General features: G+C 54.9%; 5 protein-coding genes, 1 long non-coding RNA gene and 2 other non-coding genes across 13 annotated transcripts; 5 read left to right on the forward strand and 3 right to left on the reverse strand.

Moving 5' to 3' along the window:
* Positions 1-9,399: 9,399 nt before the first annotated feature.
* LRRN2 (leucine rich repeat neuronal 2) lies at positions 9,400-32,297 on the forward strand. Its single transcript, XM_062605449.1, has 2 exons — positions 9,400-9,698; positions 29,902-32,297. Exon 2 carries the CDS (start codon positions 30,191-30,193, stop codon positions 32,258-32,260), a length of 2,070 nt encoding a protein of 689 aa, XP_062461433.1. The 5' UTR covers positions 9,400-9,698; positions 29,902-30,190; the 3' UTR covers positions 32,261-32,297.
* A 4,087-nt stretch (positions 32,298-36,384) lies between these two features.
* MDM4 (MDM4 regulator of p53) lies at positions 36,385-56,206 on the reverse strand. Of its 4 annotated transcripts, none has more exons than XM_062605385.1 (11): positions 55,982-56,206; positions 52,523-52,629; positions 49,994-50,068; positions 48,847-48,980; positions 48,336-48,385; positions 45,637-45,698; positions 44,790-44,886; positions 43,268-43,428; positions 42,653-42,787; positions 42,128-42,208; positions 36,385-40,999 (listed from the first exon to the last, which is right to left on the reverse strand). In XM_062605385.1, exons 2-11 carry the CDS (start codon positions 52,595-52,597, stop codon positions 40,445-40,447), a joined length of 1,425 nt encoding a protein of 474 aa, XP_062461369.1. In that variant the 5' UTR covers positions 52,598-52,629; positions 55,982-56,206; the 3' UTR covers positions 36,385-40,444. The 4 variants fall into 4 exon arrangements, with proteins under 4 accessions (XP_062461369.1, XP_062461371.1, XP_062461370.1 ...); XM_062605387.1 differs by lacking the exon at positions 55,982-56,206 and adding an exon at positions 54,369-54,699; XM_062605386.1 differs by lacking the exon at positions 55,982-56,206 and adding an exon at positions 54,365-54,699.
* LOC134156943 (uncharacterized) lies at positions 51,030-54,016 on the forward strand. 2 transcript variants are annotated; one of them, XR_009962140.1, is made up of 3 exons: positions 51,030-51,141; positions 51,223-51,295; positions 52,819-54,016. It is a non-coding gene; the product is annotated as an uncharacterized LOC134156943 (long non-coding RNA). The 2 variants fall into 2 exon arrangements; XR_009962139.1 differs by having other exon boundaries at positions 52,923-54,016.
* A 276-nt stretch (positions 56,207-56,482) lies between the features above and the next one.
* TRNAK-UUU (transfer RNA lysine (anticodon UUU)) lies at positions 56,483-56,555 on the forward strand. Its single transcript has one exon. It is a non-coding gene; the product is annotated as a tRNA-Lys (tRNA).
* A 174-nt stretch (positions 56,556-56,729) lies between these two features.
* Positions 56,730-56,802, reverse strand: TRNAK-UUU (transfer RNA lysine (anticodon UUU)). The gene has a single exon. It is a non-coding gene; the product is annotated as a tRNA-Lys (tRNA).
* Positions 56,803-62,889: 6,087 nt separating this feature from the next.
* On the forward strand, positions 62,890-77,122 carry PIK3C2B (phosphatidylinositol-4-phosphate 3-kinase catalytic subunit type 2 beta). The gene is made up of 32 exons (XM_062605364.1): positions 62,890-63,789; positions 65,016-65,116; positions 65,237-65,391; positions 65,486-65,606; positions 67,219-67,330; positions 67,440-67,519; positions 67,594-67,657; positions 67,848-67,994; positions 68,226-68,259; positions 68,545-68,740; positions 69,839-69,961; positions 70,678-70,845; positions 70,944-71,055; positions 71,134-71,276; positions 71,832-72,020; positions 72,122-72,215; positions 72,320-72,414; positions 72,494-72,674; positions 72,794-72,901; positions 72,984-73,076; positions 73,169-73,298; positions 73,696-73,832; positions 73,939-74,108; positions 74,212-74,368; positions 74,460-74,569; positions 74,669-74,870; positions 74,997-75,121; positions 75,197-75,314; positions 75,464-75,545; positions 75,629-75,735; positions 75,820-75,948; positions 76,317-77,122. Exons 1-32 carry the CDS (start codon positions 62,890-62,892, stop codon positions 76,503-76,505), a joined length of 4,872 nt encoding a protein of 1,623 aa, XP_062461348.1. The 3' UTR covers positions 76,506-77,122.
* Positions 77,123-77,780: 658 nt separating this feature from the next.
* PPP1R15B (protein phosphatase 1 regulatory subunit 15B) lies at positions 77,781-84,868 on the forward strand. The gene is made up of 2 exons (XM_062605682.1): positions 77,781-79,535; positions 82,263-84,868. Exons 1-2 carry the CDS (start codon positions 77,796-77,798, stop codon positions 82,473-82,475), a joined length of 1,953 nt encoding a protein of 650 aa, XP_062461666.1. The 5' UTR covers positions 77,781-77,795; the 3' UTR covers positions 82,476-84,868.
* Positions 84,869-90,017: 5,149 nt separating this feature from the next.
* SYT6 (synaptotagmin 6) lies at positions 90,018-121,692 on the reverse strand. 2 transcript variants are annotated; one of them, XM_062605672.1, is made up of 7 exons: positions 121,000-121,692; positions 103,805-104,141; positions 101,093-101,651; positions 96,887-97,007; positions 95,257-95,428; positions 94,750-94,900; positions 90,018-90,102 (listed from the first exon to the last, which is right to left on the reverse strand). In XM_062605672.1, the coding sequence occupies exons 1-7, from the start codon at positions 121,151-121,153 to the stop codon at positions 90,031-90,033; spliced, it is 1,566 nt and encodes a 521-aa protein (XP_062461656.1). In that variant the 5' UTR covers positions 121,154-121,692; the 3' UTR covers positions 90,018-90,030. The 2 variants fall into 2 exon arrangements, with proteins under 2 accessions (XP_062461656.1, XP_062461655.1); XM_062605671.1 differs by having other exon boundaries at positions 103,805-104,139; positions 120,995-121,692.
* Positions 121,693-126,770: the final 5,078 nt, after the last annotated feature.

Raw genomic sequence — 126,770 nt, forward strand, 5'->3', positions numbered from 1 at the left:
TACCCACAGGCTCCTGATTTCCTTGAGGTTTCGGGGTTTTTGCTAGCATTGTCCTTAATGTTTCTCATGATTCTTTGATCTGACAATCAAAGGGATCCCTTCAGCTGCTCACACACACACCAGGATGTCGGCAAACACACGATCCATAAAATATACAGCATCCTTACACAGGGATTTACATAACACTGACAATGAAGGCATCAAAAAGAATCATTTATCAGATTTAGGAGCAATTACAGCAATGGCTCTTATGGAGGGGGAGGCGGCTGGAAGCTGACAGCGGGTGACATGAGCTGGTAAATGCTCTCTAACAGCTCCAGAAGTGACACTTATTCTGTTTTACACCTTGCCAAGAAGTTCCCAGCTACCAGCAACTCCAGACCTCCCCACGGCCCCTTGTTTTCCATAGCTTGAGTGACAGCAGGTTTGCAGAGAGACAAGAGCTGGGGCTCTGCATTAAGCATCCTTAATCCCTGCAAGCGCCGGCGAGCCCCAGAGAGGGAGGACGTGGGCTGGTTCCTTGCAAAGGATCTTGCAGCAGCTGGATATGGCTCCAAGCATGTGTGATGCTCCAGTGCTCCAGCAAGGGAGCGAGGGAGGTGGTGTGAAACACCATGGATCAGGGTAGCATTCAATCACCTCTCCTGAAGCTGGGAAACAGCATTCCCAGCAGACAGCCCCCAGCAGTGATTCAGGTCCCACAGGCAAATCTAGGGCCCAATCCACATCCGACCCCAAAACTAACTGCATAAAGAAGTGCAAACCTATATTGCATGTGCCAAATTTAACAGCATGGCCTCGTAGTGCCAGGTAATTATAGCTCTGTGGGAGAACTGGGGCTACCGCGTGTCTGGGAAGGCAAACAGCAAATGAACCAGCCCAAAGTCAGCAGGTTTGGGTAGAGGTCAGACCTGTGAGCTCTTCTCTTTGAAGGTCTCCTTTGGGGAGCTGAGCAGGGGGCTCGCAGGCATGGCTTTGGGTGTACATCCCATCTCCTATGCCCCCTGTGGCACCAGCGCCGAGCACCCTCAGCCCAGCAGCAGGATCCACTCCGGCTCAGCCCAAACAAAACTGAGGATAAATAATCCCGGAATTTGTAGATGCTTGATTGCCATGGCAACCGCGCAGCCGCCTCCTCCTGTGCTCCCTGCCAGCCTTGGAGCTGGCTCCAGCTCCCCCAGCTCCCATCTGCTTTCCAGGGCTGCAATCCCACCCCTTCCCCTGGCTCAGCTCTGGCTCCGTGTCCAGCTCATGCTGTCGCTGGGGTTGGTCCTTGGCACTGGGCACTGACACATCCAAGGATGCAGCCCATGCACTCTAAGGCAGCTGTGATTGTCACCATCACCCCATGTTCTGCCCCGTGCTCAGCCCTTCTGTTACCAGGAGCTGGGAGCAGAGTGGGGGCAAGGGGCTCATTCTGCCCAGCCTGGGTAGGAATCAGCCCCTGAGACATGTGAAAGCAGCACAAGTATGTTCTAGCGCACCAAAACCCCTCAGTCCCAGGTTTCCTCTCCCCTCTTTGCACATGCGGAATGTGCATCATCCTCTTAATTCTGATGGGTTTTCCCTTCCAGCCATGCTTAAGCCAGCTCCCAACAGGCAGGGAGAGAATTGCTCCCAGCCCACTTCACTGGCACGAATGGAAATTGAGATCAAAGATGTCGGGGGGGGGGAGCCCTGGTCCCGGGAGAACCTGGGAGCAGCTCGGAGGCGATGCCCAGGTCCAATCCTGTCCCCAGCGAGGGCATGCAGGGCTGTGCCTGGCTCAGGAGGCAGCTGAAGCAGGGTCATGCCCTGCTGCTCCTCCGGGAGGGCCTGGGCCAGCTCTGGCCTTGCTGTGGCATCACTGCCTCTGGGAAGAGCTGCCGTGGATCCCTCCTCAGAGGCAGCGCCGGCGCTCGGGGGTTTCGCTGCGCTCTTGGGCTCTGCTCAGGGCAAGCCAGGTGTTATTTATAAAACCAGAGAACGGCAGAAATGGAGAGGGGGAACCCGGAGCGGCTCCTGAGTGCTCATGGTGCGCGTGAGCGAGCAGCCGCTGGGATCCCGTCACAGCCTCCTGCCCCTCGGAGGACACCGGGCATGGGTGCAGGGAGCTGAGCCTGAGAGATCCACAGCCCAGTCCCACCATCACACCCTGCTGCCCCATCCCTGGCAGTGCTCAAGGCCAGGTTGGACACAGGGCTTGGAGCAAGCTGCTCCAGTGGAAGGGGTCCCTGCCCGTGGCAGGGAGTGGAGCTGGAGGAGCTTTAAGGTCAATTCCACCCAAACCAGGCTGGGATTCTCTGCTACTCCCTCTCACACTGGGGCCATGGTGAGGCAGAGGACGAGGACGGACAAGGGCTGCTCATAGATGAGTCATTTGCAGTGATTAAAAAGGGCTCTTCTTTTATTATAAAGGAGCGGTGGAAGGATGCCAGTGAACATAACCTCTGTGAGTGCTGGAGGAATCATTCCGGGGAGGAATTAGCAGCACAATATTAGTTGCAGGCAAAGAACTTAATTAGCAGATTCAGCAGAGATTCCAATTTAAAAACAACCCAAGATAGGAGGAAGCCTTGTGCTCCCCTCCTGGCTATTCTGGGGATGGGGCAACCCAAGGGGAGCAGCATCTCTGTATGGGGCTCATGGTAAGCCTTATACAGGCCAGGGAGGAGCTGGGAGGCTGAGACTGGTGGGAATAGGGAAGCTGAGGACCATGACCAGAGCCCTGGGGCATGGCTGATGAGGGATCTGTTTCAGTGAAGGAGGCAGCGCTGTGGGATCACAATGCAGAGAACACAGCATTGGGCCCATGGGGTCCTGCCTGCGAGGGGCCAGGCAATGGCCGCAGCATCACCCAGCTTTAACACCCTCTGGGCTGTTCAGAGGCACCCGCAGCTCCATCCCTCCTCCTCTTCTCTCTCCTCTTCTTCCAGCAGCAAACTCAGTGGCCAACATCCATCTCCTGCCCCATGCTGGGACACTGGGCCAGTGCTCAGCCCCCTGCGCTGATGCCAGCAGCCTGTGAGGAGTAAGCATGGCCTGGGGATACGGATGGGAATGGGGCAGGTTGTTTCCCCTGGAATCCCCACTTTAGGTCCCTGCAGGATCTTGGGAAAACACAACAGCAGGACACAGCTCGTTTTCCAGTCTGGAAGATGGGAAGGAAGCAGCAGCCTGTGAGGAGCAAGCAAAGGCTTATGGAACCCACCCTCGAATGGAAAGGGGAGACAAAGGGAGAGGGGGGAAAGCTCCATGTGTGTGCACTTGTGTGCATGCATGTGAGTGTGCACGCATGTGAGTGCAGGAGGACACGTGCCTGTGGGTGAACACGCATGTGAGCTGAGCATGTGTGCGTGTGAGCTCATACATGACCCACGCATGTGTCAGCAGCGCCCATGTGCGCACAAGGGGAAAGAAGGTGGCTCCCATCGCCATGGAAACGGTGACAAATAACACAATACACGGGGACCCGGCACTGCCTCTGCCTCGTGCTGGGATCCTCCCCCTGAGCAGCATCAAAATGCACCCGGGGGCAGCGGGGTCCCTGTGACGGTGACACTGCGGACACTCAGGACCACAGAAACCATCACTTGTGTTCTTCCCTCTTGCTCATCCCCTTGCATTTCTGCTGAGTTTCATAGATCATAGAACCGTGGAATGGGTTGGGTTGAAGGGACCTTAAAGCTCCTCCAGCTCCACCCCCTGCCACGGGCAGGGACCCCTTCCACTGGAGCAGCTTGCTCCAAGCCTGTCCTACAGGCCCTTGTCCAAAGGAGTTTCTCTCCTCTCGGTGGGTTTTGTTGCTAGCTGGGGCTGATGTCCCTAGGTAGAGGGTTCCAGCATGAGCCTGCATGGGGTGGGAGCTGGGCATGGGGAAGGGTCCCCACTCCTATATCCCTGCAGAATGTTGGGAAAGCAAACTGGAAGCACACAGTTAATTTTGCAGTCCAGAAGGAAGCAGCTCCCAAAGCACCATCTTCCCAGCACATCCCTTCTACCTTCCAAGACTGATTCTGCGCCTGGGAGGAGGCAGTGGAAGAGGTAGCTGGACCTGGGAGACAAGAACATGCAGACGCCAAAGGTGTTAATGATGCGCTAACGAACGCAACAAGTTCAGCTGCAATGGGCTGATGCTGCAACCTTTTAATTACATTCTTGTCTGGCAATTAAAGAAACAAATCTGACTCTTAACGCAGCACATCGCACACGAGTTCCCTTCTGCAGCACTGGGTCCTCCTTTCCTTACCAGCGAACCCTGTTCTCTGTAGGAAGTTTATTTCCCCTTGGACCAATCTCCTGCCTGTAAATTGGAGGGTGGGAGGGGGTGAAGCCAGCAAGGAGCGGGAGGGAGCCACATCAAATCCCTGCCGTGCAAAGCACATTCCGCATAAAGGCCACCTCATTCAGCCGCTGTTCGTACAATGGGGACTCCATCAGGTTCACTTCCCCCTCTAACTCGCTTCCCAGGGTGGCTGTAAAGATGAAGAAGATAAAGGGAGCTGCTCCTCCTGTGCTCCTGGGGCTGGCAGAGGGAGTTAGTCTTTCCTGGGCTCTGACTATGGCTGTTTCTGCTTCTTTATAGCATGGCCCCTGATTTACAATCGGCTTTTATAGCGGCTGTAAACCAGCCCCAAAGCAGAGAAAGAAAGGAACCAGAAGAACATTTCCCCTTCCCACCCGACGTGGGGTGTGAGCAGCCGAGAGAGCAACTGGGAGAGGGTAGGCTGGGGCTGCTGCTTGGCTCTGAATGGGGAGCAGGGTTACCCAGGGCTCTGTGCTCCTGCCTGTGGAAAGGATGGGGCTTGGCACTGGTCTCTCGAAGGAGGCTCGAGGCTGGGTGTGAATGTTCTTTAATCAGCCTGCAATGAGCTCCGGTGGGTAGGGACAAGGACAGCCCCATAACTCAGGACACTCGCCTCTGCCTTGGAAAGGAGTCCTGAAGAGTCCCATTTCCTTTGCTGCTGCAGACTCCTGGTGTGACCTTGGCTTGGCTGTATAGACCCAGCGCTCCAAATGTATTTAGATACCAAAATCAATGGGGGCTTGGATGTGGATGCTTAAATGTCTTTATCGATCTGGCCCTCCCCGTGCCTTCCTTTCCCTGGCTCTGAAGCAAGCTTGGCCTCCTGTCCATGGCTGAGCAGTGCAGGGGTTTGCTGCACCCCAGAGCCAGCACCCCAGCACTGACTGATCCATGGCTTTGGGCTTGTCCCCCCACCCTGTGGGATCTCTGCTCCCCCTTACTGGGGGGAGATGGGGGTGTTTGTGGGCGGTGTTTAACAGGCATGGATTGATCTCAAAGGATTTGGATATTATCCCAAAACAAGTACTAAAAGACACTGTAAAAAAACATATTAAAAGATTATTAGGGACATAATAGTAATAATAGTGTGTTAATGGTGCTTGATACCACAGGGCAACTGCTCCATGGAGGAGTCAGGGGTCCGGATCAGGTGAGGTCAGTGTTCACACACCTTCACTAGAGCAGCTTGCTCCAAGCCCCTGTGTCCAACCTGGCCTTGAACACTGCCAGGGATGGGGCAGCCACAGCTTCTCTGGGCACCCTGTGCCAGCGCCTCAGCACCCTCACAGGGAGGTTCCAGGGCTCAGGTTGTGCGGGTTGGGTTTTACTTGGCGTTGTTGCCGAAGGAGAAAGCTCACGGATCCGGCAGCACAGACCACCAGAGCCCTGGGCATCGGGGGTAATGTGCAGCTGCCCTGCCTGGAGCAGCAGGGATGCTGTAACTCAGGAGCAGCCAGAGCCAGCCTGAGTTATGGCTCTGTCCTGCACCAGCCATAACTCACTGCCTGCCGCTAGGATGTGATTGGGTTTATCCTGCACAGGGGAGATGAGGGGGGGAAGCGGTGTCTCCTCTTTGGCTCCAGAGAAGGGGCTGCAGCAGCTTTTCCCAACACCTCCGGGTTCATGACTCCATCACACTGCCTGAGGGAGCTGCTGTTATGTCCTTAAATCATTAAAGAATAATAAGAACCGTGACACCAAAACCAATTCCCATCTATGAATGATGCCGACGGGAGCTGCTCCTGCTCCCACTGGGAGGTACCAGAGTCAGGCTTGGCTCAGCTGATGCCTGGGAGGAAACTGCTGCTGGGAATGGATCCTGCCTAAAACAGCCCTGCCACAGAGCACAAGGGACTGGGGGAACCCTCCAAGAGTCCCCAGGCAGGTCAGAGCAGGGTCCTGCCTGCCCTGGCACAGGGGTCTGTGGAGATGCTGGGATCCCTCCTTAGCCCAGCTCGTTGCTCCAGGTACAGGACATGAGAGCTGGAGGGGTGGGATGGGAGCAGCCCAATGAGGTGAAACAGGCCCTGGGTTAAAGGTGCTGGAGAGGACAAAGGGGAGATGCTTTGATGCCCGGGTGCGTGTGAGCAGGCTGGGCTCGAAGGAAGGAGAAACCCCATGAGCTGTGATGGTGCCCTCCAAATCTACTGCTTCTCCATAGCACTGCCTCAGTACTGCTTCCCAGGGAGTTCATGTTGTGTCTTGAAGGGTGAGAAGGGGGATGTGAAGCTCCTCCCAAGGCTCTGTGTGTAAGTGCTGCAGGTAAAACATCACCTGAGCCTGCAAGGAGCCGCTCCTGCAGGGGAAGTGTTTAACCCCTCACACCATGGGGATAATGTTCCAGGTGACCTCAAGCGCGGAAGAGGCCCAAGAACTGCTGACACAGCAGGGACAATGAAAGAGTGCTCCCTCGGCTAAAATCCCTGCAGTCAGAACCTGGATCAGGCTGCACTCCTCTGCCCGAAGACAGCATCTCGAGGGTGTGTGCATTACTCATCATCTGCAGGAGCTGCCCTAGTGCACAGGAGGAGCCTGTTTATGAGCAAGGTGTTAGACACGGGGGCTTGGGGCCAGCCTCTCCCTCCCCATCGCATGGTACCCATGTGTGGAGCAGGGGGATGTCTGTCTCCATCTCCTTGTCTCTTCCCTTGCTCACAGTGGATGTGTTTACAGCAATGCCTCTCATCCTGCACCTAAAACAAAGAGGGAAAGCAGCTTAAACCATGACACTGTCCCGTGTCACCAGGAGTGAGGTGGCTTTAGTGTCCCCCTCCTGCACATGGTCATAGAATCCCAGGGAAGAGCTTCTGCCTGAGATCCCATCTCAGTCTCCCTTCTGGCAGGTTAAAGCCATCCCCTTTGTCCTGTCCCTACAGGCCCTTGTCCAAAGCCCTTCTCCAGGATTCCTGTAGCCCCCTTATGCATTCACTGAGTAAGGGACCTGCCTGAGGCCACAGGGAGTCTGTGGCAGAGGAAAAACTCAATTAGTCTTAAGAACAAACAAGCACCTTTGAACCCCCTGTAGTTGGAATGAGAAGTGATTAAATGACCTGGGCTTAACAGCGTTGTTCAAGCTTCCACCAAGCCTTGGATGAAAGCCCTGAGCAGTTCATCTGGGTTCAGCTGTTTCTATGGAGTTCTCTTGTTATTTCAGCCCGGAGCGAGGTCTCTGCAGCACCGTCTGCTCCCCGATCGATGGTGCTCTGGCAGCTGGGGAGGGAGCTGCTGCTGCTGCTGCCCCATCTCCTCCGGGCCCATGCTTGGGGGTGATGGGTGCCCTGGAACAGTGCCCAGGAGCCGCAGGGCTCTGCAGAGGGACCCAGCCAAGGGCAGGAGCATCCTGCAGCCACGTGGCTGGCGCTGGCAAAGCTTTCCCTGCTCCTCCCTGAGCTGAATCCTTCCTCTTGTGGCTGAGCCAGGAGACTGAGCCCTGGGGCAGACAGGTTGAGAGCCGCCATCAAGTACCAGTGATTACCTGTGCCCTCGGAGCAGCCGTGCTGGATGCAGCAGCCTGGGGGGGCTCGAGGTGCCCTCCACTGCGGGAGGTGCAGCTCTGCCCTCCTGCTCACGCAGGCTGTGCAGGTGATGCTGCTTGCACACAGGGATGCAGCACTGGGATGGCCATCAAGTGGTCTGCAGCGGTTTGGGGTGGCTGGGGGCCTGCTCAGCCCCTGGGCCTTCAGTTTGGGTGGGGGAGAATGTGATGTGTACAAGGCAGTTGAGCAGAAGGTACCCAAGCCCCTGCTCCCTCTAAGTACCCATGGTCCTGGAGCAGCAGGATGCGGGCATCAGTTTCTCCAGCTGCCCGGGAGCTCCATCGCATGACAAGTGCCTTTCATTGGGTTCTTATGGGGTTCCTGCAGAAGGAAGGGGCATGGCCCTGCACTCCCCAGTACTTGGATAAAGCCTCGCATTTCGCCCTGTGCTGTTTGAAAAGCCAGGAGGGGATCTTCCAGCTGAGCCCCCTCTCTGACTCAGTTTATGCTGCAAAGTGAGGCTAGCATTAGGCATGTGTCCCCAGTCAGTATCTGCATAAACGCTTTGCTGAATGGGGGCCAATACGCCAGAACATCACCCATTTGGTTTGGGCTCATGGGCAGGGATTTTATGCAATTGAAGTCCTGCCAATTAAATCAGGTCACTCCAATCTCTCCTTTCTGCCTCTCTGGCTCTCTCACATGTTTGTGTCTGTTCTCCATCCCTGCGCTCCAGCCCACCGCCACAGGCAACTGCTCTGGGAATGAGCCAGAGCCCAGCTCTGCTCCTGAGCATGAAATGGGGATTCAATGGCCACTGTGGTGGGGGCATCCACAGAGCTCTAGCACTGCTGGATGGGGCTGGGAGAAAGTGCTGGAAAGGAAAGGGAAGCTGGGCTGCACCCACCCTAAATCCTGCCTTGGTCAGAGCCCCACAGCCGTGCCTAACTGAGCCACCTCTCCCTGCATCAACACTGGGTGCCAAGGTGGATGGGGTCTCCATCCCTCACCTCTCAAGGTGAGTCACAGGCAACCAGGCCTTCAGATGTCTCCCTCTGAGACACAGCAAAGCAGGAGGCAGCTTTTCCCCAGTGTTTTTCAAGGTTAAGAGCCTCTGAGCACCCCTTTGCAGGGAAGGTGAACCAGGGGCAGCAGGTCTGACCTAGGAACCCAGCCACCCCAAGGTGCTGCAATACCCATGGGGCATCTGTTCTGTCAGCTTGGGTGCACTCGGGACGGGGTAGGTGCGAGAGACCCTCGGGACCATGCACAGACAGATCTTTCCAAGGCAAAGCGAGGCCTGTGGGTGCTGGTGGGCACCCACAAGCCCACCCTGCTGAGCCTCCCACTTCCCTCCAGACCATGCAGCATCGTGGAAGGCAGCTTGTGGAGAGAGAACCCGAGGATGTGCTGCAGGTGCCGAGGGCTGCGAGCTCAGCCCTTGCCGGAGCTTTTCCTCTCTGGAGCTCGGCAGCATCACCCCGAGGTGCCGGGGGCGCCCCTCGGGTGCTGGCAGAGCCGCAGGGGTTAAGGGCGCAGCCGGCAAGAGCGGATTCAGGTGGGAGGCTCGTTGTGGCGACAGGAGCCGAGCGAGGAGGAGGAGGAGGAGGGCTGGGAAAGGGAGGGGAGAGGAGGAGGAGGAGGAGGAAGAGGAGGGGGCAGCGTTTGCAGGCAGCGGCTGCAAAGGAGCCGGGCGAAGGGAGGGAGAGGTCTCTCCCCGCTGCCTCCGGAGCTGAGGACAGCCGCAGGGGCGGCCTCCAGTCCCTTGCTCCCCACCACAAAGGGACAAGGACGGACCCCCCCACCAGCACCCCGGCCTCGGGCAGGTCCAGCGCACCCCGGCCCTTTGTCTGCTGGGGGGGGCTCTGCGCGACCCAGATGTGCGGGCAGCTGAGGCCGATGCCAGCGGCGCCGGGGGACGGGAGGAGAGCCCAAGGGTAAGTGGGGCTCCAGCCCCAGTGAGCGCTGTTTGGGGGGCGGTGGTGACTTTGGGGGGGGGGGGGGCTCTGCGACACGGAGCCGCTGCTCGGCAGTTTGCGGGGTCGGGGTTTTGTTTGGGTTCATTTTCTCCTTCTCCTCCCAGAGGAAGGGGGTGAGAAATGGTGCGTGTGAGATGTAAGAGACGGGAACGCTGGTACAAAGGGGAAATGAGCCCCGCAGCCCTGCGCGCTCCGGGAGGGAGGCAGCCGGGGAGAGCAGGTTTCCCTTGGCACGGACGGGTGCGCGGTCCTGGAAACTCTTCTGGGATCGAGTCGATCCCCACCGAGGCACCGGTGGGAACGTGGGGTGACCGTGACGATGCCGAAGGGGGGGGATTGAGACGGAAGCGGCTGGGAGCAGCGCCGGGTGCTTTAACCCCTCCGGGGAAGTGTGGAAGGAGCGAAGTTGAGCGCAGAGAAGAGACTGCGTTAAATAAACCAGCCTGGTCCTTTGGTCTTCCCCCGCCTCCGAAGGGTGATGGCAAAGCGAACCCCGGGGGCAGCCGTGTCGTTGCAATGTGCTGGTCCTGACCCCCTAGCCTTCCTGACTCCCTCCTCTATGTGTGCACCCACCTGCACCCCTGGAATCCCTCATCCCTCTGCTGTGGGTGCGTGGCTGTGCCCTTGAGAGCGATGGGGATCAGGGCAGGGCCCCTGTGCACCCTTGTGCTGATCCAGTCTGGGAAGGGTGCTCAGGGCTGGGAGACTCTACGGCTCTGTGTGTGGCTGTCCTCGCCTCTCCCCGATGTTGGGGCAGGCACCGGCTCTCCTCACATCCTCTTGCTTCACTCCAGAGCCTGGAAAAAGGGATCTGAGGGCTCTCAGCAATGCCCTTTGCCACCCAGGGCTTGTCCCGGCCTCGCAGTGAGACCCCAGAGGGAAAAGGACCCTTGGAGCAGTGTTTCCCAGGAGGCTTTTGCTGGGAGTTGCAGGCAGATGCTGCTGTCAGCTTTGGGCATGAGGATCTTCTTCCTCAAGCCATGATCTAGCAAAGGCTGGGAGGTCAGAACCATGCACAGTCGCTGCCTGTCTCACCCACCTCGTGTTGCTGTGCCGGTGCTGAGCCAGGACCCAGCCCTGCCCTTGCTTTGGGAATGAGCATTCCTGCTCCCGCAGCACGGATGCGGGCAGAGCTCACAGCAAGGCTGAGAAACAAACATCTTGCTTCTGTCTCTCAAAACCTGAGCGCGGTGCAGCCCTCGGGTGATGGGATGGCTTGCATGGTGGCTTCATGCAAGTTTCCCAGCGCGCTGACTGCTCCCTGCCATGGGGCTTTACCTCTTGTGGGTGCCCATCAGTCCCTGGTTTGTGTCTGGGATGTGGGGTGCTGTCACCCAGCTCCCACCCTGGCTCCCTGTGCCCCTGGTCCTGCTGGCCCAGCCTCTCTGCTGGGTGCTGGCTCTCCTTCCCCCCTCTATAGGCATTAGGGGCTGGTCTGGCAGGTTGTGGCTGTGCAGGGCAGGGCTGAAGCCCACATCTGGGGGTGAATCTCTGCTCCTCAGCCATTTAAAACCCCTTCCTTTGGGTGGGACCTTTCTCGTCTTCTGCAGTGTAAAACCGGGAGCTCAGCATCAGCTGCCAGGGCTGAGCTGTGCCAACACCCATCGCAGAGCCTGCCAGCTCCCGCTGGTGCAGTGGAAGGGGGTGGTGGGTTAGGCAGGACAGGGAGCTAAACCCATCCCGCCGCACGGGGGGTGCTGGAACACCAGGAATCCTCTTTCCCCACAGCGCTGCACATTAAGCTCTGTAATTGCCTCCGCAGGGAGCCGGGGCAGCCCCTCTGCTCAGTGCTTCAAAGGCGGTGCTGGGGAGGCTCCGGTTCCCAATGGAGCTCCAGCAGCTCGCACCAGATGTGGCTGCTCCTGCTTTGAAGAGCAGCAGAGGGATCGGCCCTGCTCCTCGCTGGAGCTCATTGCTGCCATTTAGGGTTGTGATCCTGAATTTCCTGGCTAGAACACAGGGATGGAGGAAGGTCCAGAGCTCATTCCAGGGGGGCACCTGAAAGGTGGGGACTCCATCACCCCACCAGCACCAAACACAGGGAATGTGAGCACAGGGCTCTCTCGCTCGCTTTATTCCCATCAGATGAATCACCAAAACCACCTTCAGGGCTGGTGCTGGTCACTAAATGCCTCCTCCCTTCTGTCCTAAAAGCTGCCCATGGGATAACATTCCTGCTGGCACGTGGCTTATTTGCTAAAGAGTAGAGGTGCCAGCCCAGGACCCGTGTGACCCCCTCTATGCCACAGCAATTCACCACCACCCTCCCTTCTTGCTCTCACGTCCTTTTGGCCAAGAAACACCTTCAGGGGCTGTTTCACTGCCCTCCACCCAAGACAAAGTGACCCCTGGCTGCTCCCCCTCTGTTCTGCATGGGGTGGAGGGCACCCCAGGGCTCTGGTTTTCCTCCTGGAAATGGAATTGTTTCCCTCCCATGCTCTCTGCATCCAAAGCTGCGGCTCTTCCCATCCCTGGCTGGGGAAAGCCACCAGACAGGGAATCAGAGCTGCTGCCGAGCTCAGTGCTGTCTGCTGCTTGCTGGGAGAAGAGCATCAGGAGAAACATCACGGTTGGATGAGCTGAAAACTTCTCCTTGAGATGGGAGCCGGGCTCTGTCCGTACGGCCCTGCACTGGGCTCTGCCTTTGAGCTCAGGTTTTGGTTGCTGATGCTCTTGAGTTATGAACCCAGGACAAACCCTCTTTGCCCTTTTGCCCATGGCCCCCTCCATCCATCCCCACACATGTCCCTTCCAGCATCCCTCTGCGCTGGACCGGCTGAAATGCCCGACTGCTCCAGGACATCAGCCAGCTCATAGGTGGTGAGGGATGTGTGCAGGTTTAGTGGCTGTTGATGGCAGAGAGTATTTTGTGATAAATATATTTATAGTGGGTTTTGTAAGAGGCTGTTCCAGTGAGTGGGTTTTAGGAAGGCGATAAACGGCTGGGAAACCAGCTCTGCTTGCACCTCGGGCAGAAGGGAGAGCCCCAGCACCCGCTGCCTTCCCCCTGCCATTATCCATTATGGTGGGGAGCACCTGGGGCTCTTGGATGTGGGAAATGAGGTCCCACAAACGGCACCATCCCCATCAGGGAGGGATGAGGGCACAAGTAACCCCCCTGCCCCTCGAAGCGAGGAGCCCTTGCGGTGGGTGCTCCCCAGGAACTGTTTGCAAACACGCTGCTGAGCAGGAATTCTGTGTCGGCTCCGCTTGGCGCGTTAACGCCGAATAACAAATAAAAACGGGAAAATTGGGATCCGTTCCCAGACAATTCACAAAGGGCTTTAATTGGGACTTAAGTGGTGCCTAAGTCTGGTGCTGGCTCTGTGCACGGAGGGGGGGTGGTGTGTGCTTTTCACCCAGACAGGGAAAAGGGACAAACTTAGTCAATAAATTACTTGTGATAAATTATTCACTGGCTCTACTTGGAATTAATGCCAGCTCCCCCCTGCAGCAGCAAAGAACGGCTCCAGTGGCTCCTGACCCCATCCAGGCTCCCATCAGCTTTCAGAGCCTATCCCAGGCGCTATCAGAAAACCTTATTTTGTGGCATTTATAACCAGCCATAAAACAAATCACTCCAAGATTAAACCCGTGTGTGAGGTCGGAGTTTTGTCCTTCCTGCTGGCCAAAGTGAGCCGGGGTTTGGGTTCTGGTTTTGTCCTGTGACACTTCCTGCTTGCTTGGACTGTAAAAGCCTTCATCAGCGAGGAATCTGGAACCAGCTACAGGGGGCTCCAATTTGAACCAGCCTTTCCCAAAGGCAGAGATGAACCAACTCCAGCTCCCTCCTTTGGGGGCAGAAAGAAAGAAAGCATCTTTGCCTCAGAGCCCAGGGAAGCTCATCCCTGCTCTCTCCTGTGTCCCAGCAGGACCTTGTGGCTACAGATCAACAGCCTGGGAATACAGAGGGGGAAATGTAAAGGAGAAAAACTACCTGAAATGGAAAAACTGGGGGTTTTCCCTGTGTGTGCAACATTAAAATGAACCCATTTGGTGTGTGCTGGACCCAGCATTTCCACTGGGGGTTGGTTGGTTGTCACAGTAAGATTATCACATTTAATCAGACGGTTTGGTTGTTCAAACCACTGTTTGGCAGCACATAATCCCATCCTCTCCCTTGACTGGAAAAGCCCATTTGGACTTTGGACTCGTTGTCCCAAAGAGGATCTGCAGCGTTTGATCCGGCTGCGCAAATCCCCGCGGTTGATCAGAAGCTGCATTTCCCAGTGGAGCTTTTTATTCCCATGGAAAATCCTGCCGAGTCCTATTTCTGAGTCACTTTCCCAACCTCCCACGTGCTGCCACAGTGCTGGGGCCGGGCACGTTGTCCCGGTGCTGCGCTGGCGCAGGGCTCCGTGCAGCTCCAGCTCGCCCGCACCAAACCGCAGCCCGTGGCTGCTCTGCTTCCCACCCTGCGGCAGGGCTCATCCCCAGAGCCAGCCCTTGGAAGCACCAAGGAGCAGGTCCAGGGTGGGCTCCGTGGGGATGCTGCTGGGTTGGAGCACCGTGTCCAAGTCCTGCTCCGTGCTGGAAGCGCCGTTGTTCTTCTCTTCCCATGAAGCTGTTGCTGGATAAGGCAGAAGGGTTTTGGTGAGGCTCCAGCTTCATGGCTCTTGAGTGCTGTTGGCTCCCTCTGTGCTGGTTAAACCCTCTTGGGAAGCCGCAGACCCCCTTGTCCCCCCTTCCCTGGCCGTTGTTGTCCTCCCTGGCTCAGCAGCCCCAGCTTGTGCTTTGCTTTAGTTCCTGTTTCTAAGGGTGAGGAGCAGGGACTGGGCAGGGAAAGCAGCAAGGCCAAAAGCAATGGTGGGTGTGCAGGGAAGGGGAGATGGGCTCTGGCCTCATGGAGCAGCCTCTCCCGGCGCATGGCGTGGGCTGATGCAGATGCTTGATGCCAGCTGATTTTTCCTGGTGTCCTTGGTGCGGATGCTGTCCTCGGGCAGCGCCCGGGAATAACTGTGGAGCTGAGTGGTTTCTAAAGCAGGGAGGGGTGAGTTTGCAGCCAGGGTTGGTCGGGCTGAGTCCTCCCTGTGCTGAGTTTCACTGAGGAGCAGCTCAGCATCCCACCAGCATGGTTGGAAGCATGACATGGAAGTGGCACCTCAGACCCCAGCTATCGGGGGGTTCACACAACCCCTCTTGCTCCTCACAGGGCTGTTGTTCTGTGTTTCACTGGCTCCTGCTCCCTAAAAGCCGTTCCTTCCCAGACCCCCGGCCCTCCCTGGCCTTCCATCCTCCTTCCAGGGAAAAGCCAAGCCGTGATTTAGCAAAGGAAAGCACCAGGGATGCTGTTCCCAAAGCTGGATGCATCACAGGGGCACACCCCACTCGCTGCTGAAGGCCCCCCACCACCCCATTGTGCTGGGGCACTGGCAGCCCCTCATCCCTCGGGGGATGCATGCCCTCGGGGCTGCAGGCAGCCAGGAATTGCCTCTCCCAGGCCCGTGCTGCTGCAGGATTGCCCCAGGGTGCTGCTCGCTGCTCTCCGCAGCAGCCCGGGATGACTAAGAGGCAATGAGGCACTCATCCCCATCGGAAGAGAGCTAATTCTGGGAGTAAGCGGGAAGAAAGCTCCCGGGGGGAGAGGCTGTGTGTGAATCCAAGACAAGTGGGTGACATTTCCGCCAGGCACGTGCAGCTGCGGGAGGGGGGACACGCGTGGGACCGTCGAGGGCTGTGATTCCCGGCTGGTGGAGAGCAGCATCTCCTGCTGTGCCCGTGCTCGGCTCCGTCCTGTGACAGGCCGCCAGGACAGGGACCACGTTTTTCTGTTGCATGGCAGCCCTGGGGGCTTTGAAATTAGCATGGGAAAGGGGAGGAAAGAGACTCGAGGGTCACTGCTCGGCTCAAAGCTCTGGCTCCAACGCAGCAGTGCCAGGGTCTGGGTTGCCCCAGCTCATCACAGTCTTGGTCCTGCAGGATAATTTCCTCTCCAGCAGTAATTCCCTTCTCCCTTCCTCTGCCCCAGGCTCCCAGCAGCCACTGAGATGATTTTAATTAAGATAAATCCAAGTGGGGTTTGCCATGAATAAGCCCAATTCCTCACCCATGAAGGGTTCTTCCGTCCCTTGGAGCAAGCTGCTCTAGTGGAAGGTGGCTGTGGCAGGAGTTGGAACTGGATGAGCTTCCAGGTCCCTTCCAACCCAAACCATTCCATGTTTCATTCTGGGGAGGGACCTTTAACAGCCACCAAGGGCCCTGAGCTTCACCTATGGGCAGTGGGACCCCGGTGCAGGAAACTTGGTGATTTGAGGGCTGGGTGTTGGGTCCTTCCCAGGGGTGGGTGCAGTGAGGGATGTGCAGCCCCTCTGGCTCACGGTGCTGGAAGGACCATCATGGTTTGGGAGGAATAAACCATCCCCATCCCATTGTAAACCACCTCTGTGGTCTCTGCTGGTGCCAAAGCCCCACTGCTCCCCAGGGAGGGGCTCAGCACCCCCAGACCCCATACGGGCAGTGGCATGGAGCCATCCCAACTTCCCAAGCGCTTCCCAGCCAGGGGTTCTCTGGGCACACCCAGGGCTTTGCCTCCATCCCCATTGAGCAGCTCCACGCCTGAGGAGGGGGTGCAGCATCCCCAAAGCCGTGCCGGCAGTTGCTATGGCAACTGTACATTTTTCTTATGATTCCTAATGACTTATTGCCATTTGCACCAATCTCCAGCTGCTTTTGTGACTGCTGGAGGTTGACTCCTCCCCCCTCAGCCCTAAGAGCAGGCACATCCCAAGTGGGGCCAGAGCCTGGGCTGGGCTGGGGGTGCCACTGTGGTGCCCCCAGCTTCAGGAGCAGCATCCCTGCTGCTTCCCAGGGAAGATGTCCCCTGGTGAAGATCTGAGCTCTTCCTGGGTGAACCCCAGAACAGGGTCTTTTTGCCTTCACCCGAGGGCCAGGTCCTGGTTGCTGGACCTGGGCTTTGGCCCTGGGCTTTCCTCTGTGTGTTGAGCAGGAGAAAAAGCATGGAGGGTAAACAGAGACCCAGGGGACAGAGCTACTGTCATGGCCAGGACCAGCTTCGTGTCCACCCCTTTATTGTCACCCGTGTCCTCCGTCTGGTTGAAACACTGGGTTTGCAATTCCTGCTGAATTGTTTAACCCTGAGCAGGAATCTGCATGCGCTGGAGCTCACATAAAAGCATGGGAAGTCTTGGGAGCTCCTGGGGTCAGTGACAAGCTGCTGCAGCACAGGGGCTGGGGCCTGTCCCCCTTGCCTGATGGGTTGTCACCAGCCTGGATCTGCTCTTGTCCTTGCTTTGTTATTGCTGGAGCTTCCCTCCTCTTCACTCTGTCCTGCAGGCACCGAGCTTGGCTGCTGGATGAAGCACAGGGAAGGGAGAACTGAGCTGTCCCTGGGCATCTGCCAGCCCAGAGGGGTTTGGTGGAGTCTTAGGGCAGCTCTGGGGCAACAGAGCAGAGCTCCTCGGGATGTGATCTGTGGTGGGAAGCAGGATGGGATCCCGGCCTCTGTAGGGCAGGCTCAGCCCCTCTGGAGCATCCCGCATCCACAAACACCATTGGGATGCTCTGTTGTGTCACTCCATGGGGTCCTCAAGCCCTCAGGAGGTGCTTTATAACTCCAGCCTGTTATCACAGCCATCTGGCCTAAGGAGGCTCGAATATGTCAGCAGGGTAACAGGGTGAGACCCCCTGCAATTAGGAATTACCCTGACTTCACAGTGCTCAGAAGCTGCCGCACCCATCCTGACCTTTCTTCTGCCGGAGACCAAAGGGAGCAGGGCTGGGCTTTCCCCCTGTTGTTTGTGTGATGTGGCCTCGTTCTGTGCCCAGCCACGGCTGCTGCAGTCACCTGCCCATCGCTTTGGTGGCACCAAACCCTGCCTGTGCCCCTGCCACCAGCGAGTGTCCCTGCAGGATGTCCCAGGCTCTCTTCGCCCCTGGAAGAGCGTTTTAAACCACGAATGGACAGGAAAGATGGAGCTGAGCCCCGCAGTGCCGGTCCCTGGCTCCCCAGCACTGTCTGTGCAGCGTTCCCTGCCTGCAGCAGGATTGCTGAGCTGGAGGAATACTGTTTCCAACAACAGGCACCTCTAGAGAAATAACGGGAGAGATCCCACCATGGATTAGAGTTTAATTACACCCAGGAATTCATTCCCATTCTAAAGCCTTGTTTAATAACCTGTTCCTCCCCACACCCCCTCCCCTGCTGAAGGAAGTGTGAATGAAGAGCTGTGATTTATCCCTCTGAAGGGACCAACATCTAAACACTGGGATGGCAAAATGTTTCTCCCTAGGAGGACATTCTGGAGCAGCTCCTGCCCTCCCTGTGCTCCAGACCCAGCACCCTGGGCTGCCGTGTGCCACCTTCTCCAGCGCTCCCATTGTCACACTGGGAGTGAGTGCCTTATTCCAGGGATTTTGCTCAGCAGGAGGACACAGATGTGCCCTCCCTGGTCTCTGTCCCCTCTGCCTGTAGCCCTGGTTGACTTTACAGCTGGCCTGTGCAGCACCACGTGGGTATCAGAGCTCAAAATCCTTTGACATTGCTCAGAGCATCCCCACTCAGAGGATGCTGCCCTTGGCCTTGGTGTGGGTAAATGAAGGGGGGAGGTTTTGGAGGCTGCTCTGCAAAAGAGCCAGCCTTAATGGCTGTGCCAAGGGGTATCCATCCTCCCTGTTTGTGAGTGGTTCTGCCAGGGAATGTCACCAGGGATGATGCAGCACAGGCAGCATCTGGCCATTGGTCTGCCTGATTTAGGGCCAGAGATGCCCACAGGCTGGGATGGGGTCCAAGCCTTTGTGCTGGACAGGATGAGGACCCCGGAGTGTCCAAGCAGCCAGGAGCAACGCAAAGATGGACACGTTCCTCTGGGGCTTTAACATCTTGAGACAGGAAGGCTCCAAGAGCCTGCTGCAGCTCTAGGCATGCTCCTTGTTTGTCTGATTGAAGAGATGAAGAAATGAATGGGAGAGATCTGAGCATCCCTCTTCACCTGCAGCTCCTCTGCAGGACTGGCTTTTCAGGAGGACTCGGTGTCCAGAGCTTCGGAGCTGTCTGCATCCTGCAGATGAGCACATGGGAGATGATTCCTTTGCAACCCCTATCCCAAATGGTTAACAAGGAGCCGTTTCCCTGCGGCGGCGGCGTTCCCTCCCACCGCAACAATCTGCGGGGTCTTTCCCTGTCTCTGCAACGTACAACAGAGGGAAATGGTTTGTCATGGCAATATAGATCATCATTTCCTGGCGTGCACCTGTGTCTCCAGCACACACAGTGCTGCAAGGCACAAACACACAATTGCGGGGATTATGAGCTGCTATTGCTGTCATGTCGCAGCTCAACAGGCGTGTACAGCCACAGGAGCTACCACATCCCAGCCCCTGGCAGCCGCCTCGCTCCGTCCTCTGTGCCAACGGGAGCTGCTTGTGGCTCAAATCAGGCCGGGAATAAGGACACACACACACACACACACACACCCCGGCTCCTGGGGACCCATCTGCAGGGGCAGGAGCTGCAGCCGGTGGGAGATGCTGTAGAGCTGCATCGCTGGTTGTGTGGGATGCAGAGGGGCCAGGCGGGGAGCAGGGGCAGCAGCAGGGTTGTGGTGGTGGTACCGTGGAGGGGAACCAGGCTAAGATGTCCCCTGCTCCCACAGAGATGCTCATGAACCTCGCAGCTAATCAGCAGCGTGGGGAAGCCCCTCTGCTGGGCAGTGATGGAGAGGGGATCGCTGGGGGCACACCACAGCAGGTGAGATCCCGCGGGAGAGCCTCGCTCCAGCCTGCACCCCAGGACACGGGGCTGGTGCGAGCCTGGGCTCTGCAGCCCCCCGCAGAGCTGGTGCCCACACACGGAGCACCGTGGCACACAGGAGCCTGCCAGGAACCCAGCGGGTGGGAAGCTGGAGCGAAGGCAGGAGCGGGAGGTCTCCGTTTCCGCTGAAACCTGGCACCTTCCGCCTCTCTGGCAGCCCCATTAGCAGCTATAAATACACCCGAGCGCTCACAACACCCTTTCCCCAGCACCCTGGGGCTGAGAACCAAGAAGGGTGCTCTGAAGGGGGAGGTTGATTGATGGGAGCTGGGCTTGACGCAGCGCGCTCGGGGCCGGATGGATGCTGGAGCCGCGGCGGCTGCAGCACTCACCCGCCCCGCTGTGAAGGGAGCTCCCCCCGGCTGGGGGGTGCAGGCAAGGCGCCTGTGCCACCGTGCAGGGTGAGGACCATGGGTGCTGTGGAGGCAGCAGGTCCAGCACTGCTGTGCCATAGAGCGGGGAGTAACACAGGGTGAGCCCAATGAGGGGCTCTGGGGGTCTGGCAGCCCCTGGGCTGGTGATGCCCAGCAGTGCAGCCTGCATTCCTGACTGGAACTCCCTTTCCTCAGCAGGGTCCAAAGCCAACCCACCTAGGACTTGGAACAATGAATTCCCCCGCTGTGCGCGCAATCAGGTTCTGAAGAGAACAATTAACTGGTCACAAATTGTAATTGTCATCTCGCTTCTGATTTTAATTTGCCCTAATGAAGGCTAAGTGATTCCGTCTCGCTCTTCCTCCCACGGCCCCACGGCCCTCGGGCATCCCCGCCTGCAGCAGGGCCCTCCCTGGACTGGAGGATGTTGGAGGAGGCCAAGGAAAGCTATTAATCCCTATTGAGGGCTGCTTGGTTTCAGATCTCATGGCCAATAAAAGTTGTATTTAAGGGAATTGGCTGCCTGTGTCCATGCATTCTGGTTTGTCACAGCCTGCTCGCCTCTCGCGCTTGCCCTTTGAATCAGGGGCTGTCATTTAATCCTCATCTAAACCAACGTGCTTTTGTTTCCCCTTTACGGCTTTAACTCGCCGCTGCTCGTAGGTGTCTGCCTGGCCCCTGCTCCCCCCACCACATCCCCACCTCCCCGGCACATCGTCACCCGCAGCACCTCTTACATCTCGCTGTGGTCTCTAATGGATTCACGGCCTCACCGAATTGCCTTTCACTTTAATACTTCATTGAGATTGAAGGATGTGGTTGCTGGGGCTCGAATACCAAGCGGGGCTCTGGTGGAGCTCAGGTCGGAAGCTGCCTGATGCCAGACGAGCAAAACCGTCCAAGTCTGGTGAACTTTGCGTAACTCCCGAGCCTCGCAGCCTCCCTTCCCCTCTGCCTCAACAGGAAGCGGATGCAGGAGCTGTCACCGGGGTACAGCAGCCCCAGGCGCTGGATCTGTTCACACATCGCATCCTCCGCCCCCGAGAAGCCCGGCCCCGGCTCTCTCCTGCTCTGCAGCTTCTGTGCATCACTGAGCGCAGGGCAAAGCGGCAGGCAGGGAGCAGGCTCTGCTCCACGGTGCGCACAGCTTCCCCCCAACCGGCACCAAGGGCAGGGTAATTCTAACACAAGCACTAAGGAGAGGGCTCCTTAGCCCTGATGGAGAGCCTGAGCCTCCTCTGGGGTGAAGCGCTGCAGCTCCGTAATAGCAGCAATTAAAACTGCAGAGGGAATGAGGCGCTGGCAGTCGGTGATCACCCGGACTGGAGTAGGAGCTCTGATAGCTTTATTTTAAAGGGGAATGGACTTTCTGAGCCCCTTGGATGGATGGAAACCTGGTTCCAGAACTTCTCCAAACCCCATGAGGTTGAGTGGTCTCCAGCCCCACGCTGGAACACGGCTGCTCTGCTGCCTCACCCCATCTAAAGCAGCAGGCAGGGAGCGGAGAGCAGGAGCAGGGTACGTCCCTCCTGTGGTGCTGTCCCCAGAGCTGGATGTAGGATGGGGGGGTCTCCCCTCCCTCACGCTCTGGGGATGCAGCCCCGCATTCCCCCTCAGCTACCCCAAGCAGCGGTGCCCACCCGGCGCAGGCAGCTTGGGGTGACCAGTGCTGGTCCTGCTGTCAGCGGGTGGGGACCGGCCGCTCCTGGAGCTGTCACTCAGCGCTGGGCTGGCAGCAATCACATAATGATGGGGCCTCATCAGGACCAGGAGGAGCCCGTTAGAGCCTGTTTAATTGGTCGGGTCCTGTGCGGTGCTGAGTGATGGTGCTTGGCTGGGGAGGGGGAGCTCTGTGCTCGCTAAGCCCCAGGTTAATCGTTGCAGGTGTTTTGCAGGCAGAGGGAGGGATCGGCAGCTCTGGGTGAGCTGGGACTTCCCTCTGCTGTTCTTAGAGCTCTTCTCTGCAGTGGGTTCATTCTGGGGAGCCTTGGGGCTGTAAATCTGCACCCTCAGAGGAGCCTGGCCCTGTCTTTGAACCCTCAGCAGCGTCTGTTTGAGCTCTTCCCTCCCGTTCCTACCCTGCTTGGTGCAAACACCCTGGAGGTGGCTGCAGAGGAGGCACAGGAAAGGTAAAAAGTCCTTTATTGTGCTCTGTGCTGTGCAGGGGAACACTTGTGCTGCTGCTGCTGCTGCTGCGGGCTCCTGCTTGAAAATGGTTCTTGCCTTTCCCTTCTCTCTCAGTGCACAGGCACACACGCGCCTGCAGCCTGTGTCAGCCTTATCTGGCTTTTTACAGCCCTTCTATATACCCGTAATGACACATCTGAAAGCTGCTCTGAAAACAGCCCCACTCCCTCCTCCTGCGCCGGAAAGGGATAAAGATCCACTCGGAGCTCAGTCATGCGGAGAGCAGCTTCTGTGCCTGTTTGGAAAGCAGTGTTCTGTCAGTTCCTTCCGAGACAAGGCGATGGCAGCTTGTCTGTGTCCTGTTCCCCTGCCTGCCCATGCAGCTCAGGTACCCTGAGTGCAGCAGCACCCCCTCAGGGATGCACCCCCCCAGGGATGCACCCACCGGCTGCATGTGTGCTCCTGCACACATCTGCCATGGGGAATGCTGCATCTCCAGGCTCTGGGTTGGGTCTGGAAGGGGAATCTGGGCTGTGCCTTAGCAAAGCTTTGCTTCTAGAGAGAGGCCACAGCCACTTTCCCTCCCATCCTATGGACTCAGCCCTCGCTGTGCCAAATTGTCCTGCTGCCAAGCTGGGAACCCTTGAGTAGGTGGGACAGGGGCAGCAAATGTTCCCAGTGCTCTTCCTGTTCCTATCTGGGGTTTATCGTTATTATTTCAGTTTAGCTCCCCTTTGAATGACAGCTCTCTCAAAACAGCTCATTTGGAAATGTCAGGTCCGTTCTTGCTAAGTCATCAGTCACTGTGATCGGTGCTGACAGATGCCCTGCAACAGTGCTGCGGTATCTAATATACTGAGCTGCAGTCCTTTGTAATATCACATTAGTTTATTTATACAGCATGGCATGAAATCTCCCCTTTAGCAAAGGGGGAGGGAGGGGGGATTAACCCTTCCAGCAAGGTTTCCCTCTCTGCATGTTCCATGTGGAAGCCAGGTACTTCCATCACTTAAAGCTCCTCAGGTCACTGGACTTGAAGCAACTGCAAGGTCCTGGACCATGGTTCGCTGTAGTAGCATTGGCCTGGTGAGAACGGCCGCTGGACTTTGCTCCTCACTCATGTACTTGTACACAAGTGGGATGTGCTGCATCCTGGCAGCCAGCATCCTGGGCAACTCCATTGCCTTCCCTCCGCACTTGGGCTATATGGCAGGGGCAGGGGTGGTGCTTTAGGCTCCCCATTCACCTTCCCTTGTATTTATGCAGTGCTTGGCCCCATGCAGACCACAGCTCCTTGGCACCCTGCCTCCTCTTGCTCTTGGGGACAGCCATGGTCCCCAGGAGCAGGATGGCAAAGCCCACCCTGAGAGCTGCTTCCCTCCAGCCCCTCATCTGCCTCAGGGAGCCTTTCTTTGCTCTCATTAACGCGTCTGCGAAGTGCCTGATGTGTGAAATATCCTTGTTATTGGCTGGAATTGGCAGGGCCATCTGGGAATCACATCTGCTCTGCTCCCCGGGCCAGGGCTCTCGGCACGAGCCTCTGTTGGTCTTGCTCAGTTTACGGCTTGCAGTGACCAAAGAGCTCGGGCTCAGCTCATGGACGTGCTCCTGCAGCCAGAAACCATGAGTGGGACGAACCGTGGTGTCACCCATGGGCGCCTCCATCCCTGCGGTGTCACCCATGGGCACCTCCATCCCTGCGGTGTCACCCATGGGCACCTCCATCCCTGCGGTGTCACCCATGGGCGCCTCCATTCCTGCGGTGTCACCCATGGGCGCCTCCATTCCTGCGGTGTCACCCATGGGCACCTCCATCCCTGCAGTGTCACCCATGGGTGCTTCCATCCCTGCAGTCCCACCAGCCAAAGCAGGCAGAGATTTCTGCTGGAGCAGGACTGGGGCTCCTGCCTCCAGGGTGGGGATTCCCTGGATTCTCCTCCCTGCAGGGCAGTTCTGAACTATGGGAGCTGTTCCCCGAGTGTGGAGGAGCTCAGCAGGGCTGGGATGTTCCCCCTGCCACCAAGAGCAATGCCCTCGCCCCCAGCATGGGCCACACTGAAAGGGTTTGGCTTGGAAAGCACCAGCAAAACCCCTCTCCCGCAGGGGACTTTGCACCAGGTTGTGCTCTCCGTGGCATTGACCTCGTTTGAATCTGCCTGGCTTTGGCACTGCTGCTTTGTGTCCCTGCCGCTTTGCACCTGCCAGGATGTGGCTCTGGCCACCTCCATCCTGCTGGGAGATGCTCACGGTGCTGCATGTGGGTCGGGAATGTGGGGACCCCTCAGTGCAACATGCCCTGTGCTTGCTCAGTGCCTGTGCTGGTGGGGGGACCAGCCCCGGTCCTGGGTGGCAGGTCCGTGGTGAGCTCATTAGGAAAGACCTGGAGGTGTTTTCCAGACGCTTCAAGAGCTCACCTGAATTATTGAACACTGCTCTGCAGCCAGTGGGGAGGAGGAACCGGGAGAGCTCATTACTGGGCTGGGAGCGGCTCTCAGCCACGGCGTGGTGGTGCCAGCACGGATCCTGCTGCTGGGCACGCTGCTCTGCGCAAGGGAGATGTGTTCTGTGCCTCTGACCCGGGCTGCGTGGAGCTGAGCCTGGCCAGGAAGGTCCTAGGCGGTGGTGCCTGTGAGCTGGTGGTGGCTGCAGTGCTGGGCGGTGGGAATGAAGCACAGCAGATGAGGGTGTTGAATGGGTTCGGGATGCTCAGGGTGTCCTGCCTTGCTGGGACCCCTCTGGGGGATGCTGGGGCTGGCACATGGAGCTCCCCACCCACCTGACTGGGACCTCACTGATCACAGACTTTTCTAAAGCCTCCGGGTGCTTAAGGAGGCAAATGCCATTTGAAACCCTGCACTAGGCTCTCGAAGGCTCAGCAATGGCTTTTACAGCTGAAGAGCTCTAAATTAGCTGCTCCCACTCAGGAAGAAGATCCTGGAGATAGCTCTGGAAGCAGTGGCTGGGTCGGGAAGGGCACTTGGCAGGCGGGGGATTGTCAGGGAATAGATAAAGCAGCGGAGCAAAGGCAGTGATGGGAGCAGAGCCTGCAGGCTCTCCTGCCATGGTTTGGAGGTCACAGGGGGAGCTGGCTCCCACCCCAGCAGTCCCTGCCACTGTGCACGGCCGCAGTCCCAGCGCTGCTCCCCAGTGAGAGCCTGTGGCACCAACTGCTGCTGCCAGGGAGGAAGGGAAGGGGCAGGGAAGAAGATGAGGGGCAGGGCAGAGCCCTGGGGATGAGCCCCATGAGGAATAAACCTCCAGAAAGCCTCGGCTCCACTGTGGGAGCTGGGTTCTGGAGAAACTGCTTTGCAGGGACCCCAACTCCTTCCTGAGCATCCCTGACCACAAGACACCCGGTGTCCCAGCAGGATGGGACTGTGCTTATTCCTAGGCAATGACTAGGGGACAAAAAGCAGCTGCATGGGCAGTTTGTGACTAAGCAAAGCCAAATCCTATGTATTCCAGGCTGGAGGCTGTGCTGGAAGATGGCAGCAGCATCTCTGGGAAGCCATAGGAACCTGTGGGAGCATTTTGGAGGCAGGCAGAGCCACTGCAACCCTTCCAAAGCCTGGAAGCAGCAGAAGAGCAACAACAGGCTTATTTCCCAGCCTTCCTCATTAAAAGCCATCCAAAGGGAGGGAGAGCAGCATCCAGATAAGAAGCTCCTGCGTGAGGCTCTGGCAGATGGGCTCGATAGTGAGGTGCAGGCAGCGGGTTGCTTTGCATGCTCCCGGCAGCTCTTTATCTCCTGGCTGCCTCCTCGACAAGCAGAACTGATGCTCTCGCTCTCCCTGCCAGCAGAGCTGCAGGAGGAGGCCACAGGCAGCATCCCTGGGTCTCTGTGCAGGGGTTCCCCATGCTCCACGCTGGTTTGCTTTAACCAGGGGGGAAGCTGCAGGAAGGGCACAGCCTCCCTCGCTGGAAGCAGGCAGCAGAGCCGTGCAGTGCATCCGGATCTAATGAACGGCCTCCAACAGACAAAGTTTCTCCCCTTGCAGCCGCCGAATGAAGCTGCCTGACGCTGTGTGTGGCCGCAGCACGCCCGGGGCGCGGAGCAGGGTGTTGCCATGGTGCGGGGCTGCGCTGGAGCATACAGATGAGGGATGCTGCTGGGTGCCGGGGGAGCCGTTGCCACGCTACGGGCGGGATTCGGTGTCTCTCCTTTATCTTGGGCTGGTTCCTGGCGTGTGACGTGGGGGCAGAGCTCCCGGTGTCGGGATCTTTGCTCCGAGCAGAGGAAACGCTTTTCCACCCCGGTGCTTTGAAGGTGTTTGCATAGAGATAGGAGCAACTGGGAAACATCCCAGGGCCCTTTCATCAGCGGGAAGCAGGGGATGTGTTTGGCTTCCAAATCCAACAAGCACTTGCTTTGCCAGTGCCTTGCATTGCAGGTTTGTGAGGGCTTCGGAAGAGCAACCCTGAACTGTTTTGCCACAGTCCCAGCATGGATCTGAGAGGGAGATGAGCCCAGAACCCTGACCCACAGGTTACCCTGCTCATGCCTTTGCATGGAGCAGTTTCCCATCAGCAGCAGGAGCAAATTAAAGCCCAGGGCACAGGAGAGCAGGGCTCAGCCGAGCCTCCACTAAGGCCTTCAGCTGCACTGAACCCTCCAGTGTTCCAGGATTGAATGATCCCTCGTGGGGATGAGAATGGCTTTGCCCTACTGTAACTGTACTTGGAGATCTAGATCAGGCAGGCTGGATCCCGCCCTGTGGTGAGGAGGCAGTGACGGAGATCCAGGGACAGGCATTGATGGGGACCAGGATTTAATGCAGCATCTCCCTCCAGATAGATGATGTAGGAGTGTTTCTGGTAACAGCAGTGCACCCTATTTTTAACTTTTACAAGTAATTGACAGAGAACTCTATTTAATTCCTGCTTTTATCATCTATAAAAGTGAAGCTTTTACACGAATGTTTAAATGGGGGAGACGTGACCTCAGCCTGGGGACAAACCTTGCTGTGTGCCATCACAGAAGGTCCTGATCTAAGAGCAGCCAGGGCTGAGAGGTGAGAGGGGGGCACGGTGGCCTCGTGTTGTCTCGTTGTGCAGAGGGCCTGGACCGGCAGCTCGCGCATGTCCCTGGCTGCGAAGGACGCGATGCCCAGCTCATCCTCATCCTCCCACCGCGGGATCCTGCCCTTCCTCCTCCTCCCGCGGGCTGGAGCAGACCCGAGCTGCGCCATCGAGCAGCAGGCAGAAGGGGAGGGTTTTCCCTCAGCATCCTCCCAACCGCCGCGCCCCGTCCGCCTCCGGCAGGGCCCGGGACAGGGACGCGGAGGCTCAACGGGCGCACGGGGAGCGGCGGGCCCGGCTCCGGCTGCTCAAAGCCGTCACGGGAGGGGCCGCAGTCGCTGCCGCCCGTGGGGACACGAGAGCTGCTGGTGCAGAGGAGCCACGGGCACAGCGGGGTCCCCCTGCGGGTGCCGGGCGCCCATCGCCTCCCGCCCGGCAGCGCTCGATGGGAGCACCCGGCTCTGCTGGCGCAGGAGGGGAGAGGGAAGGGCAGCAGAGCCCCGGGCCGAGCTGCAGCCGCTTATCTCCAGAGCCAGGCTATGGGGCAGGTGACGGAGGGAGAGAGGCAGCGGGTGAGAGCTCCCAGACCAAGGCTCCTTCCACCGGGTGATTTATCTCCGGGCTCCCTCCAGTAAACCTGCTGATAAAAGAATCTTCCCTTCCCTGGCGCCATCAATTCTCATTCTCGGTGCTTTTCGAGTTGCTTTTTTCCTTATATACCCTTTCCTTGGGTTTCTGCTGACTGCTCCTGCAGCTGCACACCCCCTCTCTCCCATGCTCCCCATTTCATCTCCATCTCCTGGTGCTCTCTATTCCATTCCTTCTCCTTCTCACCTCTGGTCCTCTTTCTTTACCTCATTGTAGCACTTTCATTCCCCCTTATTCCTTCACCTTCCATATTTCTCCACTGTCCCCCCCTCTCCATCCCTGAGCACACCTGCCTGGGATGGAAGGAGATTCACCATCAGCGAGTGACACCACAGACGGTATCATGGCAAATTCAGGCTGGTGCCACACGGAGACTGGCCCTGGGCACTTTGTGCTTCATTTCCCCAGGTAAAACCCTCACCAAAGGCACACTGGGGCTCCAGGGCTCCAGCACCTTTGCAATCCCACTTGGCAGCAAGCTGCATGGAAAGGAGATGTGGGAAATCCAGCCTTGAGGGTAGAAGTCACAGAAATGCCTTGGGGAAGTGAAGGGAGTGGGTACATGCTAGGAGAACAGGGAAGAGCCAAGTCACATCCCTGGGGTGGGGATCGGGGGAAGAAAAGGCATCAGGGGGTATTTTCCACTTCCCCATGTGCTGGGGCACCACAGGGAATGTTCCAACGCCCCCCGGAGCTGTATTTTCGGCACAAAGCAGCAGAAGCAGAAGAGCAGAAGCTTCACCCATCTCCTGCTGTCACTGTCACCGAGCCCACGCCAAGGAAGAGCCCGGAATAGCAGCCGGGGGCTGGCGGGGAGCTGGGACGTGGAAGCTCTCCAGAGCCCAGACAGGGTGTCCTGGTCCCACCTCACCCCAGCAGCCCCCCTGCTCTGCCCCTGCCTCCTCCTGGCTTATCCAAGGCTCCCGTTATCCCGGGCAGCGTCTCCCACTGCCTGCAAGGCAGCGGCTCTGCCCTGGGGAGGAGCTGCAGGCTGCCCCCTGCTCACCCGCACAGCCCCAGCCTCATGCCTCTATTCATTAGCCTCAAATCTCAGTCCCGCTCTTCCCTGCCTTGCTCTGAGTCTGGGGAGAAACCAAGGGTTTGTGGGGGTCAGCTCCATCCCTCCTGAGGTCTGTCCTGTACCACAGGGTTGGGAACAAGGTGCTTTTGCTGGGCTCTTCCTCACAGCCCTAAGGAAACAATCCCCCACGTTCCTCTGTGTTACTGTTCTGGGGAGAAAAGATCCTGTAATATTGTATGGCCGGGGGGATTTACAGTCACAGCAGTGCCCACGCACTTACAGAGAAAGCTGCGGGTCCATCAGGAGGATGTGGGAATCAATAGAGCCTTCCCTGCTTTAATGCTGTTTCTCCAGGAGATGCTTTAAAAGCCGATGCCCTCGCAGCAGGGGATGCGCGGGATCGATCCCGGTGTGAGGCACGGATGGGGCGGTGCTCAATAACCTTTGGTTGGAAGCCCTTTCCAGGGAGAGCAAGAGGGGATGAAACAGAGCCGTCCGGGGCGGGGGGGGAGCGTTCCTTCCCCATCCCGGCTGGGTTTGATGCTTTCCTTCCTGCTGTGGGGGAGTCTTTTAAGCTGGGAGAGGCTTTGGGGCTTGGTTTGATTTGTGTCAGCCTGGGTCAGGAGAGCCACAACGCATCAAGGAACCAAAGGTGGGGCGGTGGCAGGCTCCTGTGAGCCCCATGGCTGCGGGATGGGAGGCGCTGGGGGGCTCCTTCCCACCCCGGCCCCTCACCAAACACCCCACAGAGGAGGCCTGACCCCTTTTCCCTGGAAAGGGTGCAAGGAAATGGGGCAAGGCCGGAGCTGCACCCAGCAAGGGGGGGCTTAAAGGGCTTCTCCATTCCCCAGCTTTGAGTGAGCCCAATCAGTTTCCTGCTCCCAGGAAACTGCCCCCACCTTGGGCCGGTGCTTTAGAAGGATCTGGGGGGCTTTATCCTGGGGGGCTTTGGGTGGTTGCCTTGGGTGCTGCGGCTCCACCATGTAGGCTGTGCTTGCTCACATGCTGGTGGCCTTGGACAGGGCATCTGTGGGCTGGCTGCACTCAAAGCCTCCGGGACAGGAGGGCATGGTTAATGCCGTGGGTACGAAACAGATCGGATGGAGGTGCTGCTCTGTGTTGAGGCTGGGCTGGCTGCTGGGGGGGGCTTTGCCACACACACGAGGTCTCCTCTAACACAATTTGTTGTGGGGCCTCTTTCAGGAATGACCTCGAGGAGGAGCCCAAAGGATGCAGCCGGCTGCAGAAATGAACCATTTGGGGAGGAAGAGGAGGCGAAGCTCTGAGTGAAGGCTCCAGCCCTGGTTGTGATGTGCTCTGGGTGGGGGGGGCCAGGCCGGGCACCCGGCAGCAGGGGCTGATCCTGCCAGGGGCTCGCATGGAGCATCCCCTCCCGCGGATGCTGCTCCCACCCTGCCGTCGTCCCACGCCCCGCTCCGGCGCTGCCCTGTGAGCGCTCCTGCCCGGAGGGCGCTGGTCCCGCCAGCCAAACATGAGACGCTTCCCAAGCAGCTCGCTCCTGCTCTGCGTGGTGGCCGCCGCCGCCATCCCCATCGTGCCCTGGAAGGTGAAATGCCCCCCGCAGTGCGTGTGCCAGATCAGGCCCTGGTACACCCCCCGTTCCGTGTACCGCGAGGCGGCCACCGTGGACTGCAATGACCTCTTCATCCCCGCCGTGCCCCAGGACCTGCCCAAGGGCACCCAGACCCTGCTCCTGCAGAGCAACAACATCGCCAGGCTGGAGCAGGGCGAGCTGGGCTACCTCCGGAACCTCTCGGAGCTGGACCTGTCGCAGAACAGCTTCTCTGACGTGCGGGACTTCGGGCTCCGGAGCATGCCCCAGCTGCTCAGCCTGCACCTGGAGGAGAACCGGCTCTCCCAGCTGCCCGACGGCAGCTTCCCAGGGCTGGGCAACCTGCAGGAGCTTTACCTGAACCACAACCAGCTCCGCAGCATCGCGCCCCGCGCCTTCGCCGGGCTCGGCAGCCTCCTGCGCCTCCACCTCAATTCCAACCTGCTGCGGGCGGTCGACAGCCGCTGGTTCCAGACGCTGCCCAGCCTGGAGATCCTCATGATCGGAGGGAACAGGGTGGATGCGATCCTGGATATGAACTTCAGGCCCTTGGCCAACCTGCGGAGCCTGGTTTTGGCCGGGATGAACCTGAGGGAGATCTCGGACTATGCACTGGAGGGGCTGCGGAGCCTCGAGAGCCTCTCTTTCTATGACAACAAGCTGGTGGACGTCCCCAAGCGGGCACTGCAGCGGGTTCCTGGCCTCAAGTTCCTGGATCTGAACAAAAACCCATTGCAAAGGGTCAAGCAAAGCGACTTCACGAACATGCTGCACCTCAAGGAGCTGGGGCTCAACAACATGGAGGAGCTGGTGTCCATAGACCAGTTTGCCTTGATCAACCTCCCCGAGCTGACCAAGCTGGATGTGACCAACAACCCCAAGCTGTCCTTCATCCACCCCAACGCTTTCCACCACCTTCCCCAGCTGGAAACCCTCATGCTCAACAACAACGCCCTAAGTGCCTTGCATAAGCAGACGGTGGAGTCCCTGCCCAACCTGCAGGAGATCAGCATCCACAGCAACCCCATCCGCTGCGACTGCGTCATCCGCTGGGTCAACAGCACGGAAAACCACATCCGCTTCATCGAGCCCCAGTCCACGCTGTGCGCGGAGCCCCTGGACCTCAAGCGGAGGCACATCCGGGACGTGCCCTTCCGGGAGATGACGGACCAGTGCCTGCCGCTCATCTCCACCCGGAGCTTCCCCTCCCGCCTGGAGGCGGCCGACGGTGACAACGTCTCCTTGCATTGCCGAGCTCTGGCAGAGCCCGACCCAGAGATCTACTGGGTCACCCCTTCAGGGGTGAAGCTGATGCCCTACACGGAAGAGGGGCGGTACCGGCTGCATCCGGAGGGGACCCTGGAGATCCGCGGGATCTCGGCTCGCGAGGCCGGGCTCTACACGTGCGTGGCTCACAACCTCGTCGGGGCAGACATCAAGAGCATCAGCATCACGGTCAACCACTCCTTCCCGCTCAGCGAGGACAGCCTGGAGCTGGTGGTGGCCGACGTCCAGGCCTACCACGTCCTGGTGGCCTGGAAGCCGCATCTCAACACCGTCTCCTCCAACCTCACCTGGTCCAGCTTCTTGCTTAGCTCTAACCTGGACATGACCAACGTGGCGCGGATCCCCATGGGCACCCACACGTACAACATCACCCGCCTCCACCAGGACACCGAGTACTGGGCTTGCCTCCACGTGGCCTTTGTAGACTTGCAGACCAAGGTGGCTTGTGTGAGCGCCAGGACTAAGGAGGCTGCCCCACGCTACCTGCTCCTGGAGGGCAGGCGGAGCATCCTGATGGTGCTGGTCCTCTGCCTCCTGCTCCTCGCCGCCGGCCTCGTGGCTCGCTACGGCACCGGGGCAGCGCCGCGGGGGACCATGGCCATGCGCGTGGTCTACCCCCCCTTCAGCCAGCCCTGGGCTCGGGGGCAGCGTGGGGGGCAGATCCTGGCTGTGGAGGTGCAGGCAGCCCCCCCGGACTGCTGAGGGCTGCTGTGGGGCTGCTGTGGGGCTGGGGGGTCCTGGGGGGGTTGGGAGGGGTTGTGGGGGGGGGGTAGGGCGGGGAGGGAGAAACTATTTTTTACCAAAAACCCCTGAACTGAACAAACCCCCGGGAATTCCATGGATGTGAGTTCGGGTCGATGGGAGAGCAGCGGGGCTGGCACTGCCGCCTCGGGGTCCTGGCAGGGTCCGGATCCATGTGCAGGGTCTGGGCCTGGGCACGGCTCTGGAGCAGCCGGGAGGGCTCAGCGGGGCCCCAGGGGACGATGCCCTGAGCGGTCGAAGAGCCATACAGGTGATCAGAGGATCACCCCTTCCGTCCCATGTCCCGTGGCACCACAGACACTGCAGCGGCGTCGGCTCCTCCGCTGGGCACTCCCTGCTCTGGAAATACAAAAAGGTCTTTTCCTTTGGGATACATCTCCTCTTTGCTCCTTTTTTGGGTTGTTTTTTGAGCATTGAGATAATCAGCCACAACTCTCCCCCCAGCACCTCCCTGCCCTGCTGCTGGCTGAAGGGAAGCAGAAGGGAGAGGAGGGTAAAACAACAGAGATGCTGATGGTGACACATCTCTCAGTTGGCATCCCCATGGGGCTGGCTGGAGCGGGTGGGCTCCTGCCTCCTGGTGTGAGCTCAAAGCTGCTTTGTGAACCTGTGGGTGATGTTGAAGAAGGAAAAAAGAGGAAAACTGGGAAGAAAAGGGGAGGATTTTGCTTTTCTGGTCTTGTTTAAGGAAAAAAAGGAAGTAAATCCTTTGTGTTCTGGTGAGTGACTGCAGGGCATCATGGCAGGAGCCCCTTGCAGAGGCTGCGGCTCTGTGGAACAGCCCCTGCACCCTCTGCATCCCTGGGCTTGTGAAGGGGAGGATGCACCGCTGTCCCCTGGGATGTGCCAAACCGAGGGATGCAGCAAAGCCGAATCTGATGCTGCAGCGATGCTCCTCTCCCTGGTTCATGTGAACGAGCCATTCCTTTGCTTGGGCCTGCACCTCGCCCCTGCCTGTTAGCGGGAAGGATTCTGGGCTGGGTCGCTGCAGCCCCAAACACAACGTGCCTTTATCAACACACACCAGAGCCTGGCGCAGCCCCGTGGTGTCGGCACAGTGCACATGGAGCTCGGCCAGCACCTTGCGCAGGGTCCTCCCATGGGAAAGACCAGGAAGACCCATCCCAGCCAGCCCTGGGGGTGATGGGGTGAAGGTACCCCAGGAGTTGGTGTCTCCATGTGGATGTGGACTCCCTGGGGTGGAGCTGGTTGTGCCCAGTTGCTGGGGCTTTGAAGGGTCCAGAGGACCCTGACACAGTAAAAAGGCAACTCCAGGTAGAACAAGGTGATGGGGTTTAAGCAGCAGAAGGGATTCAGCACTGAAAACAGCTTCACTGGGCACAGGGAGCAGCAGGCTCCATCCCAGGGCACTGCGCAGGGATGCAGCTCTCAGAGATGCTCAGGTGAAGAGCAGGGGTGGGTCCATCACCTCCTGTCCTCTCCCTCCCTCCCTTTCTCCCATCCATCCAGGATGTCAAAGGCTTGTTTGGGAAACGCTTCTCCTCCAGCCTGTCCCACCAGGTCCCACCTCGTGGCACCGGTTCCCCCCCCATGAACCACTCTCCTGAGTTGCTCCTCAGGTTTAACTTTTTCTTTCTTTCATAATGTATTTATTGCCTTCATTTGAGGAGAGACAGAAAATCCCTCATTCCCCTGCTTCTGCCCCTCTCCCTCCTCCTCAGTGCAAGCAGCATCGTGGATTCCATGCAACTCAGCTTCTCCCAGCAAAGCCAAGCGAGAACATTGTGTGCCAGCCTCTATTTTAAGCACCCAATAAAAGTGATTTTTGGAGTGGTTCTATCCCTGTGTCCTTCTTTCACAGAGCCCTTGGACCTGCCGTGGGTCCCATGGTGGAGATGCCCAGTCCTCAGTGCCCCCCTTGCCTGCTCCAGAGGCTTGATGGGCACCTATTGATTAATGCATTAAGGAATCAAAGCACGCCTCTCCTCACCAGCGCTTCCTCAGGGATGATTGAAATCAAAGCACCCCTCGGGCAGTGCCAGTGGGGTGATCCATGTGGATGATGACATTCGGATGAAGCAGCTTTCAGAACCTTTAGGACAATCTACCTGTCAATGTCCAGGGCAGGCAGCCTCCTTCCCAGTGCTGCACTCCCTCCCTTAGCGCTGATCTACAGGTGGGGAAACTGAGGCACGGAGCTGCTCAGTGATTTATGGTCTTTGTAAGGCCCTTTTCCCCTTCCAAGCACACCCTGAGGTCAGGAGCAAGCGCTTCTTCAGCCTTTCCATCCGGAAGTCACCAAGGGAAGGAAGAGGGGATGGCACAGGGGTGATTGGAGCTCATCACTCACCAAGGAAATGGATTCAGCTGTGTTCAAGTGGGTAACTGGGGCTAAATTCAGGCTGATGGGAAGCAGCAGGGTGGTGGCATGGGGTTGTTTGGAGCATGAGGCTAGAAAAGCTCTGACCTTGCAGGAGTGATCACCATTTGCAGGGGATGCTGTTGTGGGCTGGGTCTGCCCCATAGCACTGGGGCCTCTGGAGGACCAAGGAGCCATCAGTGATGCCAGTGGAGCATGGGTGCTGCTGAGGTGGGTACTCGCTGCTGGGGCTGCTCCTCCTGCCTGGGCAGGCTTAAATCATTGATTCAGAACCCAGTGTGCACGGGGGGCATGTTGGGGCCTGACCCCACAGTGAGTGAGGGTGTGGGAGCCTTCTGCTCCCATTCTGGCTCTGCTCCCACAGCAAATCAGGTGGCTCCAGCCTGGCCTTGAGCACTGCCAGGGATGGGGCAGCCACAGCTTCTCTGGGCACCCTGTGCCAGCGCCTCAGCACCCTCACAGGGAAGAGCTTCTGCCTAAGAGCTCATCCCAGTCTCCCCTCTGGCAGGTTAAAGCCATTCCCCTTGCCCTGTCCCTACAGGCCCTTGTCCAAAGCCCCTCTCCAGGTTTCCTGGAGCCCCTTTAGGCACTGGAGCTGCTCTAAGGCTTTCCCAGAGCCTTCTCTTCTGTGTTAACAGGGAATTACAAGGAGCCCAGCTCAGTGGCAGCAGCAGCAGGCAGTGAGCGTGGGGCTGCTGTGGGGTGAGGAGGGCCCCATCTGGGGGCTTTCCCCAGGGCTGGATGAGGGCTCAGGGAATACAAGGTTTTGGCAGGGACTCGATATGGGGAGATGTGGAGGGGGCAACAGCCAGAGGAGATGGTTAAAGATGGGGTGGGCACCATCGCCCGGGTCTGGGTCCTGTGGAAAACCCCCAGGGCGAGCAGCAGCTTTGGGCATTGCTGGGGCAGAGCCAGGAGCTGCCCTGCTGCAGGTTTAAGCCTGGCAGAGTCCAGCTGCTGCACTTGGAGCTGCTGCAGGGCTGGATGCGGCCCAGCCAACAGGCACCAGCCCTGCCTGAAGCTGCTCCTCAGAACAGGCAGGGAACAAGCAAGGGCAGGACAATGAATACAACCAGATCTGCCAGAGGTGTCCGCACGTCAGGGAGCAGGGAACCAGCTCTGGCTCTCCTGGCACCGCAGCTGGAGCTCTGTGGTCTTCCTACAAAGCCATCAAGGTGCTCTGCATTGTGAAGCAGCCTCTCCTCCTTGGCAAGGGATCAATCACTGCTGGGCCTGTGTGGGGCTGGGTTACAACAGACGGGCAGAGCCCATTTGGTTTCCTGGGCTCCACCGGCATCGTGAGCCAGGAGGAACCCAAGGAAAGCCAAACACAGCCCATGGGACTGGTGTCCCTCACTTGTGCCAGCTGAAAGGTGGGGTCTGTGCACCCCGGAGCTGCCAGCGCCTCGCTCTGTGCCCTGCACGGCTGGTGGGGGCCCTCCTGTGGTGGTGATGGACCCTGGCAACCAACTGGGAACCAACCCAGCAAGTACTTAGCCTGGCTCAGGAGATGAAGCCGAAGCCGTTCCCCTTCTGTGGCTCCCGATGGCTTCCACCATCTCCTACCTTGGTGTAGGGAGACGTGTGCTGGGAGGGATGGGAGGTCAGTCCTCCCTCCCTGGAACTGGGCATGCAGGAAGATCACAGGTTCCTTAACTGGGAACAGGCCTTGACTCAATGGTTTTCTCTGAAACAGCACAAATGAAAGACAGAAGAACCCAAATTATCACAGAACATGCTCAATTTAATTCAATTCATTACGCACAGGACACAAACCCAGCTCATTCTGCGATTCATGCCCACTTTCAATAGTGCAAACACAGAGATGGTTGTTAGACGGAGCAAGCACTCCTGCTCGTGACTGCGGCACTGCCTGCGGGTGCAGGGTGGTATGCTGCTCTACACCAGGATCTGGGAGCACGGGGGGAGCTCCGGCAGGAAATCCCCCTTTCCAGCCAGCAAGTCTTTCAGCCAGAGGTACGACGTGTTCCTGCCTTTGGGCTGCTCCTCAGATTGGTTGTGTCTTCTAAGAGTTGGAGATGCAGAAGGTAACTGCAGAGGTCAGTGGGCTGCATCTTCCCGAAGCAGCCACTCCGTGCAGCAGGCATGGGGTGTCCCACACATGGGTGGGCAGCAAGTGCATGTACCCAGGGTAAAAGAGCACAGGAAAGCAGGACTGCGATCACAAAGCTGCCTGTTAATAAGGTGCAGAGAGCAAGTGGATGGGATGTGTAACCAGCCTGTGGCAGATGGCCAGACACTACCGTGGACTTGGAATTCCACCTCTTCAGAGGAGCAAGGAAAAGTCCAGTCACTGCAGACAGGTAACTGAAGCAGGGCTTCCAGAGCAGAAAAGCCCAAAGGTCATCTGTGCTTCTGGAGCTGTTCCAAACACAGTTTATCACCCCTGTATAATGTGTGGGTCTCGTTCTTGCTCTTGAGAAGACTGCTCAGTGCCAGATACAATCATCCTGCTAGATGCAGGAGGATGGAACAGCCCCTGGGTGGCTGCACTATGGTCTCCATCACAGTCATGCACCATAATAGGTATGTAACACAGTCAGAAAGTTCATAGCTGTCCTCGTGGTAACTGCTTAGAGTAAGCATTCCAGGGGGCTGCTCCAAAGGATCTTTGTACCTCATGTAGCGGCTTTCTTTAGGCTAAGCTGGCTCCACAATCCATCTCAGCAGAGGGATGCTGAGGTTTGTGAAGAGCTGAAGCAAAGGCTGCTGTGCGTCAGCAAACAGTCACTGAGAAGAGCAAATGCGACGTGTGTACCTCTGGCTGCCAATACTGAGCATTTACCTACACATGTGGTTTCATGCTGCAGAGCACTTTAATGTGCTCAATGGCACTCTACAGTTCCCACACCGAACTTAAGTACCCACCAAAGGAAGGATTTTGCTGGTTCTGGGGATAACTGGAGGCAAAAGTGGCTGAAAAGCAGAGGGATCAGTACGTGAAACCTGACCTACAGTACACTTGTGCCAAGAGACCTCAGCAGGCTCCTGAGGAACAGCAACCCATGTCTCTGAAGACAAAAAGAGCAGTGAAACAGATAAACCTTTTTAGTCTGGGCATTGCCAGCCAACTCTGCTCCTAGGAGATGTGCTGCAGTCACTGCTGGAGGTTACCAAGGAGCTCTCCTGTCATATTGCACTTCATAGTAAACCCACTGTGAGAGAAGAACTCATCTGCTATCAGACACCAATGGAATATTCAGAGAACCAAAGTCCACCCCCTGAGCCCTGAATTCATCTACGTGAGACAGGCAAATGCTCAGCACCTCCAGAAGAACAGAGTTTCTGAACTGGGACCCCACATTAACAGCCACATCTGGAGAAAAGAGGTGACAACACTGCCTGGCCAATGTCCCGTCTGTGCTGTAAGCTCAGGGTGATCACTGCATGCTTTGAGCTACTTCAACCACACCTGAAATCTGCCCTTCCTAACTAGTGCCAGAAGAGCAGCTCTTGGTACATCATTGCTACTTATTTAGACTTAAGTTAAAGCAATAGAACATTCTTCTCTCCTTTCCCTGCACTAAACCTCTCCCCAACCTCCAAGCCCCAGCCACAACCTGGGCAGTTACAGCTACACATGGTGTGCTTGCACTGCAATAGCTTATTCTTCTATAGGAAGGAAAATCAACAGTAACATCATCTTATGTCCACTAGTACTTCAGCTAAAAAGAAAGAAGAACTTGACAAATGCAGGTTGTAAACACCGTGGTTCTACTGAACAAGAAGTCACAGAGATTGTTATACTCCAACTTATCTTGCGATTTGCTCTTTATCCTGAACTGCCACACTGAAAACAACTTGGTAATGGGAAATGCACGCAGCCCCTCGGAAGGGGCTTGGTAGAGACATTCCAGCCCATTATCGGAACTTAAACGCTCTGGACTTTTTGGGTTTTGATCACCACACATCACCTGCTTTTCAGTGCAGCGAGACCGGAACAATTCCATAAACCTGCTTTTAGCAAACATTCAGTTCTTAGAAGCCATCGGGGTGAGGGGGAATTCACAGCATTCAGAAGTGCCACAAAGTGCCACCCTGTGCCCTGCGGAGCCTGATAGCCTCCCAAGGACAGGAACTACCCAGCAGGAACTCCCTTCGGTGATTCCACGCTGCTGATCTCAGCATGACTAAAGTGCATCACCAGCAATTGAAGAGCCCTTTAGTTAAGGGAGCAATAAATCAGCTTTTCCATGTGGATTGATTCCCATGGACTTACAGATAGTACACCTAAACACCAGGTATCCTCCAACAGTTAAAACACAACTGTAAATAACAGCCAACAACAACAGTCTAAAGTACAGCCAACAGAGAAATCATCACAACACTATGCAAAACATGAAGTGGATCTGACTTTTGGCAGTGATAGGCAGTAACTGTATATAGCACCTACTCTGTTATCTTTGCAGAGAAACAACTCTACCATCAGGACCTTCTGCTGGACAGGATCCGGGTGTCCCATTGCACCCCTGACCTGCGGGGCTGGACCCATGCACGGAGTGTGGAGACAAGGGGAACAGCCTAGAGAAGCACCAAGGTATGAGCATCACCTTCTCTTTTTCTGTCTTCAGGTGTGCTTCTTAGACTAGAGAGGGAATTCTAGAGATGATGAAACAGGGTTTATTCTATGCACTGTACTGAATGCAAATGCCTGCGTACCTGAATGGTGAAGGTACTATTGCTACTGCTGCATGATACAGGCCCTCCAAAACCCTGCAGAACAAAAAGGTTTGAGCACACACTCTAGGATGTGATCTCAGACTGACACCAAGCACAGCCCACAGACTAACCAGCTGCAGTCAGTGCTTTACAGAAATCACTATTTTTTTCCCTCAGAGGCTCATATCCTGTCTTTAAAACTACATCATGCTCTGAATTGAGCATATTTAATCTGACAAGATGAGGCAGACAGGAGCTGCAACGGTGCTGTAAGCACAGAGCTATGAGAACATCCCCAAACATGCACAGAGCTCTCAATTAATCCAGCTGGCAGAAGAGATTCTGAGCTAATGCTGGACAGGCTTCAGCAAAGCTATGCTAGGTGACATAGTCCTGGATTTAAATGGGAAAAAGAAGAATCAATACCAATGAAAAGATCCAATATCAAAGCAAAACCTAACAGCCTATGCTGTTGCCATCTGATCTGGGACCTGAGATAGCTATGGATTAAAAATCTGGGAGGGCTTATTTCAAGACTGGTAGCAGAAGGACCTTCACCTTATCTAACAAACCTACGTTAAACCACACGAAAGAATCAGAAGCCAGGTTGTTTACTTCTCACTGCCCTGAGGAGAACTGATGCTTGGACCCTCTTTCCCACCCCTGCATATATGTATGTATCTCAGAGGCAGACTCCCCCCCTCAAAGGCATTGCACAGGGTTTGACTCACCGGAGAACACCACTCCAGCAGCCAAAGTTCTAACTCTTTCCAAAACTTGCTTTCTTCAAGAGCCAGTTGTCAGAACAGAGCATCCCAGTGACAGCACTGAGCTGAAATCAGAACATTTAGACAACTTCAAAGCTGGGATGTTGAGATACCAATGTGCCAGTTGCTCCCTGCTCCCCATGGGTTTTAATTTAAATGGACATTTGAAATGTGGATGCTGCTTCATTGAATGTAAAGGATTTCTCCATGCTCTTGGTCAGATTTGAATCTTAATTCTCTTTGGTATTCCCTGTCTGAGCTCTGAAGTCAGGGTTGGTGTGAGTGCAAGGAAACCTGTGTGCAATCTTTTGGGGGAGAAGGCCTGAACTCGCACAACTACCCCATAAAGATCCTGATCACCATCTCGATGTCTTTCCTGCACACAGGGCACGGTGATCTCTTTTTCTTCAGCATCTTTGCACACTTGAAACAGGCCACAAGATGAGCAGTCCTTCCATGGACAATATTCCCATCCCGTGGTCTGTGATGGCACAGGAAGCAAGGGTTCAGCAATTTTTTGATACTCTCTAAAGACTGAATTTCCTCCTCCTTTTTATGCTCAGTGAAATGCAACAAAGACTCCTGGCTTTCACATTCCTGTGCCAAATCCAAAGACTCAATAGAGCTGCGGGGATCTACACGTGATTTGGTTTCTACCACGTACAGCTCTTTGGGTTGGCCAACTGGAGCTGAAATAGTCCTTCGGCAGTCCGGGACATCAATCGCTTCATCATCCTGTTTGTTTTGGATAGCATCAATGCTGGACAGGGAAAGAGAATGAACCAGTTTGGGACAATCTGAGTACCAGTCTTTCCGCAAGGCCCAGCAGCGGTAACAGTACCGTTTGCCTGGAGAGTTAAACTTCTTGCATTTGGTGCATTGCCAACAGTCCTGAGGAATGAGTGAGGCAGACAAAAACAGCAGAAGTTAGAGTATTCCTGCATACAACTCATTTCCTCTACACAGGAAAAGAAGCTAGTAAGATTCATCAAAAAAGGACATTTAATACCAAGCATAAGCTGGTGAATGTGTGATTGCTGGTTTGATTATCACCAGCTCGAAAGCTTGAAGAGAATCTGGCCACCCCTGTGCATTTTACAGATGCAGATCTCTTACGCATTAAAATGTGCCCTTCCTCCCTCCCGGCCTTCAGCACTTTGGAAGAATACAATGTTCTCAAGCTGTGCAGTTTATTGAATTTTCAGTATCTCGCTCTAAATTCAAGCGTAGAGCTCCTGGAATCAGTCAGGAATACATTTCCCAGACTCACTAATCACTTAGCATCTGCTCAATCTGTACAACTAATAGCAGCTTACTCGACTACCCCACGTAGCAAAGGCAAGAGCTGCCCAAGTTCAGAGCTGTGATTCAGCTGTCCAGTGCCAGGGACATCTTTATTTGTCAACGGTGCACAGACTAGAAAATTAAGCTTAAAACTTAGGGTGCCATCAGCAGCAAAGAGCATCATGACACACCATTGCTGACTTCCAACAAAACCCCAAAAGGCAGGAAGAAAAGACTTGGATCAAAACAGGACATATGCAGGAATACAAATTTTATGTCCCTCAGTATGAAGGAATTCAGGTGAGGAATGGGGTAGTAGAAAGTGGTGACAATCCAGTAATTACTGCTTATTCTCTCTTCCCACCTTCTTCATTTAAAGGGGGAAAAGAGCTGTGGTCTGTCCTTAGAGAGGCACTGCAAGGGCAAAGATATTACAGAAGCAGGTACACAGGCTCTCCTCCTGACAACGGCCAAAGTATCTCAGCAAAATGGGGTGAGATGAGGAGTGGATTCTCTAATCCCAAAGGTCAAGCCAACTTCTCTACATTCCTCAATGCAATTTATAAAAAACCTGCTTTTGACTTGATTGGGGGGGGGGGATATTGGCCTTTGAAAGATGTGCAAGAATCAGCTTTTCCTACCACAACCAGCAGCAGCTGTAGGATGAGGTTTTTACTACTATAGCAAGGATGCAGCACACTCCAAGCAAGGAATGCTGACCTAAAGGATGCCTACCTCAGAAGCAGCTTCTGTATCTGTGTCATCACTTAAGCATTGAGAATCTTCAAAGTCATTCAAACAGATACCCTCAGTCACCTGGAAAGAGTGGAAGCATTGTTAAAGAGGTGGAATCATCTCTATCTATGGTGGCACTGTACACCAACACTAAAAGAAATACATCACCACCGTGATAATTAAGTCATTTCTGTAAGTGAATCAAAAGCCATTTTATATACTGAATCTATTACAGAACGTTACTAAGCCTTGCTAGGCTGAGTTACGGCCATGTCTGCCTGCGGTCAACTCAAACCTCTCCCTGATGCACACAAGAACCGTACAAATACACATACATACGCACCTGAGTGGTCCTATTAATTTCCATGGAAGAAACTCAATCCTTTCAACACTCATAACCAATCTCACCCTTTCAGCTCTGGATGGTTATAGATCTACCTCCTCCAAGACAGGCACAGTACCATGAGATCAACTAAACAAGGCCAGGCTGTGGAACCCAAGCACTGTGGCTCTTTGAAGAGGTACCTTTTGGTCACCTTCCTTCACTTCCTCGCAGTCAACTGCTTCCACCTTGACTGCAGCACTGTTCTGATCCGATGAGCATTCGTTAAGGAACCACAAGTCATCAGTAGTATCCGAAACGATGGCAGTGTCTATGTCCTATTGGTAAACAAACAGGGGAGACCACTCTGAGCTCAGCAGCAGTACCAGCACCACAGCTATCACACCTCTCCCCTTTTCATCACTAACAGCCTGCTCAGCCCTGGGCAGCTTCTCCAGTCACCCCTGGGAAGGAAAGGATTCCCCCTTCTAGCCATAAGATGCTGGGCACCACACTACAAGCATCTGCACACAACTTTGAACCCAGAAGACGGGCAACTCCTGACATACAACCAGTACTCCGGAGTGCAGAAGGACCTCCAAGGGCTGAACACAGCCTCCCAAGAGCACCTAGTTTATTTCAGAGCACTAAAGGTAACCATCCACCTGATATGAAAGGCTAGGACAGGAACACACAAGGGAGAGGCTGAAAATCCTGGAGTGGAAAGGGGAAAGAAAGAATAAGAATCATTTAGTTACTTGGAACCCAAAAGAGGAGAGGAAGAGAACACAGCACGCCTATTTAAAATGGCTACACACCTGGTTAGTCTGAATATCTGTTGATCCATTACTTCTGGACTTGTAATTGCTTCTGAGGTTGCCTAAAAACCACCATGGAAGACCAGCTACATCCCATTCCTCAAACACTAGGTCCAGTTTAGGCTTCTTGCTTTTAGAGAGGTTTTCTATTAAGTCTTTGTCTGTAAGAGCCAAGTAGAATCTAAGTCATGCCACACCTACATTATTTAAGAGACCAGCAGAGCAAAATTGGGCCCCATCTCATTTTAGCAATCTTTCTTGCTCCTTCTTACAACCAGTTACTCTACAAGCTCTGGGATTTGCATGAGTGCACTGGGATGTTACATCTGCAACACATCTGTACTCATGCATCTCCCAACAGTCACTGCACAGCCAGTGACTGTGAGAGGCACAGAAGCATCCCAGTGCTCCCAGTGTTTCTCAAACAGTACAGGTCCTTTTCAGCTTTACCTTAAGACTCAACACAGAACCATGACCACTTCTTTCAGAGCTGTAACCAAGTCAACACCGAGCCTTGAGTGACTTAAGATGCAGACAGAACTGTTTCAAATTTAGTTCAAATTCCCAGTGATGGGAGCTCCTCAATTCTCAAACTTGCCCCAAAAGAAGCAGGAAGGCAAGAATCCATCCTCCATAACCTCATGCTTCAGCCTCCTTTTTAGCCCATGTAGTTTAGTCTATGATCCTAAACTAACCAGTCTGAATTTCAAGATAACCTTGAATCTATCTCTGTTCAGTGCCAAGAGTTTCAAAGGCACAGACAAGGACTGTTCCTATCTCTTTTGTACTTGCAGCCAGGAAAATATCTACCACTCTCATTTGATCTGGAAATACCCACTCTTGCAAAGAAGATTTGGTTTTACAAATTAGGTTCCTTGATATGAGGACGACATGAGAACAGAAAAGTAGAACAACAGGAAAATTGCTTCCATAACATCCAGCAATTCATACAAGTGAACCAACAAGAAATCCCCAGACATTAAAACAAAGGAAATGTCTAAATATGAAGGAGCTGTATTACACTTAAGCTGGGGAGAAAAAGCATTCCATTGTTATTCAGTTCCCTGACTGGTTTGCAGATAATGACAGCAGCCTGCTCAGGCTGTGTTCTGTGTAATCAGAGCAGAGAGTCCCTTGGGAAGATAAATGGATGCAAGTATAATTCCAACATTTACAACACCCTGCAGCAAGGTCTGTGAGATTTTTCATGGCACTGTTTAGTGACAGATGTGGTTTTGAGGCTTAACCTGCCATTTTATTCAAAGTGTTTGTTTATTTATGAGACCAAATAGCCAAGCTACAATACACATTTATCATCAAACCCCTCTGGCGAGCATTTGCAGTTCTCTCAATCTTTAGCATAAACCTCTGATTTTTAAAGATTATATTCCACAACAGGTTTTCATTAGTCTCCCAACACCCTCTTCCAGCATTTTGCTGATGCAGAGCTCAAAGTGTCCCATTGGAGAAGCAGCACAAGAGCCCACACACACTGTGTTACTGCAGAAGAGCTGGCACTCACCTTCGTAATGCTCACATTTTTGCTCTGAGGTAGACAAAGCAGCAGGATTGCTTTCACCTTCCATGATGCCAGGGTCAGAACCTTCTTGCTGGCTGAACTGCATGAAGGAAGGAAAAAAGAGATGTTAGTCCAGCAGAGCTTATAGGGACAAGGGGATGTAGCACTTCCATTCCGAGTCACCAGCTGCAGCACAAGACCAAGAAGTTATGAAAGGTTTCTGAACAACTACACACTATTAACCCTTTAAGAAGGCTAATGCATCTGTACCAGCACAAACAATACACTTGCAACCTAGGAAAAACCTTAAGAGTGGCAAAAGTTCCAAAGTTGCCATCTTAATGCAGTGACACCATGATCTTTTCTGATTCTCTGGCCCCCAGTGTGAACAGACACCTCCTGGATCAGACCCAGTGAATCCCACAATATACCTGGATATAGTGAATGTGCAAAGGTTTTTCCTAGGTTTCAGATTCTGCCTGAAAGCTTCTGGAAACAATCCTCCTAAACACAAAACTTGGTCACACGTTTTAGAAAGCTTAATTATTTGGCAATTCCTACTCAGAGAAGGGGTGGGAGAGAGCGGGGGAAAGACATGAAAATACGGAGCACGCTGGAGGAACTGAGGACTAGAAGTGCTACACCCCGAGAAACGCGCTCAGAGACTGGTACTCTGTTATGAAGAGAACAGAGAAGGGTCACTCTGTCCCTGCTCTGTGGACTCCAAGAACTTTTCAGGAAGGTGAGGACCTGGCAGCCAAGCAGCACAAAGTTCTGGCAGTCCACCATGCACAGGTACAGAGAAGGGGCACTCTGTACAACAAAAGAAACCACCAGGCAGTGGGTTTACCTTCAGCTGGTCTTGGCTTGGCTTATCGACGCTCTGTTCCTTTGCGAGACTCTGTGCAGCATCTAGATGGCAGGTAAAACAAAAGAAAAAACCTTCCCTGGTAATAACCATTCTCACAACACAGGGTCTTCAGCAAGCAACCAACGAGCCAGGCTTGGCAGACCTCGAAGGAAGCCTTTCAGAGAGCTCTTTCTTCCTTAAGAGAGCTGGCCATCTCCTAGAGAGGCATTACTCCAGTTTCGCTAGGTACACACAGAGGCATTAGCCTATGGAACCCAGAGTCTGTGCCTCCTTGGAGATGAAGCTTGATGAAAACTCACAGAACCTCCTCCTTCCCAAGGTGAAAAACTACTCCTTTTCCTGCTGGCTGTCCTGCCATCACAAGCTCTAAGCCCTTTCTGCAAAAGATCTGCACAGAGGCAGAAACCCAGAGCAACAGCAGAGTGTGGGGACCTCTTGTGAAGGCTGGATCAGATCCATGCTGAAGGTGGTGAACAGATAAGAGGAAGATCTTTATAAATACCTGAGGACACCACCTCCTGCACCTCAGGATGAGACCAAAAAACATCTTTCTTAAAAGCCTGGGCATGAAGAACAATTCCTAGACTACAGGAGGGAAAATTCCATGCACAGCAAGCTCTTCCCTGGGTAACTGTGTACACATCCGGAACACAATTTAATCCAGATGATTATGCTGGCCCCAAGAGTTAATTAAAAGGCCAACCTCAACAGCAAGAACAATCACATTACCAGAAATCTTCCTACACAATAGGAGAGCTGCACTTGTGAAGTCACCCTTTAAACAGAAAGATGTGCTAGAGAAAAAAAGATTGAAGCATGGCTGCTGCTGGATCTCCTTTTAATCCAGCAGGGAAATTCCCTGCTGAATGCCAGGCTGGCAGGAACAGTCCCATTCATTCATGAATCATAGCACTGGTACTGAAACCTGCTGCTATAGGCAGAAAAGTGGACCTCAAAGTATCCACAAAATGGACCAGAACACAGAACCACACAACATGGTTCTGTCTCACATGGTCTGCTCTCCATGCATTCGTTCAGCTTCCCTGTCTTCCCTTCCATCACCCTACAGCTGCTGCAGTCACTGATTATTTAATACCTGAAGGAAAACAGAAGCCAACTGGCTCGTCCATAAGTGGTTTGGCTCTGCAGTGACATTAGAAGAGGTGAAGACTGACCCTTCTAACATGACAAACTATAATGCAATAATGCAAATTAGCCTTAAATACTGTGTGGAAAAACACTCCACTTACTGGAAGGCTTCCTTTCTTCAAGCCAACACATACTATACAAAATGTCCTTAAAGTGAGATATTCCTGAGTATACCTCAGGTGAGTCACTTAAGCAGAAGCTTGCTAAGTAAGGGCACCATCTGATAAAGAGCATTCTGTCAGAGCTTCCTCTTTATTATCAAGATGTTCTGCAGTCCCTTGCTTTCTACAAGTGTACTTAAAAGAAGTGGGCGAGATAACCTGCAAAATGTTGTGCTCATAAGCTCTAATTTGACTAATGAATACAAGCAGCTATTGTGGAATATGAAGACCTCTTCAAGCTCTATGGCACTTCCAGTTATTCCTATGTTGCAACGAAGGTAAAACACCACCTAGAGTCATCTTACCTACGTATTTGTCAAAGGTCTGCCAAGAGTGTTTCGTTTAAATCACGCACACACATACACACACACAAGCAGACACAGTGGTATAACTCAGGGATCATTGCCCCTAAAGGAACAGTGCTTCCTTTGGCAGGTTTCAAGGTAGTTACACCAGGACTGGAGCACACTCGCACACGCAGCCACACACACCCAGCCACAGGCACACACCAAGTAAAAGGGGACAGGGCAGCAGAGGAGAGGGTTTCACTGGGATCCACATACACTGCCTGTAGGGAAGAGGCCAGGGCGTCACCAGTAAAGGAAACAGCACAGTTATCCTGCAGGTAACGTGTTTAGACAGAGTCCATTTAGGAAGATTCTCCTATATAAGCAGAGAACTGAGCACTTCAGAGCTGTGTTTTCTCAGTCTCTAAATTTGCACAAGCTTTTGTATACATGTGCAAATACAGACTAAGCCCTTATGAAGAACCAAGTCCATACTATCTGCTGAGAGACCTCAGGAAGTAGGGCACACAACTCCACAACTCCCTCATGATCTGCACACTTGTAGTTTCATCAGAAGTCTTTTTAGCCAATGAAGATTACCACCCATATAACGGGCTCTGGTTGCAAGGAAGTCATCAGCTGAGATTAAGTTAGAATAAATCTTAATTTATGACTAAAGGGGTTTTGATGTAGATAGATTTGGCTTCTCTTATGAGCTGGGAAAATAAAAGTCACCTTTAAAGGCTCAAGTGTTTGACTAAAGTCCAGCCCTCCTTGGCTCGCAGAATCAGGCTGGGTTTCCAGCACTCTGATGTTGTCTCAAGACTATTCAACTATAAAATGAGGTGAGAGAAAGAAGTCACAGGCAGCCACGTTACTCAGACAGTTAACTGATGTCATATCACAGCTACTGATGGTGCACACACAGAAAAGACACAGACTCAACGAGATTGTCTACTCAAAGCTTTCAGCAGCAGTTCGGTTCAACTTCAGAAACATTTCTCTTTTCTGAATATAATTACTTACCCAAGTTACATCAACACTACATTGAATATACTTGCCCATACTGTGACAAACCTACCTGCCACTGCAGCAGAAGTCAGGTTCCGTTTCAGCATCTCATAGACTGGGCTGTGGGAAAGAAGGTGCCAGCTGAGTACATCCACAATCCCAAACAGCATTCCACTTTTCAACCAGGGACTGAAACTCTCTTTTATTAACCAGACAGACTGGGAACTGCAGAGGGGGTTTTCTGCCACTCCTAATATCTTGCTACAGAGAAGTCTAGCTCAGAACTTAACTGAAGGATACAGATTTTTACTCACGTGTGAGATCAAGGGCCTGAGAAGATGCAGAAATAAAAGGGGGAAAAGATGTCACCTTCAGCAGCTCACTGTCTGCACCATTCAGAACAGGCTCTTGATAACAAAGGAGCTCAGCTCAAACTTGTCAAGAGCATTATCAATAAGCCACTGAGCAGAACACTTGGTATTCACAAGGTTTATCCAATGATGAACAGCAACAGTGACACCAAGAGTTTCCTGTCACCACAACCTCTGTAATACAACATTACAAAGGTGACTTTTTCCTACCTTGGATCTTTCACAGAGAAGCTCTCCAATCCCAGCAGTTCTCCCAGCTGATCTCCTCCACAATAGACCATGTGTTGCTGCCTTTTGTCATATAGCTGCCTCACCATGATATACTGTCCTAGGTAATGCATAACCTGTGGACACATAACATACTGTTAGCCCTATCTGCAGCTGAAACCAAACCACAAAAGACCCTGTACATTTGCTTTAGTTTCTGATACTTGTATCCTGCTACCCTATAGAGAGTGTGAGTCAAACTGTACCTGCTTTTTATGCACATCTGCAAATTGCTGGTGTCTCCCAACCAAGGGGGAGTTATGCTTTACCATACTGCTATAAGGTTTGTAACTATTAACACTTGACAAGAAGGAAAAACTAGTGCATTGGTATCACAAAGAATGACGGAGAGGAAACACCCTCTGAGAGCCAGGGGACACTGCCAGCTACAACAGATCAGACTTAACCAAGTTAAAACATGAATCTATACAAGTAACCTGCATTTAATACTCAACTCTCCCCATTTAAACCATTCAATTTGGTTTTGCAAAGTTTTTTAGGCACTAAATAAGTTATTTCAATGCCTTTAAGTATTTAAACTAAGCCATGGGGCTCTGCAGGAATATCTGACAGATTCATAATGAAAACCCTGTGCATGTGATTCTTTGCAGACAGGATACTCTCGTAAATCACAGTGTCATGGTTTTAATCTTGTACACATATTGCATTTTAAGCTGAAAAGAAATGAATTCTCTGAGGTTTAGCTGACAGGCCATTTCAAAGGAAAGTTGGAAGAAAAATTCAACAGGAATCCAATTCTTGAGGCTTTCATGCACTGAGCAGAGAGCAAGACAATTGAACGGCATCTCCTGCGCTCCCTCAGGGATGTGGCTATCCCTCAGGGATGTGGCTATCCCATCCCTGCTTTCTCTAAAGACAGTTTTTCCAGGATAAATCATTTTCTTCTATTCTAATTCCTCCAGGGGCTCTCAAAGCCATTTACGATCAGCCCTATGGGTAAGGGATCCCTGGTTTTGCAGACAGGGCTTCAGAGTACTGAAAGCAGCCAGTCCCACCCCTTCCCCACAAAGAGCCACCTGCCAAACAACCAAGGAAGGGCACCCTTCCAGTGCCCCGAAGCTGAGCCCACCTCCTTCAGTGTGAAGGTTTCCCCCTGGGCGCCTGCAGCCTGCAGAATCTTCAGAAGTGGCAGCTTGGGCCGCACCTGAAAGAATAAACCACAGAATTTGGTTTGAATGACCCAAAGCAGTGAGAGGAAGCCCCCTGACACGTGTGCCTGGTGCCACAGCCAGCAAACACAAGTGACCAAGACACAGCAAGCACAGAGCTGACAAGCCAGGGATGAGGTGGAGGTCGTGGAAAGCACTGCTTGCCTCAGGCTAACATGCTGAAGGCTGGGATTCGTTTTCACAAGGAATCTGCACAGACAGCCAGCTCTAAAGGCTTTAATCACTCACATTGTCCCATTAACTTTGATGTCATTCATCCTGGGAGGGAAGACTGGAAATTCAGATCCTTGGTATGTATGGAGTCCTGAGCAGTGACTAACCAAATGTAGTGAGTCATCTACTCAGAAGCAATGACGGATGGTGCATTCACATTGCAACTTCAAGAGCAGTGTGCCTGAATTTCCTCTATTAATGCAGTGAATAAGTGAGATCTGCTCTGTACAGACCTATGTATTTATTAGGCTCCATGAACAAGCACATAATAAGAGTGAATCAAACAGAAGGCGTGGTTAATGAACACCGAGAACCTGCATTTTCTGTGCAGCTCAGTCATAAAGCAGAATCTTTCATTCCATAAAACAGAAAGCACCCTGAGAACGATGCAACTGTTCCACAAGCCCTTTAGCTTTCACCCACACCCCCAAGCAGCTCTGAGTAGATGATGCTATATAAAACAGCACCAAGTTTTAAATAGCTTCTCACTCCCCCCCATCCTGCTACTTCATTTATTCCACAAGAATTCCAACAATTCCTAGGAGAGTGCCACCACATGATCCTGTGCCTTGTGCACCCACTGTCTGAACGCTACACAGCTGTGTACAATGTTATTGTACATTGTACACTAAGGGATGCTTCCCACACTGAACCTCTTTTGTTCTCCTTGTCTATCAGATGCTAGTGCAGGAAGACATTTCAATCTGTCTCAGGACAGAAAGCCCAGTCCTCAGCACACCATGTTCATTGCTGTTTCCCTTGCACTTTGGGCAGGTTTATCCTCTCAAGGCATGTCATCTGTACCAGCTGTGAAGCCCTCACCCATCAGTGTTAGGTGGGTTCACTTGTGTCTCACACCCACTCCTCTTTTTCTGCTTATATAAATGCAATGGTAAACCCAATTTCCTTTTCCTAGGAGCAGAGCCTGCCTGCAGTCCTCCATCTCCTTAAGAGACAGCCTGAGCTGCAGCACCATATTCCTGCATAAGGTAAGGAGAGCAGGGTTTGGCTGCTTGGTGTCAATGTAGTTTATCACTTGGCTCTCAGATGGTATTTGGCAAAATATTTCTGTTTTCTGAAATGTGGATGTGTCTGCTTTGCCTGTTTTCTCCTTATTGTATTTACTAAATGCATTTTCAAGCTCAAAACAGAACAGCTCATGTCCAGCCCCAAGTCTCTTTCTCAAGAACAGCTTTTCTCTAGGAAAAAGCTCAGCACAGCTCAAGTGCTTGTTACAGCACATGATTTTAATAAGAGGAAATTATGTGTTTGCACTCATTCATTTCTCTAATGACCACTCTCAAATGGATTTGAAGTAACTTCTTGTACATCTCTTTCTGATTAAAGAAGCAACCTAGTTAGCTTGCTCATTTTAAAATGAGCCCTTAGCTACCACAGTAAAGTCAAAATGGAAGTGTTTAATCCACACTGCCTGGGACACTGAGTGGTGACAATCAATATTTTGCTACTAATATCAGAGCCTATTTACTTTTTGCATGCAGAGTGAATTGGCTAAATAAGCATATCTGACTTGGCTACATTTCAAAGCTTCTAAATTAAGCTTCAAATGGGAGGCTCTCTACTTCCCATCAGCTTATTTCCAGTCCTGCCACATCCCTTCATGTTGTGGAGATGGTTTGTACAATGAATTGGCTCTGGAAGGTTGGATGCCTGTCCTGGAGAAGCATTTTAGATGAGATTTTTCCTGTTATTTGCATGTTTCTCTTTTCTGACTGGCTGTCAATATGGTATTGAGACACACTTATCATGGTGACCTTGGCTCAGGGATACAACCACCTGTTGTTCCAAGGAAATTCTAGGAATAGTCAATAAGAGGAGTACTACAAAGGAGGCATTACTGATTAGACAAAGGTCAGCATGCAAGGTTACACAGCCCCGCTACAACTGTCACAAAGAGCCCAGCATTAAGGGGGATGCTGTATGTAGAATACTTCAAGTACAGGTCCAGCACAAAAATATGCATTATACAATTTCTCCTCTGGCCAATCTGAAGTGCAGTTTTCCCCTCCTTCCCCTTTAATGTTCATAAATCCTTGATCTGATAGTGAGAGTAACACAGCTCCTCAGAATAAAAGCCCTACTCCATTAAGCTAAGTTCTTCTAACTTAAATGTACCCGAAGAGGTTGAATTTGATGGAATAAATTGCTGCTTTAGCAAGGAGAAAGCAGTGAGAGTAAGTGGGAGAGGCAATTACCTGGTTAGCTTGTCCAAGTGCTATTCTGCAGGCATTCTCAGCTGCTGGATGCTGGGCAGAGCTTGGAGATGTCATCGTGGCAGTGATGAGCTATTTAGAGCAGAGACCTATAAATGAGAGGAACGTTCATGTACCAGCAACCTGCTCTTGAGTTCAACCACTTCCACTTCTTAGAAGCTTCAGGAAATGAGAGTTTAAAATTAGCCCTGCATGCATCTCTTAAATGGCTGCTGTATAATGCTAATATTTCTGTGCCCCTAATGTGCTCTGTTGAAACTGGATCTGCTTTGCCTTAGCCAAGCTGCATCCAGCTGCCCAGTGCTGGACAAACAGCCATGAGGAAATAACTGTGACCGATTTCCTGTGGCACTGAGGATGGTTTGGCTCTGCCCATCTCAAGGAGCAGCAGCACAACATGGTGAGGAACTTGGGGACCTGCCAGCTGAAGGGAACTGCCAGTCTCCATCAGGCTCTTGGCAAACTCTTAATGTGGTGAAATCCTGCAGTCAAGAGCTGGGGGAATAGAAGGTGAGTCACAATCAGCCACAAGGGAAACCTTCAGATTCCAAATCACCAGACAGCAACTCCCTGATTGCCCAAAGGAGTGGTCAGTGCAGACTGCAACAATCAACACATTCCCCACTTGCTTTTGCCAAGGGCTGAAAACCTGCCAAAAGCTGCTGCTGCAGCAGCCTCCATCCCAAATGCCCAGATGCAGGCTCTAAACCAACAGTTTGAGCGGGTGAAAGGATCCTTTCCTGGAAAGGAACAAAAGGGGAAGTCCTGCAGCTATCTGAATTTGTCAAGCCCTATCAGTTTCAGCACCACCCAGGGAGCACAGCTTCATATGCAGAATGATCACTAATGACTCATGTTCACAGCCCAATCCAGTTTGCTCCACCCCACACACCACCTTTGAAAACGTCTTTATGCTTAAAGGATGGTGTCAGTTAAGCAGCCACTGCAAAAAGTAACTCGGTTACAAGAAAATCTCCAGTGTGAATCTGGTTGCTATTCTGCAAGACAACATCAAGAAACCCTTTGGTGAGCCTAAGGCTGGAGCATGTGATGAACTGAAAAGAGTGGCTCCTGAATTTGCTTATACAGATGCATCTTTGGGAAAGCTTTTCCACGTGCAATCTGGCAGCACTGCTGACTTTCAACCACTGCAGGAGTTCCAATCTGAAGGCAAAAGCTTTCAAAGCAGTATCTAAATTCTTTCACAGAATTTCCCAGCTGCAGTAAATGAGTCTGTTCTTACATTAGCTACAACGAACGGGAGCCAGTATGAGCAGCTACATTAAAGAGTGAATGCTTGCAAAACAACCAGACTTCTGCCTGAGGAATGTAACCAAATTATCTCCATGCAGACTAAACAGGCTGAACAGGCAGTGTAGAGTCGGCAATGACAGAGACCTGAGCTCTGGCACCAATTCAAGTCACTGTGCACTGGTAGCCACCCAACCCCATGGCTCGCCTGCCCCAGCAGTTAAAACTGAGTTGCAATGAGTTTGTTAGAAGCTACTGATAGGTCTTACAGCATTGCATTTCTCTGAAGTAAGGCAGTAGCAGGAATAAAATCACTCCCAAAGATCAAGCAGATCTAAATATTTAGGAAAGCTTAATGAAAGCATGTTAAAGTTTGAAAAACGACACTGATCTAGGTAATAACCCAAAATAAGTGACATAACAGCTAAAATTACTTCCATGCTACCAGTGCCTTACCTTTTAAGCAAGGTTTCTACTTGGTTACGCCAAGCGCACTGCACCACGAGCTGCCCACAGGACCCTCTGTGCTGTGCAAGCTGAGCTGTACTTTGCACCAGCCAGAGACCAACTCACCAACGTTGAACTTCTCTGCTGGCAGGAGGAGCACGAGGATGGGCCTGCTGCTTCCCTGCGCTCCTGCAGTGCTGGAGAAGCTCTGCCTTGCCTGGCTCAGCTCCTCCAGGCTCAAACTGCTCCTGCCTCTAACTGCTGGAGTCAGAGGGGAGTCACTGAGCACATCAGCTGCTGGTAAGAGCTTGAGCTGGTGTGAAAAGCAGCCAAATGGGAGAAAGCAGTGGCTTTCCCTGCCCCGCCTTTGGGGAAACGGACTGCTACCCCCGGCTGAGGGAGTCAACTCAAGATCACTTTAACTGTTTCAGTACTGGGTTTACTAGAGAAAGGCAAACTCGTGCCTTGCCTCCTGTCATTATCTCCTCTCATAGCCTGGAAGCACCGAACTCACTTCAGCCAAGTGAACACAGCTCCAGTGAATTTACTGCTCTTCCCCTCTACACATGGAGCTGCATCTATAAGAAAATGGATGCTGGAGCAGAGCAATGACTCGGAGGAAGCTGTGAATCACCAAGGAGTCATGAACCAACCGTTTCTTCCACCCAAGCACTTTATATGGTCATGCTTGCCACATGGACAAGTCATCTGCCTGGTGTGTGAGGAGAGCTGCTTTCTCTTCAGAGACTAAAACCCCACTAGACCGCAGGTTGTGATGCACAGTGAAAACAGGGAGTGTAAACTAGACATAACTTATGGCCTCTGATGGCTCACTCTGGGTTAAGGTCTGATGGTTTTGTCCTTCATCCTTTTTCATGCTTTCAAATAAAGCAAAATGTCTGTCGAGGACAAAGCTGCTGTCCCATGTACTGCGTCACGCAGGAGGGAGGCTTTAACCAACCAAGTCGTGGCAACTCGGAGCTAATGAGGTTGGCTCCTCTAGGTGTGAGTCCCTGGGCTTCTTCATGCCCACAAGTCCTCCTGCCCACCCATCTCACCCGGCCTGCGATAGAAACCCCATTTCTCCTCCCTGTAGCTCCCACCTTACTCCATCCCTAGCTCCACCAGCGATGTCACAGTGCTTCCAGGGCCACAGGTTTCACCTGCTCCCACCTCTGGGCTCCCAGCAAGTCCATACATGTCCTTTGAGAGCCACATGATGCCCCCCCAGCAAGTGCTGCCTGGTCCCGGTGCCACTTCACAAGGCCTTGCAGTAATGCAAAGCCACTTGTGTCCTTTTCTTACTGCAACAACTGGTGTAAGCATCAACTACCTGCAAACCATGACCTGTCAGACAACAGGAAGCCTTGAGCTAACGTAAGTTCAACGGACAACGCATAGCGCTCAGCAGGAGCAGCGCTCGGTAACGCTCGAAGCTCGGGAGCCCGTTTCTCATGGCAGTGGCCGCACGCTCACAGCGAGCCCCCAGCACAACCGGGCCGCAGGATGCTGCTGCCGAGACGCGGTTTCTCCAGTGCAAGGCGGGTTTGGCTCCTGCCGTTAGCACCGGGTATCTTTCGGAGTGGTTTCTGCCCATGAAGCCAATTTTGACGCAGAAATGCGCACCCCGGCCCGGGTGCTCCCGTCCGCCCCTCGGGCGCCAGCAGCGGGGACCCCGCTGAGCTCCGGCCCCGCATCCTCTCACCCCGCACCGCCCGCACCGTGCCCCCGAGGCGGCCTCACCCTACAGCTGCTCCATGGGCACCAGGCGGGCCGCAGCCGGGGGGAGGGAAGGGGGGGGACGGGGCCCCTACACCCCCCGGGGGCTCCTCTCCACCATCTTAGCGCGGCCTCGGGCGCCGCTTCCCCTCACAGCCAACATGGCTGCGACGGCGCTTCCGCGGGGCACCGGGCCCGCGCCGCCGCGCCATAGAGCGCAACGGAAGTCACCCCTAGAGAGGACGGAGGGCCCGGGCGGGGAGCGCGCCCGCCACCACCGCCGTGGAGGACCGAGCGGTGCGTGTCCCCCCCGCCCCGCGCGAACCCCGCTCCGGAGCCGCGGGACAACGGGCGGAGCCACCGCGCCCGGCCCGAGCCCCCTCGGCCCGGTACGGGCCCCCTCAGCCCGGTACGAGCCCACTCAGCCCGGTACGAGCCGCCCCGCGCTCCTCCCTCGGCCGGGTACGAGCCCCGCCTCGCCCCCGCGCGCACTGATAACAGCGGGCCAGGAGGAGCGCAGGCAGAGCCCGGATAGCTCAGTCGGTAGAGCATCAGACTTTTAATCTGAGGGTCCAGGGTTCAAGTCCCTGTTCGGGCGACTGCGTTTTTTCTTCACCTCCTATACTTTATTGTGGGTTTATTTTTTTATTCCCCCCCTCCTGCACTGCCCGGGACCCACGGGCGGCAGGAGCCGCTCCTGCCGGGGGGAAAAAGGGTTTTGAGGAGGGGAAAAATCATTGTGAAAGGAAAATAAAACCGAACGAAAAGCAATCGCCCGAACAGGGACTTGAACCCTGGACCCTCAGATTAAAAGTCTGATGCTCTACCGACTGAGCTATCCGGGCTCTGACGGCGGTGCTTCCTCTGCCTGTACATCCCGCTGCCCGCGCGCTCCATGGCTGCCTTCACCCTGCTGCCTGCCCCCTCCTGCAGCCCACGTTCCTTCGGGCACTCTCCATCCAAGCCACCGATGCCACGGTGATGGCACAGCTCCGGGTTCCAATAACCCAGCAAGGGCTGTTTCCCTTCTTGGTCCCTGATGGAGGTGTGGGGTGGGCTGATGGGCAGAGGGGGGTCCTCACTGACACCCGTGGGTCCATCTGCCTCTTCCCCCACAGCAAAGCGGGGTGCAGCAGGGATGGCTGTTCTGGAGGGGGTTAGACAAGGTTCGAGGAGGACAAAGAATAATCTGCCCAGGGCAGGGGACACTGGGATGTGATTTCTGCAGCCACCCAGCTCAGCTCCATGGTTCCCATGTGGTTTCACAGGCAGTTGTGGTGCTGGCTGGGGTCATTCTTCCATCAGGGCTTGGAGATGCCCACCTGCACCAGGGGACCCCCAGGTCCCAGCTCCCTGCACGGCACTGTGAATCCCACCACAGCCTCTCTCCATCCTCCCACCTCCTGGTGAGGGATCTCCAGTGAGCAGGGAGGCTGGAATTACACTCGGCCACAACTGAGCCCAAACCACGGGCTGTGACCCGCAGCCCTCCCAGCCCAGCTTGTGGCTCTCCATTGTGGTGCCGGGGTTTTGGGAGTGACCACAACCCCCCCAGTGAGCGCCTGGCAGCGCCGGCCGCCCGCAGGAGCACACCACATCCACCGCTGCCCATAGCGTGCTCCGGGGGCTGGCTGCCGCGGTGGGAGCACGGCCTCCGCAGCCGGGGGGCTCTCGGCTGCCTCAGCAGCGCAGCGGGGCTCAGGGAGCTCCGCCGTGGGGGGAGCCGGGAGCACCGCGGGCACGCCCGGGGGGGACCCCGCTCCGTGCAATGCTGCGGCCCGCCGGGAGATGGCCCCGCGCCGCGCTGCGCCCCGCCATTGTCCGCTGCTCTCCCTCGTCCCTCCTCCCTCCTTCCTCCTCCTCCTCCTCCTCGCGCCGCCGCCGCGGCGCGGCCCCGCCGCCGCCGCCCGCTCGGAGCAGGTAGGGCTGCGGGGACCGGGGCACGCGCACGGGGAGGGTGGGGGGGCGGGCCGGAGGGGCCCCCCCGTGCTCCCACCGCGGCTCCCCCTTTGCACAATGGTAAATACCGGAGCGGGCCGGTACCGAGAGCCGTGATTTCACCCCCCCCTCCGGGGGAGCTGGGCAGCGCCACCCCGAGGCTCCAGCACGGTCCCGGCACTCCGGAGCCCCCCCCAGCAGTAGGGGCGGCGCTGGGCGGGGGGATAGGGGGGACCGGGAGCGACACCCCCGGAGCCGGACCCCGCGCTCCTGACCCGGCCCGGGAGGGGGGAGGGAACTGGGGTGATTTTTACGTGCAGAACAATGGAACGGAGCCATCAAAGTGCAAAGTTCCTCATCTGCAAAGCGGAGGGGGGGGGGCGAGGTCCTGTCGGCTCCCGTCGTGTTAGAGACCCCCCAGCGGGATGGGGATGGGGATGGGGACATGGACAGGGACAAGCACAGGGCACCGAAGCCACGGGGGGCGCTCCCGGGGTGCTCCAGCTGCCCCTGCGGGGCCGTGCTCTGCATCCTGAACTGGCTCACGCGTGTGTTTTCGAGTGAACTCCAGAGGTCTGGGAGCCGTTACCCCTGAGCAAGGGGATGGAGCGGCTTCCCCGCAGCTGCTCGTGTGTGTAAGGCCAGGCAGGATCTGGGCCGCGGGAACCAGCACTGCTGTTATCAGGGAAAATCAGTGTTTTCCTCTCAGAGCACAGGGATGGGCAGCAGGGAGCTGGGGGTGATGGAAATAAATGGGGTGCTGGCCCCTGCGTTAACTGCACCAGGAAGGCGCCAGCCCCACCTCGCCTCGGGAGCACCATCCTCAGTATCAAGTGAAGCCAGAGCAGGGAGAGCATCCATGCTGCTGCCAGGGCCCAAAAGCAGCCAAAAAGAGCTGCTTCTCCAGGCCAGGCACCAGCCCTCCTCACACACTAAGGTATGAGTAGGTGCTCTGTGTGTGTGTGCAAGCATGGCCTGGTGCATGCTAAGGACACATGTGCAGGCAGTGCATGCCAGCATCCCGGCTGTGGGGCAGGATGGGGCAGTGATGCTGGGGCTCGCAGCATTTGTGGTCCCATCCCAAGTGAGGGGTTTCCCTATGCGCTGGGTGCACGCAGGAGTGTGTCCAGCCTGTGTCTCTGCTGTGTCCTTGGGCTGCAGCTCTCTCCCACCCTGCAGGCACAGCAGCACTGAGCAGCATAAGGACTTGGTTCCTATTGCAGACTGGGTCCTGCGGTGTGGGGCCAGCCAGCACCTCCCTGCACCCCAACAGGGTGCTGTGGGCACAGGGGTGCACCCCAGCGGCTCCAGCACCTTGAGGCTTCGCTGTAGGAGCAGCTGGGGCAGGGAGAGCCCTGCAGAGCGTGTGGCACTGGGATACTAGAATCACGGCAGCAGGATCCATCCCTTGGGGCTCACCTGGGGTGCTGAGATGCAGGCAGGGAGGGCAGCGCAGGCAGGGATGCAGGCAGGGAGGGCAGCGTGCTGCTGCAGGCTGTGCATGCAGGGCTGCAGCCGGTAGGTGCACACACACCCGCGCTGCCGTGCAGGCAGCCGCGGTGCCGGGGGAAGCAGAGATTTGCATAGGAGCCGAGTGCCGGAGCTGCAAACCTGTCCCTGGCATCCCCTGGGGAAGCTGAGCACCGAGATACGTGGCCCTGGGGATGGGTGCTGGGTGCGGAAGCAGCCAGGGTTGGCTCATTCCCAGTCTGGCTGTGTCTGTGTTCCCCGAGCCAGGGAGGAGGAGGCACCGGGTATCTCGGTGATGGGGATGCAGCAGGGGAAGGGACCCCGCTTGCTCTTCCCTGTGCCCCCATCGGTTTGCAGGCGCTGGGTGAAGTGAAGCATCTCCTATGGAGCTGAGCACGGGGCTGTCGAACCTTGGCTGCCCAGGAGGGCTCTGTTGTCCCTTGTTCTTCCCCTACGCCAGTCTGGGACACCCCATTGTCCCCTCCATCAGCCCCACGGTGGGCTCAGCTCCAGGTAGTGCCTCTGCAGAGCTCCCTTCTTCGGCTGCCCCCAGTCACACCGGGGACATTCCCATCCCAAACCCAACCCCTCTTCCCAGGGCAGGATTTCCTCCCGAGGGGGGAAATACGTATTAAAATGATGGAAGAGCCTTTGGCATCGTTCAGCTTCACATCCTGCCTGCCCCGGAGAGCTTGGACCGGGCTGGGCTTTGCTGGGCTGTTAACAAGGAGACGTATCGGCTGGAAGAGGAAGGAATTCCTGCCATAAGGCAACAGGTTGGAAGCGAGTGGCTCCGGCTGTTCCCAGGGTCTGGTGCGTGCAGGATGGCAGCTGCCTGGCGTTGTTTTGCTGCACATCACGGACTGGGGGGGGGTCTCCTCATTGCAGACCTGCCCCGGCAGTGGGAGGTTGTGGGGTGTATGGAAGGAGCTGTGTCCTTCATACCCAGCCTGCAGGAACCCTGCTGTGGGGCTGGATCCTGGTGGGCAGGGATTAGCTCCAGGTCCTTCCCGTCACGCTGCTGGGGGGAACCAGCTCCAGACCCCCTTTGGAAGCTCCCACAAGTTCCTTGACTTGTGGATGGGAATAGGCAGAGCTGCCTGGAAGTGTCTGGGAGGGAATGGATCCATTCACACTGAGCACCTCAGGAGGCTGGGTTTTGTTGGGTTTGGGTTGTGCCGAGTGTGGCTCCAGGGATTAAATTCCCTGGGTTTCAGTTTCAGTTTCCAATAGCAGGTTCCCTGTGGGAGCTCCAGTTCCAAACCAGGGTGAATACTGGGGCTCACCCAAAGGGGTTTCCTTGGCCATGACACTGCTTGAGAGGTCCAAAACTGCTCCATTTCCATCCCATTTTGGAAGGGAAGCAAATTGAGACCAGAGAGTTTCCTCTGGAGCCGGAGGAGCTGGGGCTGTCGTGCTGGTGCTGATGGGAGGTCCCTGGGAGCCTGTCCCCTCCATGTCACCACCTGTGTGGGTCTGGCTCTGCCTTGCAGACCTTGGAGCATCCCCGCTGCTGGAGGATGGCCTCAGGGATGCAATGCTCAGTGATCCCAAGGCAGGGAAGCCGCCGGCATCCTCCTGCCCGGGCAGGAGGTGCTGGGAGCACAGCCCTGCTGCAGGGGAGCACCAGGAAGGGTGGATGGACCTGCAGGCCCGGAGGTGAAGGCTGCTGCTTTATCCTATTCCTGGCCGCTCCTCCCTCCACAGGGTTATAAACGGGTGTGAACTGTGTCCCTGAGAGGCACAACCTCCATCTCCAGCTCCCCATCAGGGACTGCCACTCCAGGGCTCGCTCTGCTCCTCACCCTCAGGTGGTTGATGGCTTCCCAGATGCTTTGGACATCTCAGAGCTGCTCCCAGCACAGCTGCCTGCGAGGGGAAGGGAGGGAGGGAGGGATGGGGGGAGCTGGGGTGCACAGGAAGTCCCTGCAGCTCTGTCCTGGGCTCCTGTCCCTGTCCCTGGCTGGAGCCTTGGCTCTGCTGTGGGATCCTGTGGGATCCCGGGAGATGCTGGGAGCTGGCTGCTGAGTGCCTCAAGTTGCCCCCAAACTGATGCTCATCTCTTTGCACAAGGGCTGGGGTCATCCCTGTGAGGGTGCTGAGGCGCTGGCACAGGGTGCCCAGAGAAGCTGTGGCTGCCCCATCCCTGGCAGTGCTCAAGGCCAGGTTGGACACAGGGGCTTGGAGCAAGCTGCTCCAGTGGAAGGGGTCCCTGCCCAGGGCAGGGGTTGGAGCTGGAGGAGCTTTAAGGTCCCTTCAACCCAAAGCATTCCATGATTCTCAAGGGTGTGCCCACAGGAAGGCTGACTCCATGCACCTGAGCAGCACATGGATGGAGAGATATCCCTCACACAGCAGCAGCTCCTGGTGGGTCACAGCAGGGATGTGCCTCTCTGGGTCCCTGCAAAGCTGCAGCCTCCCTGCGGTGCAAACTGGGAAGAAAGTTGTGTTAAACTCGTTCAGAGCTTAGGGCAAAGGGGCTCCAGGGAACAAGGGGGTTTCCCTCCTGCGGGTCTCCATGGAGGGTGGAATCCCAGGCGGGATGGATCCCCTGAGGCTGACGTGACCATGGCGAATGCCAGGAAATTCCAAGTCAGAAAATGATCCCTGTTATTAGCAGTGGGGTTTTAAAGAGGGAGAAATTCTGCTTGTGTCTGCGGCTCTGGAATTCCTGCCTCGGGAGCTCCCAGTCCAGAGTCGTGTTTGTAATGGGATGGGCGTTGGGTGGGAACAGGGCAGGACCCTGAAGCGGGAGGTGCTGGTTGAGCTCCGGTCCTGCCCCTGCCCGAGGACTTGGAGAGTGACCAGGAGAGGTCGGGGCTTTTCCATGTGGATTTGCATTGTCCTGGTGCAGCTGCGGAGGGAAGGGGCTGAGCCACCTGCTCGAGATGCTCTTCTCTGGCTGGCGTTGGCACCATGGGGTTGCTGTGCCTGGTGCAGGCTGAGCCTTCCTCCCCATCCCCATCCCTATCTGTATCCACAATCCCATCCCCTCCCCATTCCTATCCACATCCCTATCTCCATCCTCAACCCCATCCCTATCCCCATCTCTATCCCAATCCCCATTCCCGCATCCCGGCTGCCCTGGTGCGGGTCTGGCTGCATCCCGTCGGCACACACGGAGCCTCAGCTCTGCCAGGCGGGATTGTTTCTCTGTCAGGACCTCAGCGAGCTGCCGATGCTTCTCTTGGAGACGGGACTGGGGTTGTGGCTTTGTCAGCCACCAGAAATGGGTTTTGTTTTATTGCTTTTGGGTTAAAAGCACGTTTTCTTTGCTCAGCCTCCAGGAGCACTGCCAGCCTTTGGGATTCCTCCTTTTCCAGGAAAAGCCCACAGCAGCCGGCAGGGACCGAAGTGCTGGTGAAGGGGAGCATTCCCGGCCTGTCAGGTCCCCACGGAAGCCATTTTTCCAGCTAGACCCTGAGCTTAACCCTCACCTCTCCCCATGCCCAGGTGGCTGGCGGCGCAGCATGCCTTCCTCCTGACCCCGCGCCCGGCAGGAAGAGGTCCTGGGCCCCGGAGCGATGTCCTCCACGCGCGGCAATGGGGAGCACTGGCAGTCCCTGGAGTCGGTGGGCATCAGCCGCAAGGAGCTGGCGCTGGCCGAGGCGCTGCAGATGGAATACGACGCGTTATCCCGCCTGCGGCAGGACAAGGAGGAGAGCCGGGCCCGGCAGCACGGGGACCAGCCCCTCATCTCCTGGGACGAGCCTGCGGACAGGAGCGGCTGCACTGGCATCAAAGCGGCGCGGGGCCTCTCCGGCTCTGACCCCCTGCTCAGCTACAACGTCCCGCTGGTACCCGACGGTGCCCCCGTGCCCGGAGCCCCCCCTGCCGGCCCCAGCCCCCTGCCTCTGGACCCACAGCCCTGGCTGAAGGGGCCTCTGGCTGGGGAGTACCTATACATCCTCGAGGGGCCGGGGGGGGACTTCCTCGGGGAGCCCCTCAACGGCACCGAGCCCCACAATGGCAGCAGCAGCTCCCCGAAGAAGCTCTCGCCGCCCCCTCTGCCCCCCCGGCACCTGCTGTGGAGCTCCCCCGAGGGCACCCAGCGCCCGGGGAAGGGGTCCCCCCCGTCCTCCACCAAGGGACCCCAGCCCAGGGACATCAACACGTTCTCGGCGGCGCAGGAGCGCGCACACGGGAAGCTGCTCGGGCGCCGCATCTCGGAGGAGGACCCGTACGGCATCAATGATGCCATCACCTGCCTCAACCTGAAGGCCACCTACGAGTCGGAGGTGCTGCGTGAAGCTGCCCGCGGCTGGAAGGAGGGCAGAGGCATCTTCGAGAAGGAGCTGAGTGGGAAGCCGGTGGCGCGCAGCAAGACCATGCCCCCGCAGGTGCCCCCGCGGACGTACGGGTCCCGCTTCGGCAGCAGGAAGAACCTGGCACCCAACAAGAACCGCAGGATCTCCGGCGACCCGGTGAGAGGCTTTTGTCTTCCTGGTATGGGGCTGGGCTGGAGCTGGGGCAATGGCAGAGCTGGGAGGTTGCCAATGGGGCCGTGCACTCGCTGCGTTTCCTGTGCTCAGGGTTGGTTTTCTTTGCCCCATCCCTGGGGCTCCCCAGTCATGTTTGCACCCTGGTCAGAGGCATCCAAGCTCTGAGACGCCGTCCCTGGGGCTCAATGAGCCCGTCCCAGGTTGTGCAGCTCCCCAAGGGGTGCAGGATGGTGCAGAGCCCTCGGGAGGGTGATCCAGGGCCAGGAACCAAGGACACGAGGGTCCTGCAGCTCCAGGGCACAGGAGCCGCTGCCTTGGGCTGTGCTGCAGGGGGTTCACAGCAGGCTCGCGTTGAGGGGTCCCCACATCCTCTGGGAACAGCCGGGAGCCTTCCCCCAAGAGCCAGGCCATCGCTTTCCTCTTGGGCTCGCAGCAGCCTCCCTGAGCCCAGCTCCCTTCGTCCCCTCCCCGAGCAGCAGCAGGATGTGTCCCCGCTGTGCACAAGGCGCTGGGGCTGCTGCTGCCCCTCCTGGGGGCTGCTGGGTGCCTGCTGCTGGCTCTGGAACAGCTCATCCTGCCCCCAGCAAGAGGAGGGCATCAATGAGGGCCGAGGTCACCTCCCTGTCCCCGGCGAGCAGGGACGCAGATGGGGCTGGGGGGGCCTGTGCAGGGCACTCCTCAGTGCCAGGGGCTCATTGACAAAGAGCATCAACCCCTTCCTTAGGGGCTGCTCTGCCCCCACCTTGCTCTGCCCCCCCACCCCCCCCCCCGCCTGGGTTCATTGTCTGGCAGTGGGGCCGTTGTTCACTGGGGAAGGGCGATGGAGGCCCAGGGACCCCAGTGTGCGGGGATCCTGCCCCGGCACCACAGCAGCAGGACATGGGCATAGGCATGGGCAGCGCTCTGCCAGGGATGGGGCAGCCACAGCTTCTCTGGGCACCCTGTGCCAGCGCCTCAGCACCCTCACAGGGAAGAGCTTCTGCCTTATCCCCAGGGTGAACGTCCCCTGTTCCAGTTGGAACCCAGCACCCCATGTCCTGTCTCTACCACGTGTCCCCGGCGCTGCCCTCCCTCAGCCGCAGCAGCACCGCGTGCACACAGTCTCTGCGTGCCCGGTGCTGTAGCAGGGAGCTGTAACCATGGGGCAATGGGCTGGAGTCCCCCAAGGACACTGCAGCCAGGTCATGGGCTTGTGCTCTGCCCCACAGGTTGCCCCCCGGCCGCACTCCTTTGCCAATGGCTACGAGCTCTTCGAGGTGTCGGAGGAGCGGGACGAGGAGGTGGCTGCGTTCTGCCACATGCTGGATGTGTGAGTACCCGCATGGGGCTGGGGCCTCCTGCTGCAGCGCGCCCCACACCTGGGGTGCTCGGGGGACCGGGGTGAGCCCCAAAGCAGGGCAGCACCCCTGACGTGTCCCTGCCTCGCCAGGCTGCGCTCCAGCTACAGCACCCAGGACTATTCCCTCACTGGCCTCGTGTGGAGCGCTGTGAACCTCAGCCCCGAGCAGCTTGGCCATGGCGTGAGCCTGAAGGTGACGGTGGTGTGTGACAGCCTGCGGGAGCCCCTCACCTTCACCTGCGACTGTGAGTGCTCCCTTGTCCCTCCCCTTGCAGCGAGCCCCAAACCCCCGGGGGAAGGTTGAGGGGGGTCCCACGGTGCTGCTGCTCCTCCCCGCAGGCTCCTCCACCGTGGACCTGCTCATCTACCAGGCACTGTGCTACACACACGATGAGCTGCACAGCATCGACGTCGAGGACTTTGTGCTCAAGATCTGCGGCTTGGAGGAGTTCCTGCAGAAGTGAGTGTCGGAGGGGGGGCACACAGCACACCCTCAGCATCCCCGGGCTCACACTTGGCCCATGTGTAGCCGCAGCAGGGTGTGATGGATGGCCGGGGCTGATCCCAGCAGGAGCCTCTCCGCTCCGTCTCCTGCCTCCCAAGCCATGGTGATGCTCTGGTGTGTCGTGGGAGCAACTCTCCCGGTGGCAGGGTATCCATCACACTGACCCCCGTGCACCTGGAGAAAGGCCTGAAAACCAGGGAGCTGCTAAGCAAGCTCTTTGGAGAAGCGTTAAGAACAGCCACGTCGTGGTTGGAGTGGCAGAGCCTGGCTTCTCCATGTTCCTGGGGGAATTACAGGCAGAGGTGGAAAAGAGACATGTCGGGAGCAGTGCGAGGGCACAGAGCATCAGGACTGCAGTGATGGGGATGGAGATCCGCACAGATACCTCCCTCTCCCGCTGCCTGTCCTGCGAGAAGGCTGCATTTCCATAGGGATTTGGGGGTCTTGCAGCTCGGGAGAGCTCTGCAGAGGAAGGTGCAGGAGCCTTGGGTGTGAGGCACGCGCGAGCCAGCTCCTGCTGCTGGAGCTCTGCCCTGGGCCTGGCCGGGCCATGGGAAAGCTGTGGGAGCTTTGCCATGGGGTCTGGGAGCTGCTGGTTTAGGCCCTAAAGGGGCGGCTGGGAATGGCTCAGCCTGTGCGGCCCCGGAGCGGAGGGCGCAGGGAGCCAGCTCCTGCCTCTGGAGCGGCAGGGCTGCGTGAAGGGGGTATTCCCATCGGGAGTGCCCCCCTCAGGATGGATCCAGGCAGCTTGGAGGGCGTTTCCCAAAGGGATGGAGCTCCTGACTCTGTGTGGCAGCAGCACCCTGGGCACGGAGCGGGACGGGCCCTGGCGAGCTTTTCCCCACTGCTGCTGGGTCTCAAAGGAGCTTTGGGAAAGGCCTGGGACATAAATCCCTTTTGCCACCAATCTTTTCTTTCCACATCCTCCCGTGGCTGAGGAGGTGCCAGACCCCTCCCTGTGGAGCCACCGGGGCCTTGAGCTCTGCAAACCACCCTGAGCTGCCCCCCCTTTGCTTTGGCAAGGCACAGGGGGAGCAGGACCAGGCAGGGGGTGCAGGATGCCAGTCCCAAGGGTGCTTTTCCCAACCCTTCCTCCACCTCTTGCCATTGCAGCTCCATCCTGCCTGGAGCTCCTGTAACCCCTCATCAACTTGCCATGGCTCTGCCGCACAGGGCTGGATCAGCTCCAGGAGGGCTTCCCGTGCTGGTGGGCATGGTGGGACCAGGCTGATGCAGCCAGAGCATCCTCCAGCTACTTGGGTCCACACTCACTTCCCACACATCCATGGGCAGGTCCTGGCAGGATGGGCTCCTCCACACCCTCTCCTGGCTCCATCGTGCCGGGTTTTCGGAGGGCACAAGGGAAAGAGGGAAAACAATAGCTTATTCTTTACGTTTCCTAGCACAAGCTACCCAGTGGCACAAACATCCCTTTGCGGCCAGGCTGGGCCCAGCCAACGCTGCCTGGCTGAAAGGCGTTGGGATGGGGGATCCCGGGTTGGGTTTTGGGGCACCCCATGGGGTGGAGAGGGGCTGTGTGCTCACCGGGACGGCTCTGTCCCTGCAGCAAGCACGCGCTGGGCAGCCACGAGTACATCCAGCACTGCAGGAAGTTCGACATGGACATCAACCTGCAGCTGATGAAGAGGAAGGGGCTGCGTAGTGACCTGGCCCGCACGGTGGGTGCCCCCTCTCCCCTCCAGTGTGGGGAGCAGAGCAGGGGTGCCCCTGGCATCTCCCTGCTGCAGGAACACCCGGAAATGGCGAACGCACTCTCTCCATCTCCAGGCAAATGATGACCAGAGCCCCTCCACCCTCAACCACTACATCCACCTGCAGGAGAGGCCCATCAAGCAGACCATCAGCAGGTAGGGGGACAGGACTGGTCCCCTGTGTTGGGTGCCCTCTTGGCCAGGGCTGAGCTTCACTGTCTGTCCTCTAGGCAGGCGCTGAGCCTCCTCTTTGACACCTTCCACAACGAGGTGGATGCTTTCCTGGCAGCTGAGGTGAGCAGCAGGGGCCAAGGGGGCATTTTGGGGGCCACCTTCCCTCATTCACTGCAGTCTCTTTCCCCTTTTTGTTATGGGGCTCTAAGGGTGCATCAGGGAAGGGTAAAGCCATGGCAATGGCACAGACTGGTTCACCTTGCCCTTGGCTGCTGGAGGCCCTGCCTCACCCCCACTTTGCCCTCCACAGGGAGACTTCCCGCTGAAGGCAGAACGGGTGATCCAGTCAGTCATGGCCATCTGCAATGCCCTGGCTGCTGTGGAATCCCAGGAGATCACAGCAGCGCTCAACCAGATGCCCCCCTGCCCTTCCCGCATGCAGCCCAAAATCCAGAAGGTGAGAGACGGGCACTTCCCGCCGGTGGGAAGTGCGTTCCCACATCAGGCTCCGTTCCCAGCTTCCACCCTTAGCACCACATGGAAAATTCCTCAAGAGCTGGGAGCAGGCGCTGCCTGGCCCCGCTGCCTGCCCAGGCAGGGTCTGGTTACACGGCTCTGGCTCGGCGAGCGGCTCCCCCCAGGGCTCGCTCTGATGCTGCTCCGGTGGTTTCTCTTTTTTCCTCAACAGGATCCAAATGTTCTGGCCAAGAGGGAAAATCGAGGTATTTGTGCTCTCCTCCCCCCCTTCTGGGCTCAAGTTCTTGGTGCTTTTAATCTTCAACCCCCTCAATTAGTGAGGCCAAAAGGGTTTTGGTTTAAGGAAAGAGGTGATGGAGGTTGTTCCGTGAGCCCAGCAAAACGGGAAGCCTGAGATTCTCCCTCTCAAACTGCGTTGTCCTGGGGGATCCTGCCCAGGCTCCCTCCTGCATCCCAACCCCAGCCCAGTGGGATGCAGTGGGGGGCGGCGGGGGAGCCACCACCCCACACCACCCGTGTCACCCCTGCAGAGAGGATCGTGGAGAGCCTGACGGCCGCCATCCTCAACCTGGTGGAGCTCTACTGCAGCACCTTCAACGCGGACTTCCAGCCGGCAGTGCAGGGCAGCCGGGAGCACGGCGCGGCGCGGGAGGCTCGCCTGCTCTCCTGCCCGCTCGCCTTCACTGTCTATGCCACCCACCGCATCCCCATCACCTGGGCTGCCAGGTACGGGCTCTGCCAGGGCCCCGCTCAGCCTCTGCATGCCCTGCGTGGCTGAGGAGCTTGTCCCTGGCCCACAGAGAGGGATAAAGGTGAATTGAGATGGGATCTGAGGCAGAAGCTCTTCCCTGTGAGGGTGCTGAGGCGCTGGCACAGGGTGCCCAGAGAAGCTGTGGCTGCCCCATCCCTGGCAGTGTTCAAGGCCAGGCTGGACACAGGGGCTTGGAGCAAGCTGCTCCAGTGGAAGGGGTCCCTGCCCGTGGCAGGGGTTGGAACTGGATGAGCTTTAAGGTCCCTTCCAGCCCAAACCAGTCTGGGATTCTATGGTTTTCTATGCAGCAGGCATGGATGGAATAAGAGCTAAACTCACCCCAAGCCTCCTAAAGGGTAGGAATATTGGGGTGTGGTGATCAGCAGGCAGTGAGGGTTGTTCACAGGCAGCTGATGCTGGAGCTCCTGGGCAGGAAGGGCTCTGCCGTGCTCACCAGTCCCAACCCCACGCATCCCTGGGGATGCAGCATCACTGCCGGGCTCAGCATCACCCCAGGGATGTGACAGATGGCCCCAGTGCAGCAGGGCTGGGCTGCCCTTGCCCCACACCAGCGACGTGCTCCTTTGTTCTGTGCCTCGGGTGCCCTGTACCCGCTCCCAGCTCCACTCAGGGGGGATGCGGGGGTCCGGGCGTGCGAGGCACCGGCGCCAGCAGCAGCCACCCCGCCGGGGACCCCTCGCCTTTGTCCTGCCCTTAATGTATTCCCCTTGGTGAGTGGCTCCGAACAAAGCGGGAAGCCTGGGAAATGCCGGCATCCCCTGACCCCGGCCCTGCCTGGATTGTGGCTCGGCACCTGCCACATGGCAGGGCCCCCCGGCAGCCCCGTGTGATGGTATGTGTGGTGGCATATGGTGATGGGGACAAGGCGCCCAGCGCTGCACCCCCTTCCTGGCACAGCCCCTTTCCCAAGCCCAGCTTCAGGAAGACGCAGCTCCCATCCTCCCCACCCCACTGCTGTGGGTCTGCCCCATGGTGGGGTGCACCCCCAGCTCACAGCTCCCCTGCCCCAGCTGAACCCCCCCGGCTCACAGCTCCCTCTGTTCCTCTTGCAGCTATGAAGATTTCTACCTCTCCTGCTCCCTCAGCCACGGTGGCAAGGAGCTGTGCAGCCCCCTGCTCACCAAGAAGGCCAACGTCTACAAATACCTCTTTCACCTCATCATATGGGACCAGCAGTAAGGCAGCACCCGGCCATGGGGTGGGCAGGGGGTCCCGGTGCCAGACCCAGCTTTCCTCTTGCCCTGCTCCTGCAGCTCCTCTCGGCACCTCTCCCTCGGTTTTGGGTGTTGGAAGCTCTTGTGTCATCCCTGGGAATAGCAGCAGCCCTGCCCGCCCTGGACCTGCGTGTTTGCTCCCGGGAAAGGGGATCTGCTCCCAGAATAGCTCCGGGAGCAGGCAGGGAGGCAGCGCCGAGCCCGGGCCGGGCATTCGCAGGGAGGTGGGGATGGGACGGGGTAATTTTAGAAGGTGCCGGAGCCCCCAAGGACAGGCGCCGAGCGGCCGGCGGGGAGCGGAGCCGTGCCCGCAGCCCCGGCCCCTGCTGCCCATGGCGGGGGTGTAGCTGCCACCCTGGGCTCCCGGGGAGCATCGCAGAGGAGCCTCAGCCCCGGGGTCCCACGTAGCCCCCCTTGGCCGTGGGACGAGGTCAGTGCGCGGTGGGGACCCTCCATGGCACTGGGGTGCGCTCCCCAAACCCAGCTGCATCCTGCCCGTGTCGTGGGGCCCTCGTCCCGCGCTGGGGGCATGCGGCACCCCCAGTGCCAGCAGCAAGGGCGCCGCTGGGCTGGGCTCTCCGGGGACACACTCGGCACCCGCAGGCAGGGTCCGGCCGGCCCGTGGGGAGCTCGGGTCCCGTCCCCGGCAGGGCTGAGCCGTGGCTGCTCTCCCGCAGGATCTGCTTCCCGGTCCAGGTGAACCGGCTGCCGCGGGAGACGCTGCTCAGCCTCACGCTCTTCGCCGTGCCCGTCCCACCCCCGGGGGGCTCCTCCGACACCAACAGGCAGCGGCGCGTCCCCGAGGCCCTGGGCTGGGTGACCACCCCCCTCTTCAACTTCAGGCAGTACGTGGGGCACCCCCCATGGGGCACGGCCGGGGGGGGGCCGGTGCCTCGGGGGCAGCATCACCGCAGCGGTGCCCTCACCCTTCCTCCTCCTCCAGGGTCCTGACCTGCGGGAGGAAGCTCCTGGGCTTGTGGCCGGCGACCCAGGACAACTCCAGAGCCAGGTCCAGCGCCCCCAACTTCAACCAGCCCGACAGTGTCATCCTGCAGGTCTGTCCCGGGGGGCCTGGGGACACCCCCCCACCGAGCCCCATGTGCGGCTCCCACTCACCCTCTGCTCTGCCCCAGATCGACTTCCCCACGTCTGCCTTCGAGGTGAAGTTCACCAGCCCGCCGGCAGCTGAGCTCAGCCCCAGGTACGAGTTCGGCAGCCTGGGGGAGGAGGATCAGCGCCAGCTGCGGGAGGCGATGCAGAAGAAATCTCTCTACTGGTAAGTGATGGACCCGGGGTGACGCTGGCATCGCCCTGCGGGGGGGACCCTGCTGTGACAGCCCAGGGGGTGTCAGCGTCTGACCTTGCTGGGCACTGGGGATGATGCTGGAGCCTGGTGTTGTCAGAGCCGGGTGCCTGGGCAGGGTCTTTCCATTCCCCCCCAAGGGAGCAGCTGCCCAGCCTCTCATCCAGCTTGGCATAGGCCAGGAGTCACCCAGCACTGGTTATAAGCGACAGGATCAAGTGTTGGCAGCTGCACAGAGCAGGGCTGACCTCGTTGCAAACCTGTCCAGGGGTCCCTCAGGGGACAGCCAGGATGTCCCTGCAGCAGCTCAGTCACCCCCGGGCATGGGTGCTGGGCTCCCGGCTGTCCCCTCGGGGACAGGGTGCAGCGTGGGGATGAGGGGAGCCCCCAGCATCCTGCAGCCCCATAGAGAGCAGCCCAGGGGGATGCAGGCAGGATCACGCTCTCCATGGCAGAATCATGTCACAGTTTGGGTTGGAATGCCATCCCCTCCCTTGCCCCAGGCCTCATCCTTGACCCTGTCCCCAGGCTGATGGACATGGACCGCAAGCGGCTTTGGGAGAAGCGGTCCCACTGCCACGCGGCGCCCGGTGCCCTGCCCATGCTGCTGGCCAGCGCACCCAGCTGGGAGTGGGGCTGCCTGCCCGACATCTACGCCCTGCTCAGCCAGTGGACCTACATGAGCCACCAGGATGCCCTGGGGCTCCTGCACGCCACGTAAGGCACGGGTGGGCTGCGGGTGCCGCAGGGATGCACACTCTGCAATGGGAGGAGGGGTGCTGGGGATGCTGTCCCCATGAGGCCTGTCCCCGCTGCAGGTTCCCGGACCAGGAGGTGAGGAGGACGGCTGTGCAGTGGATTGACTCCATCTCCGACACGGAGCTGCTGGACTACCTGCCCCAGTTGGTCCAGGTGTGTGGTGGGACGGGGATGTGCCATGGGGTGCATGGTAGGACCAGGATGTGCCATGGGGTGCAAGCTGGTCCCGCTGTGCCCCAAAACTATCTCCGCTCCAGGCCCTGAAGTACGAGTGCTACCTGGACAGCCCGCTGGTGCGCTTCCTCATGAAGCGGGCGATCTGTGACCTGAAGATCACCCACTACTTCTTCTGGTGGGTTCGGGGGGGGCTGAAAACAGTGAGGGGGAACCCTGTGGCTCTCCTGACCACGTCCTGCCCCTGCTCCGAGCAGGCTGCTGAAGGACGGCCTCAAGGACTCGCAGTTCAGCATCCGGTACCAGTACCTGCTGGCGGCTCTGCTGTGCTGCTGCGGGAAGGGGCTGCGGGAGGAGTTTGACCGGCAGTGCCTGCTCGTCAGCACGCTGGCCAGGCTGGCCCAGCAAGTGCGGGACGCAGCGCCGTCCGCGCGGCAGGTGGGTGCTGGGGTCATAGGAGAGGGTGCAGGAGGGAGCTGGGGTGATGGGAGGGGTCCTGGGCTGTGTCTCAGCCCCCCCCATCCATGCCTATTCATCCCTGCCCACCCACCCCGCAGGGCATCCTCCGTGAGGGGCTGGAGGACGTGAAGCAGTTCTTCAAGGCACACGGGTCGTGCCGGCTGCCGCTCAGCCCCAGCCTGCTGGTGAAGGGGATCGTGCCCCGGGTGAGTGCTGGAGCCGAGGGGCTCGATGGGCTCCTCTCCCCCCCAGCTCACCCTGACGGGCTGTGCCTTCCTCCTGCGGCAGGACTGCTCCTACTTCAACTCCAACGCGGTCCCCCTCAAGCTCTCCTTCCAGAACGTTGATCCCCTGGGAGAAAACATCCGTGTCATCTTCAAGGTGAGCCCGGTACCCCGAGCACAGCCCCAGCCCCATGGGGCTGCCTCAGCTTTGCCCCCCGGCTCTTATGGCTCTTCCCCACGGGCTCGCAGTGCGGAGACGACCTGCGGCAGGACATGCTGACGCTGCAGATGATCCGGATCATGAACAAGATCTGGGTGCAGGAGGGGCTGGACATGCGCATGGTCATCTTCCGCTGCTTCTCCACTGGCCGTGGACGAGGTAACCCCAGCATCAGGGCATCCCCAGTGGCATCAACCTCAACGTCCCCTGTTTCAGTCTGAACCCATCACTCCTTGTCCTATCACTGCAGTCCCTGATGAAGGGTCCCTCTCCAGCATCCTTACATCCTTCAGACACTGAAAGCTGCTCTGAGGTCTAAAACTAACGATGCTCTTGGGCTAGCGACAGCACAGGAGGTCCTGGGGCTCTGCTAGAGAGGAGCTGCTGTGGGCAGCTGCGATCCACTTTGGGTCTGAACCCAGCAGCCCATCTGTAGGAGCATGGCTTTGCAGCTGTCAGTCAATGGCTGGGGAGTCAAGGGGTTGTGCTCTGCGGGCTGGGGTCTTGGCAGCCCTCAGGAGGGATGGGTGCTCTCACACTGCTGTCTCACTGCCAGGCATGGTGGAGATGATCCCCAACGCCGAGACCCTGCGCAAGATCCAGGTGGAGCATGGCGTGACCGGCTCCTTCAAAGACCGGCCCCTGGCAGACTGGCTGCAGAAGCACAACCCTGGGGAGGATGAGTATGAGAAGGTGAGGAAGAGCCTGGCAGGGTCCCTGCTGCTCATGCCCCACTCAGCAGGGATGAGAACCCCTCGCGTCCCGTTCTCCATGGTTGGCTCCTTCCCTCCCTTCCCAGGCTGTGGAAAACTTCATCTACTCCTGTGCCGGCTGCTGTGTGGCCACCTACGTGCTGGGGATCTGCGACCGGCACAACGACAACATCATGCTCAAGACCACGGGGCACATGTTCCACATCGACTTCGGCAGGTTCCTGGGCCACGCGCAGATGTTCGGCAACATCAAGAGGTGAGAAGTGCCCCCGGGGTCTCCATCCCCCCCAGCCCTTGCTCTGCAGCCCCCTCTTTGTGACCCCTGCTTGGGCATCACTTTCTGTCCCTCCCCGACGCAGGGACCGGGCACCGTTTGTCTTCACTTCGGACATGGCGTACGTCATCAACGGCGGGGACAAACCCTCCAGTCGCTTCCATGACTTCGTCGACCTGTGCTGCCAAGCCTACAACCTGATCCGCAAGCACACCCACCTCTTCCTCAACCTGCTGGGGCTGGTGAGAGCCGGGGCTGCGCACCCCTTCCCACCAGGAACAATCGAGGGTTCCTCCTGCCACCCCTCGCCCTCATCTGTGCCTTGCCTCCCAGATGCTGTCCTGTGGCATCCCTGAGCTCTCTGACCTGGAGGACCTCAAGTACGTCTACGATGCCCTGAGGCCACAGGACTCTGATGCTGATGCCACCACGTACTTCACCAGGTAGAAGACACTGGGGTGTGCAGGGGCAGGAGAGGACGGAGGGAGCCGAGGACGCAGGCACCGGCTCGGCTCACTGAGCGCGTGGTGGCCTCGTTGCAGGTTGATCGAGTCGAGCCTGGGCAGCGTGGCCACCAAGCTCAACTTCTTCATCCACAACCTGGCGCAGATGAAGTTCACGGGCTCTGATGCCCGCCCGACCCTCTCCTTTGCCCCCCGCACCCACACCATCAAGACATCCGGCCGGATCCGCGACGTCTTCCTCTGCCGCCATGAGCGGGTCTTCAACCCCAGCAAGGGCTACGTGAGTGGGGACGGTCAGGGGCAAGCGAAGGGGCTGCCTGGGTGGCTCTCTCCTGATGCTCCTCCCTATCCCTGCATGGGTCCAGGGCACCCTGGGCTCTCCACTCCATGTCCCATCTCTCTGCAGACCTACGTGGTGAAGGTGCAGCGGGAGGGCCCAGGCGAGGTGACCTTCGTGCAGCGGAGCTTTGAGGAGTTCCAGGAGCTGCACAACAAGCTGCGCCTCCTCTTCCCCTCCTCGCTGCTGCCCAGGTACCCCCACAGCCCCCCATGGACCCTCGGGGCCCCCCAGCACCCCTGGGCTCTGCTCAGCATCTGTCCCTGCAGCTTCCCCAGCAGGTTCCTCATCGGGCGGTCGCGGGGCGAAGCGGCGGCCGAGCGGCGGAAGGAGGAGCTGAACGGGTACATCTGGCACCTCATCCACGCTGCACCCGAGGTGGCAGAGGTGCGGGGCCGGGGGTCCCTGCAGGGTGGGGTGGTGCTGGGGGCACCGGAGAGGTGGGGAGGTGCCTGGGGGTCGATGCACCACATCCAGCATCAGTCCCGAGTGGTGCGGGACGTGCTCGCAGCTAACGTCACCTCCTTGCCCCGCAGTGTGACCTCATCTACACCTTCTTCCACCCCCTGCCACGGGACGAGAAAGCGGCCGGCACCAACCCGACCCCGAAGGCAGCGGGTAGGGGGGCTGGGGGCAGGGCTGGCACGGCACAGGGTGAAGCGAGAGGCTCCCATCCCACCCACGTCCCTCCTCTCCTCCAGATGCCACGTGGGCTCGGCCCCTGGGGAAGGTTGGTGGCGAGGTGAAGCTCTCCATCTCCTACAAGAACAACAAGCTCTTCATCATGGTGATGCACATCAGGGGGCTGGTACGTGTGCGGTGCCCGGTGGCAGTGAGGTGGAGGTTCACCCCTCTGCTGTGCTCACGGGGTGTCCCTGGCTCTGCCCCACAGCCACCGTTGCAGGATGGCAATGACCCTGACCCCTACGTCAAGACCTACCTGCTGCCTGACCCCCAGAAAACAACCAAGAGGAAAACCAAAGTGGCCCGAAAAACCTGCAACCCCACCTACAATGAGATGGTGGGATGGGGATGGGGATGGGGATGGGAAGGGGATGGAGATGGGATGGGGATAGAAATGGAGATGCAGATGGGATGGGGATGGAGATGGGGATGGGGATGGGATGGGGATAGAAATGGAGGTGCAGATGGGATGGGGATGGAGATGGGGATGGGGGATGGAGGTGAGGATGGGGATAGGAATGGGATGGGATAGGAATGGGATGGAGATGGGGATGGGGATGGAGATGGAGGTGGAGGATGGAGGTGAGGATGTGGATGGCAATGGGATGGAGATGGGAATGGGATGGGGATAGCAATGGGATGGAGATGGGGATGGGAGATCTCAAGGGGTCTGTAGCTGAGAGTTTGCCCAATTCTGCCCCCCAGCTGGTCTATGATGGGATCCCGCGGGGGGACCTGCAGCAGCGGGAGCTGCGCCTGAGTGTGCTGAGTGAGGAAGGCTTCTGGGAGAACATCCTGCTCGGGGAGGTTGGCATCCGCCTGCGGGACCTCGACCTGGCGCAGGAGAAGATGGGCTGGTTCGCCCTGGGGTCCCGCGGCCACGGCACCCTCTGAGGGGCAACCACCGGGGCTGGGGACCCCGCGGCTCTGCCCATCCCGGGATGTGCCTGTGGGGACCGGGCACCGATGGGTGCTGCTGCGGGCGGCTTCTCTTTGAAGTTTACCTTGTGTCAAGGGAGCAACGCGGGGCGGGAGGAGGGAGGACCGCGGGGATGGGGGGACTCTTCCGTTGGGATATCTGGATTGGAGTTGTTTTCTGAGTAACGAGTAGCGTGAGGCCGGGCACCGGGTGCGGAGGAGAGGGGAGGCACGGGGACGGTCGGAGCTCGGGGTACAGCTCCAGCCGGGACATTCCCATCTGGGGATGTCGCTCCCAAAGGTGAGCGGTGTGCTGGGGCTGGGCACGGGGCCTGTCCCATGGGGCTGAGCCCCCAGTGCCGTGGGGACAGCTGGTGCCCTGCCCGTGCCCACGCTGGTGGGACACCCATCACCCAGCTCATCCTCCATCTGTCTTCCGTCCTCCCTGTGGCCCCGGGGCCGAGGCGGCTGCGCCGGGGCAGGTTTGGTGCCTGTGGTGCTTTGTTTACAGCAGGAGCTCCGTAAACGGACGAAAAGTTTCTCAGGATCGAGAAGAATGAACTGAACCTTTATATTAAAAGTTTTAACTTGGAGCTGGAGCTGGAGGGATGGGGGGGGGATGGAGGGAGGGATGGGGGGGGATGGAGGGATGGGGGGGCTGGAGGGTTGGGGGGGGCTGGAGGGATGGGGGGGCTGGAGGGATGGGGGGATGGAGGGTTGGGGGTGCTGGAGGGATGGGGGGGGATGGAGGGTTGGGGGGGTACTGGAGGGATGAGGGGGGATGGAGGGATGGGGGGCCTGGAGCCGGGGCCCTGCTGCCTCCACCAGGGGGCGTGGAAATGAAGGAGTGCATCGGGTGGTGTGGGCCGTGCCTGCGCCCCTGCCTGCACCTCTTGCGCCCCTGCCTGCACCTCTTGCGCCCCTGCCTGCACCTCTTGCGCCCCTGCCTGCACCTCTTGCGCCCCTGCCTGCACCACCGCCCGCCCCCGAGCCCAGTTTCCGCGGTCCCAGGCGCTGCCCCCCTGCACGCGCAGTGCCCCCCCCCCCCCCCAGCTCCGTCTCCCCGTAACCCCCTCCCGGCCGGGGCTCCCCGCAGGGGGTCCGCGGGGCTGGCGCCGGTGACGGGGCAGAGCCCTCCGCCACCGCAGGGGGCGCTCCCGCACAGCTCCCGCTGCCGCGCGGCTGATGCAACCTCGGTAGGCGGGACTGGCGGTGTCCCCGCCCCGGGTTCGGCCTCGCGTGGGGGCGTGGCCATCGCTGCATCCAATGGGCGGTGCCGGGGTCTGTGACGAAGCGAGCGCCTGCGCGGTGCGGGGCTGGTACCGGTGCTGCCCTCGGGTCTCTGCCGCCATTTTACGTCAGCGCCCGCAGCAGGATGGAGCCGAGCAGCCGATGGGAGTCGCCCGCCGCCCGGAGCCCCGCAGCCCCTGCCCGGAGCACCGCTCCGCACGCACCGCCGCGCCGCAGGGAGCGCTGAGCAGCACCCTCCGACCGCTCATGGAGCAGAGCGGCCGGGAGCGCGGTGGCCTGGGGTGGGCCCGGCTGGGCTTCGCCGCGGCCTGGCCCAAGCTGGCCGGGCCTAGCGCGGCCCCCGCCGGAGCCTCGCCCCAGGCGCCCCCGCCCTTCTCATGGCTGCGGCTCGTGTCGCAGCTCCTGTCCCCGCCGCCCGCGTTGCTGCAGCGGCTGCTGCCGGGCCCCGCGCTGAGCAGCGCGCTCTGCCCCGCCGCTGGGCAGCCGCCCGCCAAGGGCCCCCCGCCGCCGCTGGTGTCGGAGCCGGCCGCGCTGGACTGGGCCAAGGAGACGCTGGAGAAGAAGCGGGAGGGCGGCGCGGAGGCCCCGCCGGGCCTGTGGGGTACCGAGCTGGTGCGGAGCCGCCTGCTGCCCCTCTCCGAGCTGCGAGTGGACCTGTACGTGCGGGGCCTGGAGCAGGGCCCGGGCAGCGGCTCTAGAGAGAACCATCTGCCGCAGCCGCTGCGAGCCGAGGGCCCCGCCGAGGCCGGGCTCTTCCGGGGCTCGTTGCCTGAGGCCGAGTTCGTCCGCAACAAGCGCTTGGCCTTTCTCCAGCCGTGGCACTTGGGCAGCATTGGCCTGACCGTGCCGGAGCCGGACCACGGCTACCACAGCCTGGAGGAGGAGCAGCAGCACAAGGGCGGTTGGCAAGAGGAGGTAGGACCACGGCGGGACCAGAGGTGCGATGCTGGGGAGTTGAAGCGGCCCCAGGAACCGAGCGACACGGGGACACGGCCCGGAGGTAGTGGTGCCTTGGAGCAGGAGGGGGACCGGGGCTCAGCCGAGAAGGGGCCACTTGAGGGGGAAGCCTTGGGTGAAGAGGATGGCGAGGACTCGGAAATAGAGCAAATCCTTCCCGTTTCGGTCAGACCCGCCTGTGCCAATAAGTTAATAGACTATATAATAGGGGGAGTTTCCAGTGGGGAGGAGAGTGCGGATGATGAGGAAGACTGGGATGATGATGACGATGGTTTCGATAGCGAAGAGGAGCTCCCCTTGGATTCAGACGCCCATAGCCAGAACGGGGAGAGGCTTCACCTCTGGAATTCCTTCTATAGTTTGGATCCGTACAACCCTCAAAACTTCACAGCCACCATTCAGACATCTTCTTGCGAGCCGGGAAGGGACATGTCAGATGTAGAAGAGGAGGAAGATGATGATGCTTCGTGGGCCGAGGAGTCCTCGGGCTCTCCTCACCCCAGTTCTGAGGAGGAATGGGACTGTAGCAGTGGGGATGAGGCAGAAAACTTGAAGCTTTGGAACTCATTCTGTACCTCAGATGATCCCTATAATCCTTTAAACTTCAAGGCAGCCTTTCAGACAGCAGAGAAGAAAGGGACGCCTGGTTCAAAAGGAGCAGAGAGGCCAAGTCTGGTCACTTCTGAGTGTAGTCCCGTAACTAACTGTGGGGGGGAGCTGGAAAAGCCTGACTGTGGGGTCACGGTGCTGCATGGCATTCTTTCTGCTGAGAAATGTCCCAGTTCCAAGAGGAAAAAGGTACAGACTTGGGTTTTGGGTTTGTGTTTTGGTGTTGCTAAAATTGCACCCCATTGCACTGTGGGTGAGGGGACTTGGGTTTCAGGCACGAGCGTACCTCCATGAGCTCATGGTCTGATTATTTGGCTGAAGTGAGTGTGCCTCATCCTTTCCACGTGATGGGAATTTCAGAACTCAGTGACGTGGGGCACTTCCTCACGTTCCTTTTTTAGACTTGGAAGTTACGTTTTCCTCTGAAGAGGTGGCTTTCGTTCTGTGTTTGTTGTCAATCTCTGTTGTGTAGTTGCCATCCTCACAGAAACAGTTGAGATCCATGAGGGAAGTTTTTCCTTTGGAAAGTACCTGTTGGAATAACACTGATAAAGTACTTTGGGACCTTTGCATACACATAATGTAATCCAGGCTTAAAGCTTTCAGAGCTGGGACAAGTCTGTTTGAGTTACAGACAACTTTTGGAGTAGGAAGAACTCTTCTGTTGGGGATTAACACAATAATACACTGAAAAGTTTGAAAACAGAGTATAATAATACTCCTGTTTTCATGTAGAAGACTTAAAATGCAGCAGTCATTTCAGTTGAATCTGGAGCTGGGCTTTCGAGCACAAACTGGAAGGTTAGCATGATTCTGAAGAATTTGTGCATTTAAAAAAAGGCCTTTTAATACATGTGCCAGGATTCAAGTAAATGGGAATTGCATGTCCCTTAAGTTCTGTGATGCTATACGTGGACTGGGTGGTTTTTTGGGGGTGGTGTCTTGGGTCTTGCCTGATACTTCAGGCATTAGTATGAGGAAGAGCTTGTGATCCAAGCCCCAGGGTAATCCACTATCATGTTTGCTTTAATGTTCGTACAGCAAAGAGATTTGTTTGCTCCTTTAATTGAGAGCCTGGCTTGGAGGTGACTTCATACCTGTCCCTGCTGGGGCAGATGGTGCTTGCAGACTTCATGGATCTCACAGGACAAACTGTTTGGTTTAATTTAAATGGAAAAGACTCCCAGCAGCTCCTGCAGGAGGTTTCTGTGTAACTGCAATAGGTAGGGCAGCCCTGAGGAGCTCTGCTGTAAGCTCAGCCTGCGCCTCCTCAAGGCTTTCTGCCTGTCAGGGATGGAGGTTACACACGAGTGATGTTGTGATTGCTGTGTGGTTTGGTTCTGTGTAATCCTGGTGAAAGAGCCATGACCTAGATGCAGGATTTAACATGACGTTTCAGCATCCAGTAATTGTGCCCAGGGGTGTCTCAGACTGATGTAAAAAGGATGTAAGGTGGGAACTCGCAGAGGGACAGGCTGATGTAACAGCTGCCTGTGCTTGAAAGCACATCATTAGACCTGTCTGCAAAACAGAGCTGAGGTTGCCAACAATCTTCAGGTCATTCATCGTGTTTCCTATCTGGCACCTTACACTCACACAGCAGCAAAGCCATGAAACCCAGGAGCGCTTTGTTTTGCTTAAGTTACCAATGACTTGACACTGGAGGATGGGGGCTCTGATGCATCTGCTCTCAGAGGTGACTGCAGTCCTTTGGGATCGCCACACTAGATTTAGATGACTTCTGGAGGCTTTCACACAGTCTCCTGTGGCTCTGTCCTCAGCTGCTGATTATTCCTGGAGGTCATCTCTTCCATAACTGTTATCTCCATGTTGGAAGCTGCACAAAAAAAGCAATCCCAATACACTTCCGTCTGTTAGCATGAACTGAGGCTTCTGTGTTAAAACCTAGGAACAGAGCAGCAAGTGGTTTGTATCTCCCATGTGTTTCCCTGACCTTCCAGAACTAGCTGTCCTGCAGCAAATCCCCTGGAATCACCTGTAAGGACAGCATTTGGCTTCTCTTCAGGGATCGGTCCTGGTGTGAGAGCTGCTGGATGCTGACAGCTCCCTAGTTTGTCTTTCAGTTTTGTAGCTAAATGAAAACCAGCACAGAATTCAGTAAGAGCCTTGGCTAGTCTGGCTTTTGCTTATATCTTGATAACAGAAGGACTTAAATCCTTAGTATAGTCATACTCTAACCACTGTCAAGTTTAGATCCTGAGCCTATACATTTGCTTTCTTAAAATAGCTGAATAGCTCTTAAACGCAGTGAGGAGTGAAAGGTTTTGATGCCTGTTTTAAAATGCCATCACTTTGATTCTCTGAACTGAACTGAAATACTCCGGAATGTGGAACCAGCTCTGAGCGGATGGGTTTGTTCCAGTCACGCAGCGATGAGTGTTGCTTCCTTCTATGTAACCTTGTGTGATTCCTTATCGTGGTGCTGGCAGTGGCTCACGTGCTTGGTTGCTTCACAGAACAATGATTCCTCCCTTTCTTTCTGAAATGGAAGCTTCAGCAATGGGAGCTGGTGGCTGGAGGGTATCTCTGTAGCCAGAAGTGCCTTGGCAAGTCCTGAGTAACCTCCCGCACTGTGGCTGTGTAAGGTTATAACCCAAGTGCTGGTGGCAGGGGTGTTCTTGAACACGGAACATGCTGTGATCTGCCACTAGCCTAAGGAGGCCTCTGAGGCTAATTTAGAAACTCTGTAGTAGCTTAAGCTCGATTTTGGAAGCCAGCAACTGGTCGTTTCTAAAGCTGAGCTGACACATGCTCTGGCCTAGGTAGCCTCTTGGAGGCTTTTGGCTCTTTGGGGCATTTAGTAAGTTCTGTTTAGAAAGAAAACCTTGTGCAAATAAATACCAAGCTCCTTCTGCACGTGTGCTTGGCTAATGCTTTACTGCTTGTCTTTTCCAGGTGACCTTCCTTGAGAAAATTACTGAGTATTACATAAGCAGCGAGGAGGATCGGAAAGGACCCTGGGAAGAGATGGCACGGGATGGATGCAGGTTCCAGAAACGGATCCAGGAAACGGAAGAAGCGATAGGATACTGCTTCACAGCAGAGCATAGACAGAGAGTATTCCATAGACTCCAAGAAACCTACTACAAGAGGGTTGATCTCTTCTAGCACCTTCAAAGACCTTGTAGTTTGTGTGACCCTGAGCACTCATGAACGTCTTCAAAACAAGTGGCAGCTGCATGTGCTCTTCTGAAGTGGGGAGAGAAGTGGGATTTTAGGACTTTTATCCCAGTTGGAATATACCTGTGTCCCATTTTGATATCCAGACAAAATCTTTTGAGTATCATCAAGGGTAGGGGTGGTATAATTGCATTCCTTTTAAGTAACACTTGAGGGACAGACTGCTTTAGGTTCAGTCCATTCCAGAAATGCCTTGTCTGCCATATGTTGGGAAGTGGTGACTCTTCAGTTGGATTTTTTGCACTTTGAAAAAGCAAAACCTATTTTGAAGGAAATATTTATGGGGTTCAGAACCTAATTCTTGCAGTTTTGATTTAAAGATTCCAGAGGTGTGTGCTCTTCTTGTGGCTCTCCATTTCCTCTGACTTGTGTAAAAGCCTCAGATTTCGTTAGCTAATGATGTTTACTGTGCAAAATGCCTTTTAACATCCCAGTTTTGCATGTAATGTACTGCTTGAGTGTTAGTGTGGTGCTTTGGTGTCTTACTGTTTCAGTCTAGCACACTGGGGGATTCAGGGGAGCTCTGGTGCACTACGAGCCCTTTGGTTTATCCTTATTTAAACACATACCTTTACCCAGTACTGTTCCAAAGGGTGCTGGCTGCTTGTGCACCAAACCTCTGCTTTCAGGGCAGTGAAAAGCCTCATCCCGATCAATAATTAAAGCTTCACAGTATGTATTGAGGTTGATTTGAATTTAGGTAGCCACGCATAGCCCCTAGTCCTTTAGTTAACCTTAGAGGAACTTCTCTGTAATGGATTCTGCTTTCTGAATATGGATTGAAGTGAAGGATTCTTCATTATTTCTTGTATCCAGTGTGCTCATTCTGGTACTTGCGAGGAGAATTCTCTTTAACTTATGGAAATCTAAGGCTACAAATTGCTGCATTCTTTACCAAAAGCCAGTATTAATACCTCTGTGCATCTGCACTTTTGTTCATCTGTTACCAGAGTAACATTTCATGTGTGGGATCTGGAAGGGGAGGTCCCTGGTGGAAGGCAAACACTCCTTATTTATGTTCTTAACTTCCAGTGTGTAACTGTTGTTGTAGTCCCACTAAGGAAGCAGCACCAGTGGGATATGTTTGGACCTGAAGGATGTTGTGTGGCTGGTATCCAAGCAGGTATGAGGTTGGAATAAATACCAAGCATCACAGAATTAATCTCTGTTCACATGAAGTTGTGTGAATAAGTGATTTGCTACTTGGTTCCTTCAGCTGTTTCCCTTTTGTAAGGGGGAAACCCCAGAACACTGCAGATTTGTCCTGTCACCACTTCTCCCTGCTACAGAGGGTTAACTGTGAACTGCAGTAGTTACCATATGATGTTAAAATACAGCTGATGCTCAAGGATTACGAAAGCAATGCAGCAATGTTATTTGCCATCCCCATGGCGTAGAAAAAATACTAACTGGGTTCTCCTTTCATACAATTGGAGTTTTGAAATTGTAATTCTAATGATGCCCTCAAAACCTGTGAAATACCTTTAATTTGCAGATCATTTCCCTGTATCACATTTGATAACAGGAGTTCTGCTTTTTAGTTTAGGAATGATCAGTGGGGGAGAATAGAGAGCTTGTTGGCTTCTGCTTCAGGTGTGACTGATAAGTAAAGATGCTGTTCATTGCTCTTGATAGAAGACACTACAGTGGTTTTCCTATGCCTCTCCTGATTTCCTTGCTCTTGGAGAACCTGGTGCTTCAGTTGCTCTGGAAAACTTGGTTTACTGGTGCTGGGAAGAAGCTTTAGAGTGGTGAAAATTAACCCTGCAAACACTGATCTGCTGTTTGCACAGGCTTGGGAAAGGCTCTGCCTGGGAGTGAAACAAACTGACACAGGTATAAGCTACATTAAAACCTGTTACTTCCAGAGTTAACTTCTGATGTTAAGAGGTTTTTCCCAGCCTGCAGTGTTCTTACTGAGCCATACCTGCTTGGGTCAGCTTTCTTCTCTCCGACCTCATGTTTAAAGTAGCCACTGTGAGGTGAGCAAAGGTTAACAGGAAGTTCATCACCATACCCACCACCCGAGCCAGGTTGTCACCGTTGTCCCTCTCAGCTGTGTTCCAGTGCTCCTACAGGATGTTCTTGCAGTGAGACAGTAGAAACTTGGGAACTTTAAATCAAAACTGTAAGGATCAGATTTTATTTTTGTATAATTTAGAGAAGCTTACAAAAAAGCAACGTTCTGCATTGGCTTTCTACAGATTTTAATTGATTTGTGTTGAGTTCGTTGGGGTTTTATATCTAAAGTTCTATTTCTGTACATAATGAAGCTATTGAGAACTAATCTGGGAATTGGAATAAAGATATTTGCAAGATAAGGCCACGTTGGTTTTCTTTGGAAGCACGTTGGAAACAACCAGGTAACGGATGGGAGGGCATGGCAGTGACCGGGGCTCGGCTTCCACCATCGCCTTGTGCTTGTAAGTACCGGGGGACGCGCGGCAGCCAATGGCAGTGCAGAGGAGGAGGGACCGGGGCGGATTGACGGGAGCGGCAGCCAATGGGAGCGCCTGGACTGGAAGGCGGTGCCGGCCAATGGCAGTGACGAGGAGGACCGGCAGGGGCGGGTTGACGGGTGCGGCTGCCAATGGCAGCGCCCCCTGTGGCGGCGGCGGGAGGGCGGACCGGGGCGGATGGACAGCGGCGGCGGAAAACGGGAACGGCGGCCAATAGCGGTGGAGAGGAGGGCGGAACGGGGCGGGGCATTGGTGCGCCAGCCAATGGGAGGGGCCGCCAATGGCAGGGGCGGAGAGGAGGGACCGGAGCGAATTGATGGGAGCGGCTGCCAATGGCAGCGCCGGGGCGGGGCGGGCGGGCGGGGCCGCAGAGCCCGAGGCCGGAGGGGTGAGGCGGGGGCGCTGCGGCGGGCGCTGAGCCCGGGTCCCTCCGCCGAGGGGTGGAGCGGGTCCCGGAGCCCCCGCTTGGAACTACCGCGAGCGGCGCGCTCCGGCCCGCCCTGAGGGGGCGGGGTACGTGCAGGGACAAAGGATCCGCAGAGCGGGCGGGGAGCCCCCGGGCGGCCCCTCCTGCTCGGTGGCTCGGGTGCGGAGCAGCGAGCTCCTGTCTGAGCGCCGTGCGTGTCCGAGCGCCGCCGGCGGGACGGATCGCAGCGCCTATAGCGAAGAGCCGAGGGTCGCTGCCTTGGGTCCTCCTTCACCGGCCTTGAGCATCCTGCAGATGAGCCGATGTGCAGCGAGGGCTCCGGCTGCCTTTATCCGGGTCCTGCTTTTCCCGTTCCCTGGGGACTGTGCAGGGTGCTGGGGTCCGGGCTACCTGAGCAGCGCTGCCGGTGAGGCTGGCGGCCCGCTGGGGGGCCGTGGCTGGGCGGTGGCAGGGGTTATCTCCGTACACGGCGATGGCAACGTGACCGCTGCGGTGAGGTCGCTGCTTTCCTTCTGAGTCTGCAGCTTCTTGTGCTGCAACTCTTCCATTGCCAGCAGTTCCACCTGTGTAAAGGGGAGCCCCTGTGGGTACTGACCCCTGCCAGCTCTCCCCGTGCACAGTACCGCTCTTTGGAAGGCGATCTGGAGAAGTGAATTGAGAAGTTCTATCAACAGCAGACGGGAACGGGAGATCTGCTGTCTGATTTTACCCTCTTGTTTAACTCTCAAGGATATTGGCTTTATCTTTCCTTCTCCTTGACTCTTTTCCAGCTCACAGGAGCTATCGATGAGGTGAAACGGTTCTGAGTGCAGTATTAGAAACAAGGGAGCTAAAAAGAAGAGTAGGCAACTTAAACAAGTGTATTATAAAGATGCTATTGTATTGAAACATGAAGGGGGGTAATTTCTCCATTTAATACTTCCTTAATGGCTGGCTGGCAAGGATAATCACAGGCTTTTAACTCAAATAGGTGTTTCTGCCCACGTAACATCTGGTTGAGGTTTGACTCCTCACACATGAATCGGGAGGCAACAAAGGACTGTACCCAGGGCTTGGCAGCAGTAGTGGGAGGCCGCTGGAGCTTGGGCCGATCCCAGACGTGGCAGGAGGGCCACAGACTGGCAGGAGTTTGCTGCTGGTCCTTGGCACCCTCTAATGCAAATGTGGAACAGGCAAAACCGGCTTCGGCAGGAATGTTTGCTTGGAGCTCTGTGGCAGAGAGGGAGAGCTCAGGCCCGGGGCTGTGCGGGCTTGGAGCTAAACCCATCCCTGCAGAGCACTGCCAGCAGCTGGAGAAGATGGAGCAGATTCCTCTGGCAGCAGCATCCTCCTAACTAACATGGCAGGATTGAACCCCAGCTCTGTGCTCCTGCAGGTGCCCATGGACTCAGGGATCTGCAGGGCAGTTCTGTGGCTTTGGGACCGCAGGGCTCCCATCCAGCCTGTCCTGCCTGGTCCAAGGGGTGCTCAGCCTGGCAGGGGAGCATCCCTTGGGGTCCCCTCAGCCACGGCCATCGCTGCCTCAGGGCGATGCTGATGCTGTGATTGAGGATGAACACATGGGGCTGCAGCTGTGTCCAGCTGTGCTCAGCTCCCCCCCACTTCCCTCAGCCCTGCTGTGTGGGACCAGAGCAGGACTGGGAGCGAAGAGCCTTGGTGGGATGTCCACAGCTCAGGGCCATGGGGCTGGAGGGAGGGAAGGTGCTTTTGAGCACTTTCTTCTCATACACCAGGTTATTTCGTTTGCAGATCAGTGAGAGGGCACTTGGCTGGGACCCCTCAGGGTTCCTCAGCCCTCTGAGCCTTTGTAATGAGCAGTGCAATGGACCCATGCGATTCCACTTCTCCCTGTATCCCCATCATTGAGTTAATAGCACTTCAGTGGCAGCCCTCACTTCAGTGTCTCTTGCTCTTCCTGCAGTCACTCACTGTTAGACACTGTGAGACTAAAGCTATAAAGGAAGGGGATGAAAAGGAAGGGCTGGGGATGCTCGTGGGTGTTTCTGTTGCTTGCAGGACTCAAAAGAGCCCATTTGCTTGCAGCCTTTGCAGTGACCAGCACCTGGTTTGTGAGCATCTTCTGCCCTGGCCTGTGTGCTCAGCAGCCGTGCAGCAGGAGGTGCCTTGGGACCACTCTTAGCACACTGCCAGCAGCCGGGCACAGCACATCGGGCCCTAAACTACTTTGTGAGTAATTATTGCACAGTTAAGAGTAGCTCAGAAAGCGAGGAGCAAGAAATCAGCTTCACTAATCCCGGAACGGCGTTTCTGCCAGGCTCAGCTCCTTTCTGGAGTTCTAATCCCTCTCCAGATGAAAGGGGAATGTTTGCACTTGGACAGGGGCTCATCCCCATGAGTGTGACCAATCTGCTCGAGCGGCGATGACAAACACACAATGGTTTGTTAGTCCCTTCTCAAGGCATGTGGCAAAATCTCAGCATTTCAAATGCAAGGGGGGGGTTATCCATGAAGATGTGGGTGTTCGGCACTAACGTGAGATCCAGTTTTCCAGCAGTGCAAGTGACAGCCAGCTTTGAGGGGAAATTGGTTTTCTGTGTGGAGCAAGCATTAAAAATAGGAGCTTTGTGTCAAACCCCACGTCTGTTTTGACTAAATCCCAGATAACAAGAAGAATGGGTAAAAGACAGAGCTTATACAGAGAGCTCCAGAACCCAGGAGCCAGGATTAGAGAAGAAAGGATGCGAGTGGGTGAGTGAAGTTGATGATTGTCATGTGCCATCCTTGCACCCAGGGGAATTGCTGTGGCTTCTCTGGGTGTGCCTTGCTTACAGGTGCTTTGATCTGCAAACCTGCAAGAGATCCATCCGGTTCATGGCACCAACCATGGCCAAGGTTCAGAGCCTCATGGTCAGGTTTGGAACCATCTGGCACTGGAAGTTAATCACTGTGCATGGCCAGAAACTCTTTCCTATCAGGTGGTCTTGGAATGGGGCATCTTCAGACCTGTCCCTGGGTAGGAGCCTCCAGAACGATTTGTGCTGGTCCCTTCCAACCCAAACCAGTCTGGGATTCCCTGATTCTTCTGAGCAGCTCCCCAAGGGATGGTATTGACTGTCCTAGGACAACCAAGAATTCCAGAGGTTACCGGCTCAGGAGTGTCTGCTCCCAAGCAGAGTCTGCCCTTGCAGTGCCTCGTACCATGGCAGGGTCTGTTATTACCACACATTGCAGCATCTGCTGTGATTGCTGCACCCACCTCAGCTCATCTCACCCAACTCCTGCATCTACAAGAGCAAGTATTGCACCAGACAGGGCGAGGCTTACAAATAAAACCACTTTATTGAGTTTTTGCTTCTCTAGCACATGGCACATGGAGAATTAAGACACAAGGTGCGATGGGGAGCGATGTGTTTGTCCTTCACTCGGCAGAGGGTTCCTCCTACCCAGAAAAGCAGATCCCCTCCTCTGCCGGTCCTGATGCTCAGTGACGTGGAGGAAGGTGGTCACTGAAGCGAACCTGGAGCCTGGTGGATGCCGTTGTGGTAACCTGCTGTGAGGAGAGGCCCTGCCTTGCTCGCAAGCCGAGTTTGAGCTTGAAGTTGCTTTTACTTGACTTAATGACAGTGGAACACAGAGCACTGAGGGACTCCAGAACTCAGGGAAAAATCCACCACGAGCAGGTGTCCAAACCCCACAACTGTCTGGTAACAGCAGCTGATTCAGCTGCATTGCAGACTGGTACTTGGGGTGTTAGAACTGCATTTGTGGCCTCTGCAGCCAACCAACCACCAAAGATTCCTTCTTCCCAAAACTTGCTCTTCCTCCAGGGTCTGGGCCTTAGAAACATTTTTCATTAAGGAAAAACCCTCTTGGTCATCCTCTAGTACCAAGATGCGATAAAACGTAAAGAAAGATCTGATGTTCATGCAAGGATGTCACCTATTTCTGTGACCTCTTCCCCCCTTTATGGCTGAACCCCACCAGTGGTAGCGCAGTTCTCTCCACTCCAGGTAACGCGGTGATGTACGGGGGGGATGAGCAGCAGCTACAAGAGGGTCCTAAGAAACTCTTCATGCAAATAGCTCTAAGGAGACTTCAGATACAGGGGAAAGAACCAGGTTTTCCTCCCTGAGGAATCAACAGCACTTTTTTTCTCTATGGATACAGGGGTTTGGGACACACTGCACAGACTTCCACAGCTCATCAACACCTCGGTAGGAACAGGGAGCCCGGGAGCACGCGGCTGGGTTTGGGCTGACCACAGGAGTCTTTCACTGCTGCTCTTCCCAGCAGGCGCTGACAGTGCAGCAGGGATGTCCCCTCCCCAGGCGCCCTCCGAGCACCTTTGCACCATTCCAGCCTCCAGGCACACCAGTCGCTATTTTACACGTCGTTTTACAGCGCTCTTGTCTCAGTCCTTCCTCCTCTGGAAGCATCCGTACAGTGGAAGCCACAGAAAACACATCACCTTGGAGACGTATTAAGACGAGGACGGGTTTGGCCACAACACAGGGTTCTGCCTTTACTTACGCAACAACGACCAGACAAAGCCTCGCTGCTGCCGCTGCCCCTCAGCGAGAAGTTGCTGAGGCCGCAGGCCAAGGGCACGGGAGACGCGGTTCGGTCCCGCTCCGGCTCAGGGCGTGGGGGGCGGCTTAGGGGACGGGCAGGAGCCCTGGCTGTCAAAGCTGGCGGCGCGGCCGTGCCACTGCGGGGAGACACAGAGGGAGCGGGGTCTGAGCGAGCCGGAGCCTGGCACGGCCCGGGGCCAGGCTGGGCAGGGCAGGGCCCTGGGCACCGTGGTGCGGGGTGAGGCGCCCCTGCCCACGGCGCGGGTTGGAACCGGGCGCTTTAAGGCCCTCTCCAGCCCAAGTCTGCGATCTGAAACGCTTCCCATCCCTTTCCCACGCTCCCTGTCTGCTCTGCGGCAGTCTCCTCTCTACGGCATCCTCCAACTTACTGAACGCCTGCGTTTAACCGCCGAGGGGGAACCAGTGAGCAACGGAGAGCATCGCTCTGTAACCCAGGCGCAGGCGGAGGGCTGCTCGCAGAGGAGGCAGCGCAAACGCAGCAGTGTGCTGGGGAGGCAAAGCTTGCTCTGGGGTCAGCTTTCTGCTGCTCCCTGGCTCAGTGCTTTCTGGTTTGCAGAGCCTGGCCGGTGATTTCCCTCCACAGAAGCCTCAGTGCCCACAGGGTCAGTGGATGTAGCAAGTACGGTTTTTACCACGCTTATGGATCATACCTTATCAGTGATCTGCCCTGGGGGCTATTAGAACCATTCAAAGCCATCGCTCTTCAAGCCTTTGAGCACTTGCCCATCTCCCCATCCTGTTTGATCACATCCAAACGACCAACGACAGGCATCCCCCAGAGACAACAGGAGGCACAGCGCTCCCAGTGCTCCCTTCTCCCCACGGATCAATTCCCTCCTCTCCTACATGAGCAGAAACCCTTTGGCTCATGTCAGTGCTCTGGCGTGTACGGATTTCACTTGTGTGGCTGAAAAGTCATTCAGTAAGAGTGGCCCTCCCTGGGTCAGGCCTGTCCATGCAGCACAGGGAGCATGGTCCTGTTCCTCTGGAGCCAGCTGGCAGAGCCTGACTCTTAGCGTCCACTTCATAAATGTGCATTTTGATGGCTAGAGACAGGGGCAAGAACCGGGCCAGCTTCCTTCCCCTAAGAGGCAGTGGGTGTAAGGCAGCTCACGGCGCAGATCTGCATCACACGCACTGCATTTCATCGGGGCTGAGCAGGAACTGGGACTGGAGGAGCTGGGAAGCTTGTTCTTCCCAGCACCTGCCCTCAAGTAGGAGAACAGCTTCTTCTCTGTGTCTCCTCTCAAACGTATTTGCTAAAAGCCCTGAGGAACTGATAATGGGGAGAAAATCTCCCGCTGAGAATTACCAATAGAACAGCAGAGAAGCAGAAAGTACCATGAAAACGGGTTTTTGGCACCTCTCTGCCTCGTTCTGCCTCTGGTTACAGCGTTTGATCGTGCAAAGATGTAATGGAAACTCTTCCAAGAGCAGGTTCAAGTAACCCGTGTGCCTGAGCAGCCCGGGTCTGGGGTCTCTTCTTTCCATCAGGAAAGGTGACCCATTCACTGTGCAATTGAACAGTCACAAGCAGCTCAATGCAAGTCAAACATGCCCAAAAGTCTGGAGGAGGCCAGATTTGCATGGCTTTAAAGATAAGCGGTTGCTCTTCATTAGGGGCATGACTTGGCCCTCAGCAGCGGGTTTCATCTACAGCGAGGTTTTGAAGAGCTCAGTGCTGAACCGGAGGCACTTGGCAACATGAAAGACCCATTTTGCATCTCGCTGCTGCTGCTCTCTGAGACCCGAGTTCGTCTTTCAGAGAGAACAGAGAAATCTCCGACTTTCAGAAGTCCCCTTCAAGATGTGCTGTAATTTTCTCTTGCTTTTTATAGAGCCATCGCTTTTAACCTGCCTGATGGATGCTTTGGGAAGGGCAGAGGAAATGGCAACGGGTGGGATGATTGAAGTACATTGGGGAGGTCACGGTGGGACCTCCGGGCTGAAGAATGGGAGCAGGTTTGTGCTGAGGACAGGAGTTTATTGTGAGGATAACTGAAAAACGCATCAGGGATTCTGGTCTTCTGCTCACAAACTCTTCCAAATGGCTGTGTGAGGACGGTGCTTAGAAGCCTGTAATTAATGATTCATTTGCACATGTTCTGTCTCTAACGATGATGGTCATTACAGAAGTACCCTCATTATGTTTGGTTACTCACTGCTGATAAATATGGAGCAACCAAACACAATGGAATGTAACAGGAGCAAGCTTCCCTGAAGGCTCCAGCAGTGAAAGAGAGGAAAGGGCAACTCCTTCATGGAGGAAGGGCTCGAATCGTGCTGCCGACCCAGGAATGAGGGGTTGGGATGTGTTGGTGCTGCGGCTGTGGAACAGACCCAGTGCTCCCAGGGTCTCATGTTAAGGAGCCAAGCCCACAGCACAGGAGGAGGCTTGGCCCAGGAAGCACAGCCCCAGGGGCACCAGGGTCCGTCCATCCCAAAGTGCTGTGGTGGGAGCTGGGGGCCGGGGCCAGGCCATGCTCCTGGTGGAACACATCCCTGAGGGACCATTCCTGGGAGCATCACCAGAACCTGGGACTGGGGCTGCCCCATCCCTGGCAGTGCTCAAGGCCAGGTTGGACACAGGGCCTTGGAGCAAGCTGCTCCAGTGCAAGGGGTCCCTGCCCGTGGCAGGGGTTGGCCCTGAAGGAGCTTTAAGGTCCCTTCCTATGCAGAGCAGGATGCCTTCCTCACCCAGTGTGTGGGCATCCAACACGGAGCAGCACTGAGCAGCTCTGCGTTCAGGGTTCACAGCTCCAGTCACCCGCTCCTCAATTTGTGCACTCAGAAAGACAATTCAATCGCAGCCTTTCTGCTTTTAGTGTAAGGTCAAGCACTCAATCAGGAAAGACATTGATGTACAGCAGGGGCCATCAGCTATCGCCCTGGCAAAGAGACAGTCATGAGGATCAGCTAGAGAGCAAACGCTCCATTTGCTGCTGTCTGGCTGCAAATGCCTTTGAAGATGAAGATGATGAAGGCGACTGCTCAAGATTCCAGCACAGCCTGAGCTCCCTCCATGAAGAAATGAGGGTGGGAAAGGGGTGGAGGGTCAGAGCTTCTCCCTCAGCATCGGCATCCACGTGCAGATGGAGTGAGCAGCCGGCAGCCTGGGGGCCGGGACTGATGGAGTGTGACCCTGCATCCCACCACCAGCCTCTCTGTGCGTGGGGACCCTGACCTGAGGATACGGGACACAAAACCCAAGTTGCTTTTAAAATGCGCACACACACACAGAGGATTATGATGCGATTGCTCAGAACCACAAATCCCATTTCCCATGAATTTCTGTCCTGTTCCGTCTGGTTGCTTTGTTATTCTTTAAGGGACTTGCAGACAGCGGTGCTAACAACTAAAGGAAGCATTTGCTGGCTGGCTCGGAGGAGCAGCTGACGGCAGAATACCAGAAGAGATGATCAGAAGCTTTGTTCCTCTGCTTTTGAGCAGAGCTCCTGACCTATGCACGGGAGGGGAACATGATTCACTCAGGTTGTTCTTGCAGCGTCTGGGGGGCTCAGCAGAGGTTTTCAAAGCACACCTGAGCAGGTGACTCATGTGCAATGGCTCCCAGGCTCCTCTGGATTCTGCACAACGGTTATGTGGGGTTCCCACTGATCATCAGAAGCCTCTCAGGGATCTTTCTCTCCATCTCCCACGTGCAGTAGGAGGAGCTCCCGGCCCTGGGGCGGCCAGGGCCGTGCTGTGGGGTGCTGCACACGATCGGACCTGCGCTGGTGATGGATCCCTGTGCTCCCGTGGCGGTGTGCGGGCACCCACTGCCTGCGCAGACAGCTCCGGCTCATGTGTAGGATGCCGGTGTGCGAGCATGGAAAGGGCAGTGACAGCCTGGTGCTGCTGCTCAGCACCCACTGCACCGACTGCGTCCCTGCCAGAGGAAAGAGCCGGTCTCAAAGATACAGAGGGTTTGGTGCATGCTGAGTCAGACTGGAGGGTAACCGAGCCAGGAGCCTGCCTTCCAGTGGAGCTCAGTAGCTGAGCATCAGGGGGGGGAAAAGACGCTTTTTGTTTCGTACTCTGGCTCTGAGGGAAAAAGTCTCCTCAGGCCAGATGCAGCGAGAGGTTTTATTGCCTTTGGCCACAAATGCTGCCTTTCTTCTCACACCTGAAGTGTCAGTGGTGCCTGTGCCAATTTCCGCATCTCTCCCCTTCAGAATTTATGACCTAAATCGGGCAAAGCCCCAAAGAGCTCTATGGGAGGGTGAGAAAATGGAGAGCAAGGAGGAAAAAAATGCTAGAGATGGTCAGAATGGTACCCACACGTTTCAGCCCTGGTTTATCATCTGGGGCTGCAGCAAGTGAATCTCTTTCTCTGGAGATGCTTAAAGCAATCCCATTTGTTCTATTTATTCTCCCTCAAAGGCTTGGAGATGAGTCAACAGCAAAATCATTTAGGATGAAGAGATGGGAAGTTGAACTGGGCGATGCCTCGGGGCAGTCGGTGCGCAATCAAACTGCGCTCCCCTCCCTTGCTGCTCCCAATCCCTGATTTAGAAACAAAAAGCAAAGAAAGAGAAAGGAAAAGGCAGCAGAGGCAGAGGCGCACCCGTGAGCTCAGCCCCTCTCCCTGCTGCGCGCTCCAGGAGCTATTTCCAGACCAGACAGAAACGTTTCCTGGAGTTCATTTCTGGTGAGAAAATTCCCTCAGCTCTTGTCAGGAAACCCCAGGGAGCTCTCGGGAGCCGCTCCCCGGCTCCTCCTGCACAGCTCGCGCGTTAAAAGGGAAGAACAACTCCACAAACCTCTTTGAAAGACTTCTTCACCTCCACTAACGGATGCCAGTGCGCTATGGGCTTGCGTGGGTACGCCAGCATCTCGTTCCAGTGGTCTCTGCCCAGCCCCTCGGCGTTGACCCCCACGCGGCAAACCCCGATGATCTCGTTGTGACCCACTCTGAGGAGCAAGAGAACAGCAGCAGCGGTGTCACTCAGATCGCCTGTGCCTGCTGAGGCTGCTGGCCCTGTGGGGTGGTGATGGTTTGCAGGACAAGCAAATAGCAAAGGGGAACACAGTCCTCACTCAAGAAAATGCCATAAAACAAAGGACCAGCTTTAAGCAGTTACTATTCTAGCAGGTAATTCTCCATCACCATAAATATCAATGACACTAACAATAAATCACTAGAGACACAGTGATGGCACAGAGCCATGCAACCACAGCCCTGACGCTATGGAAAATGGCTGCTGAACAGGAAAACCTGCATCCAATGGGACATTTTCCCCTCCAGCCCTCCACAGCCTCCCACCTACCGATCATAATCCATGACAGAGATGAGCAGGCTGACTTGATCCATGTTCTCTGGGGGAATGTCAAAGATTATTGCTTCATTGTAAGTGGGATTAAGTGTGTTTTTCTTTATGGTGGTTTTCTTCTTTTTCAGTCTTCGCCCGTCACAGAGCAAAGACACTTTGACATATGGATCTGGGGAGGAAGAGATAGGAAAAGGCCTTCTGCTTATGGAGGTCTCTTTTGTTACCATCACCACATAGAAACAGCATTATCAAAGGGTGACTGTACGTCACCATGAGCCAAAGGCACCCTCAAATGTACTTTTAGGAATATGGATGTCTGGGTACCAGCTGAATCCACCACCTCTTGTACTGGTGTGAGTGGTGTTGGGAGGTCCAGGCCCTGCAGAACCAGCCAAGCAGACTGCCTGGGAGGCCGAATCAGCCACTTCCATCAAGTTTTGATAAGGGTTTGCAAGCGTAAGGAGGCCCCTTCTCAAACCAAGAGCCAGTATCCATTGGGTGACAATGCGCACTCAAGCATTCGAGCTTGCTTTAATTGCACGGCCACAGACAGCAAACCAGTGCTTCCTCTAAGCAAAACCAGAACTTGTCTAAGAGAGCACAACACAATGCAGCATTGTGGCAATCTGAACTTTTGCAGGGATCCTTCCAGAACTACCCAATTGCTAACACTGTATAGCAGAGTTGAGTAAGGGAATTTTAAAGCCCATTATCCCAGTGTCAAAGAGCAGAGAAAGAAAAAGGATTAGAGCAGCTCTGCTTCCCATTGGCTGATGATGGCAGAATGCCCTCAAGTTACAAATAGCTCCTGTTTGCTGTAAGGGCTGCTCAGGCCATTTCAATGCATTTTCAAGTAACAGTTAAACGTGAAATGTATTCTTGCAGAAACACTGAACTGGCTGAATCTGAAGTCTCAACTCACAGACATTTCAGATGGGATCAAGCTCCAACTGTGTAGAAACACTGAATGCAAGAGGCTCTTACCATATTGTTAGTGCTTTTAGTACAAGTCATCAATTAAATTCAAACACTGTGATGGTGAGCTCTGGGAAAGAAATTGCTTTTTTATGTTGAAATCCACGATTTGTGCATGCTGCGGTTGCAAGTCCCTTTGGAACTGTGGGTGCAGACAGTGTTCAGGTGACTTTGATCCTAATGTTTGAGTACTGGTCACTGTGCAGGGGAAGGAATATTCCCATGGGATTTATCCATGATCCTTTCCTAATCTTGGGGTGAAATGATTGATTGAATAACTAAAGGAGTTATTTGATGGAGAATTCCCTACTCACATGGCACTGCCAAGGTCAGTATCTGCAACAGAGCTGAAGCGCTCAGCCCGAGGGATGGATCAGAGCTTTGACACTGCAAACCCTTCAGCAGGGATGGGAAAGCTGTGTGTGTATAATCACCTTCCCTGGAGTCATGCCTTGGGGAGTGGGATTTAAAGATAATTCTACTTTTAAGCTTCTGTTCATACTTAAACCATGGACAAAGCTTTGTTGGGTTTTTGTGCCGTGACACAGCCTCGGCATAGAGAGATGTATGCCCACTATCCATTGATGCTACCTGGAGGGAGAAGGAGGAAGTGTGGATGCTATGGGGTCCTTCTCAGCCATCGAGCACCTACCTGAGTAGCCAGTGATATCCATAGCTTTGAGATTCCTGCATTTTATGACAGTCAAGGTGAGGCGACCTGCAGTTGGCAAATAGCACAGGGAAAACATGATCTCCCCCAGGTCCACGCTTTCCTTCAATAAAACAGAGAACACGACATTGGAAACGTGCAGGAACCAGCTCACTGCCTCCACCCACCACACAATGCTTTGTGCAGGGCTCCCACAGCACTCACACTGCAGCAGGCTTTGCTCTGCTGTCATTCTGCTGTGTTTGACACTTCACTGCTGGGAGGTGCTTCCAGTGTATCCCAACATTACCTGGCTAAAAGGAATATAGGAACAGGAGAAAAAATGTGTGTCCAGATGTTACAGCTTCAAATCATAGCTAAGGACCATTTCCATTGCCTCGGTGAAGTGTGTGCTTCCAATTGGAGCATCACAGCTAATGCTCTCCTCTTTTTCTGCTCCATTGCTTACACAGGAGTGAAGTGAGAACTAACACCAAATGAAGGCCACCAGGAAATCACATCAGCCTCAAGTTTTGCTTGAATGGACAGCATGGATCTTCCAGTGCCAAGTGTGTGACGCTACCATCTGTTTCCTCAGGTGGAGGAACGGGATGCAAATACAGACCACAGGAAGGTGAGACCCTGTACACTGCAACAAATGCAACAAGTGGCTTTTAGGACACTCCAGTAATAGGGGGTTATGGGGTTTGTTGGTGCCCAACACATCACCAGGGAACGCGAAGGATGCACTGACAGTGATTTCTGAGCATGGATCACTAACCCGTTACAGAGCTTCCAAAGAACAATGAATTACCTTGTTCAGTGGCAATTGAGCTTTTAGACTGTGACCAGCTTGGACCACCAACCCCTGCGAGATGCCTTCAGAGAGCAAAAAAGTGCAGGAGAAGGCATGGATGTGTTTGTATGGGAGCAGGGAATTGCCAGCAGGTGGCACTCAGGAATGTTTGGTGCTTTCCGCATTACAGAGCCCGATGCAATTTGCTCTTTTAGTGCCCCATAAAACAACGTTATACATCGCTCTTAGCACCTCTTGTACACGCAGCCTTATCTACTACACCTCCTAAAAGCCCATTCCATCATTGCCTTGCTCATGGGAATTCAGAAGAAAACAGCAAAAACCCAACCCAGAAATACTATTTAAATTAGAAAGCAGGAACACGCGAAGTCAGCAGAAAGATTCCCAAACACCCCCCAAAAATGAATTAAAGGAAATTATCTTAATTTGTACATACAGATCTCACATCTGTAGAGCAAACAACTCGTCTATTTTTGGAAAGAGAGTGTTTGATTCATTTCAATGGCACATAATGATCTGCTGAAAAGAAATTGTAGCTCTTAGTAGTAGAGTGATGGAACTAGAAAGACAAGTAAATGCACTTAAAGCTTTGCTAAGTGTTAGGAGAATAGATCTCTTGATGGCTGAGATTCGTGCCAAATTATTCCCTTCTCTAGTAAGGCAAGGATGGGATATTTATTCCATGGGCAGAATACTGATGAACGTCATAGACAAGTCTTGATTCTTGACAGGGCTTCACTTGACTAAAAACTGAATTAAGAAGCTTCTCAAGCACCGAGTGCACTAAAGACCCAACGGCAGCAGGGTGTTTTCTGGCCAGAACATCGTGTGACGCGACTCGTATCTAAATAAATGTTGTCTCCGAAGGTGCTGTTTGCTGGTAAATAGGAACTTAATACTCTCACCCACTCGGAGTTCCTCCTCTGATCCCTCTCTCTAATGAGCCCACAGCATCCTAAACAGCTTGCCTTCCAAGGCGACACAATGAGCTCGAGTCCCAGCCTCGCCGTCAGTAGCTGCCAATGAAAGACGTGGAAGCATTTACTGAGTTCTTATCCCTCTGCCTTTAGTACCTCTTGATGTGTCCTCCTGGAGTGAACTTCTTGCTTCACAAAATATTACTAAAGGTGCCTTATGAAGGGGCCAGGATCGTTTCCATCACACATGAAATTGCTTTTGGAGCCCCTGCAGCTTCTCATTCACGGCTTCATTTCAGCTGCAGCCTCTTGGCTGCATCGGGTGCCCCCGCATCACGCTGCTGCCTTGGAGGCTGCTGAGCTCCATGAAACCAGCTTTACCACTGGGGTCACTGTGCCCCGAGAGCTGACCCAAGCCCTGCTCCTTGCTGCCTGGCTCCAATGTGGCCGATGTCAGAGGTCAGAGCTCACAGAGCCTCATTCATTCAGTGTCTGAAAACGAGCCCGCAGAGATAGCACTGGAGAGGGCAGTTTGCTTTTCAAACACGGCACTTCTCGTTACCTGCAGATGCATTCTTCCACTTTTAGCATGAATTGCTTCACACTGCACAGAGCCTGAAGAAATAACTGCACTGAGGAGGCGCTTTGCAAGGAGCACCTGCGAACACTGCTGCTGCATCAGAACTGAGCTTGAGGGCTGGGGTTGCACCTTTTCATAGGATCCCAGACTGGTTTGGGTTGAAGGGAGCTTAAAGCTCCTCCAGCTCCAACCCCTGCCATGGGCAGGGACACCTTCCACTGGAGCAGCTTGCTCCAAGCCCCTGTGTCCAACCTGGCCTTGTACACTGCCAGGGATGGGGCAGCCACAGCTTCTCTGGGCACCCTGCGTTCACATCCCCAGCTCCAGTCAGAAACTGGAGCCATTCCTCACCACGGACCTCACTGACACTGGAGAAGAGCTGAGAATGCGTATTCTGAAATGATGGTTAGAAACGGTTGCTCTGTTCTCAGAGAAATGAGCACCTGAAGCTCAGTGTGTGCCGGCTGCACTGAGCCCTGTGTTTGCAGCACAGTGCAGCAGCACTTGGTATCCCCACAACGCACTGGCTCTGCTCTTCCGTGCATTCCTTGGTCCATGTTTCGGAGTGACAAGGGCAGGAAACCTTGAACACAGACATCAGCAGAAAGCAGCCCCATATGGGACTGTGAGAGCACTCCCTGAACATCATCTCAGCTCCTATTCCTCTCCTTGCACTGAGAGGACCTGTTCAGGGTATAAAATGAACATAAATCGGTCCTTGGCCTCCTTGAATTAGGTTAAGAGGTTTTTCTTTGCAACCATAAACACAGGAGGGTGAAAATCACATCCCGTGGGTACCTGATTTTCTTGCAGATTATAGACCCTGGGACATTTCCAACATTCCTATCAGTACTTCCTAGGGAATAATGGAAGCTGTGAATCAATAACCTCTGCAGATTTGAAACCAACAATGCTTCACTGATTCACAGGCTGTACACTCATCAATCCAATAGCTGAGTGCCAGCGATTTGAATAGCTTCTGTCATTGCCTAAGTGTGTCCCGATCTTCTAACCCACACGGTTGATGGAATGTATTATTAGTCACCCAGGGCTTTCTTTGGCTATTATGAAAACTGTATTTACCCTTCTCATTTGTGATTAAACAGAAATGTCCTTGGGTGTGTGAGAGCTGACTGAGATGTCCCAATATTGGCCCATTCCCAAAGAATAGCACAGGAAGGATGAGGGGATGGAGCCAAACGTGGCACTTGCCATTCCTGTGGGAGGCCTGCAGGGCTGCTGCACGATGCGTCTTGGGCATGATGTTGACTCTGCTCCTCTCACACCTTCTTTGGAAGCTTTTTCCTCACCAAGCCTCCTGTTGGTGTCTCTCGCCCTGGTTTTGGGTTGGATTTGGTTGGTTGGGGTTTTCCCCATTGAATTAATTCATTTCAGTAGGGAAACCTCCCCTATTCCCCACAGAACCATGCCAGCAAAACACAGAACACACCCAGGCTAAGAACCCTGCACCTGGCCGCAGTGGGGTGCTTTACGGGCTTTTCCTGTCCCAGTTGCATTCCTGCTCACAGGTCTTTCCCCCTTCAAGCTCTTGAAGCTTTGCCATGCTCTTTGCATGCTGATCATAGAGCAAGGAAAGGGAAACCCCAGGGTTCCCCACCAGGGCACATCACAATCTGGCAGGGCTGCGTCTTGCAGGCAGAGCAAATGCAAACAGGCAGATGCCCCCACAAGGCACCCACGTGTGTGATGCCCCTTGTTCCGCTCCCAGCAGCCCTTTGCCAGGTGAACGATGCACCCGAGGCCGCTGTGTTCCCTTTCGTTCCCCTTCACTAACAATGGCAGGCACGGCTGTTTGTGGGTTGGAAGCCACGAGCGCCCGCACCCTGCCGCAGCACCGCGCAGCCGGGGGCTGATCCTCTGGAGCAGGTACTCACCGTTGTGGCGTACTGGATGTCCTGCCAGATGGAAGTCTCCCGGGAAAGGTCTGAGGCCTCGAACAGGTTCTCCAGGATGACTTCTCCTATCATGTCGTGCCTGGAGAACCTGTCGAAGTCAAAGACGCTCAGGTGGAGCTTCCTGCTCCCCAGCTCCTCGTGGGGCACGGGGAAGTGGAAGGACTCATCGAAGGTGGGGTTCAGGGTCTTCCTGTGCACCCGTGTCTGGAACTTGCGCTTTCTGTCGGGCAGGAGGTAGATCTTCACGTAGGGGTCAGAGCTGCCACAGAAGTCTTTGGCTGGCAGGTCGAACGCCCTGAGGATGCGCACGCTCAGCGTCTCGCTCTCGTAGTCGTACTTGAGGGTGAAGTTGATTTTCCCACAGGTTTTTGCTGCCTCTTTCTTGGGGTCCTCAGAGTCAACAGATTTTTGCTTGTAGAGCTCGGGTTTGATGCGCCCGATGCTGGTCGGCTGCTCGGCCACGGCCGGCACGTCCATGCCGTAGTCCATGCTGGACACGTGCATCTGCCGAGGAAGGTGCCTCTTGAAGGAGATGTGCCTGCAGGAGGAACACACAACAGCTCTGTGCTTTCCAAGGGTATTTCTCTCCTTTGCCTCCCTTACTAATGTTAAGAAAGCAGGGAGAGCACGGAGCGCTGCTGACTGCCACGTGGGAGCCATGTACAGTATGGAAGTGAACCCGGAGGGAACACCGCCGGTGCTCACAGGAACCAGTCCAGCACATCTCCTAACTCCAGAGTGTGTCTGCGACAAGGTGCATCGTTTCACCTGTTACAGGAGAAACTGCAAACAGCTAAATATATGAGACCCGACAACTCCTTCACCAAGACACAGGCTATCCACTATGGACACTCAGTCCTTACACTTCCAGGAAGCATAGAATCACAGATACCAGCACTAAAAAGCTTTTAAAGTGAGAGAACCACAACGAGCTCAGAAAGTTACGTTTTATTCTGGGTATTGCTGCTTCCAGACTCTGACCAGAAACGATAGATAATTCTTGATGGGGAGGGACGCAGAGCCTCATTCGAAAGCTGTCTCTTGCCTTGAGCTCCCCTTCAGCACAAGGGAAACCATGTGTACCAAAGCTTTATCTAAGCAAAGCATAAGAGCTTTCTGTGGGCTCACGGCATTACTTCAGATTATCTGGTGTTTACAAAAGCAGTTTTATGGAGCCATTTAACCATGCTAATAAATGGTACAGACAGAGCAGTAGCTTCTGGTGATCCACGGTGCTGGAGCCCTCACTTCTCCTTGGCAGGTTCCTCAAAGGCGTTTTGGCCTGGGCTAAGCTGGGCTGTCAGAGATCCCAAACCGCATCCCTGGGTCTGGCTGCCTGCCTGCGGTTCATGCTGGGCTCTTTCGCTTGAGAAAGTGGGTTTGAAACCTTCCCACATGTGCCCAAGTCCCGCTCTGCTTGTGCTCATTCATCCAGGCTGAGCTTTCTTCTCTTCCCCTGGGAACTTGCAATAAAAGCAGAAGGAGCTCGTGCGTGACAGAGGCCGTCGGCTGCCCACAAAGCAGCGCAGCCAAATAAGAGTGTGTGGCACAACTGCAGGCAGCACCGTGGTGACGTTAACTCCAGCTTCTTCCAAGAGAAGGCTGTGACCAGGGCCTTATCAATCCTGCAACACCACGGCCCATCTGAGCAGTGTCTGCTTGCCCAGTCACGCTCTCACATACAGCATGGGCACAGCCAACAGAGCAAGCAGAAGTGCTGGGGGCAGCCAGGAGCCTGCGATCACCCTTTCCTGTCCCACTTTCTCAGCCTGATGTCAAGGAGAAGGCACCATATTTCTCAGTGCTCTTGCCAAGGAGGTGTCCCGGGGTCTGTGCAGCCTTACCCTGGCTCCCCCCAGGGTGATGCTGAGATCTCTGTCCCCAGCTGAGACAGACCCACATGGGGCGCAGCTGGTTCTAGGCTTGTGCACCGAGCGATGCGTCAGCTCTGCTTATCTAATTGTGTCTGCTGGGAGCCACAGCAACGAGGGAGAGCAGAGAGGTCTGACTGTGCCTGACAGCATCCCATCAGCGAGGCTTCAGCCTGCCTCTCATCTTCCAGCAAATTACAATAGCCAAAGCGTTCTGACAGCTTGACACAATGAGGTCAGGTCACAGTAATAGGGATTGAATCCTGTTTTTTTTCAAAGGGCCCGCAGTAAGCCAGTCTTAGCACATTAATTGGTTAATGACACCAAGTAATCCAGCATGTAGGTGGGAGTGTTTTCTTTAGCCACCCTGAAGGTATCTGAACCTCAGGCTCTGTTAAACAGCCACCGTGAGGCGCAGCATCCCTGCAGAGCATTGCATCCCTGGCATTCAGCCTGGAGAAGGCTCCAGGAAGACCTTAGAGCAGCTCCAGTGCCTAAAGGAGCTACAAGAAACCTGGAGAGGGGCTTTGGACAAGGGCTTGTAGGGACAGGGCAAGGGGAATGGCTTTAACCTGCCAGAGGGGAGACTGGGATGAGCTCTTAGGCAGAAGCTCTTCCCTGTGAGGGTGCTGAGGCGCTGGCACAGGGTGTCCAGAGAAGCTGTGGCTGCCCCATCCCTGGCAGTGCTCAAGGCCAGGTTGGACACAGGGGCTTGGAGCAAGCTGCTCCAGTGGAAGGTATCCGTGCCCATGGCAGGGGTTGGAGCTGGAGGAGCTTTGAGGTCCCTTCAACCCAAACCAGACTCAGTGATCCCGCTCACCTGGTGGAAGACGCAGGCTCTGTTGTTTGCCGCTGGATCCGCGTGCGCCGCATGATGTGGTCCTTCATGGACATCTGCACCTCTGCGGGGATGTCTGGCGATGTGTGGCTGATCTTCACCGCTGCCTCCAGGAAACTGATGGCGCCCGTGTCCTTGAGCTTGTCTGCCATGCTCTCCTTATGGCAGCCTGCCTCGCTCTGCAGGACGGCCAGGTTAGAGGATACGGACTTGTTCCTCCAGGGAACCCAGCACAGCTTCCAAAAGAGAAACAGGAAAGCTGCCACCAGGGCCAGTCCACACGCGATCACTATCACAGCAAGGAGGCTGACAGAAAGCTCTGCGGGGGGAGAGAAGGCAACAGCGGCAGGGAGAGGGGAGGAAGAGGGAAGGAGGAGAGAAAAGAAAAGAAAGATGGTGACAGAGCCATATGTAAAGGAAGAAATGTTCCAAACTGACTTAAGTCGTGACTAACAGGGGGTTCTTAGCAGGTTCTGCATCAGGAGTCAAACCCAAGTGAGCATCCCCTGCAGATCAGGACCATATCCTGCCCCAGACACAACCTGGAAGAAACATGTGTCTCCAGGTGGCAGAAGTTTTACACCATGATGCTTACACCGGCCATAAAACATCAGTCTTGGTTTGCTTTCTGCCACTGGCAAACTGCTGAGCCTGAAATCGAGAGGAACTGCAGAACTGGGTGATGGAAACAAGCAGAAACTGCCTCTTTGCTTCATAGCACAGGTGTTGAGACACTGTATTAAAGCATGTCTCTGCCATGATCCTGGAAGCAGATTGCTGTTACGCTGTCAGTGCTCACATCTTGTCCAGATGTGCCCATGGGGAATAAAAAGTAAATACCAATAAAGAAGAAACAAATCACAAGCTGCTGATGCAGTGCAAGCAAACATGGAAGGAGGCTGTACAGAAAGTACTACACAGTCTTCCTTATTCCAAAGAGCATAGGAGCTGCGTCTGTTCTCTGCTGCTCTGAGTCACTTTTACCTCACAATCTGCATTTCAGCGTTTCAGTCTTTTTCTGGAGAGGAAAGAGCTTCCACAGCTATGAGCATCAGGAAAAGATGCAGCTATATTGTGTATATAGATACAGATATATACACATGATCCAGGCAGTGAAATGATTCACAGCGCTTCAAAAAGAGAAAATAGTGGCTATTTTTAGTTCCTTTCTTACAGGGTATTAATTCCCAGATTGCCACCCAAACCAAGAGCCAGCCAGAAGTCCCTGCAGCTTTCCCTCTCCCTCACCAGCCTCCTGTACAGGTCACACTGCAATATGCATTTGCTGCTGTAGCTCCAAAGTGGGAGCATGGATCACTCCTGTGATGAATAAAGAGGTCCCATCTTACTCAATAATAGATAGGATTGTACAGGTCAGGGGCTGAGCTTCCTTTGAGATTTGGCTAAATGTGTTCCCACCAAAGCAGAGAGGGCAAAGGTACCATTTTCCTATCCTTTTAGGCCTTGGAACTGTGCCCAGGATAGTCAGTGTCAAATGGGTTCATCAGAAAACTGAAGGACTCGGTGCAGACACGTCTGTTATCACAAAGGGAATCATTGCAGTGTGGAATCCATCACTGCTGGGAGCTGCTCCGTGACTAGAAAGTTCCTGTTAAGACACCTCTGCCCATCCCCAGCAGCTCTGCTGCCGCCCCAGGCTCATTAATGGGAAACATCAGAACCACTCCGTTAGCACCCCTGAAAACCTGTTGCCAGGTTGAGAGCCATCTCCATCCATGCCACTTCTTGCTGAGCTGGCATTCGGAATGGATTTGACAGGATTCACAGCTCCTTTCCTGCATGACCTCCTCCTCCTGCCTCTGACAGCTCACATGAAACACACGTCCAAGGGATCAGGATTTTACAGGCTTTTTTTAAGCATCTGCCTGGGAAGAGCCTTGGTTTGTCTGCAGATGACATGGAATTTGCCAAGACCTTTTCGTGGCTTATTAAACTGAAACACGACTTGGACAGAGTTGACCTGAATTGATGTAATGAGCTCTCTGGTATGAAGTTACTGCTATGAAAATGCTTATATTCAAAACGTTATGTTTTAAATGTCCTTTCACTTACAAGACACTGGAAACCCAAGCTAATTCCTCACCTAACAGACAATGCCCCAGGGCCAGAGGTTGCTTGGCTATTTCTGGCATGGATGGACATAAGGCTTGTTCTCCAAAGACAGAACAGACTAAAAGGGAACCTCAGCCAGGGAAAGATTAGCTCCTCTATTGCTGTTATCCCACCCTGTGCAGCATTTGGGGCCAAGGCTTCCTGAGCAGAGGTTAAAGAGGCGTGAGGGATGAACCATTCTGTGGTTCTATGGTCCTGTGTCTGCATCCAGCAGTAAGAAGGGCTTCGTCTAACACAGAACGGCGCAGGAACAGTTCAGCCTCTGCTTTTTCCCAGAGCATCACCACTGTTATCGTCCTGAGGAAGTCCTGTCTGAGGAAAAATGTAGGAAGTACATTTCTCTTCTGCTCTCCTTTAAAATAATACCCGAATTATTTGTCACTTTGTTATCAGGTAAGTGGGCCACTGAAGTACAGAGAAGCTTCAGCCATTCCTCACCCTTGCGTTATCTCACTTGCTGCTGGAGCCTCATCCAAGCCCAGCTCCCTTGAAAGAAATTGCCGTGTTGGAAAATAGATTTTGTTACAAGTTGTAATTGAAAAGATAAAGCTTAAAGAAGGAGGCGGCAAATACAAATTAACATGGTTATTTTCCAGCCCTGCTCCCCCCTGGGACCAAGAGCTGCTTCCCAGAGGAACCCTCAGCTGGAAAGTGCGTTTAGCTCCAGAGCAGCAATGATGAAGCTCTCGCATGGCTAACAAGGAGGGAGGGAAGAACAAGCAACAGAAAAGACAAGGGTGCGGATGTGAACATTTACCTGCATGAGCTGATATATTTAGGATAAGTCACCAAGCTGTTATTTACCCAATGAAGCAGAGACAGCGCCCTCAGGGATGATCTGGCTCACTTAAGGGCTTTTTGAGGCAGAGGCTTAGCATGGTATGTAAAGCAAAAGCGCAATAGTGAATTTGTGACCCCCTACATCTCTGTGTGCACCCAAACCCCTCAGAGAACAGAGACACTGCCCCTACATCCCACAGCAGTGCCCCAGAAGTGGCCATCCACAGTCACCACCAGCAGTCCTTGTCCTTCACTGCAAAGCAGAGACCTTCACCGAAAGCATTTCCACACCAGGAGAAGCAGGGCAAGGCTCCTCTCAGCCAGGAATGAGCTTTTGATGAGTTGTGCCACAGGTTCCCCACCAGAGCAACTGATGGAGAGAGAAACAAATGGAGCTTTCTACCACTTTCCCCCAGGACAGACGTGAGCACATCCGCAGGAAGGGCCATGGATCATGGTCTCTGCTCTGCTTTCTGTTAGAGAGCAGGAGAAAGCCATACCTGAGAGGCTAATGGGAAATGATAATTTATCACCACTTACGCAGTAGGAGTTCAACACCAAAATTGAGTCAATGGAGATGCTGAGCTCCCACCCCTGCAGCCTGGCATAAGGCAAAATAATGAATCAACGTCCCCAGAGACAGCATAAACAGCTTTGACTTGTTACAGAAACAACAGTGCCCTTTGGGTTTCCTGTAGCAGGAGCAGCTCTGTTTGCATAGAACAGTTACACAGAAGGGAGCAGGGATGAGGGCAGTGGGAAGCTGCCCAGGTGATGCTCAGGAGATGCTTGGCCCAGGACTGCCCCTCTCTGGCAGAGACCTGCTCTCAGGGCAGCACCCTGCTGCCAGAGCCATGAGGAGCAGTGGTGAGACCAGCACGAGGACGGGGACATTCAGGGACACTCTGGGTCAGTGCAAGGGACACAAGCTGAGACTGGACCATATTCAGGCATTTAAACACAAACAAGTGTCACGACTGTGGGTATTTGACAGAGGACTCCAGCAGTGAGATGCTCTTTGATGGAAGAATCTCACTGCAGAAAAGACTCAAAGCCAACAGCAAGCAATGGGGATGCCAAGAGCACAAAGGAGAAGGTCTGTTAGCTCTCAACTTGACCAGCAAACAATCTTCTTTCTCTTCTGACTTCTTGTGTGTTTTCACTGTGTTTGTAACATCTCAAAAGCTGGTTATTGAATCTTACCAAAAACCCCCCACAGGATGGCTCAAAGCTATAAAACTCCTGAGAAGGCCACTACTTCCTACTGCCTTTCAGATAAGAGATGAGATGGAACAGGGCAGGACAAAGGGGCAGTGGAGCAATTGAAAACTGTAAAGCTTAAAGAAATATAGGCAAGGGGGATCATTTCTTGGCTAGTTCACCTCCCCATGCACTCAGAGAGCAGCTCCGCAGTGCAGCCATCCCCTGTTTCATCTTGGATGGGAGCTAATTAAGAGAATATGGTGGAAATACAGTTCAGCTTTATGTCCCTGCTGACTTCCTCATACCCAAAGTGAGATACCAAAGGGGATAATTAGCAAAGGGCAAACAGAAAACGATTACTAATATGACAAAGCCATGATTACAGCAGTCTATTAGCTGCAAGACAATTCTGGCCTAATTATGGCAACACTGACTTTTATTACTGTGAAGTAGCTTGAGCTCCCATTGAAGAGATTCATGTGTAACTCAGAGTTTAATGTGAACAGTTATATTTAATATCCTGAAGAGGTAATTTAGCTTTCTTTCCACCCACTCCCTATAGAGAAAACAAAACATGCTGGATGGCTCCCGCAGTGCTCCAACACCTATTAGTCATTGCAGCGACCTGTTGGATTTAAACAAAGTTTGAATGCCATGAGTGCACGTTCCAGGGGCTGAAGAGATTGGATGCTATGAGCGGAGGCTCGTGCAGGAGGAGCTCAGCTGCAGCAGGCACCAGGACTTGATCTGACCCCCCATGTGCTGGGCTGCACCCCTAGAGCTGAGCAGCAGCTCGGGGGAGATCCTGCCCCACTGCTGCGCTCTGGGGAGAATGTTGTTCTATTTCTGTGGGGCTTTGGAGGGATCATGCATTCAAATGATGGATTACTGTAAGAGTCATTGCTGGAGGACAAGACGGGCAGCTCTGGGGCTACAGAAGACCACGTGAGACACCCACTAACTCTGATCTAATTTGCTCCCAGCTGAGGAGCATCAGCAGTGTAAGTCTGATGAGCTGACGGCTGCAAATTGGCCATGAGAAACTGTGGTGGATCTTGGACGCCTGAGGCGGGGGCAGAGGCGAACACAGAACAACCCCAGGGGAAAAGCAGAGGTTTCCATTAAACCCTGGCATAGACATGTTTATTTAGCAGCATCATTCAGCGCTGAAGCTTTCCAGAGCAAGAAGCAGGGACCAGACAGAGCAGAAACCAAATGTTAAACCAATGCAGCAGCACTAAAACACGAACCACAGCAAAGCAAGGGAACTACCCCTTTGGGAGCACAGCTTGGAATGAGCCCTGCAAGGCACCATGGAGCAGCAGCAAACACAGCAATTCTGAGCAGGAAATCTGCTGCTGGTCCATCGTGAAGGGCTGCGCTGGATGAGAGGTGAGCTGCAGTGCAGCAGTGAGCAGCGCTCAGCCACCTCCTTCTCTCCCAAGCATGCCACAGCCATGGGAATGGTGACAGAGCAAAACATAGAATAGACTCATAGAATGGTTTGGGTTCAAAGGACCTAAAGATCATCCAGTTCCAACCCTTGCCATGGGCAAAGATGCCTCACGCCAGACTATGGCACCTGGGGCTCTGTCCAACCTGGCCTTGAACACTGCCAGGGATGGAGCATTCACCACTTCTCTGGGCACCCTGTGCCAGGCCTCAGCACCCTCACAGGGAAGAGCTTCTTCCCTATCTCCAACCTGAACTTCCCCTGTTCCAGTTTGAACCCATCACCCCTTGTCCTGTCACTACAGCCCCTGATGCACCCACTGACACCCTCCTCTGGCCAACAGGACCCTGGGCTGTTTGTCAGGGGCACAGGGACCATCGCCTGGCCAAGGACGGTGCTGCATCCTCAGGGTGCCAAGGATGGTGCCGCATCCTCAGGGTACGTGGGAGAGGAAAATGTAGTCACAGAAATACTTGGTAGCCCCAGAAACAAATCAGGGCGGGTTTATCTCCTGTACTGTTAGTGAAACCCCACTGACTGCTCCTCTCCACTGCCCAGTGCAGGACAATGGTGTGAAATAGAGACCTGAGAGGCCCCTGCACTGTGTGAACCCTCACACAACCCTGGGACAGTACTTCACAGTATCTCCAGGTGGAGGCAAGCAGTGTTTCCAGCTGCTTTTTGCTGTGGGGCATGCCCAGATCTTGTTTCGTTGCTCTTTCAGTAATCCCAGAGAAGCCAGGACAATGATGGTGAATGGAAAACAGTGCGAAAGCAGGAAGAGTTTGCACAGATTGCTTTACACTTGCACGCTCGCTTCATCATATGCAGCTCAATGGCAAACCCCCTCTCACACCAGCAGAGGGGTGGGAATCCTCATGAGATGAACCCTGCAGATGTCCCGAGAGGAGGCGTTCAGGGCCTCTGAAACATCCCCCTTGGAATCTCTGCAAGCTCAGCCTTCCCCTTGCACAAAGCTGAAAGGGGATTTATCCCATTCCCACGCTTCCACCATCCTTGGACACTGAGTCTTGTACTATCAGCTCCCACCAGCTTCCTTCTGCCAGCGTGGGCTCTGCAGGAACCCAGACAGAGCCTCCTCCTCTCATGTGCACAGCCAGCTCTGCGATGGGTGATAGGCACAGGGAGACAGGGATGCTCAGACTGGCATTTGCCAAAGTTTCAGGGAGAATAAAACTTCTTAAACATTAATTTGCTGCTAGCACGGGGTTCCTGCCATGCAGGAGCTCATTGGAATGCAAACTATAAGCTTCAAAGGAAAGGATGAATCAGAAGCTATTTTGAGAGTAATTATATAAGATGATAAAATTCAAACCATCTCATTATTGCACGTTAAGGATGAAGACAACCTGCTTCATGAGGACACCTTACAGGGATCCTCCTGTGTCTCAAGCAACTATGAGCTATGGACCAAGCGCAAGCAGCAGCCTCACAACTTCCATCCAGACAAAACTTCCTGCATAAGCAATGACAGGGCTTTCTTCACTATTCACTGTAATTCTTTAGGGAATGCAATTCTTACGCCTGGAAGAATAAATAGAACAAAAGACATGGAAAACTTCATGGGAAGTTTGGTTCCTTCAACAGTTTGCCAGTTGCTGTCCTGGAATCCCCATACAAAGTTATGAATCTCCAGTTCAAATTATAAATGAGGAGAAAACAGCGAAACAATAAATTTGCACATGGAATAAGGTAACTACTGCAGCAGCTCCATCCAGAGCGACAGGGAGCAGCCTGGGTGTGCATGCAGTGGGAAACCTCAGTTTCCCCATGGTGTGATGGAGACTGTGGCAGCTCATCCCCGCGAGAGGACAGGGCTGTGGGGCCGGGCCCTGCACCGTGCCCTGCCTGCAGGGAGAGCAGAGAGCGGGTTTTAGTCCTGCTCACAGAGCCAGGCTGCAGCTGAAGCTCCTGCTGTGCCTTGGCTCGGAGGAAGCAGGAGCAGGCGGCAGGGCTGCGAGCTGCTCGCTCCCGAGGGGAAGGCACCGTCCTTGCTGCCCCCCAGCCCCTCGGTAGGGACCCTCCCACCCGATGGGCTGAGAGAGCTGATGAGACAATGCATTAAACAGGGACAAGGGGGGAAATCGAGGCTGTCATCTCCTTTGCTGCCCGGCGGCTTCAGTTTGGTGCTTCCATCACCCAGAGAACAGACGGCAAATGCCCTCGGATGCACAGAGGGAGATGCTCCAGTTCCGCTGAGGTTAGAAAAGCAGAAGAAAAGCTGAACAGAGTAATTCAGAGGGAAACACTGGAGGTGATTTTCAAGTGCAGAGCCAGCAATGACGTACTTGACACACAGGTACTTATATATCACTGAAAAAGAAAAACTGAATACATACGTATGGAAATGCGCAATACACCAAACAAAAGAATGCAATGGAAGAGGAGACCTCGGGAGGCTGAACTGCTTGTGCTTTGCTCACTGAAACAGAATGGAGAAAGAGTTAATTGCAAAAAAAAAAAACAACAAAACAAACCCCAAAATCAAAGGATCATGAAGAGCTGACAAGCAAAAGACATCTGTGTACCTGCTACATGGAGGAGAAGTCTCTACCACATCAGGTTCTGAACAGCCAAAACAATACCATGAGACCTCAGCAAAATCTCTGCTAAGCAGTAATAGCAAATAGGAGTGAGAGTCAGACACCCCTGTGCTGACATCCTCTTCCTCATCTATGTATTTAGAGACAGACAAACGAGTTCTGTCCAGCCACAGGACTTTATGGATTTAAAGCCATCTTGTACAGAGGAAAGAAAAGCAGACTTTCAAGCTTAAAGAGACTGCCTGTTCCTTTCCTCATCACCTTCCTCCAGACTGAAGGTGATGGGTGGCTCAGTGAGTGCTCACATAAGCCAAATGTCTTTAAAGCCCAGATCAAATCATGGCTGACAAGGATTAGAATCAGAAAAGAAATCTCAAATCTGGGTGGGAAGATCCAGACAAAAGATATTAAACCACGAAGGTCAGTGCTGGAGACAGGTTTAACATGCCACTTACTGCCATGGCCAGGGGCTGTTAGGATAACGCCAGGCTCCGGTCACACTTGCTGTGCAGAGCAAGTCACTGTAACATCTGGAAGAGCTCTCTTGCACAGCTGGCAGTGCCCTGGCAGGCCTGGCTCAGCCTGGGATTTGGGGTGTAAATTCCCTTCTTCTACCATCGTCTTGCCTATGAGTGGCCGTGGGCTTCGTACACAACACTGGGAGACCCTTACCAATATCCCCAGAAAATAACACACCTTACACTGGCCATGCCCCAGCAGAAGAGCTGCAACGGGAGAGTCTGATCGAGGGCTTCTGAAGACCAAACGTGTTGGTATTCAGTGGTTATCGACCCTCCAGGGTGCATCAAAGACACATTTTGTTACCCAAACTCTTGCAAGCAGATGGGAACTCGGAGCTGTCAGCAATGCAGCACCTCTGTTATCAAAAGTGACAAAAAAAAAAACCAAAGAAAAAGACAATGTTCCAAACCAAAGGAAATATTCCCCAGGGACTTGGGGTGCTTTGTGTCTTAATTGGCTGCTCTCTAGAGTGTTATAAATGAGACAGTAAGAGTTGTCATTGCTTTGTGCCTAACTGATGGCAATCTAATGAACTATTACAAGCCACACTGCATACAATTACAGTACATAGCTGTGTGCTAATCCCACGACAGTTTAGCACATATGCTGGAGCAACATCTGTAAACGACTCGGCAGCATTGAACACAAGCAGCACCCCTGATCCCTGGGCTGAGGCTGAGCTGAGCATCATCTTCCTGCCGTGATGTGACTATGAACACACAGGAGCTGAGCCAAGCATTGAGGATGCACCATGGAATCCTGATGGGGGAAAGTCTCTATCCAGACCTGCTGACGCTGAGCAGAGCTGGACAGAGAGCGAAGCACCAGGACACATCTGGGAAGCAGGAATACAGCGGTGGCTCACGATGTGATGCAAACAAAACGAGCCAAAGCTTTCAGCTGTGACTCTGCTTCCATTAAATGACCACAGAGCCTGGACCTTAACGTTTCCCTTCAAAACTCCGGCCAAAGCTGTGACTGCTGCGGGGTCCCAGGGCCCGGGGCAGCAGCACTTCGGTGATGGCTGCACCAGCACGGCCACGCTCTGCCCTTCACCTCCCACAGTGAGGTTCAGATGTGGGGAAAGCTTCACTGCGCCTCCCTCCTTGACTCCGCTGTGGTGCCAGAACCCCTCAGAGAAGGTTCCCTGGCGAGATCTCAGGATAAATAAAGCCTGGCTGGGAGCAGGGCGAGGGGCTCTGCCCGTCCCCGCCTGCAGCCCTGGAGGGTGACCCTGCCGCAGCCGCTGACCTCATCCCCACGCAGGCACTGGGCAGCCTCCAGCCCTGTGAGCCCGGAGCAGCTCAGCCTGGGGAGGGCAGAAGGCCCCGGGCATGGACAAGGTGGCCCGGGAGGCTTCCCAGAGGGTTTCCTTTGGCTGAGTGACCCCCCAGGGACACGGAGCCTCTCCAGTGCAAGGCGGCTCCTCAGCTATAGCAAACCGTGCTGGAGGAGCCCTACTGCCCTGCAGGAGATCCAAAACAGACAAAATTCAGCCAGAACTCCCTCAGCCCCAGATGCTGCAAGGACTGGGTGATGCACAGATCCCTGTCCTCGGGAGCACAGGCTGGAAATTAAAGCCATCTAGACCCGGTATGACCACGCAAGCCCATGTCATGCCCTCTTCCTCTCCCTCACTTGCCATGCTGAGAATACCTGGCACACAAAAGACAGTCTGCTCTGCAGGGCAAAGCAGCACCGGCTCGTTTGAAGCAGGATACAGAGCAGCCGAGAGGGATCGTCAGCCACCAACCTGCCTGGGACCGGCTGCTTGGTACGGAGACCCGGCACTGAAGTGCTGCAGTTGTTATGGAAAGAGCATTTCTTTGTTCAAGCCCTGCTGAATGATCAGGGAACTTCCTCCCTGAACGGCTCTGCTCCTGTCATTAGCTCCTGCTGCTGCTTCCATTAGCCTGTAACAAAGAGAGATCTTTAACCCCTGAAATGTACCACGCAGCAGCCCGAGTGCCTGATCCTACAGAGCGATTCAGTAGATTCCGAGATCCTGTCTCGCTTTCCCAATGACTCCTTTCACTCTGCACCATGCAGCGCAGCATCCTTGTAGCATGAACCAGATTCAGAACTGAGCTCAAATAACTCAGAGCGAATGCTCACAGATGTCCAAGGGATGAAGCACTGCATCCGGGAAGAAGGTATTCAAGGAGGTGCTGGCTGTGCTCACCTAACACTGTGTTCTTACATGGGCACATGCATTTCTTCACAGCAGTTACAAACATGCATAGAAAATCGGAGTAATACTTGCATTAGCAAAGACAGTGCTGTGTTAGAATTACCATTCCATGGAACCAAATAGTGTAGGACTGTATGGCTTAATGATGGTTCTGAAAGGGCTTGCATGAACTGAGCTTCTGGCATCCTGCCTTTAGCCTTTGCTGCACAGTTTACTGTGATGTTGTCAAACACTAACCTGCTACAGCATAACAAACTCAACTAAACATAAAGGTGGCCTTGATCAGCATCTGCAGGTTCCCTGTGCACTGATTCACCTGCAAGGATAACTTTCTTGTTTTCCCACTGACATGGAAAACGCACAGTTAATGTACAATGACTCCAAAGATCCCTTCTCTGTCCCTCCAGGATGCCATTTTGCAGTGTATAAGTATAATTAAAGCCAATGCATGGCAGAGGGACAAATCACATCCCTCACAAACAACTGCCAGCATGTCTGTTGTGTTAGCGAGTCCACTGGGTTGAAACAATAAGGGCTGTTGCAGACAAGCTTCCTGATTTCACGATACACAGAGAGGAAGGAAAAAGATATATTATCACCTTCGACACAGAAATGGCAAACATTAAAGCTAGAAAAAGCTGGCTAACCCACGAGAGATGGAAACCTGGGGTCCTAAAGCATGAATATGCGATTGTACCTAGAAATGAGAACAGTGAGCAGAAGAACAGGGAAGATAAATGAGGATAGCTAAAACTTCAGTTAAATGAATGCATGTATCAGACATGAGACCCAGTTCTAGTTCTGCTTTCCCCTCTGAGCAATGACTGCACACATGTGGGGCTGTGAGCCTGTCAGTGAATGCCTGGTACGTGCAGCAGGCTGTGCACATTGCGCTGCTTGCACTTCAGCAAGCAAAGATGTCAATCAACAAACACCTGCAACCACAAAATACCAGCTCCTTCGAGTCATGCCACAAAACAAGGGGGGAGATCAGAGCCAGGCTATGCCCTGGTTTGAACCAGCTCCAAGCACATGCTGCCTTTCAGTGAAACACAGGGAGAATACTAAAAGCAGAAGGAAACGTTTCACCGGCAAAGCCCGAAACTGCTGAAGCCGAATGTTTGTGAAGGAAAAGAGGCTCCAAATGAGGAAAAAAGGCAAAAAAATGAACAAAGTAACTCCAGAAATGTGCACTTACCCCGAGGTGTCTGCTCCTCAGCTCCGTCCCTGGTCACTGTCCTCAGCCTGCTCACATCCTCAATTAACACCAGCAGCAATCTGGCTGCCTGTTTCTATGGAGTTGTAGATGCTGATCCCTGACTATGCATGAGGCTACTGCAGCTGCAATGGAACAGGCTTTGAGGTCCGCAAAAACCCCTCCAAACATCATCAGCCTCCCTGTACTACTTCAGGAATGAATCAACCAACAGCAATGAGGCAGATGCAAACCCGAACCTATGCAGAGAGCTCCCTACATCGCTCCTAAACACACAGAGCTCCAGAGGTGCGTTTCATTTACCAGGACCATCACAGTGCATAGCCAGAGGCAGCTGTAGAGTCACAGATCCACACACAATACATAAGCAGAGACACATGTTCACAGGCAGCCTATAAAATCCATTTTCCCTACATTTACATTGCCGCTATTAACCTTATTTTAATACAGTTTTGCAAACCTTCCTCGGGCAGCAAGGTTTGAACCTGACACCTTCAGGATCAGAGCCCAAACCTGCTTTACTTGAGCTAAAGAGCAAATCTGCTCACGGCTTGGGGTGGCTCTTTCCTGCTGCTGGACCAGACCCTTGCAGAGAAAGGCAAGATCCATTTTGCAAGTGCATCACTCTGTGATAAGGAGCATTTCTGCCCCAAGGTGCGTTTCCCAATGGAAACACAAGTTTCAGTGATAAACAGTAGCTTTGCCCGGGTGGCTTTAAACATGTTTATGGTTGTATTTGCTTAAAATACACTTGATTCAGCAAAGTGTGTCTTTACAGCTGGGTATGTAAATTCAGGACTTGCCCATATTTCATAGGCAGTGACTGCAGGCATCCCGTATCAGGGAATGGGCATGTCACCAGTTTCCCATTAGTCAAACTGTCCTATCCAGGGGTGAGTTTTTGCCCAAGGAAACTGCTCCATAAGCAATTCCACCATAGCAAAGGGCTCTTTCTGCATCAACGTTCCTCCAGTGACTAAACCCCTCTATTGCAGCACAGATTCACCCCTCTTTCTGCCTGCAGCAAGAGCACTCACGTACTTGTGGGTTTAACATTTAGCAGCATTTCCGAAGTGCCGGGAGGGCTCAGCGCGGTACGAGATGTACTCCCTGCATCAGGGAGTTTAAAAAGAACAGTTCACACAAAGGGCAAAACACTGAATGTGCTTGGAATGATGGCAAGATCCAAGCTGACACAGTGTGCTTGGAAACAGGCACCAGCATAAGGTCTCTTCTGCTTTTGCTGTCCTTTTTCCTGCTCTCTCTTTAATTTTGCTATCAAGCACTAGAGCATATCACTGGGGTGAAGCAGTGCATGAGGAGGGTACACAAACTGTGCTGAGACCAACAGGGATTGCTGTGCACACAGTTCTATGCTGGGTGAAGACTGCAACGTCTCTGCACAGCATCCATTGTATCCTGTACTTATGCTATGGGGCAGTGAAGCTTTTAACACATGGATACATTGAGGCAAGAAACCCCAATTTATGTTATAAAGTCACAGCATGGCAGAAATCAAACCCAGGGGGCTGCTCCTGGATGTGCTCTGATCCTGGTGTAAATTCCCTCCCGTGCTGATGCAGCATCCTTTAAATGAGCAAGCATCACAAGCCACAGGCTCCAGTCACACTCCATCAGCTCTGCATGTTCATTTCAGAACGATCACTTACTGTTTAAATCTCTCTGTGGAATTGAGCTCCCATCTCTGTACCATTCCCTTCTTGGCACAGCCTACCAGGACTGGCTGGAAGCCTCTGTCCACAGCCAGATCCACAGGGAGCAGGACCTGGTTCAGGCCAGCACTGGAACGAGTCGGTAACACAGGTCAGAGCAAACCGAGTGACAATGTGAGCGTGCAGAGAGGCACACAGCACACTTCGTGATGGTGAGAGCTGCAGCTGGTACCTGGTGATGCTGGAGGATGGAGCTGAGCTGCCCGCAGCAAGGACCCTGGGCAGGAGCAGCCAGGGGAGAGCTCGCTCCACCACAGGAGCTTGTATTGAGCCCTGGGAGCAGCATTTGGCTCCCTGTTTTCCAAAGACCCTGGATCCTGTTGGTCTCCAACAAGCGGCTCTGCTCCCAGGGGCAGAGGGACAGGGTGACAGGGGGTGGCTGGCTGTGCCCAGTGCAGTGATCCCATGGGAGTCTGCCCTGGGCTCCCCTCCATTGGCAGCCAAGTACTTTGCAGTTCACTTGGGCTTGTCCACAGATTCTCCCAGCTCTATCCTAGAGCACCCACTGCACCTCCAGGGCAGAGAAGGGGCATATCCGTTTATTTAAGGCACACCTCCACAGTGGTAAACTCTGTACCTATGTTACAGGCATTTTCACTGTCTACAGCTTTTCCTGTGTACTAAGTCACACTCAGAGCATCGCTGCACAATGGCTGAGGACCGGCAGGGAAGAGAGCTGTCAGATGGAGGGAGCTATGGGGGAGGATTTCAGATAGGCACAACAAAAGGATGCTGCATCTTGCTCGATCTCAGGGCCCACAGCCAAGAGATCAGTTCTATTCCTGGCACCGCCACAGGCCGAACTGCAGGCGAAGCTCGCCCTCGCATCCCCCTGACGCATCGAGACCAAAACCTTCCTCATCCCAATACGTGACTTCTGACACACTTAGCTCCCGGGTTACCTGCCAGCAGCAGCCTGCAGTGCTCCTCTGTGGATGTACAGTAAGGTATGGCATACTGGAGGAATGCTGCAGCTCTATTTCTCTTCTTGACTTTAAGAAGGAGAATCATCTATTGCATAACCCAAAGTACAGAGTCAAGGAGCAGCCACTTTATACACGGCAGCACTTTCCACATTCAGTCCAAGACGGTTTTAAGAGAAATAATCACTTCATAAAACCAAACTCTGACATATTCTTACTTAAACTCCCCAGTAACATCCTTACAGTCACAGTTTTTTCCCACTTTCAGATGCAGTTCAAGGCTAATGATACCTGGGTCATTTCTTTCCACTCCGCAGCATCCCTGGAACATATTGCTCGCCATTAATACATGAAACAACAGAAAAAAACGAACTACCTTGGAAGGTCTAACAGCAAGCAGAGCTGGGCAGAGGCAGCCCTGGCTCCCAGCTTTGGCAGCACTGGAGAGCTTTCGTCTGCCTGCTCACAGGCAACGTGAACTTCATTGGGGTGCTTGACAAGCCAAGCTGAGTCAGCAATTAGCTAATAGGAAGAGGTAACAAATTGAGAGGAGCCACAGACTTCACGTGATGATGATGACAAACAGGGCCAGGTCTCCTCCAGCCTTGGCTGCCGAGGCTGTGCTGTCCAGCATGGGTACCAGGACTCGTGCCGGTATCGTACCCTGTCTCAAAGCTGTATCACTGCTCATCTCCACACCACCTCTTTCTGAGGTGGATCTGAACGTAGGACTCCACCAACCAGTTTGCTTAACACAAGCCTTCAGTGTAAAATGGACAAAGCACAATTGGCAGACAATGAAATAAACATCCAGACACTAATGGGAAAGGTCTCTCAGCACCGTCACTGTGACTTTAGTTAACTCTCAATGCAAACAGATTTGTTTCCCTTGCTGAAGCAGTTTTATATCCAGGCATTCGAGCAGTGTTAGTACCCATCGAGCCCAAGCGGTGTCCTCAGTGTTGTCTAGACATAAAAATGGGCCCCGTCATGCAGAACAGAGACAATAGTAATAGCTGATAATGCACCTGGTGCAGGCAGCCGGCCCAGCATGACTTGCCCAGGGCACTGGGCAAGAGGCTGACGCTTAAACCAAGAGCAGACAACAGTTTAAGATGTTAGAGGCAGATGGTGATGTAATCACAACCTGAAAGCGAGGTCCTGAGCAGGCTGCAGGATAAATGCAAACCTCTCATATGAGAGCACGCACACCAAGAGCAGGACAGTCAGAACAGGTCCATTTTGGTACCAAAGTACAAACTGACAAAGCAATGCAGCCCATTATTTGCAATAAGCAGCTGCACTGGATGCAGTGCAGAAGGATGGCACCAGCAGTGGTCAGAGGCCTTGAGGACAAGCAGGGGTAAAGCAATGCCATTGTAAGTTGATGATGAAGTCACAAGCAGAGTGGGATGCGAAAGGAGGGTGCTTGTTGGGCAAAACAGTGCTGGAAGCATCCCTGCAAGCAAAGAGAGGCAGGAGCCCAGCAAAACCAGAGAGCTCTGGGTGCCACTCACACCTGGGGCGAGACACGGACAGAGAGGGCCAGAAGAAACCAAAGCAGGGTGACACAGAAAGCCTTGGGCAGGGACTGATGGGCTCCTGTGCTGTACTGGGGCTCTGCTGGGTCCTCAGAAGGAGGGAAGGAAAGCGATGCTGTGCAGCCAGGCTGGGTTGGTGGATCAATACCTACGGAAACCTTATCAGAAGCCCTTGATGCAGATGTTCCAGTGCACAAACAACTTACAATGTGGCACCAGGAATGCTAAAAATGTGGGCTTTTGGGTTTTGCTCCTCAGCACTGGGCTGTGAGCTCCCTGCCAATGTCCTCTGAAGTTACAGCAGGAGACACCCCCTCTGGAACAAGCTTGGAGCAGGAGCGTGCAGAACAGTAACTGCTTCACAATAGAGAAAAGCCCCTTTGCTCTCAGATCTATCTCTGACATGGCAGCGCGTCTCCCTGGCTCTACAGGCTGGCGAGGAACAACCTCAGGCAGTTCTTACGGCAAGTCAACCGAACACATGAAAGATCCTTTACTGGTGAACAAAAATCACTGCAAGTCCCTCCTTTTCTCAAACTGGGACAATCAGTTCCTGTCCTCTCAGCTACTTAAATGGGCTTTTTACTACTTTTTGGCTTATGCAGGACAGGAGTGTCTGGGTTTTAAGCATAAGGAGCTTTCACAGCAACTTCATCTCATGAGCCACTTCCTCACCAGCACTTCACACCGCCCTGTGCACCATCCCCATTCAATTACCCCATCAGCCGTTCCCATGGGCTCCATTGCTCCTCATCAACAGGTGGGGCAGCACTTGCACCCCAAGCTTCCCATGGAACACGTGTAAAGGCAAAACAGCCCCCTGGGTCTTGGAAACATCCCCCTCCCTTGCAGGGTCCTCCTGCCTCCCTCCGGCTGCCATCACAGCCCAGCTCGGGCACAAGGACCAGGGCACTGTACCTGGCTCGGAGATGATCAGGCTCTGGTCAGAAGGCAGCAGGAGGAATTCCCTGCAGGTGTCCAGGTCCAGGCCAGGCAGGCTTTTCTTCTGGCACAGCTCGGTGACAATGCGGATCGCCTTCTGACAGTGGCTGTCATCCTTGGTACCACTCATCTCCCCACCGCATCCTCTGCGCTCTGCCTCTGCTGTCTAAGAAAGTCAAACTGGGTGAAGAGGGGCTGTTCACTTTTAGTCACACACACGGATTCGCACCGGTTCCAGCCTCTGGCATGGCAGCACCCTGAGGGACACCCAGTGCCAGGCAGTGCTCCCGCTCCACCAGCCCTCCTCAGCATTCAGCCCAGGGGTGCCTGCTCAGCCTCCACACACCACCACTCACTGCGGTCCTGCCAGTGCTCCTGATGCCTTATTGCCTCTGAGATCAGATCTGTTTGCTGCCAAGGCGTGTTCCAGGCAGAGAACCTCCTACCACATCCACTTCTGTGCCCTCCGTACTACGGTGTTAAAGCTGCAGCCCAGAGAAATCTGGTTTAACCCTTTCACTGCTGCCCCATCTCTGTTCCTCAGGTGCAGTCGCACATCCCAGCCCCAGAGCAGTTTTGCAAGCACAGTGAAAGCAGAAATCTCCCTGTCGAGCACAGCACATCATCAGACAAGAGTGACAAGATGCTCCCACTAACACCGCACAAACTACTTACAACTGCCAAAGGCAACAGAAGAAAAGCAGCAGGTTTCATCGATTTGTTTGTGCTGGTCCTAACACAACCACAGGCTACAGATGGCAGCAGAGATAGAGAACACCATTGAATTTCATAATTACACATCTTTTAGTATCATTTTCTGCAGTATCTGTTAATGCCTATTGCAGTTCAGCAGGCAGGTCATGGCACACGACAGAGCTGTGGTTCCGAACAGGGGATCTGGCTGACAGGCATGGGAGAAGCAGCAATCGTGTAACAGGCAATTAAAACCCTGTGCAGCAGAATGATTCCGTGCAGCTCCCGGAGCAGAGAAGCCAGTACAGACATAACGAGCAGAGGGGAGAGCCAGCACCACCACATTTCCCCAGCACAGCAACAGCTTTCGCTTGAGCCATCAAAACTGGCACCAAAAGAGGAATTCCTGGAATACATCAGTCAAGCATCACACCTGGAATCGGAATTTACCTTAAAGAGATTTCAACAGAGGAAAAAAAACCCTGAACCAGAGCTTTAGAAAAAGGTTAATGTCCAATTGAGAGCTTGAAACACAGAAATCAATAATAAAATCCAATTAGTTGGGGAAAAAGCTGATTTCATTTCAAAGATCATACCAAGAACCTTTTACTTTTAAAGCTAAAGTCACCTTGGGTCAATTATTCACCTTCGTTTCACACCCGAGGCCTCCAGGCTTGATGGGCAGCAACAGCAGAGCCCGCAGCATCAGCATCCACGCCCTCCACAAACGTTTGTTTCTTCAGAGCACAAACCCAGACTTTCTTGCCCTTTGTAACCCTGAGCTTGTGTCACCTGCACCGTTTGCTGCCCAGCATCTGAGCCTGGAAAACAGTGGGGCAGCAGCTGCCGGGGCTGAAGGTCCAAACCCTGCTTTTCCCATGCAAGGACTCACGCTCTGACTTCTCTTCCCTGCCGTGCCCACCCATGTAGCCTTTGAGGGACAAGATTCCACCTCTCACCTCCCGCTGGGAAGCTCCCTCTTCGCCACATGGAGCTGCACAGGGAAAGCTCCAGAGGAGCCAGACCCCTCTCCTCAATCTCTGCAGCTCCCATCACCCTCCAGCCACTGCTGCCGGTCCCCCCTGCCCAGCCACACTGCAACAGAGGCACGAGCCCAGATCCAGGCTGCTGCAGAGCATCCCCTTTGCCTTGGACTCTGTCGTGTTTCCCCCTCCCAGCCTGATGAGCAGAGGCAAGTGCCCCCCGTCCTCCCAGGCCCTGGGCAGAGCTGGTGATCTCGGACAGGGTTCAGCAGCTTTGGCTCACCCATATCCACCCTGGCATTTCGGGCTTCCCGTGTCTGGCAAGGTTTTCCCTGCAGCTGCGTTCACGTGGCATTTTGGGAAGCGTGGGTGCCTTCCTCTCACATGGTGGCATTTACGTCCTCCTGTGCAGTGGCCTGATGTCACATTTAGAGAGGCAGAACTAACAGCTAAATAGATCAAGCTGCATCTGTGGCTAGTTCAAGGAAAGCTCAGAGCTGAATAAACGTTGGGGGGAAATGGCTCGACCCAGTTGGGTTACACAGAGAAATGCATTATATGCAACAACGGAGCCCTTGAATTACCTTTGAAACAATCGCTCCAGACAGGACCACAAAAGGAATCGAGACTGGCTTTGGTTTGCATCAGTCAGAGGTTCACCCACTGCCCATAACCGAGACTGAAATCAGGGCAATCATCATCATCTGAGGGCGAGCAGATGGAGAAGGGACGGGTACTTCCCTTCAGTAAAGCAGAAGACAAGCCCCAAACGCAACACAACCACAAACATTTGAGACACTGGGAAGTTCTGGGGCACACTGCAGTTGGTCCACAGAACGGCTTGGGCTGGAAAGGACCTTAAGATCATCCAGTTCCAAGTGCCTGCCATGGGCAGGGACACCTCACACCAGACCATGTCACCCAAGGCTCCGTCCAGCCTGGCTTGGATTAGTAAGAGCGTGTTCAATGCGTGTCTCACTGTGGGCTATTTCTGTCTGGAGTCTGAACATGACACACGTTTTGCTATTCAGTATATACCTGCTCACGTCTGTGGCAATGTGGCTACCAAGGTGGAGCCGTAAATGTATTCAGCTGGGATAGAAATGCTCTTCATTTAACTTTCATGAGGATCTATTTGGTGCTGATGATTTATTCTTTCTTAAATAACAATGAAGTCTGGAGAGGGAGCAGCAGCATCTCTCAACGCCGGTTCAGGGATGCCAGTCTGATACCGTTTACTCTCCCAGTTAATACAATAATGGGAAACAGTTCAGAAATGATTCAGAGCTTCTTGCAAGGAAAAAGGAGGTTGATCTGAGTCCTTTGGCAACATCAACGTGCCATCTGTGCACCTTTACATGCTGCTTGGATGTAGGGATCTGCGGATACTGACTCTGTGAGCAGCGAGCAAAACCAGCATCCTCCCCTCATCTCTGTGTGCACAGAGAGGGGACATTGCCCTGCTCATCAGAATAGGGACAGAGCTTTACAAACTGGTTTAAATGTAATGGTAGGAGCAAAAATAGAGCTCAAACTAACTTCAGGCTGCTCTGCTCATCTCCAGCACAAGCAGTCGCCATCACGATGGTCACCAGGACCCTGCTCCCTCACACTTCTTAGCAATGAACCCTGCCAAGGCTTCATTTCTTGCACAAAGCAACAGCAGAAACGCAACAAGAGCTGCTTCCCCACTGGTGTGGACCTGGCCGCTGCACGGTGCCTGCTCATTCCCTCTGGAAGCTTTCTTGGGAGCAATCGCTCAGTTCCAGGCATGCTTCTCCTTGAGCAGCCTGGCAAGACAAGGAGGGAGGAAGGCAAAAGTAATTCTGCATCTGCAGCCTAAGGTGCCAGTCCTGGCCAGTGCAGGCAGCAGCAGCAGAGGTGCGAAGTTTAAAGGTAACTCATTCACGTCCTCAGCACGTGATGAACCTGCACAGCACAAAGGCCACCACAGCGAGGGGTGAGCCGCTGCTGCTGCTGGCTCCTGTCCTGAGGTGTCTGCAGGGTATCGCTGTGTTCTGTTGGCTCCATTGCTTCCACGGCAAGAAAACGGGGCTTGGTGTCCTGAGAACGTGCTGACTCCAAGGAGCATTGCAGCTTATTGCACAGAAAGATGAACAGGGCTCTTTGAGGCTGAGTGCGTCCCGGCAAGCAGCTTTCCAGGGGCAGGACTGTCATCAAACATTGCTTTCTGGTGATGGGACTTCTGAAACACAGTTTATTGACCCAGAGTCTTTGCATAGCCTCAAGGTGAACACTCACAGCCTGATTTGGCAGGGCAGGGAGCTCTAAAAAGCCATTTCTGCTCCAGCAGCATCCGGTGGCGGAGAGACATCAGATGAGATGGTATCGGGGGATGTGGCTGTGTTGCAGCTATCAGCCATGCCCAGAGCCATTAGCTAAATAGCTTGTGGAACTCTGACCTTCCATTCCCCAAGCACTTGCATTTAACAGGAGCACAATCTGAATGAACTGATGGAGTAGGAGCCCAGGGCCCACCCCGAGGTACCTGCCCAAGGACTTTTCTCCACCGGTGCACCCAAGCCAAGGGCAGATGTGCGAGGCATGAGCCCTGTGGGCACAGCCTTGGATCCGCCTGGGCAGCCCGGCTTGTTCAGGACCGAAGGTTCTGGGAGCTAATGGAGCAAATCCTGTCACCCAGACAGGGACCAACAGGAAGGAGCGCGAGGCTGGGGTTAGACCCATTTCACTTCCTCGGCCTCCTTGATGAAGTTGGTCACTGCGGGCCCCCAGGGCGCACGCGTGGTCCTGCAATGCTGCCAATACCTCGCCTGTGGCTGGTGGCCAGGGGTTGGAGCTGGAGGAGCTTTAAGGTCCCTTCCGACCCAACCCAGGCTGGGGGGCTTCTGCCACTGCCAGGTCACTGACGCTTCCAAGTCCATACAGGCTCACAGACCCACAACCATGAGGTGGGCAGTGTTTAGATGTGAAACAGCCCTGGACCACATCGCACACAGCTTCATCTCAGCCCAGCTTCCGTCAGGGAAGGAGATGGTGAGACACAGAGAGTGGGATAAAAGGATCTGGATAAATCCCATGTGTGTGCACAGCAGCGACTGAACACATCCATCTGCAGCTGCCCTTCCCTGAGCTGTGGGCAGTAACACCTTGCAGGGAGCTCAGGAGGTCACAAGCCCAACCCTCCTTGGAATAAGCACAGGCTTTAGACCACAATTGTTTTCATGGAAACAGAAAAGCAAAGCAGAACGTATTTAATCTCAATCTTCTGGAAGAAACAAGAGGAGCCGTTATCTGCAGTGGAAAATGAGGAGTTATAAACCCGGTTTTGCCTCCAGTGCGCTTACAAAGTATTTGCCTTATTCCAGTTATTTTTATGCCTCCCAGTGGAAATACAAGTAATAAAAATAGCAGTTTTTCTGTAACAGAGAAAACAAACCCAGTGGTGCCCAATTATGCCTCGGAGAGAAAACACTGCCGTGGGTTTGTGTCAGGAGAAGATTAACACGTGGAGAGAAACCCAAGTGCTCTTTGATTAACTCCATCAGGCCCCAGAGAGCCAGAGGCCGGCAGGACCGGCTCCCTTTGCCAGTGCTTCCCACGAGGGTTCTCCTCTCCATACAGGGAAAGCTCCTGCATCCCATTGCCTGACAGCACCAGGGCTTCGGCCACTGAGTCTCATTTACTCCTTGTCTCTCCTTCTCCCCGCAGGTTCCTCCCTGCCCTCTGGGACTCTGGGGCTGGGTGCTGGTGGGTCCTGCTGCTGCAGTACAGGTAACCCCAGCGCATCCTGGACCACGATGCCAAACATCCTCCGCAGGATCCACAGCCCTCAACCCGAGGGATTTTTTAGCTAGAGACGTAGAAATCTGCATCGAAGTGCTCATGGGCAGCTTGTCCTCAGTGCATCCTCTGCAAGGAGCTCCCCTGGGAGCCCACAGTGCCATTTGCAATGCTCCTGAAGAAGGAAAGAAGAAACCCCTTTGCCAATCACTTCAGTGCTTGATAATCTCCTTCCACAGGTGACAGTGGACAGAAAAGTCAATCCTTAATGTCAGATGTGCTGGCAATTGGCTCCGTTCCTGAGGATCC

Source organism: Pezoporus occidentalis, unplaced genomic scaffold (assembly GCF_034315485.1).
Source record: "Pezoporus occidentalis ecotype Australia unplaced genomic scaffold, CSIRO_AGI_Poc_V1 ctg92, whole genome shotgun sequence".
NCBI lineage: Eukaryota > Metazoa > Chordata > Aves > Psittaciformes > Psittacidae > Pezoporus > Pezoporus occidentalis.

What these genes read in the sequence shown, in the direction of transcription:
- PIK3C2B (XM_062605364.1), top strand. Translation starts at nt 62,890, where the DNA reads ATGTCCTCCACGCGCGGCAATGGGGAGCACTGGCAGTCCCTGGAGTCG. An exon ending in CCCCTCTTCAACTTCAGGCA is followed by an intron (nt 70,846 to 70,943) that starts GTACGTGGGGCA and finishes CTCCTCCTCCAG; the next exon opens with GGTCCTGACCTGCGGGAGGA. An exon ending in CCGACAGTGTCATCCTGCAG is followed by an intron (nt 71,056 to 71,133) that starts GTCTGTCCCGGG and finishes GCTCTGCCCCAG; the next exon opens with ATCGACTTCCCCACGTCTGC.
- SYT6 (XM_062605671.1), bottom strand. Translation starts at nt 121,153, where the DNA reads ATGAGTGGTACCAAGGATGACAGCCACTGTCAGAAGGCGATCCGCATT. An exon ending in TCTGTCATGGATTATGATCG is followed by an intron (nt 94,901 to 95,256) that starts GTAGGTGGGAGG and finishes CTTGCTCCTCAG; the next exon opens with AGTGGGTCACAACGAGATCA. An exon ending in TGAAGAAGTCTTTCAAAGAG is followed by an intron (nt 90,103 to 94,749) that starts GTTTGTGGAGTT and finishes GTCTCCCCGCAG; the next exon opens with TGGCACGGCCGCGCCGCCAG.
- LRRN2 (XM_062605449.1), top strand. Translation starts at nt 30,191, where the DNA reads ATGAGACGCTTCCCAAGCAGCTCGCTCCTGCTCTGCGTGGTGGCCGCC.
- MDM4 (XM_062605385.1), bottom strand. Translation starts at nt 52,597, where the DNA reads ATGACATCTCCAAGCTCTGCCCAGCATCCAGCAGCTGAGAATGCCTGC. An exon ending in AAACCTTCACACTGAAGGAG is followed by an intron (nt 48,981 to 49,993) that starts GTGGGCTCAGCT and finishes ATGTGTCCACAG; the next exon opens with GTTATGCATTACCTAGGACA. An exon ending in CAAGCCAAGACCAGCTGAAG is followed by an intron (nt 44,887 to 45,636) that starts GTAAACCCACTG and finishes TCCTTCATGCAG; the next exon opens with TTCAGCCAGCAAGAAGGTTC.
- PPP1R15B (XM_062605682.1), top strand. Translation starts at nt 77,796, where the DNA reads ATGGGCGGTGCCGGGGTCTGTGACGAAGCGAGCGCCTGCGCGGTGCGG. An exon ending in CCAGTTCCAAGAGGAAAAAG is followed by an intron (nt 79,536 to 82,262) that starts GTACAGACTTGG and finishes TGTCTTTTCCAG; the next exon opens with GTGACCTTCCTTGAGAAAAT.